This window comes from Mytilus galloprovincialis, chromosome 9 (genome assembly GCF_965363235.1).
Source record: "Mytilus galloprovincialis chromosome 9, xbMytGall1.hap1.1, whole genome shotgun sequence".
NCBI lineage: Eukaryota > Metazoa > Mollusca > Bivalvia > Mytilida > Mytilidae > Mytilus > Mytilus galloprovincialis.
Window position 1 is genome coordinate 82411172 of NC_134846.1, and position 144179 is coordinate 82555350.

Here is a 144179-nt window from a genome sequence, read left to right on the forward strand (position 1 = left end):
AGAGGCTCCTGACTTGGGACAGGCGCAACAATGCGGCGGGGTTAAACATGTCAAGTTATGAGATCTCAACCCTCCCCCTATACCTCTAGCCAATGTAGAAAAGTAGTCCATATTGAATGCAAATTTGGTGATGCGACTGCTGTCTTATCGAACGAGTATTCCAGTATCTCGCCATATTGATCAAACGCCGATACTGAATTGGGATCCAGCCGATATCTCTGTGTATAGCAAGGATAAAATCTGTGTGCTCATAAATAGTAACATACACAAATGACTTACCATTTTACCTTGGACTCTTCAGTAGGCTGTTGATTTTAAAAACACTACATGGCATCGATATCACAGTAAGCGGGGTTTGTTTTGTATTTGATAATGCGGTTTTTTTTTCGGCTGTCTGGCAGACGATTTAAAAAAATGCAAACTGAAACAAGCACTGTCCACCAAACTGGACTAGCATTCCTGCATCTGTGATTAGCTGAGTATTCTAGTGCCTGAAATATAGGGGAAGATCAAAACTTTATCACAACTAGAACCATATTTATTTGTGAGCTGAGTTCATGTGAATCCATAAAAAGTGTTCCTGTGGTTAGTGTGTATCAGTGGCGTAGCCAGGGTTTTTATGATGTGGATGCGAAACTGTCGCCGAGCGGAGGGAGGCGAACAAATTTTGGGACCATTTTATGCAGAAAATGATATTTTTTTTACATTTTCCCTGTATGCATGTGTACGCCCCTACAATCCGACACTGGGTAGATTTTTGTTTAATTTCAAAATACCCACCAATAAATATGTTTCTCGAAGGATCCGAATTGACTCCCTTTTGTTGGAATTTGAGCCTCCAAATGAGGTTTTTGATTACTTTTCTTAACGCGTTGCAGGGGACATGGAAATATCGGACGTACAATTCTTGCCATATTTTTGTGATATTTATATCATCAGCAATATTTTTGACTCATGCGATAATAAGTCCTGATCGATTATTTTTAACCAATTAATACCTTTGAAATATAAATTATAACGGAAATCCCACTCATTTGGCCTGAAGCTTTTATTTCTCTCAAGAAAAAAAGTTCTTTTTTGTTATTTCACTTGTATCTTTGATAGATAAAATATGAACAATGCGGAAAATTAATATTTGTACCTAGATGGAAAAGGGAATGTATAAGTCCAGGAATTATCAAACTCCGTTATCAAATACTAGTCGTGTTTCATGTCCCAGGAAACGATATCAGGATATGATTGATTAGTTGTTATGTCATCGCTCTGCTTGGCTCAATTTCAGACCAAACATGTCGGCAGATCTGCGTATCATCATCTTCTGCGCTTGCCGTAGCCGACGATGCGCTACGATGTAGACTTTTTACGAAAAAGTCGAGAGCACTTTTCAGTGATTTATCCATAAACTACATGAGCCTAAAGGAAAGACCACGCTTCGGAAAAAGTTGAACGCTTTTCTCATATCCTTGAGGAACTATTGTTACGTTTAGATACTATAGTACATCTGTGTGTTTCTGCTACGAACACATGCAATTATACATTTATCTATTTTTTTATTTATTTTTTTGGGTCAAAATGATGTGGATGCTTGAGCATCTGAGCATACATGCAAGCTACGCCACTGTGTATCGTACAGCTGATGTATTATTTAAGTGCTCATACTTATGTCCACACCTATAGACCTCTGAAAATTTAAATAAACTAAGTGTACCTCGGTTCTTGTGCCTGTTTCATAAAAGAGTCTATGATTTTTAATATTAATCCAATTTTGTATGGATTTTCTTTTTACAGGGAAATAACATATTTGTCAGGGGGTTCAAACAAGATAGGACACGAGTAGACAAAGATCCATTATGTTTTTTTATAATTCCGAATTGTATCAAAGGGCAAAGGGCTCCATTCATAAAAAAATCTCTCTGTATTGTCCATCGACTAGTGGGTATAATACTCGGTTAATTCCATTAACTGTTTTAACTTGAATTGTGTTACCGGATAATGGATTAAGTCTGACCGTATTTCAGTCCTTGACTTTTACATTTCTTATAAAAAGAAGTGAATGTTGTTAATGTTAAAAGTGCAAGTTGAAGACGTATTTGAAGTTGAGAAATTTTAGATGCAATTGGTGAGTAATATTATGCATATAAGGTGTTTTGAACGGATTTAAAAAGTGTTGTTTTTTTTTTTTGTTGTTGTTGTTGATTAATTTTACTGACTAAGAAAGAGGAATATTTCTTTAAGATGACAATTATAATATCAAAAGTCTACTGAAGAGCAAACCTAAGATAATTATAGATTATCGTTGATCATCTCAACGAGATTGATTTTCTCGCTAGAGCCGGTCACGGCGAAAGCGAGAAATGCAATCGAGTTGAGACGACCAATGATAATCTGTTTATCGCTATTTTACTTTTGACGACGTTGTCACTTTCATGTCAATTTCGTTAGCAACGCCACGTGCTTGCATAGTTTCTGTCTCAAGCGAGTAGCATAATATGAAAATTATCACAAAAAAAGATCAAAGGAAAACTGCACAAAATAGCGATAAAAGATGTTACATCCAAAAATGTTCGCGTGTGAATTCCATAAAGACCCAACGGCTTTGCGTATAATTCATGTTTACCATGCCAAGAATTCGGCCATCCGAATTCATGTTTTGCATTGAGGTGCAATAAACCCAAAAACAGTTCTCTGATGGTAGAACGTTTTATTGAACAGTTGTATCTTTTAGAAATTGACATGTTGCCTAAAAAATACTATTTATCTAAACGTTTTAAAATGATTTTTTAAGAATTCCTTACACAGTGAACGTGACTATATGTTTCATAAAACCAAAATTCCATAGTTACAGACATAACTATAAGGTACAATATGATTTATGTATATGTGAACGGCAAAATAACTGACTATCACATTCATAACTTTAATAAATTTGAATATTTTTTCAGTAATTTAATTTTTGTTCAGATAAATAGTTGATCAGATTTATAGATATAAGGTCTGCACCAACAGTACTGTGATAAAAAGGTCTAAATTAATTATGTATTGATGCTCGTCACCAATGTCGCTTGAGTCACAGAGACGACGGACCTACCAGACTCACTGGTTGACAGATGGTGAGTGACAATCATATTTATATTATTGTGTTTTTGTTCCTTGATTAAAAATATAATTTTATGAGATTAATTATGTATTGTCTTAATCCTGATTAAAATAACTATAAAAAAGAACAGGACACGACAAGAATCTAATTAAAGGCTTAAGATTTAATTACTGTCAATTGTAATGTGTGACCAACAGTAGCGTCCTGGTATTTAATTCTTTTCAAAGTATGTTTATAGTAATTTAAATCTTTGACATTGGAAAGTTCAAACGTAAGTTTTAATACTTTTTTTTTTAATTTAGACAGAGACAATATGTTTCTGATTTAGATTAGAATTTATTAATATAACAGAAATGTACAATAAACTTGAATTTGCGATTCTTTTGTAAAGATATTCTTATAACAACAGCCTTTCTGGTGGACCTTATTGTATATTCTGATTAACCTTTAAGACATACATACAGCGTAATATGAAATACATTGCCATAGAAATTCGAGTCGAGTGACAAGTTACAGTCCGGAATTATTAATTATTAAATATAACTGACCGCTCATATACATGTTTATACTGTTTTTACTCGATCTTTTCAAGTGAAATGAACATGAAATATCCCCAAAAATTTTTACACTTTTAAATCAGTTGAAATTTATTGACGTTTTATTTTCTCTGCATGATTTTTTTCTGCAAATTGCATTAGTCTCATTTCAAAAGCAATACCGTGAAAAAAAGTCATATTTTCACAGAACGAAATTTAAAGGTTTGATCGATATATGCATGCAGTTATTCTATTTTTATATACCTCGACATTATCTTGGATAGTTTAAATTAAAACGTGACGTATTTTGAATACATTATATCAACCCATATTCTAACCTTCTTTAGTTATGGTCAATAGAAAACAAATATTATAACGGTAGCCATAACAGACAAGCCCAATGTAAAATAATTCATTACTTGATCAAAAGGTCTACGAGAACTTCAGAATTCGGTAATATGTTTTCCTTCTCTTCGTTTTTTCAATATCATATATACACTGCAATATATATTTGTTAAATAATGACCGATTGATACGTTGAACGAGTTGGGATTCTCTTTTTGAAGGATCAACGGTTACTAAAATATTGTCATTCAAAATTTTTATAACGGAAAAAAACCGATAACTTCATCAATAATTATTTTTTTAGATTGATCCATCACTTAAAAATCCAATAGTAAGAAACAATTTCAGCGTTTCCTTTATATTAGCGATAGCGATTTCTCTGATTATTTGTTTTGTTACTATAGTACTGCACATTACACTGTTACACGAAGGTCACATTTCAGAACGGACTTTTAAATAATATAATGAATAATTATCATTAAGTTTAATAGTGAGAACGTTGATATAATCGTCCAGAAGTGTTAACAGGTAACAAAATCACTATATTATTTTCATTGTTTTTTAAAAAGGCATTATTTTCTTATTCATTTTTTGTTCTTTTTTAAATTTACAAGTGATTTTAAAGGAACGATTTGGTGTTGCATAATTATATTGTAGTTCAAAATTGGGAACACTATGCCGGTATGAATATTTTCGTTCAACCTCGAAATCCAGGAGGAAAATTTTCTTCGCAATTCGGCATAAAATGCCCGAATAGCTCAGAAAATAGTTTTTTTTATATACCACACGGGAGCGTAAAACAAGTTGAGGAATATAACAAACATGACCAGTAGAATCATACCGGTCAACAATTGATCGTTTTCGAAAAACGCAGATTTCACGAAATATATATTTATCATACATTAAGCGAATCTGGTTTCATTTTCTGATCTTTTTTTCAAAATTGCAAAGGAAGACTTCAAATAGTAGTCATTTTTCGTGTGAATGACAAAGTAATCACATAATTTGTATAATGTATGTTAAACATTATAATTTGAAATACAGATTCTGTTTTGACATGAAATATTGACGTGATTTAATTTGATTCCATATCTTGATACGAGCATGTCATGGTATAATAATTATCTTATCATTGCATTTATTTTGTCATTTGATTTCAGATTTCATAAGAAAAAATGTCGGACCCTTTATTATGGAACTGTGAAAGAGTGAAACAATTTTTATGTGAGAACGGATTGCAAGAATACCAGAAACTACTATGTGATGAGAATAGAATCGACGGGCGTGTTCTTCTAACATTGACCGAAAAGGATTTATATCAGCTTAAAATATCAGCTTTAGGTGATATAAAAAGACTACTGTTTGCAATCCAAGACCTTCAGAGTGGACAGAATTCACGGTTACAATTTCCAAATTATCATAATGACTGTCACTCATCCTCTTCCTCAGAAAGTTCCTACATGATAGATATTCTAGATTCATCTGACGACGAAAAACATAACTATAGGCCAAAACGGAAAATAAATCAAGAAGTATGGAAGACGGGTGTCAGCATTGTCTATACATTTTTTGTACATTTTGTGACTAGTTTTGCTATCATAGTTGCACAAGAGCGCATGCCTGACAAAAAGCAATATCGCCCATTACCTGACGTGATGTTAGATAGCATAACTTATGTTCCATGGGCATACAAAGTGACGGAGGGAGTTATTTTAGCTGGATTTATTACATATTTTATAATATTAGTGTTCCACAAATATAGGTACGTATATAGTTCAGATGAACAAAGCAAGAAAAACCCAGTAGTTTGCAGAGAATATCTTTTCATTTATAAGCAAAAAATTAATAAAAATAAAATATTAAGAAGTCAGTTTACGGCTTCGTTATGGTTTATATCACCAACAAGGAAAACAAAGTAAAAAATAAAATTAAGAAGCTATGGTATGATTACCAATGAGGCAACTCTCAACCTGAGACCAAATGGCGTAGAAGGTTGATAACTTTAAGAACAAACTACAAATCTGTTGAAAAAGGCTTAGCTCTTCAGATAAACACGCTTAGAAAGACAACTTACAAAAACACAGTGGATGGGTATTTGTACATCCCAACAACAAAAAAACACAAAGTAAAGACATGAGAACACTCACAGTAGCGGGCAGCTATAGGGCAAAACCAAGAACAACAACTAATGAAAAAAATCAAGTGTCTTATTCCGTGTAGCTGTACATAAATAGTCCCTTGGAAAGTAATTATGGTAATGGTAATGAATTTCATTTGAGTCACATTAAGCAAGAACAAAGAAGACGAAATAATACCACTTAGAATTAGTACCAAAGCTGTTTTTTTTTTTTAGTAAAGTGAGTGAAGTTTTGGTATATGTTCACCTGCTTTCTCTATAGATATTTAAAAGTTACGTTATTGAAATGTTCAAGTCTATATCAAAGTAAAAGTTCATTTTTGGATTTGGATTTGGCACGCGATCTTCAAACATACATTGTCAGAATAAAGTCAGACTGATCTCCAAAACCTAATAATAAGAGTTCTAATCCTAAGCTGCAAGGTAATTATTGCATGCTTGGAGATTTCATGTAATCTATAATACTAAGGATATGTAGTCATAATCTATAATTTGATAATAAAACTATTTGTATATTTTCAGGTTTATATTACTCAGAAGAATGTTTGTCATTGCCGCCTCCATCTTTTTATTTCGCAGTATATGTGTTATCGTTACTTCATTACCTATGCCTCAAGAAAATTTCAACTGTGAGAAACTGGTATGTCACAATTTTTAAACGCATTTTTTGTCCAAAATAAAACGGCTATCAAGATATAAACAGTCAACATTAAATTTTCGTCACAGAGAATATGCACTACTCGTTTGATTAGAGTTAGAGGCCGAACGCCCAGTGAACAGGATTGCAGAACCCGAAGTAGTACTCGAAACGATGCCAAATCTAAATACGAAACACTCAAAACGATTTGACAAGATTAAAAACGGTTTACAATAAGATTTGTGGTATACATATTTATTTTCTTTGTATTGTAAGACACAAACAAATTGAAGAAAACACTTAACTGGCTTACCTTTCTACAAACGCCCAGAAACCACCTCTGTATAGCGTCAACTGGCTTACCTTTCTATAAACACCCAGAAACCACCTCTGTGTAGCGTCAACTGGCTTACCTTTCTACAAACTTTTCTTATATAGATATGTATACAGCTTTGAATTTTAGACTAATTACAACCATAATACATTGTTTGTAAAAAATCATTGTGTTAAAGTTTGATCATCAACTCAACATTATTTATATTTCATAATGTTGAACTTAAATGTATCAATTTTAAAAAGATTTAGTAACTGCACATGCAATTTTGAATTGTATTTTTAGGTATTTAAAAACGGCTGGGAACGATTTTCAAGAGCTCTAGAGATTTATTCCGGAATGGGAATGAAAGTCTCCGGATTAAAAACCTGTGGAGATTACATGTTCAGTGGACATACAGTTACCATAACAACTCTTATTCTTCTTATTAATGAATGTAAGTAAATATTATTTATTTTCCGTTACAGCTACTTCGTAATATCATATGGAAGTCATTAAATTGTGATTTAAATTTAAAAAAATCCAACGACATGAAAAGAGAAAGAAACAGAAATCAACGACTTATATAATCAGCCATACTGAACTTGAACATCTTCAGTATCTAAATGACCAGTTGAAATCATTTTCTTAATGAGTCCCTTCTGCAGATCATTCTAACTATATATAATTATGGAAAATGATCACAATTGTTTTCCTACACTTCTATAGTTTTAACTATTTGTTTTGTTCACATGAAAAGTTCAAGATAGAGCCAAATTCCAATGAATTAATTTTTCATCAAAAACCATATTCCAAAAATATTTCATTATTTACTTAAATTTGCAGTATCACAACCCAATATGTTTACGTTGACAACGTCATAATTTTATTTTTGTTTATTCCAGATACACCAAAAAGATGGATATTTCTACACATACTGGTGTGGATTGTGGGGTTGTCTGGTATTATCTTCATTTTAGCAGGACACGGACACTATACCTTAGATGTGATAGTAGCCTTTTATATTACATCACGGTTATTCCAATATCACCACATCCTAGCTAACAATAAAACTTCAATGACAAGAGACCAGAGTAGACTTAAGAAATGGTTCCCAGTCTTTTATTTTTTCGAATCAAATTGTGATGGAATAGTTCCGAATGAATACGAATGGCCATCAAGTATTTTAGAATCAGCAATGCAACGGTGTGCAAAACTCAGAAACTATATATCTTCATTGCTATCATAAGATAAACAGCTGATCTAGTATTTTCAAACAACGAGATGAAATCGTTATATTTTGATCGCTTTGAATTCTTAATTGCAGTTTGAAAATACATTGAATCAAGCACAAAACCAATGCATCTATATCGTTTCGGTATTGACTCAAGCACAAAACCAATGCATCTATATCGTTTCGGTATTGACTAAAGCACAAAACCAATGCATCTATATCGTTTTGGTATTACTCCAGCACAAAACCAATGCATCTATATCGTTTCGGTATTGACTCAAGCTCAAAACCAATGCATCTATATCGTTTCGGTATTGACTCAAGCTCAAAACCAATGCATCTATATCGTTTCGGTGTTGACTCAAGCTCAAAACCAATGCATCTATATCGTTTCGGTATTGACTAAAGCACAAAACCAATGCATCTATATCGTTTTGGTATTACTCCAGCTCAAAACCAATGCATCTATATCGTTTCGGTATTGACTAAAGCACAAAACCAATGCATCTATATCGTTTCGGTATGTCTATCGATTCTAGTATTTAATTTAATGTTGTCCTAGTTCATGTAGTATAATTTGCGAAGCACTTATGTTTGATTTTAAATTAAAGTGGTGAAGGCAAAATTCGATATTAGGGTCATTGTTTTAAAGAATGTGAAAAGTGGTTTGTGTTTTCGTTTGTTGCTTAGCTATATAAATCTGGTAACATTGATGAGGTCAGAAACAGGAACTGACAAAGTAAAACGAAATATGAAAGCACATTCAAAAATGTTAGAGATTTTAGTTGCCGTTATATTTTTACACAGAACAATATTTGAACTTAAATAATGTTAAGATTTACGAATTGGATTCATATCGTATTGTCATATTGAACTATCATCAATATCTTTATTTTTAAAGTTTTTATTTATTATTTATTTATGATTTTATCATTGTTATACAATTTTATGGCATTATTACATGAATAAATTTTATTTTTTTTGTCGTTTTTCGATTTCTTTTATATGATATCATGATTTGTTGCAAATATTTTGATGGCGATAATTGCTCTTTTTTGTTATAGTGTAATGTTCTTCTATTACAAAAGGAAACATACCAATAGAATGTATATTGATGAAAATTATGCAATGCTATTTATCAATGCAAATACAGTTTATTATAAAAGTGTGAGATCGATACTCCAACAGTCCGATTCTTTTAATTCTTTTAATACTACCAAGGACGTATATTATACGTCCTTGATACTACTAAGTAGTAGTTACATCTGAATAAAATTATTTATGGGTATGTGTCAATAGGACAATACATCCAAAACACACGAACATAAGACAAAAGACGTTTTAAATGTTAATTGGATGGAGAGTTGTCTCATTGGCACTCTTACCACTTCTTCTTATACCTCTTTAATAAAAGATTGGTTAACATACAGACAAGCTCGAATAGCCCTTTAAATTTGTATATAAATTAAACATAGCCTTTAAAATTTGGCATACCGAAATACACTATTTACAGAGTTTGTTAGCGTCACGACGGGTGCCAAACGTGGAGCAGGATCTGGTCACCCTTCCGGAGCACCTAGTTGATTACCCATGTTTTTTTTGGGGTTCGTGTTCTTTAGTTTTCTATGTGTGTCATTGTACTATTATATGTCTGTTTGTCTTTCTGTTTTAGCCATGGCGTCGTCAGTTTATTTTTGATCTATGAGTTTGAATGTCCCTCTGGTATCTTTCGTCCCTCTTTCAAAGATCTGCCATAAACATTAAATCTCCAAAGACAATTAAAATCAAGTGATAACCTAACAGAAAATCTCACGTACCTCTCTAAAGACGATCTTCCTATATCACAAATACAACCAAAAGTAAAACAATGATATTAAAAAATAATAAAATCACGCGTCCTACACTAAAAAGACGTTGAATGCACAGGCCTACATTTCTTCTTCACCTCAGATTTCTTATGTGAATTTTAAGAACAGGCAATCGAATGCTATTGAAAGATCAAATATACACTGAGCTTCAATGCATGCAGTAAATGATACCAAACATTTTAGTATCGTTCCAAACAAAAGACCAGATAATGAATGGCATCCTCCAAAACAAACACAAAGTCGTACAAAGTTAAACAACATCTTGACAGCAAAACTGAAAATGTTAGTTCTGTAAGAAATATTACCACAAACAGCTTAATGTCGAAAATTTTGGTTAACAAAAAATATATGCAGATGTAATCGTATTTCTCTAAACAAATTGTGATAATATTTAGCAAAAGTTTGAATAAAAATTAAAAAAACAAAAACACCGAACTCCAAGGAAAATTCAAATCGGGAAAACTAAATGTCAAAGTCAAAAGCTTAAATTGCAACTGAAATGAAGGGCAAATAGAATCGAGTCAGAACTGTTGCCTGTTGCTTTTGCAGCTGCTGTCGAAAACTTTTACAACAGTGATACAGCTATCAAAGTTTAGTCAATAACGGTTGTAAGATGACCATAACATCATTTACATTGATCATAAACAATAGTAATGTGTATATAACATGAGGAGGTACGCTAGTGGAAGAGAAACTGCCTGCTTATCCTTCCAAAGAAAACGAGTACACCCAAATTTTGGTTGCTCGTGGCTTCAGATATTTGGTTTGGTGTGATTTGGATAGTTGCCGTCAGTTTGTTTTTTAGTCTTGGTCTTTATTTTTCCTTTTAATTGATTTATTCTTTGCCTTTTTGTATCTTTTTCCCTTTTTCAGAACTTTTATTTTGAATGAAAACCAATTTAGCTAATCTCCAGTAAATCAGAAATTGACAGACTCTGCATGAGGTTGCATGGCAAAGACTTTTATTAAGCTAAAAAATATTCTTGAGATTAAACGTTTTAAAAAGAAAAGGTTATATATGAACTTATTCTTACAAGAAGCACATGTTGGATGCCATTTTTGTGCTCTAAAAGGATTATCATAACACGTTCGATTGCCGCGATGATCGTGTTGTTTACTACTATCATGACTAGTATAGGCCGGAATAATCGTCTGCTTGACTTTAAGGTTCTGTAGCCATTTTAGTACGAACTTTAAAGTTTTCAAACTTCAATTGTATCCAAACTACAGATATAATGAATAATAGAGATAGTCCATGTTGTACATATACCAATGGGAAACTTGATGCAAAGCATTATTATTTACTGTTTCATTGCATTTAATAGAATAAGAGGACTTTGTGGCAAATAAACCAAGATTTTTATAGAAAATTCACAGCCTTTAATACAGAGATTTTTGTTATAAAATTTGAAACATAGATTACTCACTTGCTTTTCTATGATGTGCTAGTGTTATTTGTTTACAAAAAGTTCTAAGAAACCTGTAAATTCCAAAACACCTCGTGCTGAGTCACTAAAGTCGAGCGCACCCTAAAAGGTGTTCTTGATTTGGTCCATATTTATGTTTGTTTTAACCAATAACTACATTAATAAACTTGTTGTAATGAAATCAATGCTAGCACTGCATCCAATAATCCTATATCTATCAGTCATTAAATTGCCAAATATGAGATAACAAGGATAAAGGCTGTGGATTTTCTATAAAATTTCCATATGTTTAACATTGAATCAACACAAGGGTACATAATCTTTAATGCCTATCCTTACAAGTTTGTAATAAAAATAATGTCGCCCATGCACGGTCTTAATATTACATACACGGATTTACTTGTGATTAAGTTTAATAACACTGAACTATTGAAATCTTTGCTTTAAGCATTATATTTCAAACTTTATGTGAGTCTATCTTTAGTGCATTACAGTTTCAAAACAAAGTCAGTATCTTCAGTATGATAGCATGCTTTTGTACAGAATTTCTTCTCAACCGGTTAAGTACTTAGGTTTGTTATTAGTAACTGCATGCGAGCATTGAATTTCTTAAATTTATACGGTATATATAATTGCTTATTGTGTGCAGTTTATTATTTTAGTGTTAAGCGTAATTCATTTTACTGGCTTTTGTCTCGCCTGAGACGAAAGTATATCCTCCAATTTCCAATAAAATGGATGTAAGCAACTTTATATATGTTCCAGACCATATGAGTATTTGGACCATACGCTAAATTGTTTAGACTAAAGCAGCCAAATATTTCCATGCAGTCGAGAAAAAAAAACAAAATCGTCTGTGTGTGGCGACTTAGGAGTTACATCTTGTCATACATAGCAAAAACTATCCTGCATACGACTGAAATGCAAATTCGTCCGGACAGATGATATTAGGCTGATTTCAAAAATGACTCAAATTGGACATCGCGTCGTAGAAAAGCCGGGCTGGCATTTACAAATAATCAAATGTATAGACGAACTATCACGTATCTGGTGCGGGCAATACCATTGGCTTGCGTGAGAAAACAGCAACACCCACATTATCAACGACAAATTACTCAATCTAGATAAAAAAAAAAAAAAAAAAAAAAAAAAAACATTTTTTCCATATCTGAACAAAGATAAAAAAAAACATTTGGCAATAAATTAAGAACGTACACCTATAGCTGACGATAGAAACCGAACAATACATTACACGCCACCTTCCACGAACTGTTTGACGTACAATGGCAATTAGCGGGGAACTACCATAGGCTGATATGGGACGGGACCGGCGATATTCCAGACCGCGGCAGATACCATTAAATGCTAGAATTTGTAAATTTTGTTATACAAACTCTGTAGCACACGAAATACATTTTTTAATGGTTTGTTGTTTATATATAGACAACCGATGCGAACTTTTTTTAAAAAGCACTATAGAACTCATTGATGGCTTTGACAGAATAAACACAGAGAATATATATATATATAGTTGCGCTATACGAATTGTAAATACATAAACATTTTTCTAGCTCATACATTGAATAGATTTTTTCGAAGGAGAAAACACTTTTATGAAACTATAATTTGCAAACTATTTATTCATAACGTTTAGTATTGTTTTATATATTTACTCATTTTACATAAAGCCTGTCACGGATACTAGACGCGTCTGTGATTGTTTCAATTTTTTTAAAATACTCCAAGTTTCTAACTATACAAATCCTTGGTTTGAATCAAGTTTGAATACTATATTTTAAAAAAGATAAATTCAATTGATTTTTTTTTATCAACTTTATCAAAATATTGGCATTTTTATAAAGATTTTTACTTTATTTACTTGATGGTGAAAAAAGAGATTTCTGATAGTACGTAGCAGGTTTATATGGAAATTAGGTTTTCGGTCAGATTTTAATATCGGGGCAATCAGTTACGGTTTTAGGTAAAAACCACTGGATTATGTAAGAAATTTAAAAGGAGACCAGTTATTCCCATAATGAATAAACTTTTCAAAATAAACCGAAATGAATGACTAAATTGGTGACAATTATTACAAGAATCAATGGATCGATTAAGTATAATATCTGGAGCACTGTTTTTTACAGCTGATGTCTTTGCAGTGGCAAGCTTGGCCATGCCAAGGTGGATTGTTTCAGATATCGGAGGTATAAATAATGACAACACAACTTGAAATTGTCAAATATAGCATGTCAAATATTTATCTGTTGTGTTCATTAAACATAAAAAAATAAAGAAAAATTGTAAAAATTAAAAATATAACAAATACATACAAAAATATGGAATACAAAAAAATTTGACAATCTATGTTTAACTATATATTTATTTAAGGAATGACTAATATTTTTTCTGTCTATTCGAAATAACATAAAAAATGTGGTGCACACTGAATAACGTGCGTAGCGGGTTATTTAACAGAGTGCACCACATTTTTTATGTTATTTCGAATAGACAGAAAAAATATTACAGTCATTTCTTATAATTTAATTCTAAATTCCATTTTAAACCGTAGAAAACCATGAAAAAACGTTGATGACGTCACCGTCACATGACTAAATTATGTCTATGGGCTCATAACAAAATAACGTCAGCCAATCAGAAGACGCGTTACATCCAAAATTAAATTATAAATACATAAAGGGGTAGGGGCAATACACCTTATCGCTATTTGTCCGCCATTACTGGATATCACACAGGTTCCCGTAAAATTTTGACGTCATAGAACAAAATATCTGACGCCACAATGGAAAAGCGATTGTTGTTGACGTCAAAAGTTAAACTGGCCGGGTCAGCCGGGATTAGCGATAAGGTGTATAAGGCCCTTATTTGACCCAAAAATTACTGGAAATTTAAAAGTGATCATTCATATTCTTAAGTTAGTGCAACTTGACTGAGGTTTAAGGTATTCAGAAAAACAAAACAAATTTGACATTGAACAAGTTACCATGGCAACAAATCATGACTTAGTTTGCATATTTTGATAAATTTCTTTATTTTCCTTGTTTTTCTTCAAATTTTAACTATATTTTAAATTGAAAAAGTATGTGCACACTCAAGAAGCAACTTTATATTTGGTGAGATTATGTCAATAGTTATAATAAAGCTTCTGTTAAATTATTTTGTTGTTTATTGGCTGTGCTAGATGTTTCCACAACAGAAATAAAGATAGAAAATTGCATAAATTCTGTATTATTCATCGTTTTTGGGAAAACAGTACATATTATGATGTATTTGTGACGTCATCAGATAAAAATCTTTATGTTTTTCATTTATATTTCTTTCCCCCATACATTTCTAAACATTATGTACCAATTTGAAATAGTTATCAAACATTTGATTTTCTTGGGCCAAAACCAGGCCTTAATGCCCCTACTCCTTTGAAAATTTTTACCAGGCATGCGCTGGAAAGTAAACTTAACATCAGTATGTTGATAGTTTTCTGAAACTAAAGAAGAAGAAGAAACGAATAAACCACAACAGGTTCTTTCAGGTATCTAAACTGATAGATACCATATATAGGTTCAGAAAAAAGAAAAATGTCATCGAAACAACATAATATTTTATCAGAATTTTTAACATTTTTAAAATAGATTATCTACTTGGGCAAATTTAAATCAACTTGTGTACAACTATTTCCAGAGAACTCCCAAAAATTCAATATGAACCGGTGAGGTACCAAAATTTCTCCAGATCTCCCAAAACTAAATATTTACATGAACCTGATAACTGATAAATGTCACCTGGAAACTTTATTTTAAGTTTTATGCTGCTTTAATAATAACCCCAAATAATTCGGTAAACAGACAGAAAGTCACAGGACAAAATGTCACAGGACAAAAAGTCACAAATAGTTTGTTGACAATTGTTTGAATACATGAGAGAAAGATCTTGAAATATTTTCTTTTTGTAGCATATATTTATCTTTAAGTTTAGGCAATTGTTCATAATCCTTGATAAATGAAAATTTATAAAAATTTAATCATGCAAAGGTTATATTTCTTGTCAGAATGAAGTCATTTTAGTATAAAGTCACTTTGACATTTTGTTTTCATAACAACTATTGGATATTTATTGAATACATTTTAATAACAAATTTGCTTCATATATAATAGTTCAAGAAAATGCAAACAAAAGATTTTTGAATAAGCGTTTTCTTGTTCAAAGAAAAATAATCTCAAAACTGAATTGTGACTTTTTGTCGTGTGACTTTCTGTCCTACATTCAATAATTCAGTCCCTCCCAGTAATAGATCTCATCTTCTTATGAGGGACTGAATGCTTACAACACCAAAAACTGTACATGAATCCTGGATTTTGACTGGGAGAGATGTCAGAAATTACCAATCAGCTGTAAGCTCAAATTTATCGAGATAAGTGAATCCAGCTAATATGACTATTAACAAGAGATGTTTGTTAAATTTTACTTAAAAGTATGTTTTAACCAAAAATCGATTAGTGTGTCTTGTATGCAAGTTACTTGCATGTTCTTTATCAAGTAGGCTTAGAATCAGTACTTGTTATGAAAAGAATACTCACCTTTTTATGATACAAAATGTAGTTATAGATCCTTTTTGTAAATAATGAAAATAAATACAAAATGTAGTTATAGATCCTTTTCGTAAATAATGAAAATAAATACAAAATGTAGTTGAGACAATATCTGAAAAAATCTAATTTCCATGTCCTACCCTTCACCAGCAATTTTTTTTATTCAGGCATCTTTTTGGAAAATTTTTAAGTTTCAGTATCAACTCGAGTAATAATGCACCAACTGCAACCAATTAAACATTCTTTTTAATATTTCATCTAATGAAATATTATAATTTGAATGATCAACAACCCCCCCCCCCCCCCCCAAAAAAAAAATCATGTTGTCCCTGTTATTTTCTGAAAATTAAATCATTCAAAGAATATCTTAATTAAGTAAACAACCTTCCGATTTTCACAAATCTGATAGATTATATAATATACTTTTCCATTACTGGTCTTATTTTGTTAAATTTTGCATTTTTAAGGGTCTTTTGAATGTTGTCCCCAGGGGTACTTTCCCTCCTGTTACCTGTGGGTTTTTTCCACCTGTGGACACGTTTGAAAGACCAAACATTTATTTCTTGTAATGTACATTGTAATATATTAAATGTGAAGAGCATCATTTCCTGAATGTATGAATTCATTTGTCCTGTGACTTTCTGTCCTATAGCCAAATAGCCAGTTTAAAAAATTGAACTCCCCAAAGATCAGAATTTGGAGAAAAATAATTTTGTTGTTCTCTCCTGTTACAGCCTTTTTGTGTACCTTTTGAGAATATTTCATTGTCAGCACTATAACAGTACATGTGTTTTCATAGTATCTTATCAAACTGATATGTAGATGAAAGTAAACTTCTACACAATTCGAGTAAATGAACAAAAAGTACTGTGTAATTCCTTTCTGTTACGTTCTGTCATGTTACCTGATAAAAAGTAACAGCATAACCATCATCAGTAACAGGAAGGATGGTCAAGACAATTTCACTGATGAATCAAACAGTTAATCTACTATATGTCAACCAATTCATTTAATATAAGTTATCATCACCATATTAAATAATTTTCCAAGTAATATACAGTACAATGTATACATGTATTGAATGAAAAAATAGGTTTTTTTGCATTTGATAACAGCAGAGAACCTTGTGCAATTCTAGTATAGTAGATAGTAACAGAAAGGAATTTATTTTAGAATTTTTCATTACCTAGGCAGATTTTTCATCTGGCAAATACAGTTTCAAAAGATAAATGACATTGTTTGCTGTTATCTTCAAATTGTGACCAATCTGAAATGATGTATTTTTCTTAAACTATAAAATAAAGCATTTTTATGAGAAAAAACTCCTTTCTGTTACCATCTCTGTCCTGTTACCATTGTCCTGTTACTCAAGATTCTTTCATATTTCCGACATCTCTGACTATATTTTAGTATATTTCTAAACCTTTTGTATTACAAATGCTAAAATCAATAACTGGCATTTACTTAACTATTGAAGGCCTAGGATATACTAGTAAACCACAAATAGTGTCTAAAACTTATTCCTTATTCTCATAAGAAACTTTTTAAAGTTGATTCATTTTGGTAACAGGAAAGAACTGGAATTATTTTGTACCATTTTTATACGACCGCAAAAATTTTAATTTTTTGGTCGTATATTGCTATCACGTTGGCGTCGTCGTCTGCGTCGTCGTCGTCCGAATACTTTTAGTTTTCGCACTCTAACTTTAGTAAAAGTGAATAGAAATCAATGAAATTTTAACACAAGGTTTATGACCACAAAAGGAAGGTTGGGATTGATTTTGGGAGTTTTGGTCCCTACATTTTAGGAATTAGGGGCCAAAAAGGGCCCAAATAAGCATTTTCTTGGTTTTCGCACTATAACTTTAGTTTAAGTGAATAGAAATCTATGAAATTTTGACACAAGGTTTATGACCACAAAAGGAAGGTTGGGATTGATTTTGGGAGTTTTGGTTCCAACAGTTTAGGAATTAAGGGCCAAAAAAGGGCCCAAATAAGCATTATTCTTGGTTTTCGCACAATAACTTTAGTATAAGTAAATTTCAAATTGGTCTACATTAAAGGGAAAATTCACGATTTTTTACTTATGGTTTAAATATGTTCATTATGACATAATATATATATTCACAAAGTTTTATCGCTATAAGTGCAGTAATAAAGGAGAAATTCAATAATTAATGAAAAAATATCAACTACTTCCTGTAGGTCGTGACGTTTTCTCCTGATTTTTGCATGCCGGGATTTAAAATACAATCATTAAAAGTCTTGGTTTTTAATCATATTTTAGCGTAATCGTAAGCGCGCCGATGACTTATGCTTTATCTAATAACCATCCGATAATAAGAAGATAAAACGCACAGACGTTCAATTGTACTCATTCGTGAGATAAATTATCTATGTTAAACGTATATATTCGAATTATTGTTGTAGACAACACAAAAAGTTATAAATTTATTTTTAATAAATGCATTTTCGGACTGATAAGGTGAACAAATTAAAGTACAATAATCTGTAAAGACAATATGTTGGTGTACTCTTATTGACCTTTTACTATCTCTGCTATGACTAGGTTTATACGATGTGTGTATTCACGGTTCTGTGGCAATACTCGTAGATGGCTTGTTGAAAGGTAAATTGTTATTTGCACTTCGGTATTTAACCACGCCTCTAGGGCACACCTTGCCAGGTGTGACTGTCTATTCGGATCAGTGGTAGCATTTAATACACACATTAAAAATACATATTCAAGTTGGTGACAAATAAAAATTGATCGCCGTAGAATCATTTAATTATATTTGGTGCTATTATTTATTTGAATTCAAATAAGTTAATTTACTAAGAAATACACAATTTTCGGTTAAAGACGGGAAACTTAATTCATATGTCAAAATGAAATGATATACAAGTCTTGTCCTTGATTTATGTCTCATAAAAAAGGGGGATTTAGAAATTAGAAATAGCTTTACTAAATCATTTTTATTGGTCTTTATTAGGCGAAAAAATATACGAGAACACTTACATTTAGACTTTTGAAAGCCATGTATTAATTAATATCTGAAACTATCTGAAGATAACTCTACCGAAGCGGAAAATAATATGTACGAATAAAGAAAAAAATACTTTTGTACTTAAGAGGTTTAAAAAGTTGATAGGAAATATAAGGATCTTCATGGAATGGAATCGAAAAATTACGAATAGATATTCTTTTCAAGTGTGAAAAACGTCAACCAAATTCATTCATAATCGGGAACGTCCTTATTAAAATCTGAGACATCTATAATAGTCGTCGTCTCCCAACGTATATATATACTTAAATAACTATTTGACCAACGATGTTTAAAATTAAAAGACAACGAATTTAATGTTATCTTTCCCTATTTTTGAATGTTATTATAAGTCTGTTCAACTTGCAAGAATACCCCTAAAGCGGACAAATATCCGACAAGCAGTTTATTCTTTAAATTGCTGTCATTGAATATCAAGAAAGAAAATAAATCCCGAAATTGATACTCAATAGTTTTCCTAGAAAATATTCACATCCCTTGGGGATTATTAGTGTACGTCCAGTTGCATATATTTTACATGAATGTCGGAACAATTGTGATGATGACGAATTTCGTCCTTTATTCGAGAACAATCTAATTGGATATATAAATCTGTGAGTTTACTATGTTCTTAACTTCGATGAACCAAAGCAAGTTATAAATTGACCTGTATTTAAATCAAATTGTTTCTTTTTTTCTTCTTCTTCTTTTGGTATACAATAGTCTACCGAATTCGTTGATTACATACTGTTGGCATACGTGGACTAGTCTATTTACAAAACTTTTACCACAATTTACATAAAATGTATGTTTCTTTCTTATGTTCAATGTATACATGTATACATATTTTAAATTGCGCTACTGACTATAGTTCCGTAACTTTCTACCCAGGCGTATGTATACACGAATCGTCGACAAGTGCGCACATTTTTTTAAATCAATAATTCTGGTATGTTCCAATCTGTCCTAAACTATTGACAACGAGTATTTTCCCAAATTAACCCTTGGAAAAATATGTAAATAGATTTGTATTTCTTCAAATTTTTTGTTTTGTATTATTTTTTTTTTATAAATAATATTCTTTACACCAGAAATGTTATTTATAAACAAGCGTATGAGTTCAGTAATGACTAGTATATTATATCACTTTCAGACACGCAAAACAAAAATGTATATTATACATGCACCTGATAGTTCAAAATGGAAAGTTATAAGTTACGGTCGTGTACACTGATCAATACCTACAGAAGTGAAACGATGCATGAACTTGCAAGCCCGCCGGACAGGAAATCGATTGAATACCTGGACGTGTCACCTTACACCCCTTCCAATACCTTTGGGAGTAATACCTTTAGCCATGCTGGTGATCAGATGAGGGAAGATCCGAATTTATTTAAATAAAGTTTATTACTTTAAAGAATTATGAACGAATTAGATTTTCGACAACAATTTCCACGGAACACTTATTTATGATTTGAACTTTGACTTTTTAACTAATTACAATATTATCAGTTTAAAAATAACAGACTATAATTATGGTTATTTAAAAAAATAAGACCATTTTCCGTATTAAGTTAGTCAGTCAGATAAAACAACCGTACGATTGACAAGATATCGACACGCAATTACGACTACATCGTTTACTGTAGTTTTGTTCCTTTGTGGTTTATAGACATATCGGGATTTTTCATCGGAGAAGGTGACAAAATGGCGGAGCACAGAGAACTGATACTCAAAATTTAAAATCGATGGTGATCTCTTATTTAGCGGAATAAAACTTTAATATCTATAAATTTGAGCATTTTTATACAGAATGGACATAATATCAATTTTTGATTTTTTTGCGAAGTTTCCCTTTAATGTCCAAAGGGTCCAAAATTAAACTTAGTTTGATTTTAACAAAAATTGAATCCTTGGGGTTCTTTGATATGCTGAATTTAAAAATGTACTTAGATTTTTAATTATTGGCCTAGTTTTCAAGTTGGTCCAAATGGGGGTCCAAAATTAAACTTTGTTTGATTTCATCAAAAATTGAATAAATGGGTTCTTTGATATGCCAAATCTAAGTGTGTATGTAGATTCTTAATTTTTGGTCCAGTTTTCAAATTGGTCTACATTAAGGTCCAAAGGGTCCAAAATTAAACTAAGTTTGATTTTAACAAAAATTAAATTCTTGGGCTTATTTGATATGCTTTATCTAAATATGTACTTTGATTTTTGATTATGGGCCCAGTTTTCAAGTTGGTCCAAATCAGGATTCCATATCAAGTATTGTGCAATAGCAAGAAATTTTCAATTGCACAGTATTGCACAATAGCAAGAAATATCTAATTGCACAATATTGTGCAATAGCAATTAATTTTCAATTGGAGTTATCTTTCTTTGTATAGAATAGTAGTTGATAATATATGTTGGAAATTTGCCAGACATGACTATGATGTCATTTTCTATTTTTATTTGCCAATAACTTTATGTAAATAACTTCATTGGAAATTTGCCAATATAAAATGTTGCTGATGAAGCTTTTTTTCCTTATCTTATCTAAAATGTTTTAAGATAATGTATGTTGGACATTTGCCAGACATGACTATGATGTCATTTTCTATTTTTATTTACCAATAACTTTATGTAAATAACTTCATTGGAAATTTGCCAATATAAAATGTTGCTGATGAACTTTTTTTTATTGTTTTATACAATACAGTGGCGTAGCTTGCATGTATGCTCAGATGCTCAAGCATCCACATCATTTTGACCCAAAAAAATAAATAAAAAAATAGATAAATGTATAATTGCATGTGTTCGTAGCAGAAACACACAGATGTACTATAGTATCTAAACGTAACAATAGTTCCTCAAGGATATGAGAAAAGCGTTCAACTTTTTCCGAAGCGTGGTCTTTCCTTTAGGCTCATGTAGTTTATGGATAAATCACTGAAAAGTGCTCTCGACTTTTTCGTAAAAAGTCTACATCGTAGCGCATCGTCGGCTACGGCAAGCGCAGAAGATGATGATACGCAGATCTGCCGACATGTTTGGTCTGAAACTGAGCCAAGCAGAGCGATGACATAACAACTAATCAATCATATCCTGATATCGTTTCCTGGGACATGAAACACGACTAGTATTTGATAACGGAGTTTGATAATTCCTGGACTTATACATTCCCTTTTCCATCTAGGTACAAATATTAATTTTCCGCATTGTTCATATTTTATCTATCAAAGATACAAGTGAAATAACAAAAAAGAACTTTTTTTCTTGAGAGAAATAAAAGCTTCAGGCCAAATGAGTGGGATTTCCGTTATAATTTATATTTCAAAGGTATTAATTGGTTAAAAATAATCGATCAGGACTTATTATCGCATGAGTCAAAAATATTGCTGATGATATAAATATCACAAAAATATGGCAAGAATTGTACGTCCGATATTTCCATGTCCCCTGCAACGCGTTAAGAAAAGTAATCAAAAACCTCATTTGGAGGCTCAAATTCCAACAAAAGGGAGTCAATTCGGATCCTTCGAGAAACATATTTATTGGTGGGTATTTTGAAATTAAACAAAAATCTACCCAGTGTCGGATTGTAGGGGCGTACACATGCATACAGGGAAAATGTAAAAAAAATATCATTTTCTGCATAAAATGGTCCCAAAATTTGTTCGCCTCCCTCCGCTCGGCGACAGTTTCGCATCCACATCATAAAAACCCTGGCTACGCCACTGCAATAAACAATGTATATTCACTTTTACTACCAACCAATCTTTACCATTCAGTGATAACAAGCACTTTATTTTACATTTTAATATTTTATGATGTATTTAAAAGAGTAGTTATTGTTGCAAACTCCATTAGAAATTTGAATTGATATTAGTAAAAAGGGAAACGGGGATGTGAAAAAAGGGGGGGTTTAATTTTTTCTCATTTCAGATTTCATAAATAAAAAGAAAATTTCTTCAAACATTTTTTTGAGAGGATTAATATTCAACAGCATAGTGAATTGCTCAAAGGCAAAAAAAAACTTTTAAGTTCATTAGACCACATTCATTCTGTGTCAGAAACCTATGCTGTGTCAACTATTTAATTTTAGATTTAAAAAGTTTGAAGAAGAAATCTTTAATTGATTTGTAAAATCTTGACATTTGTTTTGTGTAAAAAAAAACCATGTAATGTCAAAAATTTGATCACAATCCAAATTCAGAGCTGTATCACGCTTGAATGTTTTGTCCATACTTGCCCCAACTGTTCAGGGTTCGACCTCTGCGGTCGTATAAAGCTGCGCCCTGCAGAGCACCTGGTTGAAATTGAAATTGTTACCATATTTAACTATTGTTTGAATTACAGACAACAGTTCCTAGATCCCCAATGTGTGTTCTTCGATTTGTGCTATTATAATACTGGGTTTAAAGACTTTTTTTTGTTTTTTTTCTTATTGCCATAAATTAGACTTTTTCAGATATTGTTTCAGTTATAGATCCTTTTTGTAAATAATGAAAATTAAAATGTAGTAATCTTTCTAATTGTAGGTCGAACATATATTGGACTGTTGAAATCCTGTCTAGAAATGTATGGACAACAGCAGAGTGAGATGTGTTTTACACCTTCCCCTATACGTGCTGAATGGATACTGACATTTATCTGTATAATACTGGGTATAATGTGTGTCACAACAACCATAATCCTACTAATTATATCTCACTGGAGGTATCGAGTGATGAAACATGCAAGATGGCTTGGATTTGCTGCCAGTAAGTATTCTAGTAGTGTTTCATTGTTGAGTACAGCACACTAACATGTTCATGTGCCTTTCCAAAGTCAGGAACCTTACTGGTGGTTGTCTTTAAAATGAATTTTTCAGGCATAAGTTAAACTTAACCAGTTATAACAAAACTTAGGAGGCATGATCTTTCAATTGATAATATTTTGGTTCTGATTAAATGACTGTCAGAGGCAATCTTTGATTTTGATTTGAAAAGAACTGCATGGACAAACATTTCAAACTTTAAGAGGTCAATGCAAAACAAAGTCTGAAGGTAACTTTGTCAAACAGTTTAATCCTTCTTATTAAAGTTAAAATTCTAAAATTTTAGGCGTTAGTTGATATTATGAATATATATCAGGTGAGTGACTTAGGCTTCTTGTCATTAGTACTTTTTGTAAAAAAAATAACATACATATTGAATGGTACCAATTTTGCCGTACCAGATGAGCATTTTGACAATCAATGTCTCTTGGTAAAGCTGCTCTATTATTATTTTTCCATGTGTCAGGCTCTATTACGCGGAATGGTATGGCGACAAAATCCGCAAAGCAAAGGTCGAGCGTCGGAAAGCTGAGAGAACTATGCGGAAAACAAAGCTCGAGGTTCACAAGTTGATATACAAAGAATTATGTGTCACATCAAATAAAATACTGATACAAAGTAAAACTGATTACTATTCAAACAAAATTTCGGATATTGGAAATGATCACAAAAAACTTTTCAAATTAACCAACGGACTTTTGGGAAATAGTAATGACGTCATCCTTCCATCACATCAAAGCGAGTTTGAACTGTCAAATCGTTTCGGACATTTTTTTCTTGAGAAAATCGAAAACATCAGGACAAGTTTACTTTCGGCGAATAATTCTATCGACGATATTGACCCTCTACGAGCAGATATACGTTTTGAAGGCAACACTCTCACCGACTTCCACCCTGCGTCAATTGATGAAGTGTCGAAAATTATTCTTAAAGCGTCAAGTAAATCTTGTGAACTCGACCCAATCCCGACTACGCTTTTGAAAACTAGTGTAAACAGCATTGCCAGCAATATTACGATGATCATAAACAAGTCATTATCAACTTCTACTGTACCAGTATCGTATAAAGAGGCTATTGTGCGACCTATGTTGAAGAAACCCGGTTTAGATAAAGACACACTGAAAAACTATCGCCCGGTTTCGAACCTTCCTTTCGATTCTAAAGTTCTCGAAAAAGTTGTTGAAAGTCGTCTAGAAGAGCATCTATTGTCAAACACTCTTCATGACCCTGCTCAATCTGCCTATCGTGCGGGACTCTCAACCGAAACAACGTTACTTCGAGTTCACCATGACATTGCAAGTGCGCTAGACAAAAACTGTTGTGCCGTTTTATTGATGCTCGACCTTTCAGCGGCGTTTGATGTGATTGACCATAACATTATCGAAGCTAGATTAGAATATGCTTTTGGAATCTCAGGTTCTGCTCTGAAATGGTTACTCTCTTACCTCCGAGATAGGACACAGCGTATAGCAGTAGGCTCGGCCCACTCCAACGAATTTCGTCTTAATTGCGGTGTGCCGCAGGGCTCCGTGCTTGGCCCAAAGCTATATACTATATTTTCGAAGCCGATCGGCGAAATCTGTAGACGTCACAACATGTCTTATCAATGCTACGCCGATGATACGCAGATCTATTTAGTTTTCGAACCTCTTGATAACTGGAAAAACACATCGAATCGAATTGAGGACTGTTTGGCCGATATAAGTTCCTGGATGTGTGAAAACATGCTTAAACTGAACGAGGACAAAACAGAACTGATGCTATTTGCTCCGAAAAACCGAGTGAAAGATTTGAAGGATTGCAATCTCACCTTTAAAGGAAACATCATTACTAGTTCTGAGTGTATTAAAAATCTGGGTGTTCATTTTGATAAGACTCTGTCAATGCACCAACAAGTCAGTTCAGTTTCGAGATCATGTTTTTATCAAATACGAAATATAGGCCGCATACGTCCGTACATCAACGAGGATGCATGTAAAACTCTGGTCAATTCGTTAATTATTTCTAGATTGGATTATGGCAACGCTTTACTTTATGGACTACCAGCTTACATGATTCAGAGACTACAAAGGGTTCAGAACACTGCTGCGCGAGTGGTTACAAGAAAAAAGAAACACGAACACATTACTTCGACACTTGAGTCTCTTCACTGGCTGCCTGTGCAATACAGGGTGCAATACAAAATATTATTATATGTATTCAAGTCCGTGAAACATGAAGCGCCATTATATCTTAGTGAACTTGTAAATTTATACAGGCCATCAAGATCATTAAGGTCTGAAAACAACTTAACACTCGTAACTCCTATTGTGCGAACCAAAACATACGGCAATAGAAGATTTGATCAAGCTGCGGCCATCCTTTGGAATGCATTACCAAAAGAACTTCAAAATGCAAAGTCGGTGCCTGTATTCAAAAAGAACTTAAAAACTCACTTTTTTCGACAAGCATTTTTAATCCCTTAAATTCGTTTCTGTGATACATTGTGCCATAGACGTTAGCCTGCTTTTGATTTATCGAACCTTTCTTTTAACTGGAGATATGTTTCATTTATAATATGTACATTGTATGTTTTAGTAGCACACATATGTTTTCATTTCAGTAATTATATTTTTACGTGGTAATATTCCTTTTTCATCTTTTGAATACGTTTTCAAATTTTTAACTTATATTTGATAATTTTTAATAGCAATCTTATTTTAGACTTTTTTGGCTATTTAATTTTACCAACTTTGTTCAGTATAATTTTATTTTGATTCATTGATATATATATTCCACTTTTTTTGTAAAAATTTCCACATTATTAATCCTTTTATCTAGAAAAGTTTTAACACTTAAATATTTATTTTGTGTGTTCATGTTTTATATTTTTATCACTGTCTGTGTGTATATTTCGTTTAACATGTGATGTAAAGCGTTTTGAGTAATATTGTTTTAGATTTAGCGCTATAGAAAAATTGTAATAATAAATAGAAATTGTAATAATAATATTATGAATGCATATTTTCAATATAGTAACTTGCATAAATGCTGTTCCTTATATATGCTTTTCTTTATATTTTCAGTGATTCTGTTCTGTAAAGCTGCAGTAGTATTTCCTATAGGATTTAATATGGATCAGATTGGTGGAGAGCCGTATCAGTTGCCTAATAATTACCAAGTTGGAATCTCATATATCTTTTTTGTTCTGGCTTTATGGATAACTGTTGTATCAGAACTTTTTGCCAGTAAAGTCTGCTTACCACATTTCTAGAACTAATGTTTCTAACATTGTTGCATGAACAAAAGAAAAGCAAGCCTATCTTTACATCATGTACATGGTTGAAAAAAATAATAATTGGTGTAATTTTCCAAGATCCCCTCTTAACAGTGTGTCAATCAGCAGGACTGGAATACACTTGGTAGAGCACATGAGCAGTTGAAAAAAATCCAGAAGTTAAAGTTTATAGTTAAACTGTTTATGAACGGCAATCAGCATCAGAACAGATTAGCGACATGCTATTCCCTATATATGTGAACAATCAGATTGTCATGTTTGAATACAATGTATAATTATTTTGTATATAGATCAAGTAGAATTGTAATATTGAAATGCATTTAATATATGTACATGTATTCTCTTGTTATATAATCAAAAATGCTACTTTTAAAGATGAAATTAATGAGCAAATAATCTTGACTTTACGGGAGATGTGCAATAGACATCATACAATTAAATTTGATTTTGTTGTGTACGAATAGCATGGAAGTAATAAAATTATACAGATATAGTAACAAATTGTGATTTTATCTGTGATTATACATTAACGTCTGAAGTCAACATTAAGGACAGTACCAGTTCAGTTTGGAAATAAGTGGTGACATAAAAGATATATGATTGCATTGTTTTGAATAAACCTTCTCAAGATTAGCTGGTCAATTGATATCAAATAATCTCAAATGTACAAAACCTGAAGATAAGCTAGACAATTGTAATCAAATGTACAAAACCTCAAGATAAGCTAGACAATTGTAATCAAATATGTACAAAACCTCAAGATAAGCTAGACAATTGTAATCCAATGTACAAAACCTCAAGATAAGCTTGACAATTGTAATCAAATGTACAAAACCTGAAGATAAGCTAGACAATTGTAATCCAATGTACAAAACCTCAAGATAAGCTAGACAATTGTAATCAAATGTACAAAACCTGAAGATAAGCTAGACAATTGTAATCCAATGTACAAAACCTGAAGATAAGCTAGACAATTGTAATCAAATGTACAAAACCTCAAGATAAGCTAGACAATTGTAATCCAATGTACAAAACCTCAAGATAAGCTTGACAATTGTAATCAAATGTACAAAACCTCAAGATAAGCTAGACAATTGTAATCAAATGTACAAAACCTCAAGATCAGCTAGACAATTGTAATCCAATGTACAAAACCTCAAGATAAGCTTGACAATTGTAATCAAATGTACAAAACCTCAAGATAAGCTAGACAATTGTAATCCAATGTACAAAACCTCAAGATAAGCTAGACAATTGTAATCAAATGTACAAAACCTCAAGATAAGCTAGACAATTGTAATCCAATGTACAAAACCTCAAGATAAGCTGGACAATTGTAATCCAATGGACAAAACCTCAAGATCAGCTAGACAATTGTAATCCAATGTACAAAACCTGAAGATAAGCTAGACAATTGTAATCCAATATACAAAACCTCAAGATAAGCTAGACAATTGTAATCCAATGTACAAAACCTCAAGATAAGCTAGACAATTGTAATCAAATGAACAAAATCTTCTCAAGATGTTGGACAATTGAAATCAAATGTAATTCTTTGAAATATTTTTGATTGTTATACCTCCCTATTTTAAAGATTAGTATGTACTTATCATTTCGTAAACCTATACCAAACCAATGGAACTAAAAGTTCAATTACATACTGTCATTCGGTTTTTGGCTGTTGACTGCTCTATAGTCGGGTTGTTGTCGCTTTGACACATTCCCCATTTCCTTTCTCCTTTTAATACATATGTTGGAGGATCTCAATGTTCATGACTTCAAGTCTAAACCTCCTGATTACACCTGTGCTAGTTCCACATTTTTATATACACTGACTAGCCACATTATTACAAGTGACCTAAACATGGTCAATAACTTTTCTCTTCGAAATGTGTTATACAAATGCCAAAAATATTGTGAGCCCAAATTCATCAATTGAAACAAAACTTCAAATTATGCCGGGCATTTGGCAGGCAGGCAATGGACCAAACTCTAGAAAGAAGATGTAGATATTCTTTCGTAAGGATTAGCTGTAAGGTCGTTGATTTGAATCATAATAAAAAAAATAATGGGTCTATGAATACACATGCTTCATCAATCTTTAAAGACCCATGCAAATGTTGCAAATCACCTATCCTACCTCCATGACAAATATGTTATTGTCCCCACAGATAAAGCCACACATAACTTCGTTTGTGTATGTTAATCACATTATATGAACTGCTTGATAAATGAATTAGGTATTCACAATTCACCTGGAAATTCGACATTTACCCCCACGAAACTTACCAAGGAGGAAATCCGGAATAATCAAGTCTGTTCCTCCCTTACTGTATTGGATACCTAAATTATATAAGTGTTCTACGAACAAAGTTATGTTGCTGAGTCTTCCAAGTGAACCACACACCTCTTTCTATTAACATTAATTTTATCATCAAGATATCATAAAGAAGACGTGAATCAGACATGAATATTAAAAAAATCAAAGATCTATTTGAGCACATGCAATCTAAGACTTTCATCCTGCAATAGTATTAAAACATTTGACTTTTCTAATTTTTACACAGATACTCACCCATTCCAAACTGAAAGTCGAATTAAAGTTGGCCCTTCTTTGTTGTATAAAAAGAATGGCCAACGTAGATACAAGAATCATACATGTATCTTGTCTTAGTATGTGAGGGATAAACCGTACTTTGATTAAATCACTCTGAATCAAACAAAAAAATCTCTGAAGATGACATTACCAAGATTCTTGATGTCTTGATTGACAACATATTTGTTACGTTGGGGATTTTTTCTTCACCAAACAATCGGTATTCCTATTGGAGTCAAATATACTTCGCTTCTTGCAGACTGGTACTTTTATTTATATTAGGCTGACTTCCTTAAGGAGCTTCGTAAAAAGAATGAAAGAAGCAAGCATTATCTTACTTTTTAGTTTTGCATTATTGGATGCATTTAACAGTCACCAAATTTTAAACATAAAGTGAGAGAACATCATATATAAAGCTAAATGTGAAGTTAAAAGGATACTGCTTACTTCAGTCTTTTCTTTATTCCTAAGAAGTTCATCAGAGCTGTATGAAATAAATCTCATGTGAATGAAGGAACGATCCGGCATGAAGAGATAGTTCTCGTGAGAATGCCGATTGTTTGTTAAAAAAAACTACCATCTAAACGTAACAAAAATGTTGTCAATTAAGAAATCAGGCATATTGAAAATGTCGGTTTCCGAGAATTTTTGTTTGAATCGGAATTAATTTTACAAAGTAGGATTTATCCCTCATGAAGAAACGATACTTGTAAGTACAATGGCAATTCTTTTTTTATGAAACAAAGCAGGACGATCTCTTTCAATTTGTCTTTGGGGCTGGAATGAGAAATATTTTTGTAAAGTGTAGAAAATTCAGATGTGTTAATACTTTTGTACGACTGTTGTTACTGAATTGTGCCCGGCATGCTTTTCATGTTACATAGAGGTAGAGGGTACTTTAAAGTATAAATAAATATAGAAAAAATATTAAAAGAATGAGAGAATACTTTCTAATACATTTACTGATAACTATATATATATCTATGTAATTTGTTACATCTATAAGCTGCGAACTTTATACAACAAGATCAGATTGATTTTGTATTTTCCTTTGTTTGTTAAATTTACAGTTCACATATTTTTATATGTTTTAATTTCAAAATGGATTAAAGGCAATTGGTTTAACATCTCATACAATCATAAAATCATGAATTTAGTTATTAAGTTTATCTGGCCTTCAAACTATTTTGATTCGAGTGTCACTAAGGAGTATGATGTAGACGGACTTGCTTGCCTGTCGTTACAAATTATAAACCTAGTATCTGATGGTTTGTATTACATACAATTTTGTTCGAAAGTCTTGAAGTACATTATAAATGATTTGAAAACCTTATAAAACTATCTTGAAAGGAATGATGAAAGTATAAAAGTAACAAAAATTCCCAACTCCGAGGAAAATTCCCTAATCCAATTGCAAAAAACCTCATAACACATTAAACGAATAGATAACAACTGTCGTATACCTTAATTGGTACAGGCAGTTTCTTCTATAGAAAATGGTGAATTGAGCATGAAGCAGCCCTCTTTTAATTATAAGATCCTCTTTCATATTTGTAGCGTGGAATCATATTTTATTTTCATTATTGTTGGCAGAACTAGTGTATGGATGGTTCTTTTACAGTCATATCTCCTGCTGTTCTTGGTGGACAACACATATGGGTACAGATGCGCATTAGTTTTTCCATAGGCCGTAATGGTAACGTTTTCTTCTGTTGCTCAGTCCATATCGTTAACTTGGATATGTGTGATGGCTCGTTTCGAAGCTGAGACATTTTGACATATGTGGTTAAATTTTCGGGGTACGAAGTGAGATTACTTTTTCCGTAAATTAGCAAACCCCGAGTATCCTTTTGTGATGCGGCTCCTCATGGTAAATAATCCCATTTTTAACACAAAAAGTTCTTTGAAAATTTAATACTTTGAACACATTTAATAGCTCCATAGATTTTACACATTTATTCTGTGTTCCCCTACTTTCTAAATTAACTCAAATGGTTAAGCTCAGTCACTTGTTTATCATAGAAAAGTGTCAAATATCACTACACAGAGAATTTTTGTTTACACGTGACTTTTGAGTTCCTCATTTCAAGGCGCATTAGGGATCTTGTCCCATATATGCGACATGATATTATTGATTGTATTTGATCGTTTCAAATTAATTTTTCACAAAAAGTGCAAAGCAAAATCCTTTTAAACAATACACGAATGATTGAGAAAAAAAACAAAACTAGCAATTTGTGAAAAAAAATATTCGATCAGATCCAAGAATAGCTTGAATTTGAAATTTTATTTGTCCAGATAAATGGGGAACTTTATGTTAAGGATGCAATGCCCTATGATGTTGTTCCATAATGAATATATACTCATTAGACCTTTGATTAAAGTTGAAGCTAATCAAATGACATAATTTATCTAAATAACTCGAGGTTGATTTATCAGTAATTAAAAGTTTATTGACATATTTGTTATAACTTATTTATGCATATCATGCAATTGATATAGATGCAGTCCTGATTGTATATTGAATAATTGTCTATTTATTTCTGATTAACTAATACTTTTTTGTTTTAAATGCCTGAGACCGAAAATAATTTGTTACCTTATTATTTACATTATTATTTAAAAATTATTATAATTAATGTGTATTAAAAACAATTTACACATATGGCATATTACAAACATTAAGCCATGGCTCCGTGTTGAAGACCGTACTTTGATCTATAAAGGTTTACTTTCACAAATGGTGACGAGAGTTGTCTCATTGGCACTCACACCACATCTTATATCTAATAACAGTATGTACAAATAACAATAAATTAAGTCAGAAATGTTATGTTTTCAAAATATCTTTGCAATGAACTGTTTCTTTATTTAAAAGAAAAAATGTTATATTTTCCTACGTTTTGTGTTTCACCAGACAATAATTCTATTAACCTAAATGTTGATGGCCTAGACCAGTAATATTTCTTGGTATATTTTTACGCAAATACGTTTATCTGGTACATTGTTGGAGAAATGAAACTTGTCTTATATAACTCTTGAATCACAACAAAATTGAATTTCTTCATATGTTATACATGAAGTAACACCATAACGTCCAGTTTTGATATAAAAAGGGTTATGTGAAGACAAACGAACCCTAGTTGTACATTCTAAATGTTATACAATCTCTTTTTTGTTGATAAATTTCTATTTACAATTTCTCTTTATCTTTTTCAGAAGTAGGTAGAAAATTGTTCATTAAGTGCCAAAACTCCTTTAAAGAACTACTGACGACTTCGACAAATTAAACTTATTCAAGTTAGTAAGGAAATAATAGGTAATGACTTTATTTAAAGAGGCTGATACAATTAGCATTCACTAATCTACCTTGCCCCTCACTAAGAACAAACAGTACAAATATTACAAAGCTTACAATTTGAACATATTATGTAGATGCAATATTCATTCTCACTATACATTGTCTGTAGAACAAGAGAAAATTACATTAATATATGTATATATACATGAAGTATAAATCATTAAAATACATGAGTGAGTTGTTGTAAATTATTTACAGTCAAGAAATTTATACATTTTTGTTCAAAAGTGTCCATGTTTTACAACATTTTATTTCATTATTTAAAAGTATTGAGGAGCTATATGCAAAAGATTGCTTCATTGTAGTAATCAGGTGCAATTTTTGTATCTTCCTGATCGTATTTGCTATTGAAGTGCCTATGAGACTTTTTTCAGTTTTAAAGATTTTTTTCAATTTCAATATTTCTGCCCATGTAAGATTTTCTCTACACATATCGGTTTTCATGATAATAGACAAAATTTGCAATTTACCCGTATGTTCTATTTCTAGCTATGTAGCAAAGTGGGGTCATCTGATACATTTTTATCCAGGTTTTACGGAGGGTAGAGCGCTCACAAACAAGTTTTACCCGGCATCATTCGTTATGTGCCTGTTCCAATCCAGAAGCCTGTAGTTCAGAGGTTGTCATTGGTTCATGTCTGTGCTCTTAGTTTTTCGTAAATTGTTTTGTTATGAATTTTGCCTTTAGTTTTCTCAACTGAATTGTTCATCATTTTTTTTATGTCGTGACCTTTAACAGCCGACTATACAGTATACGGTTTTCTAATTGTTAAAGGTCGTATGGGTGCTTTCAACTACTTTTGAACTTTCAATTGGTGGATTGTTGTTCCAATTGCAATCATACAAGATCTTCTTTTTATATACCTAAATGATGATGGCGGCAAAGTTTGGTCTATAGTAGTTTTAAAGGGGATTTTTGTAAACGAACGAAGGAAAACAAATGCCCAGTAAGCAAAAGGATATCCTTAGATTTGATACATGCATGCATGATTGTAGAAAAAATATATTATTTATCAAAATTTTGTCAAGTAAATAAACATGTTGATACAGATAAGGAAGAGCAATAAAATATAACACTTGTGATACAAAATAAAGTCCTTAGTAATTAGACATACTTTTCCTATGAACTTATTTGCCACGAGTATATTAAAAAGTATGCACAAAACAACTGATAAAAAGTTCTATCTTTTTTTATTCATCAGAGTTAGATATATATCATTAAACAAACTAGATATTGCCTGGAGTTTTATACACACAAGAGCTGTCTACTTAATGATTAGTTGCTGGTTTAGTTTTATTATGCCAACTTACAATCTTGATTTTCAAATGAGTAAGTATTCTTGTTGAAGGTAAATCAAGGAAAGCAATGCAGATGCACAAAGTTTCTTATGATTTATTTTTTATTTTATAAATTAATTTTGTCTTTGTTTTCTGAAATGCTCTCAAGTATCAGAAGAAAATGATTAATTCGTTAACAATAATTTCAACATAAACAAATATATAGATTAAAGTTATTTGTTAAAATTTTATATCCATGACAGTTTACATATTGTACCAAGAGCATATTGATTTTGTAATACCATTTGCTAACTGTTTTAAGATTTGTTCGTTATATGCAACAAAATTAGCATCCCTTGATGTTCATCTGGTATAGTTTTCCCCCACCTAGACATCCTATATATAATACTTCCCTTGTACTGGCTAAACATCTTGGATATTTTAAACCTATGTTCTTGGTGTTATAGGTTGTAAGTAGGTGACCATTGTTGTCCAGTATATGTAGTGTATGATTGATATCGTCAGCCACAATAACATTGTCGACTGGTGTGACAACTACTGACATTGGATGGAACTTGTTGTGACTATTGACAAGCGGATGTCCTGTGTAATCATTGATAATATCGTCTTTACCTAACACGAACACTTTTGGATTATTAGTTCTCTGTATAACAAATATATGACCATTAATTGTACTAGTGATAGACAAAATATTTCCATCAAAATAAGGTTTACGGCTCATATCATTTTCATACCTTTTCAGAAGGTTACCATCTGTATCCATAACAACAACAAATTTCCGTCCACCTGCTATAACCCTGTTAGTTTTGGTTACATGCACACTCATGAGAGCGGTTCCTGCGCAGAAGTTTGAATCGGTGAGTCTATTGGATCTTGGCCTGATCTTCATTAGTCTAGGTTTCCCTGTAGCCAGTAGGATGTCGTTGTCAGGAGTAACTGCTATATCCCATACAAGCATGTTAAAACTGGATTTGATATTCAGTTTACCTTCGTCAATTCGTACATGCTGTAGTGCTGCATGTGTGGTTAAGGGATTAAGGCCTTCCTTGTACATTCCATTTCCAATCCATTTTGAACCATTCAAGGATACTGCTAGCAATTCAATGTCGTCAAGGTTTGTCTGGTATTCTTTTATGTTTATAAGTTGAACATTAGTTGGAAAACTGTATACTCCAGCTTTTAGCTGACCAGACATAGACATCATTTCTTTGTCTTGATGGTCCACTTCCTTACCGTGTAGGCCAACATCATTGACTTGTTGGCCCATATCCCTATCTTCTTGTCCCAATTCCTTTATGTCTATCATTCTTTTATCTGTTTCAGTTTTGGAATTAGAAGATTTTTTACTTTGACATTTAAAACACATTAACCTTTGCATTTTACTGTAGGGTCCACTTCAATTAACTGACATTGAATGGGACATTGTCTTTGTAATCTGCATATTAACATAATATTATTTTTAATCTTTTTTTCAACTATAAATCAGTTATTACCATCAATTTATATGATATATGATAATTGGGTGTTAACTTATCAATTGATAGTTTATCATATGAATAGAACTAAAATTAGGGTTGTAGTCATCGTGACAGGGACCCGATAATATAGTCAAATCAAACATACATATAGTGAGTTTCATCTCATTATTTTGTTTGTATTTACAGCAAGGGGGAATAAAAGGAAAGTATACATAAGATAAAAAGAAAAAAAAAATTCAAAAAAAAAAAAAATTTAAAAAAAAATAATAAGAACAAATTCATATCTGTATTAACAAACGCAACAGTAGTATACCACTGTTCAAAAGTCGTAAATCGAGAAAAAACAAATCCGGATTAAAAAATAAAATCGAGGGAAACACATCAATTATAAGAGGGAAATAATGGAACAACAGAAACACTGGGAAAAAACAACCAAACGCAAACATACTAAGAAACGGACATTTTGATAATAACTATAACTTTGTTAGAATTAACAGTTTACAATACTTGTACTGTAAATGTTTCAATCAAAATTACATGATTATTTTACCCAAAAAACAAAATTGCGAATCTTATTTAGGTTCAGCGTTTTGTATAAATGTCAAAATCTTCCATTGTATAGTGTCTATGTTTTCTCCTTTGAATCCAGAATCACCTATCTTTCCAAACTATAATCATTTGTATACTGATGCACATCTATATGTGAATGAGATAATTGTAAATTATTCTAACATGTTCTATTTTCTTTTAAATAAACCTTAAACGGATATTAATAGATACTTTAACTTACCTAGAAAGTTTTTATAACATGTAAAAAAAACTTAACTCCTTCAATAAAACTAGTCTTGAACAGGGAATGGTATTAGTTCAGATCAAGTTACTACATGTATTTTAGTACTTTTTCAGATATAATTCAATACCAATATATACATTAGTCATAATTACAACACAATTTCTTATTTAAAAAAAATGGTAAAAAAAATGTTCAACTATATCTGGATATATGAATGATTGTAATATGTCTGGCAGATATCTTCTGACCTTGTCCTCATTTCCTGCTTCATTGGTCGATGTTAAAAATAAATTGTGTTTAGGTTTGTTTTTCAACCACCATAAGTAAAAGTTTAAACTATATTTGATTTAATGCATGATTGTAAGGTGTGCATGTCTGTCTGTCAGGATTTATTTGACCTTTTTGTGTAAAACCATACAGATTTAGTTCAACCCACTATATTTTTTTCTTCTGTGTGTTACATTTTAATGATGTGTCGTAGTTCTTCTCTTGTATTTGATGCGTTTCCCTCAGTTTTTGTTTGCAACCCGGATTTGGTTTTTTCTCAATCGATTTATGAATTTCGAACAGCGGTATACTACTGTTGCCTTTATTTATATATAAAATCAATGATCAGTAAAGCAGACGAGACATTTCAGCGTGTGCGTTCTTAAATAAATAAACTTAGTGTATATGTCAAAGAGAAATTTAACAAATAAACATTAAAAAAAAGCCCTCAAGACTTAATTTCGAAATTTCATCTTTAAAATTTTTCATATGATATTCTCAGAAACTATTTATCTTTATAGTGAGGAATACTCTTTATCGTTTTAGTGTAATTTTTTTTTGCACTCAGTGACCTTTGACCTTGGGTGCAAATTGAAGTTCACACGAACTTAAGATTATTGGTGTAGGTCCAAGGTCTCTACGACTTCCGGTTCTCAAAATACAATTTTTTAAAAATATGTGTATATATTTTTCAATGGAAATAACTCCTTATAAAGGTAAACAACAAATGATTGTGTATGTTTATTAACATTGCCATCTGTTCTTGTATATGTTGCTGTTTTCAAATCCATTCTATCTCTAACATTTTTTGAGAAAAATGCAAATAAAAGAAATTGCTTTAAGGGGATATAACTCTCATAGGGAATGATGAAATCCTATGCAGCCTCATATGAAAAAACATCATAATGAGATCTACCTATTGTCCAAAAAAAGTCATGATATCTTTAAAAACAACGAAGGGGGGCATCAATAAAAGGGAGATAACTTCTAAAGGAGATGATGAAATCTTACAAAAGTTCATCTGGAAAAACTTCATGATGGGGTCTATCGATGGTTTAAATTTGGTATTGATAACTCCAATAGAAGCGATAGGAGGGCGTGCCAAAAAAATGCTGGAAGTGTTTGATCTTTGGATTTTGCCATTTGATAAGGGATTTTCTGTTTTGAATTGTCTTTGGAGTACGATTTTTTTTATTTTACTTTTATCCTATCAATTAAAGTAAATAACTATCGTAAAGTGTTAAAAATTAGAAGATATGGTATGATTGCCAATGAGATAACTCCTCCCAAATAAAGTGGATGTAAGCAACTAAAGTATGTATGTATGCATGCCTTCATAAAAAGTAGTTTAATGTCCGTGTTGCTAAAAACTTTCATAATGTGACTAACAATTGATATTTTACAATAACAGTATCAAAATAACAAAGAGACCAAACGTTGTAATGTTTTTTATTTTATTTTATAAAGTAAGCTTTTTTACCAGTATTGTTATATCTATACTGTTAAACGAGAAGACCTCATTTTGTGTGTCGCTTCTCTTCCTCCAACAATAAATTAATCATCATACCTCTTTGTCCTATAGGTACCGTACATAGTCACATTTGTCATCCATTCTTATGACTATTCAGTTTGGGTTATTTTGGGAGAAAAACGAAAATAAAGGCGTCCGGATATTGATTCCGTATTCAAACCGACTTTTAAGTAAGATAAGTCCATTATTTCAGTAGGTCATATTCGTGAACAGGATTGTAGTTGACATAAGGAACAAAACGGTATTCAATATCATATGTGAAACGTAACTTCGTTAAGGAAAAACTGAGAAAATGGTCCACATAGAACAAGTTGGGTTACCCACAACACCCTGGTGAAATTAAGTCGATAGTCATTACTATACAACTTTCGTCACTGACATTTTATCAGAACGACATACTTGTTATCATATGGAATAACTTATCTACACATATCAAATAGTCCTGTATTCAACAGGTAATGATGTTATCATCATTTTTAAAACCCATCATTTTACCTTAATTGACAGGGCCAACTAAATCCCAAAATGTATCTCCTCCGTTCTATAGCAGCAAATTGCCTGTCATCTATTGACACCATTCATTTAATATATTTTTGAATATGCTTCATTACATGCCAATGTTGGCCTTGACCATGTTGACAGATTCCTATGGAGGAAGTTATAAAAGAAACCAGATAAAATCTGCTTTTTCAAACCTCTGGAAAATAATTGTCTCATTGGCAATAATAACATGTCTCCTTATTTTTATATAGGTGTACTTTGGAATAACAATGTTCCTAAAAGCAAATTATATTTCACCTTGAAGTCCAGACGTGTTGTTTTCTGTCAACAATTTGTTAAAGTTTAAGGTGAAGCCTTGATGCTAAGCCAATGATATTTAGTATGCAATAGTACAAGAAAGAAAGGTTAATCTACACACAAATTCAGACGAAATTCATGGTAGGGTATACTAAACCTTTAATTTACAAGAATAAGGAACAAACCTTTATAAAGGATGCTAAATTTAAAGCTGGCTTGCTTCAAAACATTCATTTTTAATGGTATGTTGCACAATAATAAAGGCTCAAGACTGATACCCAATGGATGTTATCTGTCGAAAAGATTTTCAATGAACCCCAAACATATATGTCTTCAGTTAAATATAGTTAGAAAAAGACAGTTTCACAGACCTTATTGTTAATTGTTATCTAAGGTACCAGGTTTATAATTTTATACGCCAGACTCATGTTTCTTCTACATAAGACTCATCAGTGACACTCATATAAAAAAGTTAGAAAGCCAATCATGTATAAAGTTAAGTGGAAGAACATTGAGGACCCAAAATTCTAACAAAAAGTTGTGCCAAATACACCTCATGTAATATATGCCTGGGATAAAAAAAAATCCTAAATATTTCAAATAATTTATACTCTTGCAAACAGTAAATTTATAAAAATGTCCATATAATTGATATTCATGTCAACACGAATATTTGGACTACTGGGCTTGTGATACATTCTTGGACGTAACATCCACCATCAGTGGCATCGACCCAGTGGGGTAAATAGTTATCAAAGATACCAGGCTTATAATTTAATATGCTAGACGAGCACAAATTATTATTGCTGAAAACTGGATGTTGTACTTCAAATCTCAAGAATGATTACATTTAAAAAGCATACCAATGAAAACAGATAGATTGTAAAATGTATCAACAATAACAAGTCAGATAAATCATAAAGATGGTTACCTGGACAACGTACCTGGTCACTTTGTCCACAAAATCAACAAAACAATGGTATAAAAACATAATCATGTTTTATTACAGAATTAAGTCCAGTTATATACAAAACTATCAGTAATCTGCTCAAATCAACATGTATACACACTCATGTGACTTACATTCTATATATCTGATAATATACAGAACAAATGTGCCTTTACTTTAAAGGTGGGGTTTAATATGGAGGGTCAAGCATTTCATTACACAGCAAAATATTATAAATAATGTAAATAAAACCTACAGTTTTACTCTAGGCATCAATGTTATATCAGTCTCTATGACTGGTCAGTTTTCTATCTAGATTTATCTGTTAAACAGTGATTCAATTTCCAAATTTTGTTAATGAATAAAAAGCCTAAAAAACTAGGGTTCTGAAGCATAGATTCAAATAGTGGACAATGGAAAAGTGAAAATAAAACAATGGAACAAAATCCAATTAATTGACTGAATTTGTTATAAGTATATTACAACAGCACAATGAGGTATAATAATTCAACAACAAAAATGACAAAACTTGGAACTATCACATGTAAATGCTAACTTTAAATCAAGTACTTCAACTTGACATAGCCTGCTATATCTCAACTAGCCATAGGTTCACTTCATTCTTATTCATACATGGCAAAACTACCCTGGCTTCAGTTACAGCCATCATTATGGGTTTTTTTTCCATATTAACTTCTAAGAATTATAATAGTTTACAGTTGTTCTTTTCTTTATCTTAACTAGTAGTCCTCTTCAAACTTAAAAACAACATCGTTATAAGCAATTGGATTTGAAATAAATAATATTGTCCTCCCTAAATATTCATAAAAATTTCTAGACTTAACAAAACTATATATGGTTATCATTGTTTCAAATCAAAAACCCTATTTTAATATTTTAACCGTTTAAACCCTCAAGTGAAGAGGAATAAGATCGAAAATAAATTATGGCTACTGGCAATACTGCAATCTATGAATTTTATAAAACAAATGCCATCTGTTTTCATGATAAATGAGGTTCATATCTAGAATATCTGATGTGTAAAATGACTTGTAAATTAAAAATCTAATAAATAAAGATCTATCACAACAACTGTTTATTTGTTGACTTCCTTCATTCTGTTAAGTGCACTGCCAGCCTTAAACCAGGTTATTTGTCCTGCATTAAATGTATGATTCAGTTGTATAGTGTCTTTAGATCCATCTGAATGTTTTATTTCACATGTCACTGGCTGTAAAAAAAGAAGCAATAGAACTACATCAGAAATGCAATAACATCTAATATATGATCAATTCAATATTATTCTATCAAGTTATGAAAATAAATATCATTAAGAAAAGTTCTTTTTTATAGTTGTGCAATAATTACAACGATATCTATTTGTTCACCATTTGTTTACCATTGATAACAGCCTCCAATATTGCGAGTGTAGAATGACTTGATTCATTGATGTATACTCTATAAACAATATCGGACAATAGATAGTACAAATTCTGTAATTACATAATATGACGAAACTGTAAAAAACAAATTGTCAAAATCAATTTATTTAGATATTAATATTGTATAACTAATCATATATAATAGATATAATTTTTACTGTATAACCTCCCTGGTTAAACAGTAACTAATTTACAGGGATACCTGACTGAATGCTGTGAGTCGAGTAAGTTGTAAACAGCAGAGAAATGTGCAATAAAAGATTTATTTTATAAAAAAAATTTCAAAAAATATTATACTATGGAAGTGTGTATAGACAAAATTAGTTGAAACACTGCCACAAGTTAGTGTGCCTGTCTCAAAAATCCCACCATTGTAACAAGTGTTTCTTTATGCTATATTTATATCAAGTTCAAATCAGATCCCTTAAAGACTTTAGTAGAATGGCAGCTAAGTAGACCTTGTAAACTGATGTGAGTGATTCACACTTGTTGGACACAGTATGATGACCTCTATATGTAGACATAATGTGTTTGATATTGATGTCTCATACATACAAACCAATATATATATATATCATTGCTGGTGATCCAATGGATAAATCTGTTGTAGAGTTGTCACTGACTCAGACGTACTTAATTATAATATATATATATAATATATCCTTTAGTTGATGTTTTTACCTATGATACAATACGTACCTTTCCAGGAGCCATACTACTAAGACCTAATAATGATATTTTATCTGTAGGCTGAATTTTATCATAATCTGATGGATTTGCAAATGTTAATGGTAACATTCCCTGCTTCTTCAAATTTGTTTCTGGAAAAAAAAGCATTTTAAATGGATAATTTTGCTGCACAACAGTGTTATAACGTGATACCATTGTTTATATAACTAATTATTTTAAAGATGGTTTAACTGAGTACTTTAAAGAGATAAAATCTAAGACACTTGACCTCAGTTTCCTGTAGTAATTATGAACATACACTAGGGTATGACAGACTGGCTTATTACTTGCTTTTTTTCCCTTAAACATTCTTTATATTATCAAATACCTCTCCTTTTTATTAATTTGCATATAAAGACCTTTTTCTCGGTTTTCCTACTCATTCTAAATCATTCAATTTTTAAATACTGACCATGAATTCTGGCAAAACTTTTGACAATGACAGCCCGTCCACCTAAATGTCTTGGTTCTAATGCTGCATGTTCTCGACTGCTACCCTCACCATAGTTCTCATCACCAACAACAACCCAAGGTAAATTCTGAGCCTGTAAATAATATTAAATTAAAATCATACATAAAAATCTGGAAATATTCTGAATCTGTGAATTAACCCAAATTACATCACAAATAACAGCCATGGCGTATTCCAATTTGTGGAAAGATTATAGAGTTGAAGTAACTATACCTCATGATCTTATATTTCAAAGGAAATCATAAAACAAATTCAATGGTTTCTTTTTAAAATCCTTTTTTTTTATCTATACTAAAGTTAATTTTCAGATGGTAATGTTTTACCTTATAGTATCTACCGGTGGCTGGAACAGCTCCGTATTCTTCTGTTAACAGATTTTTTACTTTGTTAATTTCACCATTTTCTGAATTTGTTGCTCTGTAACACAAAAGATGTTTTACAAAAATATATATGTGTAGGGAATTGTGTATTAACTTTGTTTTTGCAATACATTATAGTATCCTGCTCTGGATCCTGTTCTTTTACATTAAGCTTATAAACAATAATTGAATACTTTTGTTGTATAATTTTACCATTCAAGTTTAATATTTATTATGTACATATACATATTGTTTTAGTTGATTATCGTCTCTCATAAATCTGTACAGATTGGCTTATGTATACAAAATGTATCTTTTATAAATGTATTGTGTAATTTTATACATAAGGTGAGACATAAATAAACAAGTGAAACTGCGAGCTACTGCTCACTGATGATACCCCCGCCGCAAGTGGATAATATTAATAGTGTAAAAATATGCAAGTGTTCGGTAAACAGGAAGTTGTCGAGTGATGAATCTGAAAACGCATCACACGGTATAGCTGACTTATAAAAATCCTGAAACCAAATTTCAGAAATCCTTGTATTGTAGTTCCTGAGAAAAATATGACGAATATTTTTAACTTGGTTATCATGTGTAAAATCATACAAGTGTTCGGTAAACAGGAAGTTGTCGAGTGATGAATCTGAAAATGCATCACACGGTATAGCTGACTTATATAAATCCTGAAACCAAATTTCAGAAATCCTTGTATTGTAGTTCCTGAGAAAAATGTGACGAAAATTTTCATCTTGGCTATCATGTGTAAAATCATACAAGTGTTCGGTAAACAGGAAGTTGTCGAGTGATGAATCTGAAAACGCATCACACGGTATAGCTGACTTATATAAATCCTGAAACCAAATTTCAGAAATCCTTGTATTGTAGTTCCTGAGAAAAATGTGACGAAAATTTTCAACTTGGCTGTCATGTGTAAAATCAGACAAGTGTTTGGTAAACAGGAAGTTGTCAAGTGATGAATCTGAAAACGCATCACACAGTATGGCTGACATATATAAATGTTGATACCAAATTACAGAAAGAGTGGATGTGTAGTTCCTGAGAAAAATGTGACGAAAGTTTCATGGGACGGACTGACTGACGGACTGATGGACGGACGGACGGACGGACTGACAGACAGAGGTAAAACAGTATACCCCCCCTTTTTTAAAGCGGGGGTATAATAAATATTGAATTAAATTGAATTGCAATGATATGGGATATACAAACAGAATATATATTTCATCATTAACAGACATCAGGAGCATTGGTCCCTTTTTCATGTGTAACAAATACTTTCAATGGAATTTAATAAATTGTTTCAGCTATTCCTCTTTTAAACAGACAGATATTGCTAGTTTTACTTTTGAAGGTTGGTAACTCCTTTAAACAGACAGATATTGCCAGTTTTACTTTTGAAGGTTGGTACCTCCTTTAAACAGACAAATATTGCTAGTTTTACTTTTGAAGGTTGGTACCTCCTTTAAACAGACAAATATTGCTAGTTTTACTTTTGAAGGTTAGTACCTCCTTTAAACAGACAAATATTGCTAGTTTTACTTTTGAAGGTTAGTACCTCCTTTAAACAGACAAATATTGCTAGTTTTACTTTTGAAGGTTAGTACCTCCTTTAAACAGACAAATATTGCCAGTTTTACTTTTGAAGGTTAGTACCTCCTTTAAACAGACAAATATTGCTAGTTTTACTTTTGAAGGTTAGTACCTCCTTTAAACAGACAAATATTGCTAGTTTTACTTTTGAAGGTTAGTACCTCCTTTAAACAGACAAATATTGCTAGTTTTACTTTTGAAGGTTAGTACCTCCTTTAAACAGACAAATATTGCTAGTTTTACTTTTGAAGGTTGGTAGTTCTCTCTGGTTACTCAACATCAACAACAAACATATTTTCCTTTCTTGAACTACTATTATTAATGTTTTCTTACACTGGGAACAGTTGTCATTTGCTTCTTACCCTGATTTTTCATCTTATTTAAATGTGGTCTGTATTTAAGCCATTTATATATAATCCCAGTATTACACTTTTATAGATCTTTCAGTGAGTTTAAATGAAGTCTGTGTGCCATCAATTTTTGGTGAAATAATACAAACATTGGTATTAGAAAGATGTATTCAGGTCTTTAATTACTTACCCGATCATAAAGTTATTGGAGATGTTATCTAAATGACCTCTGTATTTAAGCCATTGTCCTGCAGCACTTATATGGTCAGTTGTACATTTTCCTTTTACCTTAGAAACAAACATGGAATCATTAAAAAAGTAACACTATATTTTTCTGTGTACAATTTCATACAAAGGTCTTGATAAAATTGTGAGATTATCTGAGTATCAGGTATACAGGTAGCAGTCTTGATGTATTTCTACAGGTTTTCATATGATAATTGAAGCACCAGTCTGACAATTACCTTATTACAAAAGAAGAGAAAATATTAATTTCAATTGTATAAATTGCCATGCACACATGTTATCTATAAATTTTTCTTTGACTTATTTTTGAATTCATCAATAATTGTATAACTACACTTTGTTTTTTTTTTTAATCATAACAACCCTGCATACTGGGGTATCCACTTAAGGGATTATATTGTACTGAAGATTTGTTAGGTGTTGGTTCACTGTTGTTTGTTATCTATAATTTAAGTAGCAAATTTTACTTGAATGACACAAAAATAATAGAATATTGACATGAAGCAAGAATACCTATATGGAAAAAATAGATATAAGAAGATGTTATATGAGTGCCAAGGAGACGACTCTCCATCCAAGTCACAATTTATAAAAGTAAATCATTATAGGTCAAAGTACAGTCTTCAACACAGAGCCCTGGCTCACACAGACAAGCAAGCTATAAAGGGACCCAAAAATTACTAGTGTAAAACAATTCAAACGGAAATACCTTTATTAGAATTAGAGCATCTGTGATGTCTTTACCATCCCATTTAGTAAAGGGAGTGAGTAGTTGTAACCTCTGACTCTGTTCATCAACGTTAACTTTCAATGCTGAGCCATCTGATGGTGGTGGTTGGAAGGTATCTTCTCCAGGATCAAATCCATTGGCTGGTAATTCATCTCCATAAGGTGTTTCAAATTTGAATTTAGAACCTGAAACATGTAAAGTAATCTTTGAATTTCAAGTTTAACCTGATTAATACGGTTTACCAATGAGGAAATTAATATTTTTCTGAATAAATTTCTAGATTTTATGTAAATATCTTAATGCAAAAGGCCATTTCAATTATAATTATTGCCAAATAGTTTCAGATATGACTCTATCCTGTTAATAATACTGTAAAGAATATAGGTAATAATATTGAATGTTGTAGGCAAATTAAAACATGGTAAATGCAGGAGATAACTAATTTCAAGACAGTTGCCATTGATTACTAACCATCAGCAGCTGTTAATGAATCAGTCTCCGGATTAAATCCTAAATCTCCAGCAATAGCTAAAGCTGTGACAAGTTCTGGTGAGGCAACAAAGGCATGAGTGGCAGGGTTAGCATCATTACGACCAGTAAAGTTACGATTATATGATGTTACAATGGTATTCTTCTCTCCTTTCTTTACATCTTTTCTGTCCCACTGACCAATACATGGACCACAAGCATTGGCTAATACAACACCACCAATTTCTCTTAGAACTTTGGCCTGAAATCAAATAACAATATACAATTATGGCTTGTAGAAAATGAGAATATCCAAAATTGTCAACACGAAAAGGTTATTTCACATTAGAAATGTTTAGAATATATGTAAGGTATAATAATAACAAATTTATAGGATAATCTTCCAGTGCCATATCAATTTATTCCTACAACATCTAACTGTTTTATGATAGATTGAGGGTCTTCCACCATCTTGGATCGAATTATAGAAGACAATAATTAGTCTAGATTTTTAAACAAATGTGCTAATTTTGTAAGACTTCTCATTTAAATGAAGAAAATAATGTGATTTATCCTATTTTTATGAATGTTTTTATAAGTACAGAAAATTTAATGTTTGATTCAAGTTGTTTTCAAGTTAATAGCCAAATAAAGTGATATAAGTCAGATAAGGGCTATTTCAAAAAAAATGATGCCTTTCCTTTAAACCTTTGTCAGTCTCTTGTATGATACTATATCTGTAATGTTTTTAGGTCAGATAATGTATTATGATTAGTTGGTCCTAACTACCAAAGATAATAGCAGTATGTGCTGTGTTTTAAAAATATTGTCCAAAATTGTACCTCAAAATGTCAGGAGTGTAACGCTTTTAGTGTGACATTTAGAAGAAAGCATGTGCATTCATTGATGATATAGAATAAATAAGGGCAGATACAATACCAAACAATATCTTTCATCCAACTATTATATCTTGACTATGATTTCTTGTTCAATTCTTCCATATATTTACATTTTTATGAGCCTCATAAGGTAAGTCAAATAAGTTTGTTTAAAAAAAAAAATGTTAGTAAAAGTCAATATGCTGCCAGAAAATGACTTTGTAGGTGAAATAACATGTTTCTGTACATCTTGCACGGTTTGCTTTTTTTGTTTAGTATCATAGCTTGGCACAGGTGCATCCAGTTGACCCTGAAGTTCTAATACTGGAATATTATGGTTACAATAAGAGGACTACCCAGGTCTGTCAGGAGTGTAACAACTGGGTTAAGATGTATTTTATTTTAATAGAAACAATGTTGTTATAGTTGTTGTTTTTTCTTGAATTTCAGTGAACATTACCTGTTACAGTTTATCAGTAATAAACATGCCATTATTATGGCCTTCATTGCTTTTGTATGCTCAATACTTCAATGTCAGGAGTGTAACACAAAAAATGCCTTATTTCAATCTTATTAGCAAAGGTAAGTTATTGGAAGAAAAACAAGCTGACAATTATTATAAAATGACATTACTACACCTCAGCTTAACACAGAATACAAGTCTACATCATTACTTTTGAAATTTTTGAACTAAAATTGCAATTGAACTAGCTTGTTTAAATGTGTTACAGTCCTGACATACAAGTATTGTGCATAAACAAGCAATAAAGGCCATAATAATGGCATGTTTGTTACTGAAAATATGCAACAGATGGTGTTCACACTCAAATTCAAGAAAAGAAAACCAATAATAACAACATTGTTTCTATAAAAAATAACATGAATGTTACACTTAAACATTTTAAAGCGTTACACTCCTGACATTTTTTGGTACATTTTTGGACAATTTTTAATATACAGAGCACATACTGCTACCATCTTTGGTAGTACGAACAAACTTATCATAATACATTATCTGACATAAAAACAGCATATATATAGTATCAAACAAGAGACTGAACAAGGTTTAAAGGAAAGCCATCTTTTTTTTAAATAGACTATTAGCAAAATTTGTAAATATGTAAGAAGTATATAATTTTTTTAACCTGTTCTTAATTTGCACTAAAATAATATGTGAAATATAAAGACTCTACATGATTTCAGGTCAGTTTCAGGTTAAAATATGGTAGCAATAAATTATGGTGTTACACTCCTGACAAGTTTCTGATGTAGCTTATCTATAACAAAATTCAACATGATTCTTTATTAAAATAATTGTAACATCTTTACAATGTAATGAGAAAGCCGATCTGTCTTGTAAAAGTGATTTTTCTGCACACTATTCACCAAAGATTCTTAAAAATTAAAGTGTAATTCTCATTAAACATGTTAAAAGCTTGCTCTTTGCTCAGATATTAAAAAAATATGTAATCAAATATCTAATAGATTTATTTATTTGTGAGATTGTAAATTTAAAATAGATATCATTACTGATTTTCTAAACATTCCATTAAAAAACAGTTTTACAGTTACTGAAAAAATATGTCAGGAGTGTAACAAAAGGATAAAAAACACATGTTTGTATTTTTTAAATGAAGAAAACTTAGAATTGACTGAAGCAATTGTTCTGAAATTTTCAGAGGATGTAATTAGATCATATATGTTTGCTTCCTTATAATTTTTATATAAAATGAAAGCTTTTGCAAAGAGATATACAAACTTTTGAAATAAGATATTAAAGAATACACTAAAAATTGGTGAAATTTACATATTTAAAAAAAAAACTGTTTATAAGTAAAAAAAAAAATTGCAGGAAAATCATTTAGTACCTTTATTGCAACAAACAAAAAAATTACATTGATATTTATATTCTTATTTATGTTTGTATGTTGATATTATTATTTTGTTGTTTCCTTTGAAAAGTGGATGAATTCTTATGAGTAAAATGTTGTTAAAATTTTTGTTTTTATTATTTTGCATTAACCCTTGGTAGTTTTGTAAACTTGAATGTCTCTGGATTAAAGAAAAATGATAGAAAAAAGATTAGCAATGACTTAATTTTTTACCATGTTTGTCACACTTTGGCATCATTTTTTTTGAAATAGCCCATAATAGAATTAATTATTAGAAAGTACAGAAAAACATTGTTGTTTTGTTCTGAATCAATAAAAAAAGTTTCCTAATCCAAATTTTTGATTTTGATTTTCTGAAAACTCAACATAAGAATAATTTCTGACTTTACTTCAGAAGGTCATTGTTTGAGTTTTCTTTCTAATCATATTTTTCAATGTATAATCTTTCACAATTTGACAATTTTGCACACCTTGTAGCTTGACAACACTATGACTAACACTTTTAAGTATATCTTTGGAAATAGCATGATGAAAAGTACAACTTCTATCATTTTCAATTTAGACATCCCTCCTTGAAGCAGCTCAGATTGTCAAAGATGCACTAGTAGATAAACAAAATCCTAAATTAAAGCTGTTATCCTAATGCTAGCAAGTTAATAGATTACGATGGCTTGCTTGCTTTGTTTGTATTAATGCTTGCTCAAGAATTGTGATTTAAGATTGACATCTGCAAACAATAAAAGTAGGCAGAGTTTTATATACGTTTTATATACCTGCCCATCCCTTTCAATGGTAGCTCTAATTTGTTCTGAACCAGGAGTTACTGTGAATGCTGCTTTAGATTTAATACCCTTGTTCACAGCCTGTCTGGCAATACTAGCTGACCTACTCATGTCTTCATAACTGCTGTTTGTGCAGCTACCAATCAAACCTGAAACCAAACAAATTCTTCTATGAATAGTTGACTTATCCTGGAATGTTGATTTTAATTATAACATGAACAAAATTGCATACCATGGCACAACTTTCACTAGGCATTTCTAAAATGAAAGATCATTAACATTTGTGATTTATCTTTGTAGAAAATGATTAAGTTTTTAAGTTTGGAAAAATGAGAAAAATACCTAGAACAATTCTATTATAGTAGGTATGCATTATCTTCCTTGTTTTTTTAATGAGACATCCAAAAAAATATTCAATAGCATTCTTGCTCAAATAAACATTAGTGTTTTTGGAAATAATAAGTCACTTTTATAGTGCATGGCTATTACCTTGCAAATCAAACAACAGTGCATATTTTTCTTATAAATATCTCTGAAATTTTTTTTTTCAAGTTTTATTTTACCTTTATTCTGATGATTTGATAAGGATACAGTCTCAACAAGTGAATTATATGAGTAATGACTTACCAACTCTGATGTCCAATGGCCAGTCCTTCTCTTTAGCTATTTGACCAAGCTTTGAAATAGGATTAGCTAAATCTGGAGTAAATGGTCCATTAACATGAGGTTCCAACTGTCAAATATAAATGATTCATGAAATACTCAAAATATCAAGACATCAAAGTAAAGTATTTTCCATAATTTAAGTTAAGAAACCGAAATCACTAAAGTAAACTCTATTAATCATAATGCAATTGTATTTTACATTTAAAAAACTAAAAATATAAGATCATAGAATATCTTTATTACTTTTACACATATGGTCATATTAGTTAGTTTAGTGAAATTTATAAAGATTCAAACTAGATAAAGGTGGGTTGATTCAGGCCAAATTAAGTATCTTTTAAATATTAATTTACTAATCACAAGATGAATAACACATATATAATTTCAGCTGTTTGAAACTGGTTTTTTTTTCTGTGTCAATGTAAAACAATATAAAGCACTTATAATAATACACAGTATTTACCTCACTGAGATTTATCTCAATCAACTCGTCATATTTACAGTCAGGATCAGCTGATAATAACCCTTTATAATTATTAGCTAGATCAGCTATAGCTGTAATGAGAAATGTGTATTTAAATTAGAATTTTGAATTGTAATCATCGGTTATTAAAGTCATAAACTCTAACCTAGGTAGAATCATAAATGATGTAATTAGCACTTAATTTTAAACAATTGTTCTTAAAATTCAGTTTTACCTGTATATAAGGTTTTTAAACTTGAGCACCACACCACACTGTAAATATCTGTAAATATTTCAAACCATATATCCCCAAGTGGGAGTGCTCCGATATATAACGGAGGAAACTATCTGAACAGAAGAAACAGAAACAGAATCATAGCTTCAAGTTAGTCAATACAATCAATAATTAATCATTTTTTTTGGTGAAAACAATAGAATGGATATGACACAAAAGCACCCATCACACTCTCCTGGATAATGTCTTAATAAAACTAACATTCTTGAACATGAACATAATATTTTTCAAACCTATAAAAATATACTTTTGTAGTTTGGCATAAAAACAAACACTATATATGTTTTCTTGTTTCAGCATAGATTTTTGTTTGAAAGAAATATATAATAAGATACCTGATCTTTCAGTAGCTCTCAGATAGTCCTGCATTCTGTGGTTGTAAGGGAACACTGATGTTGTAGCTCCTATCTCAGCACCCATGTTACAGATGGTACCCATTCCTAATAACAACAATGAATATAATCACTAACAGCATTTTTATTTTATCATAAACATCTCTAATTCAAATAACCTATATAACACAGTTGATATTGTGGAACTGTACAAAAGCAGCTGTCTGATTGAAATGTGAATAGTACCGGATATTAGAATACACATACCTGTTGGATAAACAGACTGACATTTACATTTTATTCTTGGAGCACACCTTTCTTGAACTTTAAACTATTGACCCCTAAATCAATAAGTTTCTTCTGCATTCATTTCTATAAGGCTTTTTCAGATCAAACAATGGAACTTGAGGTATCATCTGACCATGTTTTGAACCCACAGATAGACTGACTGTCAGACTACTATATGCTTTAAAAACAATAATTCCAGAAGCATAATTACTTATTTATGCCAGAAAATGAATACATATACTGTGCATCTATTTAAAGGTATACCTCTATGAAAAATACCAACTATCAAGTTGCATATCATTCAAACACATTTTTTGTCAATGTCCATTATTCTAAAAGACAATATCGATAAGTCTGATACTCTTTCTTTCAAGATTAATACTCATAAATGTTTGCAGTATAATACATGGTATAGACACTTCTAAGCCTAACCACACCTGTTGACTGCATGCTTTATCTAGGTTTTTAGTGTGATTATCTTCTTCTGGTTACGTCTACTGGAACAAAGATCTACAATAATGTAGTCTTGACACACACTAAAGACCACAGCTGACAATACAACTTACAAAATGAACAAAATTTCATCCTTCTTATAAAATAAGAAACAAAAATACAAAAGAAGTCTAAAAATTACAATTTGATAATTTCTAACTGTAATTTTTTACACTAAAGTCAATAATAACACCATTACCTGTACATGAAATAGAATCTACACCTGGACCAAAGTATTCAACAATAGCGCCAGTTCCTCCTTTTACTGTAAGAATACCAGCAACTTTAAGGATGATATCTTTTGGTGAAGTCCAACCACTCAATTTTCCTGTAAGCTTTACTCCTATCACCTAATAAAAGATGGAATAATTACATAATCAACTAAACTGCATACTTGATTATGACTGACACATATTTCAGAAGTGTGACTGTGTATAAGATCATAGACTTAACGATATTTTAATATTAATCTCATAGAGGGCATTGTCTTAATCGCATATGTCCATTATTCAACATGTTCAATGACACAAAATACGTCATTTAAAGTGACCTTCCATCCTTATCAATGCAATCAAAAGGTTATCCATCTGACCATAATGACCAAACTAATCCTAAGCTGAAAACTCACAAGTTTATGTAATTGCAAAAGTCATTTGACTTGCTTGGTTTGATTTATTGTTATTTAGAGCAAAATTCTTTAAAATACAAGTTTTTTCTTTCCAGGACATCAGATGACTTTATTATATGTAATGGATTTGTGACTACATGGCAGTTGTTACCTTTGGACATTTGAGTTCCCAGGGGAGACCAGCCATGACATCTACAGCATCAGCACCACCTACACCAATACACAGTCCTCCTAAACCTCCTCCATTAGGTGTATGACTGTCAGTACCTATCAGTAACACTCCAGGGTAGCCATAATTCTCCAAAACTATCTGTAAATATACCAGTTCATTATACAATTTACATCTTTTCTGCGGGTAACATAATTCTTCATTATTCAAAATACAGAGTTGATTAAATTAATTTGTTTGCTTGCTATAAGTATTTTTAATGTCTGTCTGCTGATATACTTTTGTCCTCTGTAAGTCTCCAACATAATTAGTCTACATGTATGTGCAATCCTAGCTCAATCCTAAGTGATTCTAATAAAACTTGTTTTTAGAGCTTCATGCTGATTAAGTTTATCAAGCTGTTACACCCCTATCTCAGGCATTGTCAGGTAAGTGGAGGGTTGACCATTCCCAAACATATTTAATCTTGTCGCATTCTGTATGAGCTTTCTGAAGTCGGGAGCCTGTAATTCAGTTGGTGACATTAGTTTCTGTACCCCATTTGTTTTTGGTTTATATTTTTTTTCATATATCACTGAGGCCATTGGTTTTCTTGCTTTAATTGTTTTATATATTGTCATGTCAGGTCCTTTAATATCGGACTATAAGGCCAACTAAAATTTATAAGTAGATGTAGATATTCATCCAGAATTTTTTTTAAAATTTGGCGGGTGGGTAGTTTTTTTTTTTTTTAATTTTTATTTTATATGACACCCTCTTATGACCAGTTCTTCATATATGCAAGTAGAATAATAAGCTTATATCATGTATATACATGTATAAGGAATCATACATAATTTTTCAATTAATCTTAGATAAATATCTCTGATTGGCAACCACTGTTCTACATGCAATTGCTGCTTTAGAAACCTATTTATAGTACAGCAAAATAGTGGAAAAATGCTCTCTTCAGTTGGACTACCTTCATCAAATTTATTTTGCTTTCTAAGCTATGGTTTGTTATCCCCTTTAATGAAGCAAATACATTGGTATGCAACAAAAGTATTATGAGTACAGAATAAAATGAAAACTCAAACAGTGTTGAAAATCATAGGATTGGTGCTTATGTAAGATGTAAATATGATTACAACGTAAAACATGAACTCAACAAAAAAGAAGTCATTGTTTAATGGCTTTATTGAGGGTATAGGGACAGAGGGTGTTTGATGTGTGTCAACAAAAAACGACAGTCATGGGCAATTCATGGGCTTGCTATTAAAATGCGAATGTTTGTCAACTTTTTTTCAACTCAATATATCAAAATATGGTCATAAATATATCAAGTTCGTGCTTGTGTCAATTTCTTTAATCCAGTCATGTTTTTTTACCAATGTGTTCAACTATTCTTGCGCTTTCAATATCATTCACAGTCCAAATTTCCTGACAAAAGTCTTTGCATAAATAAAAAAAACCACGGTTTTCTAATCACAAAAATTTGTGGCATCCTGCGATTTGCGTTCTTAACCACAGCGTTTTACGCGTAACCTGAATATTTCATGCGCATCTCGTAATCAATCTCTATTCTCGGTAGATGATGTTGTCATCATAGAGCAGCAGAATATGTCGACTTAATCATTTTGGTTAGATTACTCCAAGAAATACAAAAACTGAAATTTGGTACATGAAGTTATGAATGAAACGAAATTATCGACTTTTACCGGTAACGGAAATAAACAAAATACGCAAATCGGAAATTTTTGCGAAAAAATATCGGGGCAGGACAATTTCAGAGGGGCGTGCGGGGATAAATATCTATCAATTAATTTTAATTGGCCTTAAGAATTTGATTTGAAAATTGTTGAAGGCAGTACAGTGTCTTAACATTGCTTAAATCCACATCATTTAAACACTCTTCAATAGTTTTCTAACTGACTATAATACCACATCTCTCTCATTTTATATCAGCACTGACTTAGGTAAGAATTAACCTCGTTGAAAAGCTAAAATTACCTGATGGATAATTCCACTGCCTGGTTTCCAGAATCCCACACCATACTTAGCACTGGCCGAGGCAAGGAATTCATATACCTCTTTATTGATGTCCTGTCATAAGAAAAACACCATCTGAGTAACTTAATATGTTTTAGAATAATTTACCTCTCTTTTAACACTAAGACATTAGAATTTTTGATATTGATAATTGCTGTATTCCCTCTTAAAACAGTTAATAGAAGACTTGATTTGTACATTTGATTGTTTGTATATTATACAGATACAAAAAATAATATCTTTCATTAGTTTATAGTTGGTATCTTACAAATGGTCATAGCTGAAAATAGCATTTGATTTGATCATAATATAATTCATAATGATAAAATATATGATTTATTATATTTCTTACCTTTGCTCTGGCTAAATCCTTTTCACCTCCAATCTGAGCTTCTATTAAATGGTCACAATGAATAGTGGAAGGGACTGCTACTTTTGGAAGTCCACTGGATATAAACTGTAGCATAGCCATCTGCAAAATTAATAATCAATATCACTTGAACTACATGTATGCCGAAAAAGTAATCAAGACTTATTGCAAATCGTCAGAGATATGGCTGTTGTAAATCTTCTGTAGTGAACTCTATTTAAAAAGTTATTTGATACAAGAATATTAAATTTGCGTTACTAAGATGGTTTCTGTTCAATATAACTTTCTAAACTATAATGGTTGTAAAAAAACATGTCTTTTATTGCGAAGTCAATCAAACTATTCCCCAGAATCAGGATGAGTTTACCTGTCCATTAAAGATTTTGTAAATTGCACTGTCCCATTGAATGAATACAATAGCTCTCGTTCTCTATGGAGTTCAAACTTTAAAATTTCTCCCTATAAAACAAACCATTCATTTATTAATTTTGCTGTACAAAAAAATAAACTCATAGTGCACACGTGATGAAAAACCATATACATGTACCAATTCTGAAGAATGACTCATCAGAACAAGAAATAATAATTACAAATTTATGTCAATAAAAGACTATAAATATATAAATACCTGAGCTGTGGCATCTTGCATAGCAACTCTATCTGGTCTCAAGTTCAAGTAACTCTCCCCTCGTTCTACTTCCTGTAAGCCAACAGAGTGCACTTTTAAAATATGTCTATATATGCCTTATTCAGAAATGTGACTTTCAGTCTTGATGTTTAAATAAGAAATCAATTTGTTGGTTTTCTTTTTCAAATTGTTTACATTTTGATATCCCATGGCCTTTTATAGCTTCATATACAATGTATGGTAAGGGTATTCAATGTAGCTCACTGTTGAACGTTGTACAGTGACCTGTAGTGGTTCATATCCATATGACCTGTAGTGGTTCATATCCATATGACCTGTAGTGGTTCATATCCATATGACCTTTAGTGGTTCATATCCATATGACCTGTAGTGGTTCATATCCATATGACCTCTAGTGGTTCATATCCATACATGTATGACCTGTAGTGATTTATATTCATATGACCTGTAGTGGTTCATATCCATATGACCTCTAGTGGTTCATATCCATACATGTATGACCTGTAGTGATTTATATTCATATGACCTGTAGTGGTTCATATCCATATGACCTCTAGTGGTTCATATCCATACATGTATGACCTGTAGTGATTTATATTCATATGACCTGTAGTGGTTCATATCCATATCTTTTGGTTGATATTTTTCTTATTGGCAATCCTACCACTTCTTTATTTATATTGTTCTCATTTCAGTAATTTTTCATGGTGATTTTTCATAATATACATCATGATGTTTGTTCCAAAATTATTTTTAAATGTACAAATTATACTAAACATTTATTCCAAATTCTTTCATATTAATAATTTGAAGTGTTGTGATGTTCAGTGTCTTCCCTAGAAAATTCTTGATGCATGGTGGGTCTAAGATGAATTTGCAGCGCAGAACGCGGTGTTGTTTTGTAGAATTATTTTTATTACACTAGTAAAATGAATTGCGCTTGCAAGTTTAAAAACTTCAAATAAATCTGCAATACAGTCAGGAACAATATTTAACATTTTCTCTCAAGGCCAGCTTGGATCCAAAAGTTTTTTCAAGGGCCCTGTAGATTTGTTTTAGGCTCTACCAGGTTTGTTTTTACTACAGGTACATACATATTAATAGTCTTGAATGTTCTTATATAAAAGCCAAAAATATATGTTTGAAATACCTTATACATGCAGCTTGTTTCTGATTATGATTGAATTAATAAAGGAATTAAATTAACATGAGTTTTTCATAATCAAAATCCATTTAACCATGTATTTTCAGACTGGTGAACTTTATATATTTGTAATATTAATGAAAAAAAAACACAAAAAAAAACAGCCCCCCTTTTCATACCCCTAGATGTAAATTATTTTAATAAAAAAAAGTATTATCAGTTTCACCCCAAGAAATTATTAATTGTTCATGAATAAATCTTAGCAGTTAATCAAAATGATTTCCAAAATGAAATTCCTACTGTCTATAAATAACAATGAAATGTAACCGTTTCCTGTTAATAAGGGGTTTCCCGAATTTTCCCGCCAAAAAGCACATGGCTTTCAACAATTGTAAACAAAGCATTCAATTTGTGATCATAGATTACAGCTTTAAATAATTTAATTTGGATATAGATATTAAATTTAAGGTACAGTCAAGCAATGTTTTTACTTTCTTCTGGATTATAACTAGTTTGAAAGATCAGTTTGAAAAATAAAACAATTTTTGACATCAAAACAAAAACGATCTGAATTGTAAATATTCAGTGACCCATAAATTTTTTGAACTCTGCTACGGAGGTCAAAGTTACATCATGTTTCAACCCAATGATGTGTATTCTCTGTTACAACTAATCAACTGCGTTTGATATAAATATTTCGATGTCAGACTTATGATTTCAAAACGTAAAATTTATACTGCAAAAGGTTTACTTTTTATTTTTCACGGAAGGATATTTGGAAGCTGTATCAGGCTATAATATTTATCATTAAAACAACTTGAACTCCCGATTTCTATTATGCAATCGAAGTCTTGAATGTTGTTCTATCTAATCAACGTGGTTGTAAAATCAGAGCGTTGCATCTAATTATGATCAATTATCAGTCCAGTGAGTTTGAAACACCTGTAGAGTTTTGTCAATTGTCACTTCATATTATAAGATAATAAAAATTTCACACATAGCGGGATGCATAGCGGGTATGATACATGCATGGCGGCCGAAATTTTATGCGTAGCGGTACCGCAATGCATGAATAGCCTAGGGAAAACACTGATGTTGAATTAAAGAACCTGACAAAAATATACAAGTAAAATGTTGTTCCTACCTGATCCTTTGGGCTATCTATGTGGCTGTATAGGATCTTCTCTGACAAAGTAAATGGTCGGTTTAATCTGAAATAATCAGAAATTTTTAGAACAGTTTAAAGTGAGTTAAAATCTCATTTGAGCTTATGCCATGCCTTTGTTTTTATACTTTGTGGACTCTAAATAAAGCTCAAGATATTTATTTACTATTTTAATTTTTATTATTTGGTTACTACATTAATGCACCATGCACTTTTACTATAATTTTCTCGAAAAAAAAGTATAGTTATAGACCTACACATCATTTTGTAAATTCAATGTGAGTATATTTTTGGTTGATAAGTTTTTCGAAATGTTTATGGATATACATATGTAGCACACAAATATGATCACCAGACTACAGATCGGAGATTGATGAACCATCAACGTAGTTACAGGAAATAAGATCACCAGACTACAGATAGGAGATTGATGAACCGTCAAGGTAGTCACAGGAAATAAGATCACCAGACTACAGATCAGAGATTGATGAGCCGTCAAGGAAGTCACAGGAAATATGATCACCAGACTACAGATCAGAGATTGATGAACCGTCAAGGTAGTCACAGGAAATATGATCACCAGACTACAGATCGGAGATTGATGAACCGTCAAGGCAGTCACAGGAAATATGATCACCAGACTACAGATAGGAGATTGATGAACCATCAAGGTAGTCACAGGAAATAAGATCACCAGACTACAGATAGGAGATTGATGAGCCGTCAAGGTAGTCACAGGAAATATGATCACCAGACTACAGATAGGAGATTGATGAACCGTCAAGGTAGTCACAGGAAATATGATCACCAGATTATAGATAGGAGATTGATAAACTGTCAAGGAAGTCACAGGAAATATGATCACCAGACTACAGATCAGAGATTGATGAACCATCAAGGTAGTCACAGGAAATATGATCACCAGACTAGATAGGAGATTGATAAACTGTCAAGGAAGTCACAGGAAATATGATCACCAGACTAGATAGGAGATTGATGAACCGTCAAGGTAGTCACAGGAAATATGATCACCAGACTATAGATCGGAGATTGATGAACCGTCAAGGCAGTCACAGGAAATATGATCACCAGACTACAGATAGGAGATTGATGAACCATCAAGGTAGTCACAGGAAATAAGATCACCAGACTACAGAAAGGAGATTGATGAGCCGTCAAGGTAGTAACAGGAAATATGATCACCAGACTACAGGTAGGAGATTGATGAACCGTCAAGGTAGTCACAGGAAATATGATCACCAGACTATAGATAGATTGATGGACCATCAAGGTAGTTACAGGAAATAAGATCACCAGACTACAGATCAGAGATTGATGAGCCGTCAAGGTAGTCACAGGAAATATGATCACCAGACTACAGATCAGAGATTGATGAACCATCAAGGTAGTCACAGGAAATATGATCACTAGACTAGATAGGAGATTGATAAACTGTCAAGGTAGTCACAGGAAATATGATCACCAGACTACAGATAGGAGATTGATGAGCCGTCAAGGTAGTCACAGGAAATAAGATCACCAGACTACAGATCGGAGATTGATGAACCATCAAGGTAGTCACAGGAAATAAGATCACCAGACTACAGATAGGAGATTGATAAACTGTCAAGGAAGTCACAGGAAATATGATCACCAGACTACAGATCGGAGATTGATGAACCATCAAGGTAGTCACAGGAAATAAGATCACCAGACTACAGAAAGGAGATTGATGAGCCGTCAAGGTAGTAACAGGAAATATGATCACCAGACTACAGGTAGGAGATTGATGAACCGTCAAGGTAGTCACAGGAAATATGATCACCAGACTATAGATAGATTGATGGACCATCAAGGTAGTTACAGGAAATAAGATCACCAGACTACAGATCAGAGATTGATGAGCCGTCAAGGTAGTCACAGGAAATATGATCACCAGACTACAGATCAGAGATTGATGAACCATCAAGGTAGTCACAGGAAATATGATCACTAGACTAGATAGGAGATTGATAAACTGTCAAGGTAGTCACAGGAAATATGATCACCAGACTATAGATAGGAGATTGATGAACCATCAAGGTAGTCACAGGAAATAAGATCACCAGACTACAGATCAGAGATTGATGAGCCGTCAAGGTAGTCACAGGAAATATGATCACCAGACTACAGATCAGAGATTGATGAACCATCAAGGTAGTCACAGAAAAAAAGATTACCAGACTACAGATAGGAGATTGATAAACTGTCAAGGAAGTCACAGGAAATATGATCACCAGACTACAGATAGGAGATTGATGAGCCGTCAAGGTAGTCACAGGAAATAAGATCACCAGACTACAGATCGAAGATTGATGAACCATCAAGGTAGTCACAGGAAATAAGATCACCAGACTACAGATAGGAGATTGATAAACTGTCAAGGAAGTCACAGGAAATATGATCACCAGACTACAGATCGGAGATTGATGAACCATCAAGGTAGTCACAGGAAATATGATCACCAGACTATAGATAGATTGATGAACCGTCAAGGTAGTCACAGGAAATAAGATCACCAGACTACAGATCAGAGATTGATGAACCATCAAGGTAGTCACAGAAAATAAGATTACCAGACTACAGATAGGAGATTGATAAACTGTCAAGGAAGTCACAGGAAATATGATCACCAGACTACAGATAGGAGATTGATGAGCCGTCAAGGTAGTCACAGGAAATAAGATCACCAGACTACAGATCGGAGATTGATGAACCATCAAGGTAGTCACAGGAAATAAGATCACCAGACTACAGATAGGAGATTGATAAACTGTCAAGGAAGTCACAGGAAATATGATCACCAGACTACAGATCGGAGATTGATGAACCATCAAGGTAGTCACAGGAAATATGATCACCAGACTATAGATAGATTGATGAACCGTCAAGGTAGTCACAGGAAATAAGATCACCAGACTACAGATAGGAGATTGATGAGCCGTCAAGGTAGTCATAGGAAATATGATCACCAGACTACAGATAGGAGATTGATGAGCCGTCAAGGTAGTCACAGGAAATAAGATCACCAGACTACAGATCGGAGATTGATGAGTCGTCAAGGTAGTCACAGGAAATAAGATCACCAGACTACAGATTGGAGATTGATGAGCCGTCAAGGTAGTCACAGGAAATATGATCACCAGACTACAGATATGAGATTGATGAACCATCAAGGTAGTCACAGGAAATATGATCACCAGACTACAGATAGGAGATTGATGAACCGTCAAGGTAGTCACAGGAAATATGATCACCAGACTACAGATCAGAGATTGATGAACCATCAAGGTAGTCACAGGAAATAAGATCACCAGACTACAGATAGGAGATTGATGAACCGTCAAGGTAGTCACAGGAAATAAGATCACCAGACTACAGATCGGAGATTGATGAGCCGTCAAGGTAGTCACAGGAAATATGATCACCAGACTACAGATAGGAGATTGATGAGCCGTCAAGGTAGTCACAGGAAATAAGATCACCAGACTACAGATCGGAGATTGATGAGCCGTCAAGGAAGTCACAGGAAATATGATCACCATACTACAGATGGGACAATATTCCTAATGCGCCTCCGATTGAGGAACACAAAAGTTGTTTGTAAACAAAAAATCTCTGTGTAGTGATATTGGACATGTTTCAATTTTTAACAAGTGACTGAGCTTAACCATTTGTGTTGATCTGGAAAGTATAGGACCTTAGAATAAATGTGTAAAAACTATGGAGTTAATATATGTTTTCAAAGTATTAAATTTTCAAAGAAATTATTGTGTGAAAAAAGGGACTGTTTACCATGAAGAGCCGCATCACGAAAGGATTTTCGGGGTATGCTTATTTACAGAAAAATGAATCACACTTCGTACCCCGAAAATTTAACCACATATGTGAAAATGTCTCAGCTTCGAAACAAGCCATCATACAAATACAAGTTTACGATATGGGCTGAGCTAGAGAAGAAAACAATACCATTACGGCCTATGGAGAAACAATTGCGCATATTGCCCCAGATAGGAGATTGATAAACTGTCAAGGAAGTCACAGGAAATAAGATCACCAGACTACAGATAGGAGATTGATGAACCGTCAAGGTAGTCACAGGAAATATGATCACCAGACTACAGATAGGAGATTGATGAACTGTCAAGGAAGTCACAGGAAATATGATCACCAGACTACAGATAGGAGATTGATGAGCCGTCAAGGTAGTCACAGGAAATAAGATCACCAGACTACAGATCGGAGATTGATGAACCATCAAGGTAGTCACAGGAAATAAGATCACCAGACTACAGATAGGAGATTGATAAACTGTCAAGGAAGTCACAGGAAATATGATCACCAGACTACAGATAGGAGATTGATGAACCATCAAGGTAGTCACAGGAAATAAGATCACCAGACTACAGATCGGAGATTGATGAGTCGTCAAGGTAGTCACAGGAAATAAGATCACCAGACTACAGATTGGAGATTGATGAGCCGTCAAGGTAGTCACAGGAAATATGATCACCAGACTACAGATATGAGATTGATGAACCATCAAGGTAGTCACAGGAAATATGATCACCAGACTATAGATAGGAGATTGATGAACCGTCAAGGTAGTCACAGGATATATGATCACCAGACTACAGATAGGAGATTGATGAACCGTCAAGGTAGTCACAGGAAATATGATCACCAGACTACAGATTGGAGATTGATGAGCCGTCAAGGAAGTCACAGGAAATATGATCACCAGACTACAAATAGGAGATTGATGAACCGTCAAGGTAGTCACAGGAAATAAGATGGTTATAAGCATTTTGCCTCAATGTTCTTTGTGAAGGATGTTGATAAGTCACCATTAAAATGAATGAATTAAGCTCAAACCATGAGTGCTATATTGATTAATAAAAGCAACTTTTGTGGAGAATTTTTACAATGAACTTGAACAAAAAATCAATTATGCAAATATATTGAAAAAAATCAGAAAACATGTTGGGTGTTGAATTAAAAATTTTCAAAAGCTCTTTATTTACATGTTAGAAAATAACAATAATATTTACCTTTGCTTGACAGTTTTAAGATTATGTTCTAGTTTATCATAATCAAGACGTCTGTCTGTATCAAATCGACTCATGGCAACCTAAAATAACATAAAGTTCTACATTAGTGTTTTTTTAATATATATGGGTTCATTTATTTCCATGGTTACCAATTTTATTGAATTGAGGAATATTCATATTTTCACTGATATTTGATTTTGAGGTTCCACCAAAGTCTGCAAACAAGCCTATAGAAAACATTTTCTTTGTTGTACTTTTAAATTCCTGATGGCCTCAAACTCAATGTAGACCACCCCTATGCAGATGTACACAAATTGCATGCAAAATTTTATCAAAGATTGAGAATTCCTCAAAAAAAATATAGTGTTTGCCGAAAATTCAAAGTGCCTCACTGGGTCCCATCTTATCATGGTTATGTTTTAATGACCTGCCTTTATAATGTAACTATATACAAACTGAAATTCTTAAAAATAAATAATTATTTATATATTACCTGAGAAGCTGATGCTGCTGGGGAGCAGTTGAAACATCTTGTTTGGCCACGAAGACCAGATATCCCCTGAAAAATTATAAATAAGTAACACTTTTAATTATCACTCTTAATGATATAAGCTTTAAAGGAGACGTGACACAATTTTTTTTTTTTTTTTTTTTTTTTAATTAATTAATAAATATTGGTCAAATAACATATTGTAATATTTTTTTCTTGTCAAAACCTCATTTAACGGCCTTTTAATGGTCAAAGAATCCATCGCTTGTCGTAATCTTTGATTTTTAATGAGATACCGGTCACGTGATCGTGATGACGTCAGTGGATACAATCTGAGAAAATGTCTCAAAAAGGACAAAGTCGATCATATTCCTGGAAAATTAAACAATGGACGGTGTTGACAGCAGTTTTCAAGGCAATTCTCACACTTTAGATATTCAACCGTATCAGTTTGAGCCGTTACTTGTTGAAAATAATCAAGTAGAAGATATAAATTCGTCATCCGACATTGACGATCTTTCAAGCAATGCCGATATAATATATATCAATAATTAATTTCACCAAAAATAAAGAGATATTTCTTAAAAATGTTTACGTTTAACAGGTAATTGAATTACATTTAATAATACAAAAAGACAGGTCATAAATAATGTAGGACAGAAAGTCACAGGACAAAAAGTCACAGCCAAAAAGTCACGGAAAAAAATTCACAGGACAAAAAGTCACAATTTATTTTCGAAATTATTTTTCATATAACAAGAAAAAATAATTTTAAAAAATACAAAATTCTTGATCTATTATATATTAAGTAACTTTGTTACTAAAATTTATTCAAAATAGATATCAATAATGATCAAATAATTGTTATAAAAACAACATGTCAAAGTGGCTTATTGGTATCTTTAAATGGCTTCATTGTGGCATGAATTATATCCTTTCCATGATTTAAATTTAATTTTTTTTTCATTAATCAAGCTTCATGAAAAATTTCCTAAACTCGAAAATGAATTAATGTAATAAAATAAAATATTTCAAGATCACTCTCTTATAATTTAAAAACAATTCTCAACAATCGTCATAAATTACCTATCACCTTACCAAGAGTGTTGGGTGTAAAATTTGAATTACTAAAGCTGCCCCAAATAAATGTGTAATAAGTATGACCAGAGTGTATATATGTCTCTGGTATGACATAACAGGGGGGAGGGGGGTATTATAAGTAAGATTTAAAGAAGTTTTAAAACAGTAATATATATTCATATGTCTTTTTCCCCTCCATAATAATCCGATTGAAAATGTTCTATGAGTACTGGCTTATTTTTTGTGATATTTTTTCCGTGTGGTATATCCTCTGTCTATAAATTGTTTTGTATTTTGTGACTTCTCTTCAACTTCGACAAAGTTTGGCATAGGGGCCTTATATGTAAAATGAAAGCTTATGGTATTGACGGAAACTTATTGGATTGGTTTCAGGATTATCTACACGACAGAAAACAGAGAGTAGTAATGCATAACAGAAAGAATTAAAAAAACGATAGGCCATTATGTAAAATTGAAACGTTTCATTTGTACGGCCCAAGGAAATTGAATATCATCTAACGCAATTGAGATGTTCCCCTTCATTCTTAAACAATGATCTATTTAGAGCTAATATTATAAATTTATAAATGGTCCTTCTTGTCATTGTGGGTCAGATATTGATGATGCCTACCATTACTTCTTTGTTTGTCCAAAATACACATTATGTAGAAAAACCTTATTCGATAATCTCAACTGGCTATCTGAAAACACTGTTTTAAATACAAAACTATTAATTTGCGGACACATGGAACTTTCGAATGAACAAAATATTCAAATTTTCAAACATGTTCAAAATTTCATAAAATGGTCAAACAGATTTTTAATGCCTTGATAGAGGTTATTGTTACTGGCACGGAACATCATTGTCATCATCAGTACACACGTCACCGTCACAGAATCATATGACTTTTCAAACTTTCTTTTTCTCTTTTTTACGTATGAAAGCTAGTATTATTCTATAAACTGTTTTCCTTATATGCATGTACATTATATCATACTATTATTGTAATTTTATATTGTATTATGGAGAAGACTTCATAAGTATGATTTACTTGTTTCTAATCCTTTTTGCTTTAATTTAGCAAGTAAAATATGTTTTAACTAACTCAGTCTATACTTATACATTATCTACTACTCCCAGGTCTGTATCAATTGGATTTATCTGCATTATTTAAGTTAAAACTATGTTATTCATCTCCATGTCTTATGCAATATAAAGATTTGCATACATTCACTAGCCAAAATATTTGTTTCTCATTCAAGTCACCTTTTGCATATAATTTTTCACCACGATAACCTTGCATCAATGGTCTGTCATTTTAAAAGCATCACTTGATATCTCTTCACAATTTATTTTTTATTAAGAAATAAAATCATTTTTAATAAACAAATAGAAAAGGTAAGTACTAATAACTTATTGCAATACATCCTTCATACCTGCCTAATTTTTATTAGAAAACTCAGAGGGAAATTTATGTACCCACTACAGGTTATGTATTAGTTATGGGGACTGACAGGCTTTTTTTTTATTAATTATTTACTTTAGAAGCATTTCTTCTTAATTCTCTATTTTTTTTTCTATTTATTTTGCTTATCTAATATTATTATACTCCATTCTTTACTAAGTAAATTCACAAACACATTATTTTGTATCCGCCCCCTTTTTTAAGCTGCACTGTCAGTCCTCTTTTCTCTATTCTGTAAACCCCAATATCCGACAGTAAGGTATTGACTATTGTTTATTCAAACAGGTTAAACAGATATGCATTACGTAACTTATATCTGTAACCATTGCTCTAGTATATTTTCCAACCTCACCTGTGCACCCCAGCAGGTGATCATGGATGTACACAGATTCGACGCATGTTACGCAATAGTGCGTATTGCCGATGTCATATATATATCACCACCCGGGGGCATGACACCTGTAGCTTTCAACTTCAAAGGTAACCCAGCACTGCAGAGAAAGTGTGCCGCATACCTGTAACTTCTGATCGATGTTGATGACTTTTAATTTATTATGTCCAATTTCAGTGTACACACCTGCGCACGTGAACAGGTAGTGAGGTACACGCAGGAGGTACACAATACCAAATTTTAAACTTTGAGATATATTTGGCTATAAATTTATACACAAATATGACTAAACTATTAAAAAAATTATTAATAAGGGACGCAAAAAATATTTGCGAAGAAAAAGATTTTTTTCTCCCTCAGCCATTCTCCGCTTCTCACAAGCTCTCCGCTTAGGTGGTGCTCAGCTGTTGTTGGTTGTGTCAATGGAATGTCAGGTACCGCATTTGGACGAAGTTTTTGGCTTCATGGTAGGACATCCCTCGAGATTCTTCATAACTTCTGGGTCACGATTGTAACATGCATTTGTAAAGTGGGCGGAACAAAGTCTATAACTAGTGCTTGGTAGGAAGTCCTATCTCTTCCTGGGACTAGTCTGCGGGTTACTCAGAAAACGGATTTTTTTTTTTATCAAATTGTCCTTATGCCTATTGTTGCATCTACTGGCAGAACACAGAACCATTTTTAATCACTGTCATGGGTTTTGTTGGAAGATATTCGAATATGAAATTGCGCTTATTATGCCTTTGCACCCGTCAGTTTAATATGATTGATGTAACCACTGACGTCACAGCCTCGTTCTGAGTGACTTCCGGGATTGAAATATGCATAATTAGTATGTCGACAGATCGATACATTTAAATTTATTTTTTATCCATTTAAACGATAATTATATTGTTATCGATGTTTTTTGGGGGTAATTATGTATAAATAAATATTTATTTAAAAAAAAAAAAATTAAAAAAAAATCATGTCACATCTCCTTTAATTGTCTTAGTATCTAGAATTTAAATCTTTTATATTAATATAATATACATAATGTATCAGGGATGGAATCTCACAGACTTACAGATGTCCAGTAGCTAATGGCCTCTAATATTTGTGCTGGACAACTAATGTTTTCCCTGTTTTAGCATTAATTGTGCAACAGCCTTAGTATATTTCATTTGGTAATCAAATACAATGTACAACACATTTCTTGGAAACCATTTGATGATCCTACATGTACATTTGTACCTACATGCATATTTTAAACAAGGTGCTAAGACAAACAACAAAAAAGATTTCTGCACAGATGCATGAAGCTTTAGAATTTTTGTTACTATGTACATTTGTACATGTATTCTAAACTATTGATTTTCTTTTGATTTTTGTTGTTACTGCACTTTCTACTGTTATTGAGGACTTCATCCTGACAATATTTCCATGGGGCAAATCTCTTTTCAAAATAATTGTCAGAACAGCACTCAAGACATTTTCTAAATGATTTCCCAGAATTACCAAATTACGTCACTTCCGAAGGGTATAAAATATTAAACTTGGTAACATTTGATGGACCTGAATTTCCGGAATGTTCCATTTGCATTAGGCCTACAAAAAAAAAGATATGTGTTTCCGGTAACATCATTTTGAAAAATAGGGTCGGTAGGTCAGAATTCTTTTTTTTTTTTTTTTTTTTTTTTTTTGACATCGTAAATGAAATCCGGAAAATTATCATGGTTTTTCCAAGTCCGGATCCGTAATTAGTTTCAAAAACCGGAAGTGTGCCATTTGCAATGTTTTTGAAGCACCTGCTGTGCAAATTTCTTGGATTTTAACCTATTTGGAATACCTTTTGACATTAATAAAATGTTTTACTGGCTTTCTATGCAAGTAGAAGCAAGAGAGAAAAAATTTTATGTCATCTATCAGAAGCCTGTGTCAAAAACGGGGTCGGTTGATATAATTTTTTTTTTTTTTTTTGAAGATCCAATAAAAAAGTTAGGGTCGGGGCTAAAAAACAGGGTCGGTCGGGTTACCGGAAACATCGATCTTTTTTTTCTCGGCCTTATACAGAAAATCAGGTCTGTCAAATATTACTGAGTTTAATATTTTATACTCTTCGGAAGTGATATATTTTGGTAATAATGGGAAATCATTTTAAAAACAAAATGGATATTTGCCCACCTCAAATGGAATCGTATCTCATTTTATCATTCCCTTTGAATATTTTGGGAAATATTTTGCATCAATAAGCACAAAATCGTTAGGACTTTGTTACTACTTAAAATCTCTATCCAGCAATGAAAATTGGCAGTGGCTATTTGACCGGCACCGGCAAAATAGCAAATTTGCTATTTAGCCGGCTCTGATTTAATTATATCTCACTGGAATTAAAATGTAATAATTATAATAAATATCAAAATTTTATATTTAAAAACTTGTGTTACTGTTACTCATAAACACTTAAACTTTTAACTATCAAATTAAATATATTCTGAAATTAAAATCTCCTTTAGACAAAAAAAAAACATCATGTACCTGTATATGACTTAGGGAAAATCTTTTGTAATTTGAAAAATATTACCAACCAAATGAACTGAATATGGTGAGTACTTTCAACCTAAATAGTTATTCAGTATATAGTGTGATAATGGATGATACATCACCTAACAAATTGAGCTTAATGCACAATTCGATTCCTACAAAGAGTTTGCATTAGTTATAGAAATTTAGAGCTCATCCTTAGCTATTCAGTGCGTATTTAAAGAGAAGAAAAAGAACCCAATCTGCATATGTAAATAGTTATCAAAGGTAGTGGTACCAGGATTATAATATAGTACGCCAGACGCGTGTTTTGTCAACATAATACGGGCGTCACACATCAGCGTATAGCTCCGAAGTACGCCGGGCGTGTTAAAAGATCGTGTACGCTGCCAATACGGTAGTAATTTTGGATGCATTCAATCTGTTAATCATATCTGTAACCACCGGTGCTATAACATGTGCACAACGAGCTTTAAGCGTGTATTGGGCGTACGAGAAGCGTACCTTAGCGTTTATCAGGTGTTCAAGAAACGTATGTTGGCGTATGCGGCGTTTTTCTAAAGATGGACACATATGTAACATATGCACACATGACGCAGATTCAAAGGAAGCCAGTGTAATGTGTAGTTCCTGTTTGGAGTGGCAACATTTATTTTGTGCTAGACTATAACAACTTCCAAGGGCGAAGAATTGGTTTTGTAACAATTGCAAATGTTTAATAAAGTGTTCATTTGAAATTCATAGCAAACAACTTTTAAAATTGTCTGCCATGTCTGTTTTATGATGTATACGTAGTTTTACATAACACTATTTTTATCAGATGGCAGGATACTCAAATCATATATATATTTTACACAGATTTAAAAATCATTTGTTTTAAAAATATTTTAGAAAAAATGTATTTAATAATGTATATACAAATGTGTTTTCATGCTTTTAATTAATACAGCCTTATACAGTTTTAAAATGTATTATAAAGTTATAAATAATTTATTTATGAAAATCTTCAGAATTCTATTTTTGATTGTACTGTATTTCTAATGCTTGATATTGTGATGAAATGATTTTACTTATCACAATCAATGAACAGTTTTATCCAGTGCCGGCTAAATAGTAAATTTGCTATTTGGCAGTTGCCGGTCAAATAGCAAATTTGCTATTTTGCCGGTGCCGGTCAAATAGCCACTGCCATAAAAATTTCATGTCAAAATTAGGTGTCAAAGTTCCCCCCCCCAAAATTTGCTTTCAAAGTCCAGCGTTATGACGTTATAAGAAGGCGTTCCAGAAAAAAATAGCCTTGCCAGACATCCCCTAATCTAACCATAACCATGACTGAACCCTAACTCTAAAGTATAGGGACCCCTAAAGTAAAACTTAAAGAAGGCTACTGTAGTGTAGGATTACATCAGACCAGTATTCCATGCACGACACCCCCCCCCCCCCCCCCCCATATCGTGCACGCCGAGCCAAGTACAAAGGAGTTGGGTGAGGATATATAACATGATGTTTGTACAATTAACAGCATTTTTAAAGAAAAAAAATTGAAGGTTATGCCAACTTGTGGGACGTTAAAGGTAAAAGTTGAATGAAAACAAGTACAGACTGTAATAGTTTGTCATTTTTCTAGAGCTTCATCATATTGTATGAACCTGAGTAATTTATTTGATAATTTGCTTTCTACACATTTTTAAATATTACCGTTTTAGCAGCTTGACGAAAAATGTGTGCCATTTTTCAATTTTTGTGTGTCCTGTGACGTCACGAAGGGCAAATAACAAAGGGAGATAAATGTTTGATAGCTGTGTGTGTATACCGAAATTTAATTGAGAAACGCAGTAGTAAATGACGGGCAACATGACTATAATGTTCAATAACCACCAAAAGCACACTTGTCATCAAGTTGGACGAGTTGCAGGCAGCATTAGTTTAAAACTTGAATGACCTCAAATTGTGTTTTCTTTCTAGTTTGGAAATTCCTCCACTTTCTTGACACCACTAATAACTGAGACTATCATATTATCCCAGCTGAGTGATAACTTTGTAGTACACTAAGCTATAATTAGCTTACAGACAGACAGACAGACAGACAGACAGACAGACAGACAGACAGACAGACAGACAGACAGACAGACAGACAGAAAAGACAGACTGACAGAAATACAGACAGACAGACAGACAGACAGACAGACAGACAGACAGACAGACAGACAGACAGACAGACAGACAGACAGACAGACAGACTAATGACAACCGATAGATATTAAAACTATACAAACATATAGCATTGAAGAAAAAAACGAAGATTATTAATATTAATTATGAATACTATTTTTGCCGGATAGCATGCCTCCTATAAAATTATCAATTCAAATATAATGATTATATATAACAGAATAAGTTAAGCCACCAATCACATACAGTTCATATATTGACATTATAATTGTTTCTCTCATTATACATTTCACTTATATTGTTAACAATAATAAGTAAAACATCACATCCTTCACAAGAAAATATAAAATCAAATTTGTTTTTTTACTCATTGAATTAAAACTGGGGACAATACTAGAAATTTCATTCAACATTTTGATACTAGTTTTCTTAATTTCTGTACATGTTATGATAAAATGGAATTCATCTTCCACCTCTTTATGGCATAACTTGAGGACATATTCTATTTTCCAAGGCTGTTTTGTTGCCAGTATCTACCGCGTTGAAGTTCAACAGCCAGCATACTCATTATTTATTTTTATTTTGGCATAAAAAAATTTAACATTTATATCTAAATTCAATAAAAGGTACTTTTTCTAGTTCATACTTTACTTCAAATTTTCTTAAGGTTCTTAGTTTATTTCCATTTATTGAATTATCATCATTAAAGAGAAACAAATTCCAAAATATAATTTATTTTTCATTGAGCTTCTTCACGAGGGCTAAAAGTAATCGTTTTTTAGAAAAGGTACATTGATTTTCCCAAACATGAGTGAAATTCAATTTTGATAGTAGCATTTTAATTTTTGAAGCAAATACATATATTAACTGCTCGTTAACTTTATAAACATTATAAAATAAAGACTCATTTTCATTTGAATTAAACATATGTAACCAAAATCCGACAGAAGACTTGAGGTCCATAGTGTTGAATATGGTTACACAACACTTCATAAAATGTATATGCACTCTCCCACATTTATTACAATACTAAAGAGAAGTCTATGTACACACTAAGAACGGGGTGGTCCCAACAGGCTATATTTCAATCACTCAATCATGAAAGTATGATAAATGTCAAATAATAGCCCATTATTAAGCAGTTTATTTGTAATGATATTCAACGGGCTAGACGAGCAGTCTATTATGACCTGCGTAAGCTGTATAGTGCCATTATATGAAAATGTAGTCACGATTTGTCTATACAGTGGGCGAACTGGTGACAAAATATTACCTCCCCTGTAAACAGTGCGCTCTTCTGACTAGAGGTAATCGGTAAAGAAAAACGGATGATGCTGTAATTGTTTAGCTTGTTTAAAATGAGCTAGCACAAACGAACTAAGACGTGTCAACATAATGTGAATATGATAGTAAATCAGGTAAATTATTAATTGTTAAGTTATCACCTCATCGTATCTTCATATGATAGGTAAATGCGTGAATTTTTGATTTTCAGTGTCGTCAGGGTTCAAACTTGTAATCATGCCATCCTTTCATTTTTTAAATACTACAATTTGTAAAGTTGATTATGTTGCATGATATATATTTTTATCGGGGGAAAAATTGATATGCAGCAAAGATTGGCAGTTTTTAATTTGTGTTGCTATGTGAAATAAAGGGAGGTAAATTAAAGTAAAAGAAGGCGCGCTTTTTCAAATAGTAAACAATTTAATTCAGATGCATAGCATTTTGTCAAATGATAAAGAATATCGTAGACACTTACTAGAAATTCATCTAATTTATAAAAGATATACAACATGACATACTGAAATCTGAAAAGGAGTAAAACCACCATACCTTGAACAAATTCAGTTAAGGGAAGGGGGGATGCTACGAAATTTAGATTATATTTATCTGGGGTTGACAACCAAAAGATGATGGGACATGCAACTAACTACTTTTTTTCAAATTCATTGTAAAGTAAAATCATTAAATGGCTGGTTTTTGGGGTTGTTGTTTTTTTTGTTTGCATCTCTGTTAAAAACGTTGGTATAATATTTGGATTGCCAAATAATATTATAATCACCTAATTGAATGTTCAAACTATTTTGCAGCGATGTTCTGTATGAAGGAAGACTGTCATAAAATCCAACAGTTCCGGATGGCCCTTTACACAAATTACTTAATAGTTATCAAAGGTACCAGGATTATAATTTTGTACGCCAGACGCGCGTTTCGTCTACATAAGACTCATCAGTGACGCTCATATCAAAATATTTATAAAGCCAAACAAGTACAAAGTTGAAGAGCATTGAGGATCCAAAATTCCAAAAAGTTGTGCCAAATACGGCTAAGGTAATCTATGCCTGGAATAAGAAAATCCTTAGTTTTTTCAAAAATTTAAAGTTTGGGAAACAGGAAATTTATAAAAATGACCACATTATTGATATTCATGTCAACACCGAAGTGTTGACTACTGGGCTGGCGATACCCTCGGGGACGAAACGTCCACTAGCAGTGGCATCGACCCAGTGGTGTAAATAGTTATCAAAGGTACCAGGATTATAATTTTGTACGCCAGACGCGCGTTTCGTCTACATAAGACTCATCAGTGACGCTCATATTAAAATATTTATAAAGCCAAACAAGTACAAAGTTGAAGAGCATTGAGGATCCAAAATTCCAAAAAGTTGTGCCAAATACGGCTAAGGTAATCTATGCCTGGAATAAGAAAATCCTTAGTTTTGTTCAAAAATTTAACTTAACATCAATAACAATGTTAGATTGAAGTGTCTGATCCAGCACAAGTTTAGACAGGTTTTCCTTGTAATTGTGGCAGAAAAAACATTAGACAGTGTCTGGCATTGAAAGGATATCACACGGATTTTTATGGAATGATTCTCACGTACATATGACAATCATATGCATAGGAATGTGGAGCTAGTCTCTTTCATGCAGCAATTTTTAATTTCAAATATAAACTCCGAAAAGGCAAGAGCATAGAAATGTACATCAATGAGAAACTTTCTTTGTGAATAAAATAATTCCAAAACTTAAATGTGTCATTAGTGTTGCATTATTTATCAGTAGAGATAATTAGATTCCAGTAAGATCGCCCAACTGAAAGTTTTTGTTGGTAATGTTTTGTAAATCTTGGCTGTTTTGCAAGACAAGCTGGGCCGTGCAGGTTGCCCGGTCGCCCATTTCAGTGTGAGACAATATTTTGTTTATTATGTACGGAATCACTAACGCAAGACTGGAGTGGACCCCCTTTTAGGCAGTTAGTGCGAATCCCCTTAGGTTTCAACCATTACATGCAAAAAGGGGGAGGGGGAAGTGTTTTTTTTTTAAACCGAGTCAAACATTTTTCATAATGATAATACATTGAGATTTAACATATACTTTCCTTTATGTAGTGTTTGTATAAAGTATTGCCAACAAAATTCATCAAATTTGGGATCATAATATTGTTTAAGAAAAAAGCCTTACCCCCTGTACATCATAAAAGTGCAAAGTCTTCTTTAACACACGTGCATGGTTAATTAGGATCACTTATTTTCTATTCCGATATTATAAGAATTGGAAGGTTCATATCATTTACAATATTATCCAACATTTTTCTGGGATTTTTTTTTACTATCAACGTTGAACCTCGAGATTACATTGTAGTAAAAAAAAATCCAATAAAAACGTTGAGTGAAACGATATGAACCTTTAAAGTCTTATATTATAGGAGTCATGTTTTTCAAACATAATGTGTTTTTTCAAACATAATGTGTTGATCAATTATGTAATGACGATTTTAATAAACTTCACATTAGGTAATTTGTCACGTATATTGATTACATTATATCGAGTTGTCCAAACGATACACTTGTCGGTGTGCTCGATCATACGAATTTACCGACATTCATATAGACAAAATGACCCAACTTTGAAAAATTCTTGTGACGAAACTACATTTTATTACATTAAATACCTCACCTTCATAAATTTAGATATCAGTCCACTCGCTGCATTATTCAACCGGAAACCAGCCAGAAAAAGAACCATGACCCCGTGACAACCTCTCCCACCTGACACCTGTGCTTCCTAAACCTTCATCATTTTTTCCGGTTCAACAACGCATGCTGCACGCTTTTTTGGAGTAGGAAAAAGTTTATTTTTTGCAAACAAGTTGTTTATTATATATATAGAAATTTAAATTGATATTTTTGTTTATTATAAGTATATTTAGATAATTTATCATCATTTTATCTGAATATTATGGATAAAATTCCAGCTTCGGCTACCCAAGAGGTAAGTGACAGTCAAATACACACTTCCAACAGTAATTTGTTGTCCCCTTGGCGTTCGGCCACCCATTCTGATGACTTTTGGGATAGAAGTTTGGAATTTCCAGGTGTTTCAGGTGTTGGTATGGAACAGGACTCAGAACCTGTTCCTGTCAGGACTTTGCCGTTCACTCCCGGTGCCAGTCAGTTGAGGCTATCTAGGCCTAGCAGGGTATCACATACCGTTACTAGGCCTGCACAGATACCAACGTCTCCTGTGTCTTGCACGACAAGCAGGCAGGAGACTCTACCAGCTGGCATCAGGAGTGACCCCTTTTCCAGGACTAGGTGGCCCATGAATTTTGCCTACACTCCCATGCCTATGGGTATGCCCAACTTGCCGCCTTATCCCCAGCCCTTTGACCCGTATTCGGCTCAATCAGTTTGGTCTGGTCAGGGGTATGGCTCCTAGAAGTCAGGAGGGTAACTTTTTAGATGACCAAGGTGGTATTTCAGATGTTGACAGTTTTGACAGTGTAGTAAGCACAGAGGGAGATGCTTTCATTCCTAAGGAGCCTTCTTCAGGCAATTCTGATTGCCTTAGGAGTCTGGTCTACTCGATTCGCAGGGATATGTCAGATATGCCCATGTCGTCTCCACCTAGGGTTTCTTCTACTCCTTCAGATTTCATGGCTTGCTCAGGTATAGTCAAGCCAGAGTTTAAGGGGTATTATTTTTTTCCAGAGTCGGGGCACTTTACAACTGCTTTGTCTTTTGTAAACTCTTCTCTGGATGAGAATCTTGCTAACACTAGCAAAACTGGTGGTAGTAAGTTATCTGATTTCGGACCTGCCTCTTACCCAGGGAGATGTAGATCTAAGGACTTTGAGATCCATGGATCTTCCTTGGGTATGTCGGCTCCTAATTGTGACAGGGCTTTTTCTAGTTTACTTGGTTCGAAACCTTTGGATGGCCTCAGACTTTCTCAAGCTTCTTATGTCAAGTCAGAGGTGTTTGACATTTGTTCTTGAGACAGCTGAGCACTTTTTGTCAGCAGCTGGGTCTCTTTTAAAGGACAAAGGGGAGGAATTTTCAGACTTGAGGTCTATGCTGCTTCAGGTAGACAAGAGTCTTGGAATGTCTCAATTCCTTCTTCTTGGTACTGTGGCCAACTTTACTCTTGCTAAGAGACAGGAGATTCTTGATAAATCGACTGTCTCTGAAGCGCTTCAGCAGAGACTTGTCAGTTCTCCTTTGTCTAAGGACAAGTTGTTCTCTGTTTCCTTAGAGCAGTAACAGGAGGAGTTGAATAAGGCCCTCATGTGGTCAAGGTGGATGTGAAGGTCACTGATGGGAAAAGATTTGTCAAGACCACTCAGGTTAACAATCCTTCTTCTTCTCATCAACCCAAGGCTTCTACCTCTTCTTCTTCTTCGAATTCACAGCCTACGAAGAGACCAGCTTTTTCTCGTCCCAACTATTCTAGTGGGAAGAAAGCTAAAGTTGTTAAGGGAAAGAAGCAGGGTAAGTGATGTGTTGTCCCCTCCGTTGAATTGTTCCCCACTGGAAGAGGAAAACTATACTTTTCCTCTTCCTCTTCTTCCAATGGGGGGCAGGCTGTCCCACTTTCTAGATCAATGGGCTCTGATAACTTCAGACAAGTGGGTACTTTCGTTTTTACGGAGGGGATTGGAACTTCAGTTTTTGGAACAGCCTCCTCTTTCTCCTGTTCCAATCAATCTGTCAGTGACAAAGGATTCTCAAAAGAATCAGTTGTTACAAGACGAAGTGAACATTCTTATACAGAAGGGTGTGTTGGAGGAGGTCAATCCTCCTTTTCATCTAGGGTTTTATTCCCGGCTGTTCTTGGTTCCCAAGAAGAACGGGAAAATGAGACCAGTTCTAGATCTTTCTGTTCTCAATCAGTATCTAGTGGTCCCACATTTCAAAATGGAGACCAACAGGTCTATCAGGTCGACTATTCATCTAGGAACTTGGACAACCTCTCTAGATTTGATGGATGCCTATTTTCACATCCCAATTTCTCACAAGTTTCGTCATTTCCTGAGACTGGTTTGGGCAGACAAGGTTTACAGTTTCAAGGCTATGCCTTTTGGCCTGGCTATTGCACCCCTAGTTTTTACCAGGATTTTTCAGACGGTGGTGTCTTATCTTCATACTCAGGCGAAATCATTCACTCCTACCTAGACGATTCTCTTATCAAGAATCATTGCCGATCTCTTTTGGAGGAACACACCAATTTGTCTATCCTTTTACTCCTGAGACTGGGTTTTTTGATTTCATGGGAAAAATCAGAGATAATTCCCAGTCAGAGTTTCAATTTCCTGGGAGAACATTTTCGGACAGATTTGGGTCTAGTGCTTCCTCCAGAAGAGAAGGTAGTCAAGGTACGTCAGTTAGTCAATGCTCTGACTCAGTTTTCATCTGTCCCAGCTCGTCAATTGCTTCAGCTGGTGGGTTTCTTGATTTCGATCATGGACGTCATTCCACTAGGACGTCTACATATTCGTCCAATCCAGTGGTATCTGTCGGAGTTTTGGCACCCAATTTCTCAGTTGTGGGAGGCACCTGTTCCAATTCTTCCTCGGTTGTTACCTCATCTTCAATGGTGGCTTCAGGAAAAACATCTTCGGAAGGGAGTTTTGTTGGATCCTCCAGACCCCAGCCTAACTCTGTTCACAGATGCAAGTCTGATGGGTTGGGGAGCTTATCTGGAGGGCAGGACAGCATCAGGCCTTTGGTCAGGTGCTCAGTTGGAGGAACACATCAATCTGCTAGAGATGAGAGCGGTGTTCCTTTCTCTCCGTCAGTTTCAGGCTGTGGTTCAGAGTCAGTCACTACTGGTTGCCACGGACAACTCCACAGTAGTGGCTTATCTTCAGAATCAAGGAGGGACCCATTCCTTTTCTCTGTATCATCTGAGCAAGGAAATTCTTCTTCTGTGTCACAGTCTCGATATAATTCTGTCAGTGAGACATGTTCCAGGCAGTCAAAATCTTCTGGCGGATGCTCTCTCCCGTTCCCGTGTTCCAGTGAACACATAATGGGAAATTCATCCATCAGTGTTTCAGGAGATCATTCTTTGTTGGGATCGTCCTCATATAGATCTGTTTGCCACCAGTCTGAATCACAAGTTGGAGACTTACGTTTCTCCCATTCCAGACGAGAAAGCCTGGGCAGTAGATGCTATGACCCTATCTTGGAAGGGAATGTTCAGTTACATGTTCCCTCCTTTTCGTCTTCTTCCAAAGATCTTGCACAAGATTCAGAGGGATCTTTGCAAGACCATTCTTATTGCTCCGGCTTGGCCACGACAGTCTTGGTTCCCAGAACTACTACTTCTGTGTTGTGCGAAGCCTCCTCGTCTTCCTCTAAGAGAGGATCTACTGTCTCAATTCAAAGGAAGAAAACTGCATCAGGGTCTAGAGAATCTCCATCTGCACGCTTGGTTACTGTCAGGAATTCCCTCAGAAAGGGAGGCTTTTCTGAGGGAGCAACCAAGCGTATCTCAGGATCAGTCAGACAATCTACAGGAGCAGTGTATGACTCCAAATGGTCAATTTTCTGTACTTGGTGTCTGTCGAAACAGATTGATCCTATCACAGTTACTGTCCAACAGTTAGCGGATTTTTTCCTTCATCTTTTTGAAGAAAAGGGTTATTCTCCTTCTACTATAAAGGGATATAGATCTGCCATAGCCAGAACAATATCACTTTCAGGAGGCTCTGATTTTGGTGACAATGAGTTTTTGTCTTTGTTGATAAAAAACTTTTGCCTTAATAGACCTCGTAAAAGGCGTTTGGTTCCTTCTTGGGACTTAGGTTTAGTTTTGAAGGTTCTTCAGTTCCCACCTTTTGAACCTTTACATTCAGCCTCCTTGAAATTTTTATCTTATAAATGTTGTTTTCTGATAGCTTTGGCTACGGGTCGCAGAAGGAGTGAGATTCATGCCTTGTCAATTTCTGAGTCTTGTCTCCGCTTTGCGGCTGATAAGTCTTCAGTTACTCTTCTCACTGATCCATCTTTTTTAGCAAAGAACCAGTTACCTGATAAAGGTTCTGGTTTAATTACTATTCCTGCGTTACCTCCCACGGCGGATAATCAAGTTTTGTGTCCAGTGAGAGCCTTGCTTGTTTACCTAGCTTTTTCAGCTAAATTAAGATCTGCTGGTTCTTCTAGGTTGTTCATTCCTATTAAAAAAGGAATTTCTGACATTTCTGCTAAAACCATTTCTACCTGGATTTGCAATACTGTCATTTTGGCTTATAAGTCTGCTTCTTCTGAAGTTTTAGTTAAACATCAAGTTAAAGCACATGAAGTTAGAGCTTTAGCCTCTTCTTGGAACATTTTTAATTCCTCCTCTATATCGGAAATCATGTCAGCTGGTTTTTGGAGGTCTGATAGTGCCTTTTATAACCATTATTTACGTTCCATGCCTCTTCATTGTGACAACCTCTATTCTTTAGGGCCTTTAGTTGCTGCTCAAAATGTTGTTTTTCCTCCTCCTAGTGATGGGGATTCAGCGCTTCTTTAAATTCTGATATCTAAATTTATGAAGGTAAGGTATTTAATGTAATAAAAATCAAATTTTTAGAATTAAAATTTAGTTTTGTAAATTAAATACTCACCTTCATAAATCAGAGGTCCCTCCCCCTCCCCTTCATCCCCTTAGTGCCTAGCATTTTAAAGAATAAATGATGAAGGTTTAGGAAGCACAGGTGTCAGGTGGGAGAGGTTGTCACGGGGTCATGGTTCTTTTTCTGGCTGGTTTCCGGTTGAATAATACAGCGAGTGGACTGATATCTAAATTTATGAAGGTGAGTATTTAATTTACAAAACTAAATTTTAATTCTAAAAATTTGATTTTCGGAACACGTTAAAAATTGGATTCTCAGAAAGCTACACTATTAAGGTTTGACATATATTTTTTCAAAAAAAAAAGAAAAATTTGCAGTCAAATCTGGCAGTTTTTTACACACCCCTTTGTTGAACAATAGATTGTTCACTTAACAACAAGTTTGGCACTTAAAAAATCATATATTAACAAATTTAGCTTGAACAGATACTTTTCTTATAGTGGTTGTATAAAAGTTATATAATGGTTTTGTGTAATAAGAGATATTCATCCCTATGCATATCGGTTTGTATGCGTAAATTGTCTCTCCTTTTTTTTGGACCTTTTCTATCTCTTTCATAAGAAGAGTGACTTTTCTATTGTTCTTGTGTCACTGGAAAACCCACTGTATAAAAGCATGCTGATCAAAATTGTGACAGTCAGATTTCTATATGTTAGAAATGGCCACCCACTGCATTTCCTACATCCTTATTAAGTTTGAATGATCTGTTCATTGTATGCTTTATTTTCAAATAACATTTTTTTTAAATCACACGTAACAATAACTTCAGCTGTCAGTTTTCATGCAGCTTGTAATACGGATATTTCATTGTTATTTTTAGAACTTGAAAAAGAGTACGAAAAATGACAAAAGATACCAAAGGGATAATGCCATATTGTAATTAAGGAAAACCAGACGTAACCCTGGTCCAAAAATATAAATCATAAAGAACGATAAAAGAAAAAACAACAAAACACCTGCTCCAAATGTGACAATTGTCTTGTTACTCATTGCCAAAACATCTGTCGATGTCGCAACAAAAGATAAAAGGTTGGATTGTGGCTACTTTATTTCCTATATGGCGCCTTTGGAAACCTCTTCTGCCTGAAGGAATTCCTCGAAAATTTCTTTTACGTGAAGTGTTTCCTGGGGAAGCAGTTGGAAAGTTTAATTTCAAATGTTAATTTCCTCAAAAAGTTATAAATGAAATGTTTCCTAAGAAACTGACAGTCAACAACAAATTACACAGAAACTTCATTAAGAAGGTTTCCTTCGGAAACTGACAGTGTCAAACGTAATCCATGCTATTGATATATTTTATTTCCTCAACAGTTTCGACTGGAAATATCTAAATGATGGGTTTGCTATAGAGGTAAGTTCCTGTTATCATCACACTTAACTTTAAAGGTTCTTCTGAAAGCTAATACATATAAAAAAAGAAGATGTGACCGGTTTGATTGCCAATGAGACAAGGCCCCTAAATTACAATGTAAAACAATTCAAACGAGAAAACTAACGGCCTAATTTATGTAAAAAAATAACGGAAAACAATTATGTAACATATAAACAAATGAAAAGCACTGAATTACAGGCTCCTGACTTGGGACAGGCACATATAAAAGATTTCCTCAATTAGAAATGTTTACGTTCAATGTCATTTTATTAAAAAGTTCACAATTTTATTGCAGTGTGTCCTACGGAAACTAACATGATATATTTCAGTATATTGGGATGTTTACTGTTTACTGTTTTATAACGTCATTTCACCAACCTTGAAGTTTCCATTGAACCTTCATCATGGAGGGTTTCCTGTCAAAAGTAATTACCCGTGGAAACTTAAATGAAATGTTTTCTAAGGATGGATCTTTACAGTTATTGGCAAGTGAAGGTGACAGCAGATACGCCAGGAAAGTGAAGGTGACAGCAGATACAACAGGAAAGTGAAGGTGACAGCAGATACACCAGGAAAGTGAAGGTGACAGCAGATACACCAGGAAAGTGAAGGTGACAACAGATACAACAGGAAAGTGAAGGTGACAGCAGATACACCAGGAAAGTGAAGGTGACAGCAGATACACCAGTAAAGTGAAGGTGACAGCAGATACACCAGTAAAGTGAAGGTGACAGCAGATACACCTGGAAAATGAAGGTGACAGCAGATACATCAGGAAAGTGAAGGTGACAGCAGATACACCAGGAAAGTGAAAATGACAGCAGATACACCAGGAAAGTGAAGGTGACAACAAATACACCAGGAAAGTGCAGATGACAACTGACACACCTGGAAAGTTCAGGTGACAACAGATATATTCGGAAAGTACAGATGACAACAGATATAATCGGAAAGTGTAGGTGACATAAGATACGATAGGAAAGTGCAGGTGACAAAAGACACAACTGATATGTCCAGATGATAACTTATACAACCGTTAAGTGCAGGCGACAACAGTAAAGTGATAGTGTTGGAAATTTTTACATTAAACTTTTAACATCACGTCGTCATTTTCTTGGCATATACCTTGATCCACATAATTTCTGCTTTTTCAAAACCTTTTATTTGAACATATTAAAACCATTTAAGGCAAAAGAAGATAAAAAAAACCTGCACAATTGAAAATCATAAGTTGAATAAAAGCCAATAATTCTATTGCAAAATAACCCCGAAAAACGATAAAAATAAAAACAGCCTTCAATGCAATACATAGACAACTATTTGACTGAGCAACCTGAATCCCACAAGAATGGTAAGTCTAATCTCAGTTAACCATGTGGCAATCGTTCTGCTGCTGATTGCACTTACAGATGTACACATTAGAGGATATAACAAACGAGGAAAAGAGGGTTCGATTGTGGATACGTTATTTCTTCAATAGATGTATTGAAATTCAAAGCATCTTCCTGCAGGAATTTATAAGAAACCTGACAGTTTCAAATTTTATTTCCTGACAAATTGCTTGTGAAAAATTATAAAGGAAGGGTTTCACGAGGACAATGACAGCAAATTTCTTAAATATTTCCATAAGAAACTTTTAACTAAAGTGTTTTCTTGAGAAAATACTTAAATTTTAAATTATCCGTTGATAATGATATTATTTAGAAATTTAGGTATCACCTTCGTCAAAGTTGATAAAAGATAAAAGTAACTACTTGTTTCTGTCCCTTTTGGTAAAAATGAATAGCTTTTTAGTAAAACGTTTTTACGTTTTTTTATTTGAGTGTTCCAGGTGAAAGTAAATGAAGAAAAACCAGATATAGATGCAAAAAAGGGACGAAAGATACCAGAGGGACAGTCAAACTCATAAATCGAAAATAAACTGACAACGCCTGGATAAAGATTAAAGAAGACAAACAGACAAACAATAGATCACATGACACAACATAGAAAACTAAAGAATAAGCAACACGAACCCAATCAAAAACTAGGGGTGATCTCAGGTGGTCCGGAAGGGCAAGTAGATCCTGCTCCACGGTGGCCCCACAACGTGTTATTTTTATTTTCAAGCAATAATGTGTTTATAAGAAATCGAACTTCAAGGTAAATCCAAAATGAGGAACTGACAAAAAAAACCTGACAAACTTAAATGATAAAATGCAACGAACGGAACAAGTGGAAAGCAACTGTAATATTCCTAAACTGGTTTTGTTGCAGTTCAGTGTCACTGTTGTTCCGTTGTTTTCCTCTTGTGTTTCCCTTGGATTTAGTTTGTTATCCGGATTTGGTTTCGCCTAATACATCGATGAATATTTAACAGTGGTATACTACTATTGCTTTTATTCGGTACAATCATTTCCCGAAGACATGAAAGCGACAACATAATGTTATTGTCAAACGTCATTTCTTCCAAAATTACTTATGGAAACTCAATCTGAGGACACTGATGGCGTCTAAAATCTTAAGTTATTATCAAACATATTTCCTCAAAAGCGTCCTTTGTTGACTTATAAATGAAGGGTTTCCTCGACAAATTGTTGAAATGTTGACTGTCTCAACTGTAAGTTCCTTAAACGATTCCCTGGCGAAACTGACATTGTCAATGTACATTTTATCAAAAGTTTTACGTGGAAACTTTAAGATGAAGTGTTTTATGTTGAGACTGTAGAGACTGTTGAAATGATTATTTTTTTTCGAATGTTTTAGTTTATCGAAAAGTTAGAAAATAAATGATTTTATTCAGAACGTTTACTTCTTTTAAAAATTGAATAAGAAAAAGTCTTTCCTTTGAAAACTGAAATGAAATATATAAGTGCGTGTTGAAGTGTTTACTGTTTTAAATGTCATTTTCCTTAAAACTTCTTGTGAACTATATATTACCTGCGGATGATTTGTAGAAATGATTACTGTTTCAACGTTATGTCCTTATTGGTTCCTTTGGAAAATTCTGAAGAAAATATCTTGATTTGATATATGTTTGTGTGTGGAAATGTTTACTGTTTCAAATCATATTTCCTCCATAGTTTCATTCGAGACGTCTTCGTGAAGGATGTGCTTAGGGAAATAACAGTGTCCACTGGAGTTTTGTGCTTTAATCAAACGTCATTTCCTTAAATATTTTCTTGAAATTTCTTAATTACGTGTTTGATGCCAAAACTGTGAAATAATTTCTGAAAAAATCTTCTAAATCAAGTATTTCCGGGGGTAGCTAGCAAAATACATTAAAGTTCGTTGGAATATTTACTGTTTCAATAGTCCTTTTAAAAGTTTCTTATGACAACTTCGAATGAAAGTGCTTCTTGGGAAAAACTGACAGGATACAATAGTGTTCGCTAAAATGTTTATTGTGAGTAAGTAAACGCCCATTTCTAGGATTGAATCAAAATTAAAGTACTCACAAAGCCTTTTGTGTGCGTACCGGCCAACTAAACAGTCAACAATGTGGAGGAGGTATGGCGTAAATACCACACGGAATTCAGTAAGAATGAAATTATACATTCATCTACATTCAAGGCCGTGTGCTTCACAGATTCAAATAGTAAAAAATAACATGTCCTTACGACAGCTCTGCTTAAGACCTCCTCTGAAAAGTTGAAAGTCCCAACCATATGTTGGGCTTCTTAACTACACAAAACCCGTCCACATTTTTTTTCATCTCAGCTTCTAGTAAGTGTTTTGCGACCAATCTTTCTGTATTGCTAACTAGTTCCCTTACTTCTATGAAAAATAGTTTATTAAATAGTGTTTTTTGTTTTATTAATAATGTGTTTTTAAAGGGAAATTCCTCGATTTTTTACTTATCATCTTAATATGTTCGTCTTAACATAAAAAAACACAATCACAAAGTTTTATATTTATATTCCTTCTAATAACGGAGAAAATCAAGTATTTGTAACTTTTTTGCTTGACCTACGAGAGTGGGTTGTGACGTTTTAGCCCGATTTGTTGAATCATTGGAAAAAATAAAATCTGTTAAAGTCTTAATTTCTTCTCACAATACTAAGTAATTAAAAGCGCACAGATGATCGTTGGTCGTAGTTAATAACCACAATATCAAAATAAACGTGCGTGTAGCGTTTTGTATTATTGAATAAAACTTCCTATATAATTATATAAATATAAATATTTTCGAATTAATTTCAAAAATTATTGTTCGGATTTTTTCATAAAATATCTGTTGAACATTTTAACTGATCTTGAACTGAAAATATTTTACGTTTTATTTACCGATATAACTTTGATAACCATTTCAATGAAAAATATGTGTGGAAAGAGTGTGTATATTATTTTGTAGAGTCATTGTTTATTTCTTGATTTGCGTAGAATTGGTTTGAACTTTACCTTGCAGCAATTTAGTCCCAGGTGTGAATTCAAGTGTACACAGCTGTGAATGTTGTCATTTCGAATGAATTAACAGAAAGGGTATAGCGAGTTTAATAAACCGATGACAATAGAGAAACAATAATTTAATTGTATAAATTTATTGAAAATAAATTTTTAATTTCGGAAGTGTATGCAACATAAAAAAGGAACAATTTCCGATAATGTTCTATGAAATTAGCATGCAATTAAACTATTAAGTTGAAAGAACCTTAAAAATTAAATGTTGCGTTTCCCAAATAAAAATTATTGCACATTTGATTTACTTTACCGGAATTTTTTAACTTGTGTTTAAATCTGGCGATTTTTAAAGGCTAAGTATCGCAAATCTTTCGCAATTTTAAAGTGATTAATTGAAAAAAAATACAACAGTGCAACTAGCATGATTTTTATTTCTTTTTAACATTTCGTTCTTACTTATTTAAATTAATCTGACAATCACTAACTAAATTATTTGTGAAAAGAATGCTATTAAATTATCGTTTATTTCATTAATGGATATACATATATTATAAATCTTATCTAATACATTATTTTGTTTGAAGATTTTTTTTTTACAAGTTTGTTTTATATTCTATGCATGATAATTGCGTGCAATGTTGAACAGGATAGCGGTCAATTATCCAAATTAGTAGTACAGTATTTGTAATAAAAGGCATATCTTAGTAATGTATATCTGCTATTGACGATTTTATATAGATTAATTCGTCCCAACCTCGTTGTTCTTGAAACAATCTTTACTTGTATATATACTTGTAAGTTTTCTGACGTATAAGTGCCATTGAGGATGAGTTCCAGAGGTCCTCTCTACCAGAAAAAGCAGACTAGTAGCGTTTCGTTAATATGATTGTTGGGACAGACGAGGTTAACCACTTGTATACAGATAACCAGAATTACCATATAAGCTTATGTTGTCAACACCATCAGAGAAGAGTTCCCATCGTCGAATGTGGTACATGAAGGCTTCCAAGAATGTACTAGTGGCATGTCTGACTCTAAACAGTTTGTAAACGGACTAAACAGTCCGTTCAATTCAGTTGTGACAGTAATGACCTTTCGAGGAAGTAAAATAACCCCCCAATAAACGAACTACGAGGAAAATTCTAAACAGAAAGTCCCTCAGGAAATGACAAAATCAAAAGCTCAAACACCACAAGCGAATGTCTAACAACTGTCATATCAATGACTTGGTACAGACAGTTTCCTATGTAGAAAATAGTGGATTAAACCTGGGTTTAATAGCTAACTAAACCTCTCACTTGTATGACAGTCACATACAATTCCATTTGTCACACTTATTACACTACATTACCACACCATCTTATCAAGCAGAAGTTCTCTTATTTGATTAAATGAACCGCAGAAAAATCTGGTTGCAGATTAATTTGATGCAACCTTAACAAAGCCTTTTTCTGTAATGAAAAGGGGAAATATGTTAGATATACTTACACGAAATGTGATGAGATGATTTGAACTTTAAATTATTTTCTTGACAACAAATATATACGTTCCGGCAAAATACAATTTATCAACAGGATGTAGGTATTCATAAAGGCACCAATTACACTCCATTGATAGCAGAGTTGTTCCTGTATTGTTATGAACCATAGTTTATGAAATCACTCAGTATCGGTTTACTAATTGTTGAATGCCTACAGTTTCCTATATTGCTTATGCCATCTTTATTTGAACTTCGGAGGTTAGTTTTCGCATTATAAAATTCAAAACGGAAAGTCCGTAATCAAATGGGTTTCTTGTCAAGCGTAGATATATATTAACAAACATCATTTCCTCGAATGTTTCATATGAATCTGCATTATGAAGGGTTTCCCGGAGAAACTGACAGTGGTAATAGTTATCAAAGGTGTCAGGATTATAATCTAATACGCCAAACGCGCGTTTCGTCTACATAAGACTCATCAGTGATGCTCAGATCAAAATAGTTATAAGGCCAAACAAGTACAAAGTGAAGAGCATTGAGGACACACAATTCCAAAAAAATATGCTAGATAAGTAATCTTTTCCTGGGATCAGAAAATCCTTAGTATTTCCAAAAATCAAATTTTTGTAACAGAGAATTTATAAAAAATTACCATATAATTGATATTTTTGTCAACACCGAAGTGCTGACTACTGGGTTGGTGATACCCTTAAACGTGAAATTGACGGTGGCAAATATGGTTTATTTTCAACGTCACTTCTCCGAAAGTTTACATTGGAAAGTTATCAATGAAGGGCTTCATCAGCAAACTGTTTGTATCTTTATGTTCAAATGTCATTTGTCATAAGATCTTCTGAAGTGTTTCTTAGAGAAACTGGTATGATCCTTTCAGATTATATTGGAATGTTTTATCGTTTCAAACATGATTTCCCCAAAGGCATACAAATAATTCAAAAAGAATTTCATGGGAAAACTGACAGGATACAACGGTATGTGTTGAATGTTTTCTGTTTCGAACTCGATTCATAAAAGTTTCTCTGAGAAACAGTATAAGAAAGTGTTTCAACTAATTACTGTTTCAAATGCCATTTTTTCAAAAAAAAAAGTCCTTCTAGAAAGGTTTCCTCTGTGAAAATATTTACTGTTTTGAATGTAATTTCCTCCAAAAATAAAATTTTAAATGAAGTGTTCGTCCTGGTTCTGTCAGAGTGTGCGGTAGTTTTTCAAGTCTGATAGATCGTTTTCTTCAACAGACAATTTTGTGTTATCCCTTTGGTATCTTCTGCGTTTTTCTATTTTTCTTTTGCCAATAATAATAACAATTTAACCATATCACGAATTAGAAAAATATCTTGTTTGTTTAAAATATTACTCCATTATTTAAATATAAAACGAATTTTGATTTTATCGATCCTATTATTCTTCAAAAGACATCCTATTGTTGGCGTGATTCAAAGGAGCATACACCATAAGACTTCCTATTGTTGGTGTGATTCAAAGGAGCATACAACATAAGACATCCTATTGTTGGTGTGATTCAAAGGAGCGTACAACATAAGACATCCTATTGTTGGTGTGATTCATAGGAGCATACAACATAAGTTATAATTTACTATTATTCTTCAAAAGACATCCTATTGTTGGTGTGATTCAAAGGAGCATACAACATAAGTTATAATGTCAGTCCCCCGAAGAATGTTTTGAATCATTCAAAATTGTAGAGGCAGAGTATGATCTTCTCAAACTAACAATACATAATGGAGATTTCATGTAAATTTAGAAATATCAAAACACGTTATCGATAGTTTGCAGTTTGACAACATAAACGTACAATCAACCGTAATCGTAATATTTTTGTGAGTGTCCGGGAATTTTCTCGCTGTGTTGAAAACTCATTGGTAGCCTTTGACTGTTCTTTGTTCTTTTGTCGGAGTTTTTTTTGAAACATTCCCCATTTTCATTCTAAATTTTATTTAACGATTCCATTTTATTGACAGATAAAATAGCAAAATCTAACATGAGTTTACCTTTTCAAAATTAGTGCTTATTTCAATAACACATGCTCAGAAAAGAAATTGCTGCAGTAACAATGTGATAAAGTTTGCACTTTTTTCTCGAATGAAGGACATTTTGAATGGCAGTAGGAAAATCTAATTAAATTTTTGGTGAAAACTTTGTGAACATTTGAATTGTGTTACTTAATTTGTGTTAATTGATTTTCCAATTCGTTGGAACCTTGTGCAAGAAGTAAATATGATTCCTTTTTTGTATTTTTGTTTAGTCTTGTATGATTTTTAATTTCAGTTTCTTTTATATATTTCGGAGTTTAGCATGCCGTCCATTATCAATGTACTAGTATACATTTTTGTTTCGAGGCCAGCTGAAGCACGCTTCCGGGTGCTGGAATTTCTCGATGCATTGGATACCCATTGGTGGCATTCGTCTGTTGTATGCTCTTTGGTCGGGTTGTTTTACACATTCCCCATTTCCATTCTCAATTTTACTGTCATACCGAAAAAAAGAAATTCTTGAACAAATTAGCAGTCTGCATAGTAAGAGTATCCACTATGATTGCTTGATAAACACTTTGATAAAATGTCTAAAGTATTTTATTTACAGGCAATAATATGATTTTATACACAAGTAGATATTCAAAAGGAACCTTCTTTGTTATATGTAATGCTGTTACTGCTGTGTTTCCTTTCTATCCCAACCTGAAAAAAATAATTTTGTATTAGCACAGTCTATACAAGTAGTATATTGCGATGATCTGGTTTTTTATATACGATTCTTGTAAAGAAGTTATAATTATTTTGTGAATTATTGTATTAGAATAATATTAAGATCAATTCCTACTTTACTAAAACATTGTATAAAATCCTGTTTTCCCAATAAATTATTTATATCAAGTTTTAAAATAGATGATTGGTCGTTGTTTTGTTTCGCTTTCAGTGGCAATATTTTACATCTTTCGAGAATGATAATTCAATAAATGAGTAGATCCCGCATAAAACGAACAAATCGAGATGAAAACCTTGAGAGAATTTACGATTCTCATAATCTATTTTTGACCACGACATGCAGGTGGACATCTTGGCTGTTATATTATAACAACTGCATTCATTGGATTTAAATATAGCTATGAATCAAGACAATTTAAAGTAATGATGTAAAAAAATTGTTAACCTATAATTTGTTCGCCATTCTACATCATGATAATGTGTGTGACAAAAACACTTTCCTTTCAGTTCCAAAAGGCAGTTTCTCTGATAATAAGAGACAGAAGATACCGAAGGGAGTAGTCAAAACGCATTAGTCAAATCAACGACATGGCAAACAAAAACGGAAATGAACGACGAAAAGATAAACGATAGTCTTCAAAATATAAAAAAGAAGACGTGGTATGATTGCCAATGAGACAACTGTCCACAAGAGACCAAAATTACACAGACATTAACAACTACAACAGAAAACTAAAAAATGAGCAACAACAACATTAACAAATAAAGGATTTTAAGCAGATCCTGCTACACGTGTGGCACATTTCGTCGTGCTCATGTTATTTTTCCTTTAGATCTAACACATAGTTCATTTAAAAAGGGAAACACAGTCATTGTTAAAGAATTTTCCTATTTTTTCGGAATCTTCTAATTCCCCCTATTCCTGTTACGTTGAGTGAACCCTCAATAGTATAGACGAAAGGGGTTCAGCTTATTTAAATGTTAAAGAAACATTAAAACGCCTGTAGCAAGTCAGTTGTTATCAGTTCGGTTGATGTGTTTTTTGAGCTTTTGATTTTGCCATTTGATTAGGAACTTTCCTTTTTGAATTTTTCTCGGAGTTTGGTATTTTTGCGATTTTACCTTTTACCTTCATCTCTTGACCCAGTTACAGTTTTTAATAGAAGCGTCCCATTCAGTTCCATGAGCACAATCATATCTATATGCTACTCCATTCCAACACGAATAGTAGACTTTATCATCACAATTATCACCATAAAATTTACCACTCTCACAGTTCACAGGTGCTAAAAAAGAAAAGAAAATGTGGTGCAGTTTAAAACTAAACTCAAGCCTGATCCCATCGTTTTTTATCATATATGAAAATAAGAGTATCTGTTATGATTGCCAGTGAGATAACTCTTCGCCAGGGGAAAAGAAGTTCACAATTATGAGTCAAACTCATACTGCTTATATTAAGCTAAATATAAAGACCCCGAAAAAAACAAATATTACATACAGCAAAAAACAGCAACCTAAGTTAATTATTCTAACAGTATAGAAAACCAGGTTAAATCATCAGCTATAATATTGTTTCATACATGATGTCCATGATTTGCTAACAAATACTTCGTTCTAGTTTTGAATTTTAATACTATTACAGTCAATTAAAGATTATTATCATTACATTATTTGAAAAGCCTTTCAAACAGAAAGTAAAACAAAGCGCTGTCAGACCCCTGTAAGCGAGGAACTGCAGATGTACCAAAGCAAGTAAAATGTATATAAATGCCTGCGCTATGCGTTACAGAAAACATATATAATGGTAATTACCACATCGTTTAGCACCAACTTTGCCTTCCCAATTACATTTATCGATAGTGCTATCCCACAGAGTGCCATCAGCACACGTATGTTTCGACGGTTTCCCTCCAAAACATATGTAATAACTCTGATCATCACAACTATCTCCATACATATGACCTTCAACACAATCCGTCGGAGCTACAATGTTCAGGCAATGTCAGGTGAGAAAACTCAAAATTACAGATGTCTTTGATTATTCAGTACCAGCGTTATTGTTAATGGTGCATATCTGTATGTTTAAACATACTTAAACTGATATTTTAACTATATAGGACTTGTCTATCGACCACTACGAATTGTACGATTTAAGTTATATACAAAAAGCTTGGTAAATACAAGCAAAAGCATACCGGACCATAGCAACTGTTTATTCATATTATTACGTTATCAATGTGATATTAAAGATGTACCCATTAAATTGATAATTGGAACCTTTTATCTTTACAATTAACCTAATTTAATAAACTTTGAAGACGAATTTTTACTGTTGAAGGTTTCAGTTGCCCTACCAACTGTGTCTAAGCGATAACGAGCTTTGTGTGGACGAAGAGCGCATTTTGCCAAAAAAATAGATAATATGTAAGCATACTTTCTTTGATAATTATCTTTTTTTGATAATACATGTATTCATAATAGAATTTGTATCAACCTAATCGAAATGTTTACAAGTCAGCCTATCTTAATCCTTTCTCCTAAACAGTTAGATTTGAGTAAATAATTATCGTTTTGTATACTAGTACCCAACACAAAATACATTCAGACATCCTACGAAGGGTCTACATTCCTTGTTATAACCCTTTCATATATTGTGTAAACTCAAACACTGAAAAGAATATACTAGTATGCTATTATGCATTTTTCATTTAAATAATATAGTTTTTTATTTGCTAGATGCACACACTGACCTTGAAACAGCATTCAACTATTCAAACAAGTTTCTAACTAACTTACCACACGGATCTGGGGTTGTTGGGTTTACAATATAGTCCCAGTTACAAATGTTTTTGCTCGAGTCCCATAGAGTACCAGTACCACATTTGTATTTGTGAGCAATCCCATGACCACATTGATAATATACTTTAGGATCGCATGCATCCACGTAAAACTTTCCATTTGCACAGTTAACTGGAGCTACAAATTAATATGTTCACATGAGAAAGTTTCTATTTTTTACCACACTTGGTAGATACCGCTGCGAATGGACTATCAGTCCCAAACGGTATCATCATCTCAGTAGTCGGTACTTCGTTACTGATATGATTTATAACAAACATATTTCAAATTGCTCCTTTATAAATTTCTAAGAAACCATTGGTTCACCTCACTCAGTCAGAGATGAATTTGGCCATTATTTTAAGGTCACCGTCATTCATTTCGCTTTTCAACTGTTCCAGATATCATATACCCTAGGCATTCTAATATTAGAGCGTTGCTAATGAAGTTAAATCTAGAAAAGAGCTTCGGACTTTTTGTCCTTTTTTGGTTTACAGCTCTACCTTTTAATAAGTTTTGGTTTTTATGCAGTTAAGCTGCTTTATGCGAGCACCCTAGATTTGTGTTCTACCCAATAAATGCTGAAATACTTGCCATTGTTATTACCTAGCTCGCTACTATGTTATATATAACTAATTGAACACTTTTTAATACTTTTTATTTTGGATTACAAAAAATATGACCAGAAAAACCTTAAATGATCGTCGATTTATCCAAAAGTTTTGAAGTTACACAAAGGAAGTAGTGCTTATTAAGAATCCTTGTGTAGTTCATTATGACTTGTGCTTTTAGCTAAGATGTCAAAGAACAATTGTATGAACAATTTATCGCCGAAAATCTCTTAAGACAAGTAGTTTAGATTTCCCAAATGGCAAAAGTCGTAGGGATATTGTTTGTCATCAATACCTAGTACAACTACGTCAGTAGTCTATTATATAATAATGTGACGTTTTTGACATATAGCACTGCCTAAATTTTTATTGATATTGTCTATATTTTGTTGAACTACTATTTAGTTAACCTTGTGAAAACTTTATGAATTATTGAGATTACATGTTTTAATTTAATTAGGTTGACATTGTTTGTCTATGTCTCTACCACGACTGTACTTTGTATTATTATATATAGCAAGGAGTGTGTGTATTTTATGTCATGATTACCTATGTATTGTATAAATGTTTTTATATCGTAAGTTCCAGAGTAACAGAAAGCATGGTTCTATGACCGGCAGCTTGTAATAATATGTACTGTTACTTTCACTTTTGCTTTAACCGGAAGTCACGTATTGTGGTAAATATAGTGACAATCTTGAGAAATCGTATGAATTGTATACTGTCTTAGATATGTTTTAGTTATATTTTTGTATGTTTTTCAATATAGAGATATATGTTAGAGCATTTTATGTAAGATTTATGTAGAATAGAGTTTTATTCTAAATATTGTAATAGCTTCTTACGAACTATTTTTGCACTGACGTTGCGCACCTTTTCACTGTAATCGGGCTGTTATGACGTCGTTTTCTAAGACGTTGAGTGCAAAGTTATTTACCTAATAAGGAAGATTCCTTATTTGGTCATGTCTTTTACCCATATTTGGAATTTCTCTCACGCGAAATAACAACACTAGCGTAAGATTGATAGTATTTTACGTCAGTTCCAGCTTGTCCCTAGTTCCGGATAGCAGTAAAATAAACTTGTCTCATAACTTTCAAGGTACAGTTTTTCTAAAGCAGCAGTTTAGTTCCTGTATATTGCACTTTATATGCAATATAACTATTTATGCAGTTCATATATAATCGTTCCAGTTTCCAGTTTTAAACGGAGGCAGAATTTTAATAGCGTTCTTGTTTTCTAAAGATTCTAAGTTTTGAGAATAAAGTTTAATAATGAATTTTAACTTTAAATAGGAAAGGTGCGTCAACTCGGCAAAAGTTGCCGTTTGTTTCGAATAGTAGGGTGGCTGTTTATATATCTTTTTATAGTATAAAAAGAGAGTTACGAAAATAGGGGTTTATTTATTTGTGTACTGTAGTATTTTACATGTATTTATATGGAGAGTTGCTGATATAATCTGTGTTTCCTGAATGTTGATTTTATGGTATTATCTTATGTCCGTCTAATCTATACGGACTATTGTTAATTGTTGATTGTTGTTTTAAGAGATTTATTGCTGTTATTCCACGTTCCAGTTGTTTTTAATATTATTGTCTGGTGAATAAAAGTTATTATACACTTGAAACTATTTTGTGTTTCCATTCAGAACATCAAACTAAAGACTGAGCTGATACTTGATTACATTACATATAAAAATCCATCCGACTTACAATCCGTCTCACACACACACACATAAAAAGGAGACTACGCTGACCTAGAAACTATATTTGTGTGATATGCAGTATGCAGTAGCAGTATTAGTAATTATTTCATGTATTCTGAGCCTTCATATTTCCTGTGAAATTCTTTTGGTTCGTTGTTGGTGTCTGTCTGGTCTGGTGGTTAGTTTTGTCGGTTAGCTTGATAGGTTCTCACCGGTTTGCGAACACGTTACATTTGGCGTCGTCGACAGGATTCTATAGTTTCAAAGTAGAATTAAAAGATCCAGTATAAAAATATTGTTTTATTTTTATTTTTGTGGTTCAAACTGGTGAGAAAGATAAGTAATAGAGATGGCAGACAGAACGCCTCGGCGGGTCCAAAGTTATACCGGGGGTAGGGACGACCTGGAACTCACCCCCTTTAAAATTGTAGCCGGTACTCCCAGTGGAGAAGTTCAAATGAGGGTTCCGGTATCTGATTTGGGGGCTGGCCCTAGATCTCCTGAGATTAGAGGGAAAGCAGATAAGGGAAAAGGGGATATTCAATTAAGGGAGAAATATGCAGAATTACTTGAGCAGTTTGAGAAATTGAGCGAGGAGTTTAGGGTGGCGCTAGATGGTTCGGACTCTGTGGATATTCTATATCCGCCTTCACAGCCTAGGCAGGTGCAGGGGCGGAATAATCGCGCACTGGCGGCATCGGGCAACAAGGGGCTACACCAGATTAGTAGTACTGATCTTAAGAGCCCTACCATAGATCAGGGTTGCGCTAATGCTGCTGAGGGGTCCACAGAGGGGTTCCAGTCAACCGGGAGTGTACCTGGGCCTGTGCATTCAAGGGGTGAGACTTCGACCGCGCTTCTGCAGGAGCCGGCGGGGCTACGGGGCAGGTACCAGATTTCGTTAGATGGTGGCAGTGAAAATCACATGCCGAATTGTGAACCTCCTCCTCAATTCAATGAAAATGTAACTACTATACCAAATACAAATAATTATGTTGTAAATCGCAGAATTAACGTACCTACTACAAACAAAAGTTCATATAAAAAGCCACCCACTTATGATGGGACATCAAGCTGGCAGGACTACCTGGTTCAGTTTGTACTGTTAGGTAAAGGCAACCAATGGACACAAGAGGAAAAAGCTATGGAGTTAGCTACTAGTTTAAGGGGAGCTGCGGTAGCAATACTCAGCGATTTAGGGGTACAGGATAGGGAAGATTATAATTGCTTAGTTTCCGCTCTAGCAGCTAGATTTGAACCCACAAATCAGTCAGAAATTTTTAGATCTCAAGTAAAAAGTAGGGTAAGGGAAAAGGGGGAATCTTTACCAGAGTTGGCTCAGGATGTGAAGCGGCTAGTTAGGTTTGCCTATCCAACTGCAGGGGTAGAGCTTAGGGACCAATTGGCCCTAGATTGCTTTATTGATTCGTTAGGTGATGCAGAGATGCAGTGGTCCGTCCATCAGAATGGACCAAAGTCAGTTGATCATGCCGTTTCGGTAGCCCTTAAATATGAAGCATTTCATGCTTCCCGCAAAAAACAGGGTATGCCTAGACCAGTCCGTACTCAGAGTGAGGTTGCAGAGGAGCAGAATGAAATGGCAGATGCTGTGAGGAAGGTGGAGCAAACTCTGGAGAAACTAACCCAATTAGTAGGGGCGTCTAATAAAAATAAGGGGCAGGGTAACTATAACAGGTGTCATTATTGTGGGATGGCAGGCCATTTTAGGAAAAATTGTAACAAGCGCAAGAAGGATTTAGAGGATACTGTACAACAGTGCCAGATCAATCAAGAAACAAACAGGAATGCAGAAAGTTATCACCTGTCGGGAAACGGGCCACGGCTGGGGTAAAGGGCCCTACTCCAGCGTCGCCTGATTTTGATGATGGGTCTAACAATTTGAAAATGAAATGTAGAAAATTTAATAATGCCTTGTATGTAAATGCTCGGGTGGACAGTATTCCTACTGCTTGTTTGATCGACACAGGATCTACCATAACTGTTTTAGACGCTAGGAAATTTCATCAGATTCCTGAGGCGGATAGACCTGTGTTGAGAGAAACAAGTCGGTTGAAAATGGCCGATGGTAGTATTGTACGCCCCCTGGGAAAAGCTGAATTTATTTTTGATATTGGTTCTAAAACTATAAAACATGAGATGACTGTGGCTGATATTGAGTCGCAAGTAATATTAGGTTTTGATTTTTTGTCCAAGCATAAATGCAGTCTAGACTTGGAAAAGGAAATTTTACGGGTGGGAAATAAGTCAATTAAATGTAATAGCGAAAATGCAGAACAATCAGTTTGCAGAATTCGAGTTGCAGACAAGGTTTTTGTTCCAGCGGAATCTGAAATTGTAATTAAATCTTTTGTAGAGGGTGATTCATTCAATGATTGTCTTGTTCTTATAGAACCGGTTAGTACCAGTATGAGTGAACAGGGTATCCTGGTAGCTCGAACTATAGCTAAATCAAAAAATGGTTTTGTTCCCCTGAGACTAATTAATATAAGTAAACAACCCCAAATTTTACAGAAAAACATGCAGGCAGCTGTGTGCGAACTTGTGGATTCAGTTTACTCTTCGGAAGCTGAATATGCAGAAATAAATAAAATTTGTGTTGAGAAAGTTCAAAATGTTGAACTACCAGAATATATGGAGCCTATTGTAAGGTCTTGTGACGGCTTGTCCGATGAACAAATGATAAGAGTTAAGCAACTTCTAGCTAAGCATTTACAAGTATTTGCTAAATCCAAAACTGATCTCGGCAGAACAGACCTGATTACACATAAAATTAATACCGGTGATGCGAGACCGGTCAAACAAGCGCCGAGACGGATCCCATTAGCCAAGCGAGACGCAGCCGAGAAGGAGTTACAGCGCATGATCGAGTGTAAGGTCATTGAACCTTCGAAGAGTCCCTGGTCAGCAAATTGTGTTCTAGTAGAGAAGCGAGACAAGAGCCTTCGGTACGCGGTGGACTATCGTCTTTTGAACCAACTGTCAAAAAAAGATTCGTACCCAGTTCCGCGCATTGACGACGCGCTCGACGCGCTGGCTAGCGCAAAGATGCTGAGTACCGTCGATTTATTGAGTGGGTACTGGCAAGTCGCTATGGACCCAAAAGATAAGGAGAAAACGGCCTTCTCTACTTCGCACGGCCTATATCAATTTCGCGTCATGCCGTTTGGTGTATGTAATGGAGTGGCTACTTTTGAGCGCTTAATGGAGTTCGTTTTGGCAGGTTTAAATTGGCAGATTTGCCTAGTGTACCTAGACGACATAATCATCTTTTCGAAGGATTTTGACAGTCATTTATCGCGTCTGGATCAAGTACTCGATCGAATTGGCAAAGCTGGTTTAAAGATAGCACCGAAAAAGTGTCAGTTCTTTCAAGAAAAAGTAACCTTTTTAGGCCATGTTGTTTCAAAAGACGGTATTTCTACCGACCCAAGTAAAATTGATGCTGTTAAAGAATGGCCAGTCCCGCGTAATGTACATGATGTTAGGAGTTTTCTGGGAACTTGTTCCTACTATCGCAAGTTTATTCGTGGATTTGCAGACATCGCGAGACCGCTTCATCGACTCACGGAAAAACAGGCCCGATTCGAATGGACGCAAGAATGCCAAATCGCGTTTAACACATTAAGGGATCGTATGACAACTGCGCCTATCCTAAGTTACCCACAACAAGACTGTCATTTTATTTTAGACACGGATGCTAGTGGCTTCGGTATGGGAGCGGTGTTGTCGCAGTTACAAGATGGCGAAGAACGGGTATTGGCGTATTTTAGCAAGTCACTAAGTAAAGCTGAGAGAAATTATTGCGTGACCCGTAGGGAGTTGTTAGCAGTCGTTATGTCTATCAAGCAGTTCCATCATTACTTGTATGGTGTAAATTTCACCGTAAGGACAGACCATGGTGCCTTGACCTGGTTAATGAGATTTAAAAACCCTGAGGGACAAATAGCCAGATGGCTAGAGGTATTGTCTACCTATGATTTTGAAATTAAACATAGAGCGGGGAAACAACACGGAAATGCAGATGGTCTCTCTAGGAGACCTTGTTCGGAGTGTAACTATTGTTCCAGACAAGAGTCTAAGGACTCGCCCCTTTTAGGTTCCGAGCAAAGTGTATCTGCCTTACGGGCTGTTTCGAATGTTCCTGATAATGACGCTGAGCTTTTAACCTGGTTCCAGAGCAAATCCTTGTCGGAGATATCTGAGTCCCAAAACAAGGATTATGTACTTTCTGATATAATAAATTTAAAAGAAACTTTCCCCTCTAGGCCAAAATGGGAAAACATTTCAAATAAGTGTCCTGAAATAAAAGCATACTGGTCTCTTTGGGAAATGCTGGTTTTGAAAAATAAAATACTTTACTATAAATTTATTGAAACTGATAATAGCGTGAAATTGACGTTAGTACTTCCTCAAAATCTTAAGCCTGAAATTTTGACAATGTTACATAACGATTCCTGTTCTGGTCATTTAGGAATAAACCGCACTTTGGCTAGAATTAGATCGAAGTTTTTCTGGCCAAATTTAAAACAGGATGTGACTAGGTGGTGTGAAACATGTTCGGCCTGTCAAAGGAGAAAGGGACCCTATCGTAAAGCAAAAGCGGGAATGAAGCAGTACCTAGTTGGGGCGCCCTTAGAAAGGGTAGCGATTGACATTATGGGCCCTTTGCCTTTGACATGGCGCAAGAATAAGTACATCATGGTGGTTACTGATTATTTCACGAGGTGGGCTGAGAGTTACCCCATGCCCAATATAGAAGCGGAAACTGTTTGCCGTTTGCTTATAGAAAATTTTATAAGTAGATATGGGCTTCCTAAACAGATTCATACTGACCAGGGCAGACAATTTGAATCTGAGTTATTTCAAAACATGTGTAGAATCTTTAAAATAGACAAAACTCGCACCACCAGTTTCCATCCTCAAGGTGGAGGTTTGGTAGAGAGGTTCAACAGGAGTTTGGAAGACATGTTGTCCAAAGTTATCTCCCGAGATCAAAAAGACTGGGACGAATGTCTTCCCCTGACTATGTTAGCCTATAGATCCTCTGTCCATGAAAGTACTAAACATACTCCAAATCTTATGATGCATGGACGAGAGGCGCAGCTCCCGATTGACTTACTATACGGTCCATCACCGGATGAAGCAGAACGAGTTGAGCCTCATGGTTACGTAGACAGAGTACAGCAAAGCCTTTGGAAGATTCACCAAAAGGCTAGAGACAAAATGGCTGTAGCTAGCACGAGGCAGAAAACGCAATATGATCTTCATATCTTTAAAAATAAATATACGGTGGGCACCCCAGTTTGGCTAAATGTCAAAATTAGAAAGAAAGGACTAAGTCCTAAGTTGCAAGACCGATGGGAGGGTCCTTATTTAATAATAGGGGTATTATCAGGTTTACTGTATACTGTACAGAAGGGGGCCGGAGCCAAAAATAAAGTTGTACATCACGACCGGTTAAAACCGTTCCAGGGTGAATTCACCAGCTGGTTGTAGATACTTGTAGCCGTTAGTTGAAATTCATATGACTTTTGTCCCCGAGTCCTATGAAGGCTTATTATATAGGCCATAGCTTACTATTTGTTGTATGTATATATATAAACGGATAAGCTTAAGGGTTTCAATTTTTGTGTTGTTAAAATAGTTGGAATTGGTTTTGTAGTGTGTCTTGTCTTATTGTGTATGGCTGTGTTGGTGCTAGGCAGTAGCAGGAACTTCTAATAAATAAGAAAAAGGTGCAGCTCTCCATTATTTTTAGCTGTCCAATTCTTAATAGAATGTACTTTTTATTTATTGCAGATGAATATGCTTCGCACTAAGGTGCCTTTCACTGTCTACCAGTGCCCAAAGTGCCCGGTGGGTTTTCCAACCGCTGCCAGGTTACTAATGCATGAGGAGCAGGTCCATGGACCACAGGATGTATGCCCGTTTGCTGGATGTGGTGTGTCGTTCCCCAGACACAAGCCAGATCGTATGCACCGCCACATCCAGCGTGTACATCCTGTGTTGAGGAGAGGGTCACCAGCGGGGCAGTCGTCCGTCAATGGTAGAAGGAGGCGACCCCGTCCCACAGAATATCCTCCGGTGAGGGAATCCGAGGTGGTGGAGGAATTACCCAACATTAATTACTGGGCAGTACCTGGGCCAGAGGAGACCCTAACTGAGCAGGAGGAATCCTTGTTCAGTCCTCCCTCAAGGAAGGTGCTGATTACAGATGGGTTGCCGGAGAATGTGTCGGACTGGGAGGAGCCAGATGTGGAGCTGATGGAGATGCAGGGATCGCCCGGCAGGTCCTTGTTAGATGTTGTTCCTGTCACGTCTTCCGTTCCGTCTACTTCCTGTTCCGTTCCTGTAGTGTCTGCCGTTCCGTCCTGTTCCGTTCCTGTCACGTCTTCCGTTCCGTCTAGTTCCTGTTCCGTTCCTGTAGTGTCTGCCGTTCCGTCCTGTTCCGTTCCTGTCACGTCTTCCGTTCCGTCTAGTGCATGTTCTGTTCCTGTAGTGTCTGCCGTTACGTCCTGTTCCGTTCCTGTCACGTCTTCCGTTCCATCTAGTTCCTGTTCCGTTCCTGTCATGTCCTTCGTATCGTCCAGTTCCTGTTCCGTTCCTGTCACGTCTTCCGTTCCGTCTAGTTCCTGTTCCGTTCCTGTAGTGTCTGCCGTTCCGTCCTGTTCCGTTCCTGTCACGTCTTCCGTTCCGTCTAGTGCATGTTCTGTTCCTGTAGTGTCTGCCGTTCCGTCATGTTCCGTTCCTGTCACGTCTTCCGTTCCGTCTAGTTCCTGTTCTGTTCCTGTAGTGTCCGTGGTTCCGTCCTGTTCCGTTCCTGTCATGTCCTTCGTATCGTCCAGTTCCTGTTCCGTTCCTGTCATGTCTACCGTACCGTCAAGTTCCTGTTCTGTTCCTGTAGTGTCTACTGTACCGTCCCTCATGTCTTCCTCTTCAGATTTCCTTGCCGCCCGGATTCCGGACTTTCCCAGGAGCCCCACAAGGGAGACAGAGGAGGACTTTGTTCCCGTTCAGATTATCCCGGCTGCAAGACCTGTCGAACATACTACATATGATTTCGAGATGCAGGACCCGAGGCTTTTCTTTGCGGGGGCACCGTCCTCTTACGTCAACTCCTGTCCTGCTCTCAGAGATATTAGGAACATGGCCAGAATTTCTTCAAACCGTACTCGTCGTTTTGTTCCGGTAGGGTTCGCATGTATGCAGAAGTTAGAGAGAGCCACCCTACCGGACGGAACTGTATACGAATTGACTTCGACATATGTTACTGATCCCAATTATAAGGAGATCCTTACCACTGATACCCAAACACCAACTACCCAAACCTGTAGTATTGGTGTTGGTTGTAGGCCCAGTCTATCGTTCGATTAAACATGCATGGGTAAGATATCTGAAATTTATATGCTATTATAAATTGTATTTTTAAGATTTAACAGTTTAAAATTTAAAATACTTAACTTGCAGTCAAATGTTGTTCTGTTAAGTATAGTTCCTTTCATGGAAATGTCATGGTTTTAGAATTAACTGTATAAAAATTTTAAAATGTGTAATAACAATATAAGTGCTTGTACTATTTGAATTGTATAATACTATTACGTTAGTAACAAGAACTTTACCACCAAGATTTCAACTACTATCCGGATGAAGAAGATACTTAGTGGACACTCTAGTAGTGATATGCTAATCACGAAATCACTAAGGATTTATTGTACAACATTTATATCTATTGTTCAAATTGCATAAATTAAGTTAAAACAAAGGGGGGATTCATAAAGAAAACTGTAGTTTAAATGTATATGGGTTATTGTATTATAGCAGTAAATGGGTGGATATAATTTATAGTGAAAACCATTACAACCTTAAAGTTCAAATAGTGTTTGTTTATTATTGATAGTCATAATGTTAGTTACTATGTGTATGTATGATATCTATGTGAAATCAGGTAGCGGTAGTTGTTACCAGTTACCGTATTTGGTTGTGTATAACCCGCGGTCGGGTCGACCACTTTTTGTAAGGAGGGGGTAATGTGACGTTTTTGACATATAGCACTGCCTAAATTTTTATTGATATTGTCTATATTTTGTTGAACTACTATTTAGTTAACCTTGTGAAAACTTTATGAATTATTGAGATTACATGTTTTAATTTAATTAGGTTGACATTGTTTGTCTATGTCTCTACCACGACTGTACTTTGTATTATTATATATAGCAAGGAGTGTGTGTATTTTATGTCATGATTACCTATGTATTGTATAAATGTTTTTATATCGTAAGTTCCAGAGTAACAGAAAGCATGGTTCTATGACCGGCAGCTTGTAATAATATGTACTGTTACTTTCACTTTTGCTTTAACCGGAAGTCACGTATTGTGGTAAATATAGTGACAATCTTGAGAAATCGTATGAATTGTATACTGTCTTAGATATGTTTTAGTTATATTTTTGTATGTTTTTCAATATAGAGATATATGTTAGAGCATTTTATGTAAGATTTATGTAGAATAGAGTTTTATTCTAAATATTGTAATAGCTTCTTACGAACTATTTTTGCACTGACGTTGCGCACCTTTTCACTGTAATCGGGCTGTTATGACGTCGTTTTCTAAGACGTTGAGTGCAAAGTTATTTACCTAATAAGGAAGATTCCTTATTTGGTCATGTCTTTTACCCATATTTGGAATTTCTCTCACGCGAAATAACAACACTAGCGTAAGATTGATAGTATTTTACGTCAGTTCCAGCTTGTCCCTAGTTCCGGATAGCAGTAAAATAAACTTGTCTCATAACTTTCAAGGTACAGTTTTTCTAAAGCAGCAGTTTAGTTCCTGTATATTGCACTTTATATGCAATATAACTATTTATGCAGTTCATATATAATCGTTCCAGTTTCCAGTTTTAAACGGAGGCAGAATTTTAATAGCGTTCTTGTTTTCTAAAGATTCTAAGTTTTGAGAATAAAGTTTAATAATGAATTTTAACTTTAAATAGGAAAGGTGCGTCAACTCGGCAAAAGTTGCCGTTTGTTTCGAATAGTAGGGTGGCTGTTTATATATCTTTTTATAGTATAAAAAGAGAGTTACGAAAATAGGGGTTTATTTATTTGTGTACTGTAGTATTTTACATGTATTTATATGGAGAGTTGCTGATATAATCTGTGTTTCCTGAATGTTGATTTTATGGTATTATCTTATGTCCGTCTAATCTATACGGACTATTGTTAATTGTTGATTGTTGTTTTAAGAGATTTATTGCTGTTATTCCACGTTCCAGTTGTTTTTGATATTATTGTCTGGTGAATAAAAGTTATTATACACTTGAAACTATTTTGTGTTTCCATTCAGAACATCAAACTAAAGACTGAGCTGATACTTGATTACATTACATATAAAAATCCATCCGACTTACAATCCGTCTCACACACACACACATAAAAAGGAGACTACGCTGACCTAGAAACTATATTTGTGTGATATGCAGTATGCAGTAGCAGTATTAGTAATTATTTCATGTATTCTGAGCCTTCATATTTCCTGTGAAATTCTTTTGGTTCGTTGTTGGTGTCTGTCTGGTCTGGTGGTTAGTTTTGTCGGTTAGCTTGATAGGTTCTCACCGGTTTGCGAACACGTTACAATAAGTTCAACTGTTCATGCTGTTGGCGGCAATTTCAAATTAGAAAAAGAAATTTTCGTAGCTTTTCAATTTGGAGGCATGTGTGTAAATTAGCGGTGGTCCGAGGTCCTCGACCTTCCACTTTTGCAAGCGGAATTTCGAATAGGATAGTTGGTTCCTAGCTACGCCCGACGTAGTTACCTTCCACTTGAAAGAAAATAAGAAATTACTTTGCAAACCTTTTCACCATGTTCACCAAAGTCTCCAATTAAACGAGCTAAAAACTTATTTTTATGCCCCACCTACGATAGTAGAGGGCCATTATGTTTTCTGGTCTGTGGCTCCGTTCGTCCGTCCGTCCAGGTTAAAGTTTTTGGTCAAGGTAGTTTTTGATGAAGCTGAAGTCCAATCAACTTGAAACTTAGTACACTTGTTGCTTATGAGATGATCTTTCTAATTTTTAAGCCAAATTAGACTTTTGACCCCAATTTCACGGTCCACTGAACATAGAAAATGAAAGTGGGAGTTTTAGGTTAAAAGTTTTTGGTCAAGGTAGTTTTTGATGAAGCTGAAGTCCAATCAACTTGAAACTTAGTACACTTGTTGCTTATGACATGATCTTTCTAATTTTAATGCCAAATTAGATAATTACCCAATTTCACGGTCCATGGAACATGGAAAAGGATAGTGCGAGTGGGGCATCCGTGTACTTTGGACATATTGCCTGGCGTATAAAATTATAATCCTGGTACTTTTGATAACTATTTACACCACTGGGTCGATGACACTGCTGGTGGACGTTTCGTTCCCGAGGGTATCACCAGCCCAGTAGTCAGCACTTCGCTGTTGACATGAATATCAATTATCTGGTCATTTTTATAAGTTTTATGTATAAAAACTTTGAATTTTTCGAAAAACTAAGGATTTTCTTACCCCAGGAGTAGATTACCTTAGACGTTTTTGGCACAACTTTTTGGAATTTTGGGTCCTCAATGCTCTTCAACTTTGTATTAGTTTGGCTTTTTAACTATTTTGATCTGAGCGTCACTGATGAGTCTTATGTAGACGAAACGCGCGTCTGGCTTATAAAATTATAATCCTGGTACTTTTGATAACTATCTTGTTATCATTATTATTTATGACAGCGATATTCATTTTGTTCAACCGCTAGCTTTATACAGAAAATCGCCGACAAATATTGTATAAATTCGAGTAAAATCGTATCTGATTGACAAAAACAACACTGTAAACACATAACAATGGCGGTCGTGAAGACAAAATTTTACAATATCGGATACGATTCCGGAAGCGGATAAGGATAATTCCGGGTTTGGCGATCAATTACTAAATAAATCAAAGCAGGTGAAAAAATAAATCTATGCATGGTAAATGAATATAAACACTAGAAGATATATGTAAAAGAAAGAAAAAGCAGAAAAATATTTTATACAGAAACTCAAAATTACTTTTTGACAAATTTTAATTTAAAATCCAATACAACGTGACAGCTGGGAACAGTATATCTAACAATATACATATTCATGGTCACAGTCTAAATTTTCTTAATCAGTGATAAATGATGCTTATGCATGTGAGATGCTTTTAAAGTGTAAACATATTACTGCAATTTCGAAGGGTTATTTGTTTTTTCTCAATTTTGAAGGGTCAATTAAAGTAGCTGAAAGTGTCTTTCTTTATTTTCACAAATAATGCAACTATATTATATATACCTAAATGTAAGTAAATCATATGATATATAGGTGGCATTCTTTGGGCCACTCTACCCCCTCCTGTTTGAAAACATGGAAACGGTCGAGCTCCCCATCCCTAAACTATATGAGGAGCAGATCCAGGATTTTAGGTTAGGAAGGGCGCAAACTTAAATTTTCGCCGAGCAGAGCGAGGCTAAAAAAAATTTGAGGTAAAATTATCGGAATATTCTTTATTAAGCTGAGAACAACCCATGCTTTGCAAATTTAAGGGGGGTGCAACCATATATATTCATGTTTGTGACAATATGAAAAATCAAATGAAATATAGAAAGAGTCGCTGGGGGGTCACCCCACCCTTCCTGTTTTAGAATTTAAAATGGTCCAGATCCCCACCCCTAAACCATATATATTCATGTATGGGACAATATAACAAATCAGATGAAATATAGGGGAGTCCCTTGGGTCACCCCACCCCTCCTGTTTGAGAATTTGAAACCCGTTGAGATCGCCACCCCTTAACCATATATTCATGAACAATTCAAATGAAAGATAGGGGAGTCCCTGAGGTCACTGTACACCCTCCTGTTTGAGAACTTGGAAATGGTCAAGATCCTTACCCCTACACCATATATACTCATGTATGGGACAATATAACAAATCAAATAAAATATAGGGGAAGTCCCTGTGGTCACCCCAACCCTCCTGTTTGAGAACTTGGAAACGGTTGAGATCCCCACACCAAAACAATATATATTCATGTATGGGCCACCCTACCCCTCCTGTTTGAGAACTTGGAAACCAATGAGATCCCCACCCCTAAACCATATATATTCATGCATGGGACAATATAACAAATAAAATGAAATGTAGGGGAAGTCCCTAGGGTCACCCTATCCCCAGTGGCGGATCCAGAAATTTTCATAAGTGGGGGCCCACTGATTGACCTAAGAGGGGGCCCGCTCCAGTCACGCTTCAGTGATTCCCTATATAAGCAACCAATTTTTTCCCAAAAAGGGGGAGGCGGCCCCCTGCCCCCTAAATCCTCTGCCTACCCCTACCTGTTTGAGAACTTGAAAACCGTTGAGATCTCCACCCCTAAATTATATATATTCATATGTATAGGACAAAATAACAAATCATTTACATTTACTATGGGCAGGTCAGTCACCTTTGATCCCTGTTGTAGTGAAAATTTGTCTGATTCGTGTCTCATAACTTTTGTACTATTGAACAAATACTCAGTTTTCTTTCCAGGGAAACCAGTCCGTTCATACAATTACATGTTCATACTAAGTCAACTTGAACTTCTAGCAGTCAAATAAAACCAAGGTTAACTACCAAGTAGAACAACTGCAATCATTGGGAACTTGTACCACTGCAGACTCACCATAAAAAAATATACATTGATATATGCATTGCTTTTGAAACCTTGATAACATATAAATTATTTGCCTTAATAAATAAATCATTACATAAACATGAATGGACTATATATGAATGTTTAATGTTGAGGCAACATTGCCACAGTTTTCATAATTACGGTTGCCTTGGTTTTTGGTTAACTGCCTTCAGCGCTTATAGCGCTTTGATTCAAACATGTTAGCCTCGGGCATCACTAAAGAGACATTGATTGTCTAAAATCGCACTTGGTGCAGAAATAAAATGGTACCGTTTATATTATTTGGACGCATGAAATTTATTAAGAAATGTTTTCCATTTTTTATCTTCCCGATATTGGTTATATAATAGAAAATAAATATAAAGTTATCAAATCAATAAATTAAACTATTATTTTATTTTAATGCGAGTGGCAATTCACACAATAACAACAAATAAAATTAAAAGTATCTTTTATGAAAATTAATTCAGAATAAGGAATTAGAAACGGTAATATTTCTATCCTTATTGTTTTAAGTATTATTTACCTCCACAACCTCCTGGAATTTTAGTTGTTGGTGCTTGAGTTGGCTGTGAAGTGGTTGGCGCATGAGTTGTCTGGGCAGTCGTTGGTGCTTGAGTCGGCTTGGCAGTTGTTGGTGCTGGAGTTGGCTGGGCAGTTGTTGGTGCTTGTGTTGGCTTAGCAGTGGTTGGCGCCTGAGTTGGCTTGGCAGTTGTTGGTGCCTGAGTTGGTTGGGCAGTGGTTGGTGCTTTAGTTGGCTGCACAGTGGTTGGTGCTAGAGTTGGCTGAGCAGTTGGTGATTGAGTTGGTTCAACAGTGGATGTGGCCTTAGTTGGTTGCACGGTACTATCTGGCAACATGTCTTTAAGTTTAGACATTAGTGGATTAATTCCAAGACCACATGAATTTGTAATATCATCCAAATCAATAGCCCATACCATCGATCCGCCAAGGCCGTTTTGTCGAATATACTCTGCCTATACCAATACAGAAAATGTAAACAAAAACCTAACAAAAACTGTAAGCAAATCTTACATAATAACCCCTTCCTCTACTTCTAAAATCCATGTTGTGCCATGAGGAACATAAATATCTTTCAGATGAAAAATTTAGAGAAACGTCACACAATGCCACACATCCACTTTAAACATTCAATTAATGAAAATTGTGCTGGAATTGCATTTGTAGGATCAAATATTGTCCGCGGGACACTTTTTCACAGTAAATTGTCTTTACGGACATAACGTTTTTATGAAATATCGTCCGAAAGATGTATACTCAACCCTCCCCCTATACTCTAGCCAATGTAGAAAAAACGCATAACAATACGCACAGTGAAACTTACTTCAAAAAAGGTCCGAGTCCGTAGTCAGAATAGGTAACAAAAGAAACTAAACAAAATGACAATGATACATTAATTAACAAAGAACTAGTAGCAGTTGCTGACATACCAGCTCCAGACCTCAAATAAACAGGTTGAAATATTATGTCTTCATCATATAATATCAAGTACAATCCCTCCCGTTAGGGGTATAGTATTATACCATCATAAAATATATGAGAAAAACATAACTTGTATCATGTCAATAACTGGTTTAAGAATAAATGTGTTTATTTCATATGCAAAAACCTTATAAGTGAATCAATATTATAGCCAAAATATGCAATCTTTAATGACCTGACAACAGTATCGTAACTATATCCCCCTTAATAAGTCTGTTTAAAAGTTTGGTTAGCTTTTGAGGTGAATGTCGACAATTTTGTGCTTTGTAAAGAATATTACCATAAAACATTGGATGTGAAATACCTGAACTATCAGTTGTAAATGGTACATATCAGTATTAGTTGACGTCGGCAGTTTTCTGTTCTTGGATCGAGTTGTCTCTTTGACAGATTTCCCATTTTCATTCTCAATTTTATTGATTCAATTACAACTGTATAAAATAAAATATAATATTTACCTTTATTTGAATACTCTCAAGATCGTCATAACCAACCCATTGGTCACCTTTGTATGCATATGGTACTTTCTGTTCGTCGTTCCATACCCTGGTCCAGCCATTTGCTAGATTCTCACAAACCTAATAATATAATGAATATTCTTTAGAATTCATCTATTGTTTTTGCAAGAATATGGAATTTCAGAAGATGAATATCCAAACTACAAAAATGTGAAAGAGATAGTTAAATCAATTTGAAATATTGCTGCAATAAATAACCAACATAATTATATCAAATATAAATCAAATGCTTATTTTAGGAAACGGAGTCAACGCTAAACTCATTGATTGATAAAAACCCACCAATACTATGCAAACTATAACATAACCTGGAATATTAAACGAGATCCAACAGTAGAGGTTGAAATAACACTTGTTATGTTTGAGGGCAATGTATATTTAGATTCAGTACTTATCAACTAAAAAAGGACAAAAATGCAAAGCCAAAGATAATCAATAAAGTTCCATGCTTTGGTAAGAAAAATCCATATGAAGCTTCGGAACATAAAACAAATAAAATCAATTAAAATAGGAGAATAATGTGTAGATAAAGCGTAGTCAATCTCCGTACGACCCAAAAACATCATTCAGATAGAGAAAAAAAAACATTTGTTAAACTTTCATAAAATTATTCATGCATTTCAGGAGCAGTTGCAAATACAAAAATGGAACAGCACGACGAAACAATTAATAAAATTGAGAATGGAAATGGGGAATGTGCCAAAGAGACAACAACCTGACCATAGAAAAAAACAACAGCAGAAGGTCACCAACAGGTCTTCAATGTAGCGAAAAAATCCCGCACCCGGAGGCGTCCTTCAGCTGGCCCCTTAACAAATATATACTAGTTCAGTCATAATGAACGCCATACTAATTTCCAAATTGTACACAAGAAACTAAAATTAAAATAATACAAGACTAACAAAGGCCAGAGGCTCCTGACTTGGGACAGGCGCAAAAATGCGGCGGGGTTAAACATGTTTGTGAGATATCAACCCTCCCCCTATACCTTTAGCCAATGTAGAAAAGTAAACGCATAACAATACGCACATTAAAATTCAGTTCAAGAGAAGTCCGAGTCTGATGTCAGAAGATGTAACCAAAGAAAATAAACAAAATGACAATAATACATAAATAACAACAGACTACTAGCAGTTAACTGACATGCCAGCTCCAGACTTCAATTAAACTGACTGAAAGATTATGATTTCATCATATGAACATCAGGCACAATCCTTCCCATTAGGGGTTTAGTATCATACCATCATAACATTTATGAGAAGAACATAAGCCGTGTCATGCCAACAACTGGTTTTTGAATAAATGTGTTTAGTTCCGATGCAAAGACCCTAAAAGTGAATCAATATTAACGCCAAAATATGCAATCTTTAATGACCTGACAACAGTATCGTAACTATATCCCTTCTTAATTAGTCTATTCAAAGGTTTCGTTAGTTTTTGAGGTGAATACTGACACCTTTGTGCTTTATAAAGAATATTTCCATAAAAAATTGGATGTGAAATACCTGAACGTATAAGAAGTCTGCATGTTGAGCTATATTTACGAATGATGTCCTTATACCGATGATAAAATTTAGTAAATGTTATGACTAGTTTGTGATATCGAAAACCCTGGTGTAATAATTTTTCAGTAATACATAAATTTCTCTCGTTAAAATCTAAAACATTGTTACATACACGAGCGAATCGTACAAGTTGAGATATATAAACACCGTAAGATGGTGACAAGGGAACGTCACCATCTAAAAACGGATAATTAACGATAGGAAATGAAAAATCATCCCTTTTATCATAAATTTTAGTATTCAGCTTTCCATTAGTGATATAGATATCAAGATCGAGAAAAGGGCAGTGGTCATTGTTAGTATTAGCTTTATTTAAAGTAAGTCCAACAGGATAAATTTCTTTAATATACATACTGAAGTCGTCATTATTGAGAGCCAAAATATCATCCAAATATCTAAAAGTATTATTAAATGTGTTTATCAGATGTTGTTTCGATGGGTCTTTGCTTATTTTTGTCATAAATTGTAACTCATAGCAATACAAAAACAGGTCCGCAATAAGTGGTACACAGTTAGTCCCCATTGGAATTCCGATAATCTGACGATATACGGAATCCCCAAAGCGAACAAAAATGTTATCTAGTAAAAATTCAAGGGCATATATAGTATCAAAGCATGTCCAATTGACATAGTTTTTTTTTGTTTATTGCTACTAAAAAATGACCTAAAAGAGTTTGAACATATATATATTCACATTCTGATTTTTTAAATGCCCATTTAATTAGGTGTGTGAATTTTTTCTTAATGAGAATGTGAGGCAATGTGGTATACAGGGTAGAAAAATCAAAACTTTGAACAGATTCAAAATCACCAATATAAGCATGCAATTTATCAAGTACTTCCAACGAGTTCTTGACACTCTAAAAGTAATTAATTCCACTATTTTAGAAGGCCTTATTTGAACAATTTATTATCAGGTTTTTAATGGTACCAAGTGTGCTGGTAAGAAGAATAGACAATTTAGTAGTGGAACAATGGCTTGAAGACGAAATAAATCTATATTTGTAAGGTGTTTTGTGTAGCTTCGGAAGCCAATACATAGTTAGGACTTTCATTGTATTTGGCTCTGCTTGTAAAGCGGTAGCTAACTCCCCATTACTCTCTACCACTCGCCACAGAAAGTGTGGTATAGAATTATGAGTAAGAGAATGATAAGCAAGTAGATATATATATACATGAAATGACCGAAACTACAACAAAGTACAAGACATCAACGTTAGTTTGATCGATCGTATAATGAAATTTCAATTACTTAGATGTTGTTCGGAAACAAAAAAAAACAAGAAGATAAAAAGATTTCCATACAAAATACAGCTAAAAACAGGATACATAATCAAAGTCACATTCCATTTAAATGTTGTAAAATGAGAGGGAGTGCAAAACGTTGTTGAGAAATAACGTACTCCAAAATAAAAATATTTATTGGAACAGTAACCTTGATTACAAAATTAAATATTTGTTTCTTCTTCTCAATTTAACAATTTTTATCTATTTGAAACAAAAAAAAAGATATGACAGTACAATCTGTGACCTATTAGGCTATCAGGCAAGTGATATTCATTCATATTTAACATTGCCATAAAATCGTGAGGTTTGGAATGTCACAAAACTAGTTTTGTTTTTATTAAAATGTCCTGTACCAATTTTAGGAAAATGGCCATTGTTATATTATAGTTCGTTTCTGTGTGTGTTACATTGTAATGTTGTGTTTTTGTTGTGTCTGAGACCTCCTCTTATACTTGATGTGTTTCCCTCAGTTTTAGTTTGTAACCAGGATTCGTTTTTTTCTCAGTCGATTTATGAAATTCGATCATCGGTATATTACTGTTGCCTTTTGATACACTCAGGGATTTTGCCAATAGTTAGAGCAACCTACTGGTAATTATGTATAAGTTACCAATATCATTTGTTGGTCATTCTGTTCTGTGAATCTTTAACAAATGCTGGTAAACTATTTTACATTTCATTTTTTCATATTTCATAGTGCCCCTTTTAATCAGTAATCTTTATCACTTACCTCGTAAAATGACAGAAATCCCGCCTCTCCTGTATATCTTCCTGCTGTACCACCTCCAGAAGCTGGACTTCCTAAAGCATGTGAAGACGAACCCATCTTAAACGACCTTCCATACAATCCCAAACCAAGAATTAATTTTTCCTTTGGAGTTCCACCATTAAGCCAAAGATTTACAGCATAATCCTAAAATATATCAATTGTTCCATGACATACTCTTATATCTTATTGTTTCGAGTGATGATTTTTGAATATTCACCTGGATCAAATATAAAACAAACGAACTGTACACAATCACTCAGTTCTCCAAGACAATGGATTGTTAGAGTAACTGAGTCAGTGAACGTATATCGTATCGTATTGATTGTATTTGTCGAAAATCTTGAAAAATATATTCTCCATAGTTTTGACTTTAATTTTCTTTTCTAATGCATGCTTTCTTTTTTCTTTCAATGTTATTTTAGTTTAACAACCACGGAAAATACAAAAGATAAATACTACGGACATGCTAGCTGAAGCAACAAGAGAAATTACAATAAGAAAGACAACATGTTCTAATCTTCAAGAAAAATCTATTCAAATAAAGACAACAGTAGTATACCGCTGTTCAAAATTCATAAATCGACAGAGAAAAAAAAAACAAATCCGGGTTACAAACTAAAACAGAGGGAAACGTATCAATTATAAGAGAACTACGACACAACAGAGACACAACACCGAAATGTAACACACTCAGAAACGAACTATAATGTAACAATGGCCATTTTCCTGACTTGGTACAGGGCATTTTATGAAAAAATGGTGGGTTGAACCTGGTTTTGTGGCATGCCAAACCTCCTGCTTTAATGACAGTGTTAATTATAACATTAAAATGAGAACATTACACGGCAGAGTTACAATAAATAAACAGATAAATGGGAGAAAATATAGGACAGAGTAACAAACGAATAATAGCCATCAAAAGGTAACAGGTTAAAAAATACATATACAAAACTATGTCCAGATGTAAAAAGTTTGAAATGCATAACAACTACAAAGTTGAAGATCGCCGATGACCAAAAGTTCCAAAAAGTTGTGAGGCCAGGGTTATCCGTCTGGAAAAAAAACATCATTATTATCAAGAATAATACAAACAGTAAATCTTACAAAATGACCTACAATAGGTATACATGATTAAACTGAAGTGGTGACTAGCTGTAGAATAAAAACGAATACATTACAAAATCACAGCCCTGTTAGCCATAGTCAATGCAACGCCCAAACTGACGTCCCATTTAAATTTCTAAAACATGTTCCGAAAATTAAGACCCTTGCAAACAAATGCGATTGGTTGTCATAGTCCTTACCAAGTACAGACAGTTGAACCAGGTTTAATAGAATCAAACTTCTATCTTGTATATGTTACTGAGAAATTATTGATAAACTCACTTGATTTAACTTTTTCTGTTTAGTTGATTCGTCGTTCCTTGCATATAATGGACTGTTATGTCCAAGGAAATTTTCCCAACTTCCATGCAAATCGTATGCCATTAGGTTGATAAAGTCAAGTTCTCTAAAAAAAATCAATTTAAAAACAAAATTAATTGTCCCTTTTACACATATTTTGCGAATACAAAACCTGTTCTAGATCATCTGAATAATATAGAATTTCCCAAATTGCACTTGCTACAGTGCTTTACCAATTGCAACTTTTAAAAAACAAACTCAGACATAAAGCGTAACAAAAGTAGTGTATTCATTGCGAACACCATCTTTTGAGAAACCTACGGTACATTGAAATTAAATTACTTGTTAAATTTACTGAATGAATGAATTTCCTGTTTAAAGACACTACAGGTAATTGAAAAAAATGAAAAACAGCATTAAAGTTATTTTTCAAAGGTATAAAACTTACTTTGAAATATAGCCAATTTCATAAGCAGTTTCAATTGTTCCTTCGCCAGCAGCAACTGCAGCTGTAAGAAGTAAACGAGGTCTACCAATTCTTTTTGCATCATCTTCAAAGGCACTTCTCAAAATCTGAAATTTAATTGTAATGTTTTCTCGTAAAAGATCAAATAGGTCGCTACTAAACAAAGTTTAAATTCAACAAATAAAATCAACAGCCTACAAAGCACATTTTATTTACGTACAAATTGTAATCTCCCTTTTCTCTTCTTCAAATAGTTGTGACTACCAACAGCAATCCAGTAGATAACATGATATGATTATGAACTAAACCAGATGGTTGAGTTTGATTTAAGGTTCTGTGTTAAAAAGTAAAATTCAGTAATAAATCTAACCCTTCTTACAGTGATTATTACTAATTATTACGGTCTATCAGTCTTTATGTTTACTATGAAATAATATATGCGCACCGGTTAAGTTACTTATGTCAAATAAAAAGCTTTAAACGCAGTTTAAACTTACCAGGGATAATTCCATGATATCTGCATTTGGGTCGAGCATGTAACCAGGATACTACGACCAGTTCGTACCAATTCTAGAATTCACTAGATAAATACATTTTTTTTAAATGAAGGTAGAAATTTTACCTTGCAAAGCTGTGTAAATCTATGTTTATCTTCAGGAGGACTTCCTCTGTTTGCTGGGTACTCCCAATCAAGGTCAAGGCCATCAAAGTTAATATTCCTCAGGTATTTAATGGCATTAGCCGCAAATGTTTCCATATCTTGGGTATTGTCTACTAGGGCTGTAAACGGTGCCGATCCATGAGTCCATCCTCCAATAGCTAGTAATATCTTCAAGTCGGGATTCTTCATCTTCAGGTTGGCGGTCTCTTCATATTTACCTGATGAGAATTAAATTGTTAATATTTTGCATTTTTGATATCGACTTACTGAACTTAATATGTATTCCACCCTATGCTGGTGTTGGGTATGGATGCCATTAACACTACTCTTTCTATGACGACGTTTTAAAAGACAACATAGTTGTTACTAACAAGTAAACATATCTTTCTGTCCAAATATGACACCTTCTATCCAGGCTACTCAAATTTGCAAGGAATTTTCAGAGTGCATACACAGTTGAACAAACCTATGTAATATGTTGTATAGCCAGTCAAGGTCGTGTAAAACTCCCATTATCATATGTTCAGTATCCTGCAATCGGTCAAATGGGAACCACATCTACATCTTAGATAAAGTCACCTATGCGGTTTCTAATTTAATGATTTAAAGGAATGAATTGTTGAACCAATTTCAATTACCTTATCATAAAAACGCAAGCTTACCAACCAATAGACTTTTGGAAGTCAAATTACTTCATTAATTAAATCTATCATCTAATATATCCAGTAAATAAAAGAAATAATTTAATCATGTCCTTTTTTCTTTTCAAGCAAATTCTACAAAAAAGACAAAACTTGAAAACAATCTTTGAAATATGTTTTATTTATGTACAATTTGTTCATCTATGCTATGTTTAATGTCTCCAAACCTATTATCATTTAAACTTTCTTATGTTTTCAAGATTAAACACCAATATTGATAATAAGCTTGAATTCCTACTGCCGAAAACTGTGGTTAAAATAACACTTCATTCATTCCGTGCGTTCAACATATCTACGGCACTTTTCATCATTCGGAAATTTCAAACCCAGAGGAAAGCAAAGAATGTGGATGTCCTAAGCACATAAAGATCTATATGACTAGAAAACTTCGAAAATAGCCATATTCTGACATCTTAGCCACGCTTAACTATTAAACATATTTAATCCAGTTCAAAGCTACGCCTTCTGTGCATTAAATACGTTATTTACGTAAAATGCGTGCAAAATAAAAAAAACTTACCAACCGACCAGTCTGTAGATTTATCATTCCATTCATAAGGTTGTATGGTATTGCCTACAACTTTCCCAAAAGAGTAGATAATATGAGTGCACAGGGAAGGATCGATGTCGGCTGGGAAGAACTTGTATGGTGCTGTTCTATACTGGGCCCAGTTTGTATGGTAACACACTCGTTTATAACTGTTAGCATCTGGTCCGACAGTGTTTGGTGACTGTGTTGGCTGAATCGTAGATATTGCCTTAGTTGGTTTAGCAGTAGAAGGTGACTCAGTTGGTTTAGCAGTAGAAGGTGACTCAGTTGGTTTAGACGAAGATGGTGCTTGTGTTTGAGGATTTCCTGTTGGAGCTACAGAATCAGTAGGTAGAAGTTTCTTGAGTTTAGACATAAGGGGATTAATGCCGAATCCGCATGAGTTGGTAAAATCATCTAAATCCATTGCCCATACCATAGAACCTCCAAGTTTTTTATTTTTTACATATTCTGCCTGTAATCATATAATAAAACTAGAGGCTCTAAAGAGCATGTGTCGCTCACCTTGGTCTTGTGCATATTAAACAATGGACATGGATAAATTCATGACATAATTGTGTTTTGGTGATAGTGATGTGTTTGTAGATCTTACTTTACTGAACATTCTTGTTGCTACAAATATCTCTGTCTATAAAGAACTTGGCCCAGTAATTACAGTGGAAAATATTTTCTACAAATTTACAAAAATTTATGAAAAATGTTAAAAATTAACTATAAAGGGCAATAACTCCTTAAGGGGTCAATTGACTATTTTGGTCATGTAAACTTATTTGTAGATCTTATTTTGCTGAACGTTATTGCTGTTACAGTTTATCTCTATCTATAATAATATTCAAGATAATAACAAAAAACGGCAAAATTTCCTTAAAATTACCAATTCAGGACAGTAACCTAACAACGGGTTGTCCGATCCATGTGAAAACATCAGGGCAGATAGATCTTGACCTGATAAACAATTAAACCCTGTCAGATTTTCTCTTAATGCTTCGGTTTTTGAGTTATAAGCCAAAAACTGCATTTTACCCCTATGTTCTATTATTAGCCGTGGCAGCCATTTTGGTTGATTGGCCAGGTCACGCCACACATTTTTAAAACAAATTACCCCAATGATGATTGTGGCAAAGCTTAGTTTAATTTGGCCCAGTAGTTTCAGAGAAGAAGATTTTTGTAAAAGATTACTAAGATTTACGAAAAAATGGTTAAAAATTGACTATAAAGGGCATTAACTCCTTCAGGGGTCAACTGACCATTTTGATCATGCTGACTTATTCGTAAATCTTACTTTGCTGAACATTATTGCTGTTTACCGTTTATCTCTATCTATAATAATATTCAAGATAATAACCAAAAACAGCAAAATTTCCTTAAAATTACCAATTCAGGGGCAGCAACCCAACAACAGGTTGTCCGATTCATCTGAAAATTTTAGGACAGGTAGATCTTGACCTGATAAACACTTTTACTGCATGTCAGATTTGCTCTAAATGCTTTGGTTTTTGAGTTATAAGCCAAAAACTGCATTTTACCCCTATGTTCTATTTTTAGCCATGGTGGCCATCTTGGTTGGTTGACCGGGTCACGCCACACATTTTTTGAACTAGATACCCCAAAGATGATTGTGGCCAAGTTTGGATTAATTTGGCCCAGTAGTTTCAGAGGAGAAGATTTTTGTAAAAGATTATTAAGATTTACGAAAAATGGTTAAAAATTGACTATAAAGGTCAATAACTCCTAAAGGGGTCAACTGACCATTTTGGTCATGTTGACTTATTTGTAAATCTTACTTTGCTGAACATTATTGCTGTTTACAGTTTATCTCTATCTATAATAATATTCAAGATAATAGCCAAAAACAGCAAAAATTCCCCAAAATTACCAGTTCAGGGGCAGCAACCCAATAACGGGTTGTCGGATTCATCTGAAAATTTGAGGGCAGATAGATCTTGACCTGATAAACAATTTTACCCCACATCAGATTTGCTCTAAATGCTTTGGTTTTTGAGTTATAAGCCAAAAACTGCATTTTACCCCTATGTTCTATTTTTAGCCATGGCGGCCATCTTGGTTGGTTGGCCGGGTCACGCCACACATTTTTTAAACTAGATACCCCAATGATGATTGTGGCCAAGTTTGGTTTAATTTGGCCCAGTAGTTTCAGAGGAGAAGATTTTTGTAAAAGTTAACGACGACGGACGACGACGGACGACGACGGACGACGGACGACGACGACGACGACGGACGCCGGACGCCAAGTGATGGGAAAAGCTCACTTGGCCCTTCGGGCCAGGTGAGCTAAAAAGTACATGATAACAACTGTTTCACATTTCAATTCTTCAATCTGAAGATATTACTGTCCGGCAAAGGGTTAAAGTTAGTTATAATTGAATTGTAACGGTTCATCTTCTCTATTAACACTCCTTATTTTGTTCTATCTGTTCAATTTGTACTATCATTATCAACTGGCAGATTTCTAAACTATGTTTAAAGAAATGGTAATATCACAAAAATACCAAATTCCGAGAAAAATTTAAGGCGGAAATTCTCGAATTAAATGGCAAAATCAAAAGCTTTAATACATCAAACTAGGTAGTCAATATCATAAATGCAACTTAAAGCAGAAAATATACCTACAAATTCAAATACGTTTATACTGGCACTCCTACAACTCAAGACTATGCAACAGCAGCGAAAGAGGTAGTATGTGCCAATCAGTAAGTTGCAATGCATGCTCCATGCCAAATGTAGGACATAATATGACAGTTGTGGTCACATTTCCTCAATAAATTGATCAATCCTCTGTAAGTCCTGGAATCCTCACAAATCAGTTTTGTAATGACTCATAATGATCCTACACACATGAACGTCTAAACATCGACAGTCAAATTCGATGAAATTTAATTATTCGATTGAACATATAAATTAAGTTTAAAACATAATTTACCTATTTTACTTCCTCAAATAATTAAATCGCTGAGCTATATATAAAGCCAATTATATCGATCCAGTAATAGAGAAAGGGAATTTCTAAAAGTCTTTTACAATGTTAGTATATACTTTTGTTATAAAATATTTTTCGCCCCTCTTTTATACAATTATCCCAGTCCTACTTCTTATCGTCGGAAGGTACGACTCATCCACATTGGGTGATCGCTAGTTTTTTCCAAATGTATAAATAACCATGTCCGATCGGAATTGGGACGTTAAATCCGATTCCTCGTTTACAGACAAAATTAGCTCACGTGAATTTTACATGAAACTCACATGATAATTTACAAACTTAGCCTACCTTGACTGTTATACTCTGCAGATCGTCATATCCAACCCACTGGTCACCCTTGTAGGCGTATGGTACTTTCTGTTCATCATTCCATACTCTACTCCATCCGTTTGCTAGATTATGGCACACCTTTAAATTGTTCAAAAAAGATAATTATAGATTAAACTTTCCATCCTCATCATAGAATAACAATTTTGTACTTTTCGTCTTCAAATGAATTATTAGTGACGCTTGAAAAAAAAAATCATAAATGCTATAAGTAACTCCTATATAATAAAGAATGACTAACGATTGTCTTTTCTAGTAATATGTTTCGAGATTAAAACTTCCGATACAAAGATGAATCATCTAACTTAATTTTAGGAAATTTTGCATGTAACTGCACATCGGAAAATCATATATGTAATATGTTTATATTGCCTATGTCGTGCCTTATTCATTATTGAACTTACCTCATAAAATGACAGAAATCCCGCCTCTCGGGTATATCTGCCTGCTGCACCGCCTCCAGATGCTGGACTTCCTAAAGCATGTGAAGACGAACCCATCTTAAACGACCTTCCATACAATCCCAAACCAAGAATTAGTTTCTCCTTTGGGGTGCCACCATTCAGCCAAAGGTTTATGGCATAGTCCTTAAAAGGTTCATTAAAATGATACTATGGAAATTTTATATATGATAAATTTAAAATCGTAAAAAAATAGTTGAGATGCTGTAATGATAGCCAATTCGGGATTGCGTTCAACGCATGTACGTGTAACGTGAACCTTCTTATTGAAAGCATCGGTTAAATATATTTTGAAATAGCAAACGTCTGATTGACAATATATTATTATATTATTTCAGAACGGTGGTTTGAAAAACAAAAACAAAAATACATAAATCTAAGTTTTCTGATGTTCATTAACAGTATCCTTGATTTCAAGTTCACCAGGATACCGTCACGGCGACTTGGTAAAACATAAAACAAAACAACAACCCAAAAGTATAGAACGAGTTGGAACCTTTGAACCTCATCACAATATGTAATACAGTAACCACAGGTAGTATGACTGCATGATATGATGGACTAAGAAAAGACGGCTCTTCAGAAGAAAAAAGAAGTATAAATTACAGATGTGCATTTTACGTCGCATGATAGTATTGTATTTGCCAAAAGATAAAGACAAACCAATATGCAGTGTTAAAAAAAAAACCACCAAAGATACCAGGCTTAAAATTTCGTACGCCAGACGGGCGTTTCGTCTACAAAAGACTGTCACAGTCTATCTGGTTAAATTGTCTAGAGTGTAAAACACAGGCACTTTTCAATGAAACAAAAATACCTTAATGTTCTTGGTAAAGCATTCGTGCCAACTACAAATGTTTAGTGTGCAGAAGAAGGTTGTTTGACTTGAAACATACATATCAGTCAATGTGATGCAGCAATTTTGTTATGTGCGAAAAAGTCGTCCAGATGAAAAAGAAGATAGAAAGGCAAATAAATATAAAATTATAAACTAACGGTCGGTATTTAATCTATTTCATTTGAGGATTATTCTGATAAACAGCTATAATGATATTCGTACCTGATTCAATGTTTTTTGTTCTGTTGACTCGTCACTTCGTGCATACAGTGGACTGTTATGACCAAGAAAATTTTCCCAGCTTCCATGTAAATCATATGCCATCAAGTTGATGAAGTCAAGCTCCCTTTACAAATGAAAACATTTTAGTGGGGTTAAAACATATATATATATATGTCCCTTGAAGAGCGAAAATATTTATTTGGTATAAATCTTTATCATAGAACATTATTTGGATAGATATAGGAAGATGTGGTGTGAGTCCCAATGAGACAACTCTCCATCCAAATAACAATTTTGAAAAAGTAAACCATTATCGGTCAATGTACCCTGTCATATGGTATTTTGAACCCCATGGTAAATTGACCCCGGGGTCAAAATACCGCTATGGTAAATTGAACCCCCCCTGTATGGAAAATTGAACCCCCATGGTAAATTGAACCTCCCTGTTTTTTTCATCCTAGATGAATATTAGAACATTTTACATTATTCTAAAGCTTATCATAGATTAAAAAATCATTCATACAAGAAGGGGAGGTACATTTTCCATGCTCAATTAAAAGAAATATCTTTGCTTGGTATAAGTGCTCTGAAGTCTTTACCAACAAAATGTCATTCAAAATACTTATTGACACATTATAACTAGACCATATGTAGCTTGAATGCTTTAATTATTTGTAATTATAACATATGTATATATATATATATATAAGGGTAGTTTTGATTTTCCATGGTAAAAAAAGGGGGAGGGGGTCAAAATACCATGGCAAAGTAAAATTAAAAAAAATATCTTTTCCTGGAAGTTAAATACATACAAACTACTTATTTGTGTATTCGAACTACATAAAAGAGTTCGAATTGCCAGAATTTCTGAAATTAAAGGCCTAGAGTAGGGGGTTCAATATACCGCAGGAGGGTCAAAATACCATGGCAAAGTAAAATTTTCAAAATATCTTTTCCATCAAAGTTAATACATACAAACTACTTGTGTGTGTATATTAACTACAAATAGGGGCTAAAATTGCCAGATTTTTTTGAATTGTCTATAGTAAGGGGTTCAATATACCGCAGGGGGGTCAAAATACCATGGCAAAGTAAAATTTTCAAAATATCTTTTCCAACAATTTTAATACATAGAAACTACTTATTTGTGTATTCTAACTACATAAAAGAGTTTAAATTGCCAGAATTTCTGAAATTAAAGGCCTTGAGTAGGGGGTTCAATATACCGCAGGGGGTCAAAATACCATGGCAAAGTAAAATTTTCAAAATAACTTTTCCAGCAAGTTTAATACATACAAACTGCTTATTTGTGTATTCTAACTACATTAAAAAGTTAGAAATGCCAGAACTTTTTAAATTAAAAGTCTAGAGTGAGGGGTTCAATATACCGCAGGGGGGTCAAAATACCATGGCAAAGTAAAATTTTCAAAATATCTTTTCCATCAAAGTTAATACATACAAACTACTTGTGTGTGTATATTAACTACATAAAAGAGCTAAAATTGCCAGATTTTTTTGAATTGTCTAGAGTAAGGGGTTCAATATATCGCAGGGGGTCAAAATACCATGGCAAAGTAAAATTTTCAAAATATCTTTTCTAGCAAGTTAAATACATACAAACTACTTATTTGTGTATTCTAACTACATAAAAGAGTTTGAATTGCCAGAATTTCTGAAATTAAAGGCCTTGAGTAGGGGGTTCAATATACCGCAGGGGGTCAAAATACCATGGCAAAGTAAAATTTTCAAAATATCTTTTCCATCAAAGTTAATACATACAAACTACTTGTGTGTGTATATTAACTACATATAAGAGCTAAAATTGCCAGATTTTTTTGAATTGTCTTGAGTAAGGGGTTTAATATATCGCAGGGGGTCAAAATACCATGGGAAAGTAAAATTTTCAAAATATCTTTTCTAGCAAGTTAAATACATACAAACTACTTATTTGTGTATTCTAACTACATAATAATAATACTTTATTCAGAAGCAATACAGCTTATAGAATATACAATTTTACAATATTTTGAATCAGTGAAATATAAATACAATAATTATACACAATACATGTATGGCGGAGAATGAAAATAAATTCATATGATAAATAATTAATACAACTACATATTACGAATTTTTTCAATATTAAACAAAAATTTACCTAAATTATTAAGTTCTTTCACATTGTGAACTGATAACAACTTTATAAGTTTAAAAGTGGATGGATATTGCCAATAATATTTCTTAATGTATAGTTTTCTTACATCACTATATCTATTACATTCTAGAACAACATGATATTCATCTTCTACAATATTGTTATTGCACTTAGTACATAATCTATTTTCTCTATCTACATTGTAATATCTGCCTGTTTCTATATTGAGGCTATGGGCGGATATACGATATTTACATATAAAAGGTTTATATATTTCATTAACAGGTCTATCTAAATAAAATTGCAGTATATCTGTGTCATATATATATATCTATAAAGTATACATTTTGATGAATTATTAAAAAAAGCATTAGCATCAGCAATAAAGGTATCTTTCATTCTTTGTTTTAACTCATGTATGAATATATCAACATTATTTACGCTTTGTAAAAGAGTTTGAATTGCCAGAATTTCTGAAATTAAAGGCCTTGAGTAGGGGGTTCAATATACCGCAGAGGGGTCAAAATACCATGGCAAAGTAAAATTTTCAAAATAACTTTTCCAGCAAGTTTAATACATACAAACTGCTTATTTGTGTATTCTAACTACATTAAAAAGTTAGAAATGCCAGAACTTTTTAAATTAAAGGTCTAGAGTGAGGGGTTCAATATACCGCAGGGGGGTCAAAATACCATGGCAAAGTAAAATTTTCAAAATATCTTTTCCATCAAAGTTAATACATACAAACTACTTGTGTGTGTAAATGAACTACATATAAGAGCTAAAATTGCCAGATTTTTTTGAATTGGCTATAGTAAGGGGTTCAATATATCGCAGGGGGTCAAAATACCATGGCAAAGTAAAATTTTAAAAATATCTTTTCAAACAAGTTTAATACATACAAACTACTTATTGGTGTATTCTAACTACATAAAACAGTTAGAATTGCCAGAATTTTTGAAATTAAGGGCCTGGAGTAGGGGGTTCAATATACTGCAGGGGGGTCAAAATACCATGGCAAAGTAAAATTTTCAAAATAACTTTTCCAGCCAATTTGATACATACAAACTACTTATTGGTGTATTCTAACTACATAAAAGAGTTAGAATTGCCTGAATTTCTGAAATTAAGGGCCAAGAGTAGGGGTTTCAATATACCGCAGGGGGGTCAAAATACCATGGCAAAGTAAAATTTTCAAAATATCTTTTCCATCAAGTTTAATACAAACAAACTACTTGTTGGTGTATATTAACTACATATAAGAGTTTTAATTGCCAGAACTATTTGAATTGTCTAGAGTAAGGGGTTCAATATATTGCAGGGGGTCAAAATACCATGGCAAAGTAAAATTTTCAAAATATCTTTTCTAGCAAGTTAAATACTAACAAACTACTTATTTGTGTATTCTAACTACATAAAAGAGTTTGAATTGCCAGAATTTCTGAAATTAAAGGCCTTGAGTAGGGGGTTCAATATACCGCAAGGGGGGGGGTCAAAATACCATGGCAAAGTAAAATTTTTAAAATATCTTTTCCAGCAAGTTTAATACATACAAACTACTTATTGGTGTATTCTAACTACATAAAAAAGTTCAAATTGCCAGAATTTCTGAAATTAAAGGCCTAGAGTAGGGGGTTCAATATACCGCAGGGGGGTCCAAATACCATGGCAAAGTAAAATTTCCCCCTACTATAGACCTTGAATTTCAAAAATTCAAGGTTCTAACTCCTTCACATAGTTATAATACTCAAATAAGTAGTTTGTATGTATTTAATATACTGGAAAAGATATTTTGAATATTTTACTTAGCCATGGTATTTTGACCCCCCTGCGGTATATTGAACCCCCTACTATAGACCTTGAATTTCAAAAATTCAAGCTATTCTAACTCCTTAACATAGTTATATTACTCCAGTAAGTAGTTTGTATGTATTTAATATACTGGAAAAGATATTTTGAAAATTTTACTTAGCCATGGTATTTTGACCCCCCTGCGGTATATTGAACCCCCTACTATAGACCTTGAATTTCAAAAATTCAACCTATTCTAACTCCTTACCATAGTTATAATACTCCAATAAGTAGTTTGTATGTATTTAATATACTGGAAAAGATATTTTGAAAATTTTACTTAGCTATGGTATTTTGAACCCCCTGCAGTATATTGAACCCCCTACTAAAGACCTTGAATTTCAAAAATTCAAGCTATTCTAAATCCTTAACATAGTTATATTACTCCAGTAAGTAGTTTGTATGTATTTAATATACTGGAAAAGATATTTTGAAAATTTTACTTAGCCATGGTATTTTGACCCCCCTGCGGTATATTGAACCCCCTACTATAGACCTTGAATTTCAAAAATTCAAGCTATTCTAACTCCTTAACATAGTTATAATACTTCAATAAGTAGTTTGTATGTATTAAATAAATTGGAAAAGATATTTTGAAAATTTTACTTAGCCATGGTATTTTGACCCCCCTGCAGTATATTGAACCCCCTACTATAGACCTTGAATTTCAAAAATTGAAGCTATTCTAACTCCTTAAGATAGTTATAATACTCCAATAAGTAGTTTGTATGTATTTAATATACTGGAAAAGATATTTGTAAAATTTTACTTAGCCATGGTATTTTGACCCCCCTGCGGTATATTGAACCCCCTACTATAGACCTTCAATTTCAAAAATTGAAGCTATTCTAACTCCTTAACATAGTTATATTACTCCAATAAGTAGTTTGTATGTATTAAATAAACTGGAAAAGATATTTTGAAAATTTTACTTAGCCATGGTATTTTGACCCCCCTGCGGTATATTGAACCCCCTACTAAAGACCTTGAATTTAAAAAATTCAAGCTATTCTAAATCCTTAGCATAGTTGTATTACTCCAATAAGTAGTTTGTATGTATTTAATATACTGGAAAAGATATTTTGAAAATTTTACTTAGCCATGGTATTTTGACCCCCCTGCGGTATATTGAACCCCCTACTATAGACCTTGAATTTCAAAAATTCAAGCTATTCTAACTCCTTAACATAGTTGTAATACTCCAATAAGTAGTTTGTATGTATTTAATATTCTGGAAAAGATATTTTGAAAATTTTACTTAGCCATGGTATTTTGACCCCCCTGCGGTATATTGAACCCCCTACTATAGACCTTCAATTTCAAAAATTCAAGCTATTCTAACTCCTTAACATAGTTATAATACTCCAATAAGTGGTTTGTATGAGTTAAAAATGCTGGAAAAGATATTTTGAAAATTTTACTTAGCCATGGTATTTTGACCCCCCTGCGGTATATTGAACCCCCTACTATAGACCTTGAATTTCAAAAATTCAAGCTATTCTAACTCCTTAACATAGTTATAATACTTCAATAAGTAGTTTGTATGTATTAAATAAATTGGAAAAGATATTTTGAAAATTTTACTTAGCCATGGTATTTTGACCCCCCTGCAGTATATTGAACCCCCTACTATAGACCTTGAATTTCAAAAATTGAAGCTATTCTAACTCCTTAAGATAGTTATAATACTCCAATAAGTAGTTTGTATGTATTTAATATACTGGAAAAGATATTTGTAAAATTTTACTTAGCCATGGTATTTTGACCCCCTGCGGTATATTGAACCCCCTACTATAGACCTTCAATTTCAAAAATTGAAGCTATTCTAACTCCTTAACATAGTTATATTACTCCAATAAGTAGTTTGTATGTATTAAATAAACTGGAAAAGATATTTTGAAAATTTTACTTAGCCATGGTATTTTGACCCCCCTGCGGTATATTGAACCCCCTACTAAAGACCTTGAATTTAAAAAATTCAAGCTATTCTAAATCCTTAACATAGTTGTATTACTCCAATAAGTAGTTTGTATGTATTTAATATACTGGAAAAGATATTTTGAAAATTTTACTTAGCCATGGTATTTTGACCCCCCTGCGGTATATTGAACCCCCTACTATAGACCTTGAATTTCAAAAATTCAAGCTATTCTAACTCCTTAACATAGTTGTAATACTCCAATAAGTAGTTTGTATGTATTTAATATTCTGGAAAAGATATTTTGAAAATTTTACTTAGCCATGGTATTTTGACCCCCCTGCGGTATATTGAACCCCCTACTTAAAACCACAAATTTAAAAAAATGATAGCCAATAAATTATAAATTAGATTATCTGCAATACTATCTATCAAAAACAGGGGGGTTCAATATACCGCAGGGGGGTTCAAAATACCATATGTGAAAAATGACCCCGGGGTCAAAATACCATGCGGTATGGTCATTTTACCGCATGGTATTTTGACCCCGGGTTCACTTTTTAGGGGGTTCAAAATACCATATGACAACGGCCTTCAACACGGAGCCTTGGCTCACATTAAACAACCAGCTATAAAGGGCCCCAAATTTACTCGTGTAAAACCATTCAAACGAGAAATTCAACGGTCTAATCTATATAAAATTAAAAAAAAAAACGAGAACCACGTATAAATAACATAAACAAACGACAACTACTGCATGTACATCAGATTCCTGACTAAGGACAGGTGCAAACATTTGCAGCGGGATTAAACGTTTTAATGGATCCAAACCTTATTTAGATGTTCATAAAACATTATTCTTTCAGATATCATTATTCACATGTAAACATGAGGACTTCAAATGCTTGCATTTAGTGCAATAACTGCATTTATCTATATTTTACGAAATTTTCCTTACTGACTGAAAATTTCCTTTCTCAGCACAGTAAAGTGCTAAATGAAATTAACAACGTCGTCAAAGGTAAAATGGCGATAAACATTATCATTGGTCATCTCAACTCGGTTGCTTTTCTCACTTTCGCCGTTCCGGCTCAAGCGAGAAATCAATCTCGTAAAATGGTCAACGACAATATTTAAGATTAGTATTATTATTTTGCCATCTTGTCATTATATTTAAATATGAACAGAGGTTTTATCCAAATAGATATGGCACTGCTAGGCGTATTAAATACAGATAAAAATATTTTTTTTAATCTACCATTATCAGAAACGCTTAAAACTAAACATTCAAGTGCTAGAAGTATATAAATACTAATGTGTGTTAAATCGCTTTTTAGAAAAAAAGTTTTGGTTCAAATTTATTTTGTGCAAAATTGTAAAATAGCAATGTCAGCCGACTATATCTGTTATGACATGTGTATGACATGTGTATAACATTAAATTGACTTCAACAGGTGTCCAGATTATATAAACATTATCAAGGAAATAAACTTTACTTTGAAACGATAGGGGGAAAAACTCTTTCTTTACTTTCATGATTTATCATACTACCTACTTATGTAAGAACTTACTGAGATATAGCCGGAATGTCATAGGCTGAATTAACTGTTTCTTCACCGGCTGCTACTGCGGCTGTCAACAGTAAACGACTACGGCCAAACTGATTGGCTTCATTTTCAAATGCTCTTCTCAAAATCTGAACATAAAATAGGATGCAACAAATGTATATATACGGTAGTAATTTAAGAACTAAATCATGGCATTATGTAAGATTAACCTACGATGAACTATTATCAGTCTTTCTTCATGTATAGTTTTTCATGCTGTGTTTTGAGTACTGTTGTTTGTCTTTTTTCATTTGTAGCGATTGTGATGCCAATTTATTTTCGAGTTATGAGTTTAAATGTCCCTTCGGTATCTTTCGCCTCTCTTTTATCGTATCTCTTTTATTCGAAGTCACGTTTATGATAGTGAATAAGGATAAATGAGAAACCTTATTTTTTCCAATTTCCAAATTTAAATAATCAATTTCTTTCTGTCAAGCAGGCTATTATCCCGGAATATTTCGAGTACACTATTATCAAATATAGCTACAATTCTTACTATGCCTATTATAGCAAATAATTAGAAAAAAGGGAAATTTTCTTTGCTTGAATTATGTCTTCAGAGGCGGATTTAAAAGGTTTTTCAGGGGCCCGGTTCCCCCCTTTTCTGGTAAAAATTTGGTTGATTATATAGAAAACCATTGAAGCATGACTGGAGCGGGCCCTCTCTTAGGCAGTCAGTGGGCCCCACTTATGAAAATTTCTGGATCCGCCACTGGTCTTAACTTATCTCTATATTCTTAGAGCATATATATTCTGTATCGTTATTCTTACGCGACATAAATCAGTAAATCTTAGTTTATCTTCAGGAGGACTTCCTCTGTTTGCTGGATACTCCCAATCAAGGTCAAGTCCATCAAAGTTTATATATCTCAGGTATTCAATGACATAAGCCGCAAATGTTTCCATGTCTTGAGTATTGTCTACTAGGGCAGTAAACGGCGCCGAACCATGAGTCCATCCTCCAATGGCTAGTAATATCTTCAAGTCAGGATTCTTCATCTTCAGGTTGGCGGTCTCTTTATATTTACCTGATGATTATTTGATTGTTTTAAATATTTGGCATTTTGATATCGACTTACTGAACAAATTTGAATAAGTAGGGCCAAAATATTCTGACTGTGTGCTTTAAATTTGCTCGCATTATCATTAGATTTGATTGCATACACTTTTTTCAGGTTAACGCGGCTAAATACTGGTAGATTACATTTTTCCTTCCCTTTTCATTTATTTAAGCTACAACTTATTTATTGAACAATTTACATGTATCTGTCTAGTCAGTTTAAGTTTTAATCAAAATCTATCTCACTCTAATGATTTTCAAACGCAATTTGTTTCTGACAAATAAAACTCCACTTTTCTGCCTTGACATATTTTTACAAATGGATAACACTGCAGCGAATACTTTTATTTTTTCACTCTGAAATATTACAAATATGTTCAAAATCTAGACTTACCAACCGACCAGTCTGTTGATTCATCATTCCATTCATAAGGTTGTATGGTATTTCCCACGACTTTCCCGAAAGAATAGATAATATGTGTGCACAGGAGAGGATCGATGTCGGCTGGTAAGAACGTGTATGGTGCTGTTCTATACTGGGCCCAGTTTGTATGGTAACATACTCTTTTATATCCGTGTGCAACAGAGGCTGTCAAAAATAGAATTTTATTATAATTGTCATTAAAACATTTACAATGTTTGTGGCAATACAAGTTTAAACAAACAATAAGCAAAAATATAAAAAGCAAAATAATATACGAATTTCAAAGTTAATCCAATAAATAGACACAAAACCTTAAGTGATAAATTTATAATCATTACAATATTCAATATCCATGTAACAATAATTACTTTAGATGCATATTTCATTATAATACGTTATTCTGATTCTGATTGGCACATCACGTGTTATTCCTTAAGCAATTGCATTACCATTTATGATAACACATGGTCCCACAATTTTAAAAGTGCACGTAAAAAATTGATAAAAATCGTGTTAGAAAATGTTATTATAAGTATTGAATGCTTCTTTTTGTAACTTCATAGGGTTGTAAAAGCGTTGACCGTGCGCACATTTTTGGAATAAAGAGCTTCCGCGATTCATACAAATATGTACTTCGGTCAACGCTTTTACACCCCAATGTAGTTACAAAAAGAAGCATTCAATTCTTAAACAAGACCTCTGTCCTCAGTTCTAATGACCTTTTAATAAAGAAGCCAATAATTCTAACATGTCTAAAGAAAGCGGGGTTTAATATATGAAAATATTTTTTGATCATCAGGTAAATCAAGGACGTATAACTAACATACGTCCTTGGGTAAATGTATAAAATGTTCGTCATCTAATTGTATATCATTATATAAATTTGGTCTGATATTTTCGTTTACCTTGCAGTGGAGAATACTTGAAATGAAATTCTTCTTCCGATGACTTTGCAGGTTTTACACAGTCTTTGTTCTCGAGGAATTTTAATGTAACGACCAATTTTTATTTCATTAAAAAACGCTCGCTCTTTATTCTAAATAGATCAGATAAAACACAACAGAATTCATTGATGAGAAGAATGGTTTTAATTGAAACTTTGAAAATGGACATATTTATTGTAATTTAACAATTGCTATATATGGTGTGGTTACTTTAATACTCAAAAAGATATAAAACAACAATTACTGGCAATCTAATTAAATTTCACTTACCAAATAACACCACTGTCAAAATCAAAAATTGAGGATTCCATTTTGTGACCATCTGAAGAAGAAATTAGCGTCTTATCTATTTAAAAGTTTTTCTTGTCCGATATTGATTAAAGTAAGTATAAGTAATACATGTTTACACAGGTCAATTATATATTAATTGATTGTTAATTATACAGATACTAGTAGTCTACAAAGAAAAGAGAAAGGAACATTAATATGTCAAATATATTATATCTGTTATCATGTTTAACATGTATGGTGATTAAATCTACAACCGGTAATTCTGATCTCGGCATAAACGGTATAGAGACTGGGGAAAAACAGGTAATTTTGCTCTCAGAAGAAATTATAGAGACTGAGGAACATATAAGGTAGTGATAATGTGTTCGGTTAAGGTCTACATCCAATTTCCAAGACCCCCTACCCCCTGTCAATTAAACAAAACTTGCAGCAAATTTGACTCCAACCCCAAAATACTAATTTATTTATCCTTCATTGAATTTTTGATGTCGTCCCTTAATAGGTTTTTAACTTTTTGTCAGATGAGAAAGTTTACAAATTATTTTATATTTTGAATATATCTTTTCTATCAGGATTGCAAATTTTGTTAATATTCTATAATTAAGCGTTAGATGTCATCCCAGAATCTATATCAACAACTTTCGACAACTTTACGCTTGAATGATTTTAGAAAAAAAACACTGCTAAACAATAGATCGGATCTCAATAAGGTCTTTAAAGAATATTTTCACGTTAATTCTTTGCTTCATTCAAAGACCCCATTAATCGGTATTATCCATTCACTTCTTTTCCGTAATACATTGTGCAACTCTTTATTAATTTCATCCATACGATTTATGATTTTGAGTGTAAAAATCCAAAACAAAATGGAAAAAAGACTTTTTGTCATGTCGGGGCCTTTTATAGCTGCCAAACATGCAGTATGGGTTTTCCCTTTTTTGAAGTCCGTAAACTGACATATAGTTATAAGCCGCTAGTACATCAACATCATTAAGATTGTTGTTGGTGTCTGTCTCAAACTCTTCGAGATGTCTGTTAGTGGTCTGTTGCAATGCAAAATGTTTGCTCTATCTAACTAAACCCTATTTTCAGTACCAATTATGCAATAAATGCATGCCACTGCACGTTATACAAGCAACAATCAATCAATCACAAAATATCACCCGTTCCAAATTTCAAAATGATGACACCGTCTTATGACTTTAGATTTATAAATCCAATAGAACATTTTATCTAATGATTATTTATATTATTTTTTGGATCACATGTCTGAACTGTAGATATCTTCCGGTTATTGTTGTCGTTCAGTTGCTGTCTTATTGGCGCTTACTAACAGGATTTTTATGCAAAGTTTGCTAGTGAGCGGCCCAGTTCAGACATCATTATATATATATAATAAAAAAAAAATCATCTCCATCTATTTTGAAACACCAGTATTCCATTCATGTCTATTGTGCATAAACATAGCACGATGAACTCGACACAAGATACAAATAAGTTGCGAAAATAGTTTCAGTTCTATTGAAATATAAACCATGACGGAAGCAAATTCTAAAGGACAAATCACATTCAAGTTTTTGCAGATTTACAAATCATGTAAGAATAATTTCCATTAAAAATCGTTTCTTTTAAATGTTAATTATTTTTGTTCTAGATCATTTGAATGTTTGATAAAAAAAAGAATCTTTTATAAGTTAATAAGCTTTTTACAAGTATATCACAATATGATTTAACAAAGTATATTAAGTTTAATTCTTAGCACAGAAAAAAAACCCTGACTCTTACCTTTATACATAAGAAAGATTTACTGATTTAAAGATTTTAATTTTGCCCTTTTAAGGACATACGTCCAGTTACAACTGCTCGAAGGCAAATTGGCCATTATAGTTTTCATTTGTTGAGATTTTTCGTGAGATATTAGCTAAAACGATTTGTTAAAGGATAATGAATTTATAATTCTTTCATGGACGTTACAGTAGGAAATAATAATATTTCTTCAAGTCAAGATTATATCTTTATGAGTTTCTAATTAAATCATGTACGTTGGAGTGGTGAAGAAAAATATTTCTTTAAGTCAAGATTATATCTTTTTGAAATACATTTGATACATGAGAATGTTGACCATAATATTACCAATTATGGTCCGAGACCACAATTGTCGTCCCTTGATTTTCGTTGTTCACGAATATAGTCCCTAGTGTTAACAGTGGGTTACTTGCCAATAATTTTTATACCTCTTCCAAATTTATTTCTCCATGTTTAATGCCTCAAATTGTAAGTAGGGGGGTGAAATTACACTGTAAAAAAATTTGGGTCCAGAATTTTACAGAAAAGTAGTGATTTGGTCCAGCTGAAAAAGGTTAAAAATTAGCACTTCGGAAGCTGTCAAAAGATTTCAAGACACCCTAAACACAAAATTGTCCATATTTTGAGTTAGAGGCGATGAAGTTTTCTATAATTTTGATATAATTTGTCCCAAAAGTAGTACAACACACTGTAAAAATTTCATTGAGAAAGCGCAGGTGGGAATTTTTTAATTTTCATTTATGTTCTAAAAGAAATGCACTACGAATTAATTGTGTTCTCGGACCTAAGAGGTGAAGTCTGTAAATATAGAATCTGTACTTTGGCATCTTCCCTAAATGATTTGGTGGTGTCAATTTGTCAAATAGCATGAAACTAAAGGATTTAAACTTTTATTTAATAGAATATCTGCAAAAATGACCAATTTTGGCATTTTATGGTCAAAATAGGCATTTCAAGGCTTTTTCAATACTGATGCATACATGGCATCCTGACTTTCTATCTGACAGGCTTTCATGTGTCAATACTTGTGTTTCTATGCCTTTATCTAGTTCTTTTACTTGTTTTTGAACTCAGAATCTACAGAAAAGAAGATTATCTCAGACAATATGTACAAAATGTGTTGTATAAATGACCCTTGTCTAACGCCCTGTTTGGATGAAGTCAAAAGTGGGGTTCTTGGTACATAAAATTTGAAGTCCACAATAAAGACCTCACTAAATTTGTATCAAAAGCACTTTACAATGTCTATTGTACCTGTTCCATCTCACATAATATCTTTCTTTTCTTCTGTAGGATAGCAAGTGGTTTAAATATAAGCCTGTTGAGACTAAAATTACAATCAAGTTTTTCATTAAAAAGGCAAAAATCTTTGTATCAGACCATACTGTCTGTAAGAAAAGTTAATTGCAAGAGCCTTTTTGTGCTCAGATTTGTTGTATCATATCACATGAGTATAGAAATGATAAAAAAGACACAATTTTTTATTTCTTATAGCCTCAATATGCATTTTTTAATGTAAATATGTGGCACGGCCTAAATTGACCCTTATTTTTTTCCAGTCTTACTTGGCTTAAGACCCTTTTAAACTAATATGATATGTTATTTGTGACTTTTCTTTCCATTTAAAGTACATTCAATACATATGTAAGGATTATTTATAACCAAAAAGCTTCACAAATTTAAAATTGCTGGAAAATATTACATCTTCATGTAAGGCCCCCTTTCATTGAAAAACCTCAATTTTTAGGCCCAGGCTGATATAAATTTGACTTTTGAATAATTATGCTAACTCTGATAAATCAAATGAGTACTCTATTGCTTTTAGTACATAATAAATGATATATTAGGGCATTTAAAAAGTATTTTTTTGCAATATTTTAATTTTCAAAGCCCAAAATGTTGATAGTTGAAATTATTCAATTTTAACGTCAAAATTTAACACGCAAAGATGAGTATAGAATTTAACATATTGTCTATAATATATATCCTATTGTTACGAAACTTTGCAAGTAGTGTTATAATTTATTAAGCTTTGGTCATACCAAGTTTTTTTAAGATTTGTCAACTCTTTCTATCCTATTAGGTCCGAGACCACAATTGTCGTCCCTTGATTTTCGTTGTTCACGAATATAGTCCCTAGTGTTAACAGTGGGTTACTTGCCAATAATTTTTATACCTCTTCCAAATTTATTTCTCCATGTTTAATGCCTCAAATTGTAAGTAGGGGGGTGAAATTACACTGTAAAAAAATTTGGGTCCAGAATTTTACAGAAAAGTAGTGATTTGGTCCAGCTGAAAAAGGTTAAAAATTAGCACTTCGGAAGCTGTCAAAAGATTTCAAGACACCCTAAACACAAAATTGTCCATATTTTGAGTTAGAGGCGATGAAGTTTTCTATAATTTTGATATAATTTGTCCCAAAAGTAGTACAACACACTGTAAAAATTTCATTGAGAAAGCGCAGGTGGGAATTTTTTAATTTTCATTTATGTTCTAAAAGAAATGCACTACGAATTAATTGTGTTCTCGGACCTAAGAGGTGAAGTCTGTAAATATAGAATCTGTACTTTGGCATCTTCCCTAAATGATTTGGTGGTGTCAATTTGTCAAATAGCATGAAACTAAAGGATTTAAACTTTTATTTAATAGAATATCTGCAAAAATGACCAATTTTGGCATTTTATGGTCAAAATAGGCATTTCAAGGCTTTTTCAATACTGATGCATACATGGCATCCTGACTTTCTATCTGACAGGCTTTCATGTGTCAATACTTGTGTTTCTATGCCTTTATCTAGTTCTTTTACTTGTTTTTGAACTCAGAATCTACAGAAAAGAAGATTATCTCAGACAATATGTACAAAATGTGTTGTATAAATGACCCTTGTCTAACGCCCTGTTTGGATGAAGTCAAAAGTGGGGTTCTTGGTACATAAAATTTGAAGTCCACAATAAAGACCTCACTAAATTTGTATCAAAAGCACTTTACAATGTCTATTGTACCTGTTCCATCTCACATAATATCTTTCTTTTCTTCTGTAGGATAGCAAGTGGTTTAAATATAAGCCTGTTGAGACTAAAATTACAATCAAGTTTTTCATTAAAAAGGCAAAAATCTTTGTATCAGACCATACTGTCTGTAAGAAAAGTTAATTGCAAGAGCCTTTTTGTGCTCAGATTTGTTGTATCATATCACATGAGTATAGAAATGATAAAAAAGACACAATTTTTTATTTCTTATAGCCTCAATATGCATTTTTTAATGTAAATATGTGGCACGGCCTAAATTGACCCTTATTTTTTTCCAGTCTTACTTGGCTTAAGACCCTTTTAAACTAATATGATATGTTATTTGTGACTTTTCTTTCCATTTAAAGTACATTCAATACATATGTAAGGATTATTTATAACCAAAAAGCTTCACAAATTTAAAATTGCTGGAAAATATTACATCTTCATGTAAGGCCCCCTTTCATTGAAAAACCTCAATTTTTAGGCCCAGGCTGATATAAATTTGACTTTTGAATAATTATGCTAACTCTGATAAATCAAATGAGTACTCTATTGCTTTTAGTACATAATAAATGATATATTAGGGCATTTAAAAAGTATTTTTTTGCAATATTTTAATTTTCAAAGCCCAAAATGTTGATAGTTGAAATTATTCAATTTTAACGTCAAAATTTAACACGCAAAGATGAGTATAGAATTTAACATATTGTCTATAATATATATCCTATTGTTACGAAACTTTGCAAGTAGTGTTATAATTTATTAAGCTTTGGTCATACCAAGTTTTTTTAAGATTTGTCAACTCTTTCTATCCTATTAGGTCCGAGACCACAATTGTCGTCCCTTGATTTTCGTTGTTCACGAATATAGTCCCTAGTGTTAACAGTGGGTTACTTGCCAATAATTTTTATACCTCTTCCAAATTTATTTCTCCATGTTTAATGCCTCAAATTGTAAGTAGGGGGGTGAAATTACACTGTAAAAAAATTTGGGTCCAGAATTTTACAGAAAAGTAGTGATTTGGTCCAGCTGAAAAAGGTTAAAAATTAGCACTTCGGAAGCTGTCAAAAGATTTCAAGACACCCTAAACACAAAATTGTCCATATTTTGAGTTAGAGGCGATGAAGTTTTCTATAATTTTGATATAATTTGTCCCAAAAGTAGTACAACACACTGTAAAAATTTCATTGAGAAAGCGCAGGTGGGAATTTTTTAATTTTCATTTATGTTCTAAAAGAAATGCACTACGAATTAATTGTGTTCTCGGACCTAAGAGGTGAAGTCTGTAAATATAGAATCTGTACTTTGGCATCTTCCCTAAATGATTTGGTGGTGTCAATTTGTCAAATAGCATGAAACTAAAGGATTTAAACTTTTATTTAATAGAATATCTGCAAAAATGACCAATTTTGGCATTTTATGGTCAAAATAGGCATTTCAAGGCTTTTTCAATACTGATGCATACATGGCATCCTGACTTTCTATCTGACAGGCTTTCATGTGTCAATACTTGTGTTTCTATGCCTTTATCTAGTTCTTTTACTTGTTTTTGAACTCAGAATCTACAGAAAAGAAGATTATCTCAGACAATATGTACAAAATGTGTTGTATAAATGACCCTTGTCTAACGCCCTGTTTGGATGAAGTCAAAAGTGGGGTTCTTGGTACATAAAATTTGAAGTCCACAATAAAGACCTCACTAAATTTGTATCAAAAGCACTTTACAATGTCTATTGTACCTGTTCCATCTCACATAATATCTTTCTTTTCTTCTGTAGGATAGCAAGTGGTTTAAATATAAGCCTGTTGAGACTAAAATTACAATCAAGTTTTTCATTAAAAAGGCAAAAATCTTTGTATCAGACCATACTGTCTGTAAGAAAAGTTAATTGCAAGAGCCTTTTTGTGCTCAGATTTGTTGTATCATATCACATGAGTATAGAAATGATAAAAAAGACACAATTTTTTATTTCTTATAGCCTCAATATGCATTTTTTAATGTAAATATGTGGCACGGCCTAAATTGACCCTTATTTTTTTCCAGTCTTACTTGGCTTAAGACCCTTTTAAACTAATATGATATGTTATTTGTGACTTTTCTTTCCATTTAAAGTACATTCAATACATATGTAAGGATTATTTATAACCAAAAAGCTTCACAAATTTAAAATTGCTGGAAAATATTACATCTTCATGTAAGGCCCCCTTTCATTGAAAAACCTCAATTTTTAGGCCCAGGCTGATATAAATTTGACTTTTGAATAATTATGCTAACTCTGATAAATCAAATGAGTACTCTATTGCTTTTAGTACATAATAAATGATATATTAGGGCATTTAAAAAGTATTTTTTTGCAATATTTTAATTTTCAAAGCCCAAAATGTTGATAGTTGAAATTATTCAATTTTAACGTCAAAATTTAACACGCAAAGATGAGTATAGAATTTAACATATTGTCTATAATATATATCCTATTGTTACGAAACTTTGCAAGTAGTGTTATAATTTATTAAGCTTTGGTCATACCAAGTTTTTTTAAGATTTGTCAACTCTTTCTATCCTATTAGGTCCGAGACCACAATTGTCGTCCCTTGATTTTCGTTGTTCACGAATATAGTCCCTAGTGTTAACAGTGGGTTACTTGCCAATAATTTTTATACCTCTTCCAAATTTATTTCTCCATGTTTAATGCCTCAAATTGTAAGTAGGGGGGTGAAATTACACTGTAAAAAAATTTGGGTCCAGAATTTTACAGAAAAGTAGTGATTTGGTCCAGCTGAAAAAGGTTAAAAATTAGCACTTCGGAAGCTGTCAAAAGATTTCAAGACACCCTAAACACAAAATTGTCCATATTTTGAGTTAGAGGCGATGAAGTTTTCTATAATTTTGATATAATTTGTCCCAAAAGTAGTACAACACACTGTAAAAATTTCATTGAGAAAGCGCAGGTGGGAATTTTTTAATTTTCATTTATGTTCTAAAAGAAATGCACTACGAATTAATTGTGTTCTCGGACCTAAGAGGTGAAGTCTGTAAATATAGAATCTGTACTTTGGCATCTTCCCTAAATGATTTGGTGGTGTCAATTTGTCAAATAGCATGAAACTAAAGGATTTAAACTTTTATTTAATAGAATATCTGCAAAAATGACCAATTTTGGCATTTTATGGTCAAAATAGGCATTTCAAGGCTTTTTCAATACTGATGCATACATGGCATCCTGACTTTCTATCTGACAGGCTTTCATGTGTCAATACTTGTGTTTCTATGCCTTTATCTAGTTCTTTTACTTGTTTTTGAACTCAGAATCTACAGAAAAGAAGATTATCTCAGACAATATGTACAAAATGTGTTGTATAAATGACCCTTGTCTAACGCCCTGTTTGGATGAAGTCAAAAGTGGGGTTCTTGGTACATAAAATTTGAAGTCCACAATAAAGACCTCACTAAATTTGTATCAAAAGCACTTTACAATGTCTATTGTACCTGTTCCATCTCACATAATATCTTTCTTTTCTTCTGTAGGATAGCAAGTGGTTTAAATATAAGCCTGTTGAGACTAAAATTACAATCAAGTTTTTCATTAAAAAGGCAAAAATCTTTGTATCAGACCATACTGTCTGTAAGAAAAGTTAATTGCAAGAGCCTTTTTGTGCTCAGATTTGTTGTATCATATCACATGAGTATAGAAATGATAAAAAAGACACAATTTTTTATTTCTTATAGCCTCAATATGCATTTTTTAATGTAAATATGTGGCACGGCCTAAATTGACCCTTATTTTTTTCCAGTCTTACTTGGCTTAAGACCCTTTTAAACTAATATGATATGTTATTTGTGACTTTTCTTTCCATTTAAAGTACATTCAATACATATGTAAGGATTATTTATAACCAAAAAGCTTCACAAATTTAAAATTGCTGGAAAATATTACATCTTCATGTAAGGCCCCCTTTCATTGAAAAACCTCAATTTTTAGGCCCAGGCTGATATAAATTTGACTTTTGAATAATTATGCTAACTCTGATAAATCAAATGAGTACTCTATTGCTTTTAGTACATAATAAATGATATATTAGGGCATTTAAAAAGTATTTTTTTGCAATATTTTAATTTTCAAAGCCCAAAATGTTGATAGTTGAAATTATTCAATTTTAACGTCAAAATTTAACACGCAAAGATGAGTATAGAATTTAACATATTGTCTATAATATATATCCTATTGTTACGAAACTTTGCAAGTAGTGTTATAATTTATTAAGCTTTGGTCATACCAAGTTTTTTTAAGATTTGTCAACTCTTTCTATCCTATTAGGTCCGAGACCACAATTGTCGTCCCTTGATTTTCGTTGTTCACGAATATAGTCCCTAGTGTTAACAGTGGGTTACTTGCCAATAATTTTTATACCTCTTCCAAATTTATTTCTCCATGTTTAATGCCTCAAATTGTAAGTAGGGGGGTGAAATTACACTGTAAAAAAATTTGGGTCCAGAATTTTACAGAAAAGTAGTGATTTGGTCCAGCTGAAAAAGGTTAAAAATTAGCACTTCGGAAGCTGTCAAAAGATTTCAAGACACCCTAAACACAAAATTGTCCATATTTTGAGTTAGAGGCGATGAAGTTTTCTATAATTTTGATATAATTTGTCCCAAAAGTAGTACAACACACTGTAAAAATTTCATTGAGAAAGCGCAGGTGGGAATTTTTTAATTTTCATTTATGTTCTAAAAGAAATGCACTACGAATTAATTGTGTTCTCGGACCTAAGAGGTGAAGTCTGTAAATATAGAATCTGTACTTTGGCATCTTCCCTAAATGATTTGGTGGTGTCAATTTGTCAAATAGCATGAAACTAAAGGATTTAAACTTTTATTTAATAGAATATCTGCAAAAATGACCAATTTTGGCATTTTATGGTCAAAATAGGCATTTCAAGGCTTTTTCAATACTGATGCATACATGGCATCCTGACTTTCTATCTGACAGGCTTTCATGTGTCAATACTTGTGTTTCTATGCCTTTATCTAGTTCTTTTACTTGTTTTTGAACTCAGAATCTACAGAAAAGAAGATTATCTCAGACAATATGTACAAAATGTGTTGTATAAATGACCCTTGTCTAACGCCCTGTTTGGATGAAGTCAAAAGTGGGGTTCTTGGTACATAAAATTTGAAGTCCACAATAAAGACCTCACTAAATTTGTATCAAAAGCACTTTACAATGTCTATTGTACCTGTTCCATCTCACATAATATCTTTCTTTTCTTCTGTAGGATAGCAAGTGGTTTAAATATAAGCCTGTTGAGACTAAAATTACAATCAAGTTTTTCATTAAAAAGGCAAAAATCTTTGTATCAGACCATACTGTCTGTAAGAAAAGTTAATTGCAAGAGCCTTTTTGTGCTCAGATTTGTTGTATCATATCACATGAGTATAGAAATGATAAAAAAGACACAATTTTTTATTTCTTATAGCCTCAATATGCATTTTTTAATGTAAATATGTGGCACGGCCTAAATTGACCCTTATTTTTTTCCAGTCTTACTTGGCTTAAGACCCTTTTAAACTAATATGATATGTTATTTGTGACTTTTCTTTCCATTTAAAGTACATTCAATACATATGTAAGGATTATTTATAACCAAAAAGCTTCACAAATTTAAAATTGCTGGAAAATATTACATCTTCATGTAAGGCCCCCTTTCATTGAAAAACCTCAATTTTTAGGCCCAGGCTGATATAAATTTGACTTTTGAATAATTATGCTAACTCTGATAAATCAAATGAGTACTCTATTGCTTTT

General features: G+C 33.3%; 4 protein-coding genes across 12 annotated transcripts in view; 2 read left to right on the top strand and 2 right to left on the bottom strand.

The window, feature by feature from the left end:
* The first annotated feature begins 322 nt into the window (after positions 1-322).
* Positions 323-9282, top strand: LOC143046136 (sphingomyelin synthase-related protein 1-like). Of its 6 annotated transcripts, none has more exons than XM_076219145.1 (5): positions 323-344; positions 5139-5740; positions 6638-6755; positions 7372-7522; positions 7971-9282. In XM_076219145.1, the coding sequence occupies exons 2-5, from the start codon at positions 5154-5156 to the stop codon at positions 8312-8314; spliced, it is 1200 nt and encodes a 399-aa protein (XP_076075260.1). In that variant the 5' UTR covers positions 323-344; positions 5139-5153; the 3' UTR covers positions 8315-9282. The 6 variants fall into 6 exon arrangements, with proteins under 6 accessions (XP_076075260.1, XP_076075254.1, XP_076075256.1 ...); XM_076219139.1 differs by lacking the exon at positions 323-344 and adding an exon at positions 1933-2119; XM_076219141.1 differs by lacking the exon at positions 323-344 and adding an exon at positions 2962-3110.
* A 4300-nt stretch (positions 9283-13582) lies between these two features.
* Positions 13583-27824, top strand: LOC143046138 (modulator of smoothened protein-like). Its single transcript, XM_076219148.1, has 3 exons — positions 13583-13798; positions 23769-23990; positions 27112-27824. Exons 1-3 carry the CDS (start codon positions 13696-13698, stop codon positions 27297-27299), a joined length of 513 nt encoding a protein of 170 aa, XP_076075263.1. The 5' UTR covers positions 13583-13695; the 3' UTR covers positions 27300-27824.
* A 13017-nt stretch (positions 27825-40841) lies between these two features.
* LOC143046139 (aconitate hydratase, mitochondrial-like) lies at positions 40842-71869 on the bottom strand. The gene is made up of 20 exons (XM_076219149.1): positions 71782-71869; positions 64627-64692; positions 64134-64213; positions 59023-59089; positions 56714-56785; positions 56068-56187; positions 55677-55769; positions 53670-53828; positions 53090-53240; positions 52114-52218; positions 51484-51575; positions 50982-51087; positions 50346-50503; positions 46806-47064; positions 46314-46519; positions 45549-45646; positions 43362-43455; positions 42979-43111; positions 42537-42658; positions 40842-41626 (listed from the first exon to the last, which is right to left on the bottom strand). Exons 1-20 carry the CDS (start codon positions 71812-71814, stop codon positions 41492-41494), a joined length of 2349 nt encoding a protein of 782 aa, XP_076075264.1. The 5' UTR covers positions 71815-71869; the 3' UTR covers positions 40842-41491.
* A 19115-nt stretch (positions 71870-90984) lies between these two features.
* The window catches only part of LOC143046140 (putative chitinase 10), a 76013-nt gene continuing 22818 nt past the window's right edge, over positions 90985-144179 (bottom strand). For 2 of the 4 annotated variants that reach the window (XM_076219150.1, XM_076219153.1), the window contains exons 2-19: positions 133538-133589; positions 132294-132488; positions 131611-131867; positions 130804-130928; positions 123309-123432; positions 122192-122374; positions 121749-121868; positions 118433-118916; positions 117173-117429; positions 116533-116657; positions 116067-116190; positions 114642-114824; positions 111000-111119; positions 109565-110015; positions 93936-94115; positions 92952-93122; positions 92262-92425; positions 90985-91112 (exon numbers count right to left, since the gene is read on the bottom strand). In XM_076219150.1, coding sequence (XP_076075265.1) covers positions 92271-92425; positions 92952-93122; positions 93936-94115; positions 109565-110015; positions 111000-111119; positions 114642-114824; positions 116067-116190; positions 116533-116657; positions 117173-117429; positions 118433-118916; positions 121749-121868; positions 122192-122374; positions 123309-123432; positions 130804-130928; positions 131611-131867; positions 132294-132488; positions 133538-133589 — 3306 coding nt within the window. In that variant the 3' untranslated portion in view covers positions 90985-91112; positions 92262-92270. The remainder of the gene's footprint in view (positions 91113-92261; positions 92426-92951; positions 93123-93935; positions 94116-109564; positions 110016-110999; positions 111120-114641; positions 114825-116066; positions 116191-116532; positions 116658-117172; positions 117430-118432; positions 118917-121748; positions 121869-122191; positions 122375-123308; positions 123433-130803; positions 130929-131610; positions 131868-132293; positions 132489-133537; positions 133590-144179) is intronic. The other 2 variants (XM_076219151.1, XM_076219152.1) reach the window with 2 other exon arrangements.

Excerpts from the sequence above, each read along its gene's own strand:
- LOC143046138 (XM_076219148.1), top strand. The coding sequence starts at position 13,696 with ATGGATCGATTAAGTATAATATCTGGAGCACTGTTTTTTACAGCTGAT. Across the intron at positions 13,799-23,768 it reads GATTGTTTCAGATATCGGAG|GTCGAACATATATTGGACTG; the intron begins GTATAAATAATG and ends TTCTAATTGTAG. Across the intron at positions 23,991-27,111 it reads ATGGCTTGGATTTGCTGCCA|TGATTCTGTTCTGTAAAGCT; the intron begins GTAAGTATTCTA and ends TTATATTTTCAG.
- LOC143046139 (XM_076219149.1), bottom strand. The coding sequence starts at position 71,814 with ATGGCACACATTTTTCGTCAAGCTGCTAAAACG. Across the intron at positions 45,647-46,313 it reads ATGCTCTAATTCTAATAAAG|GTAAAAGGAAAATGTACAAC; the intron begins GTATTTCCGTTT and ends TTTGTTTCTAAG. Across the intron at positions 42,659-42,978 it reads AAGTTTTGCCAGAATTCATG|AAACAAATTTGAAGAAGCAG; the intron begins GTCAGTATTTAA and ends TTTTTTTTCCAG.
- LOC143046136 (XM_076219145.1), top strand. The coding sequence starts at position 5,154 with ATGTCGGACCCTTTATTATGGAACTGTGAAAGAGTGAAACAATTTTTA. Across the intron at positions 5,741-6,637 it reads TTAGTGTTCCACAAATATAG|GTTTATATTACTCAGAAGAA; the intron begins GTACGTATATAG and ends GTATATTTTCAG. Across the intron at positions 6,756-7,371 it reads ATTTCAACTGTGAGAAACTG|GTATTTAAAAACGGCTGGGA; the intron begins GTATGTCACAAT and ends TTGTATTTTTAG.